Source organism: Sceloporus undulatus, chromosome 4 (assembly GCF_019175285.1).
Source record: "Sceloporus undulatus isolate JIND9_A2432 ecotype Alabama chromosome 4, SceUnd_v1.1, whole genome shotgun sequence".
Taxonomy (NCBI): Eukaryota; Metazoa; Chordata; class Lepidosauria; order Squamata; family Phrynosomatidae; genus Sceloporus; species Sceloporus undulatus.
This window is the reverse complement of record NC_056525.1, coordinates 81,971,432-82,115,146: the sequence shown is the minus strand read 5'-3', so window position 1 is coordinate 82,115,146 and position 143,715 is coordinate 81,971,432. Positions and strand designations below refer to the sequence as shown.

The 143,715-nt window shown below is 40.4% G+C and overlaps 6 protein-coding genes across 19 annotated transcripts in view; 2 read left to right on the top strand and 4 right to left on the bottom strand.

Moving 5' to 3' along the window:
- Positions 1-16,698, bottom strand: part of PODN (podocan) — a 33,212-nt gene extending 16,514 nt beyond the window's left edge. The window contains exons 1-4 of the mRNA XM_042465615.1: positions 15,204-16,698; positions 11,142-11,410; positions 10,187-10,280; positions 3,955-4,019 (exon numbers count right to left, since the gene is read on the bottom strand). Of these exons, the coding sequence (XP_042321549.1) occupies positions 3,955-4,019; positions 10,187-10,280; positions 11,142-11,405 (423 nt within the window). The 5' untranslated portion in view covers positions 11,406-11,410; positions 15,204-16,698. The remainder of the gene's footprint in view (positions 1-3,954; positions 4,020-10,186; positions 10,281-11,141; positions 11,411-15,203) is intronic.
- A 6,640-nt stretch (positions 16,699-23,338) lies between these two features.
- Positions 23,339-61,907, bottom strand: SCP2 (sterol carrier protein 2). 2 transcript variants are annotated; one of them, XM_042461892.1, is made up of 16 exons: positions 61,747-61,907; positions 59,604-59,661; positions 57,140-57,211; positions 56,194-56,325; positions 55,055-55,122; positions 53,780-53,906; positions 51,703-51,766; positions 50,635-50,721; positions 48,282-48,432; positions 46,513-46,660; positions 40,371-40,478; positions 34,797-34,950; positions 31,953-32,046; positions 29,540-29,669; positions 25,059-25,138; positions 23,339-24,343 (listed from the first exon to the last, which is right to left on the bottom strand). In XM_042461892.1, the coding sequence occupies exons 1-16, from the start codon at positions 61,798-61,800 to the stop codon at positions 24,248-24,250; spliced, it is 1,623 nt and encodes a 540-aa protein (XP_042317826.1). In that variant the 5' UTR covers positions 61,801-61,907; the 3' UTR covers positions 23,339-24,247. The 2 variants fall into 2 exon arrangements, with proteins under 2 accessions (XP_042317826.1, XP_042317827.1); XM_042461893.1 differs by having other exon boundaries at positions 55,058-55,122; positions 61,747-61,905.
- A 1,563-nt stretch (positions 61,908-63,470) lies between these two features.
- Positions 63,471-75,746, top strand: ECHDC2 (enoyl-CoA hydratase domain containing 2). The gene is made up of 10 exons (XM_042466340.1): positions 63,471-63,707; positions 67,247-67,314; positions 68,400-68,487; positions 69,844-69,930; positions 70,546-70,638; positions 70,876-70,932; positions 71,600-71,787; positions 73,694-73,744; positions 74,998-75,045; positions 75,598-75,746. Exons 1-10 carry the CDS (start codon positions 63,566-63,568, stop codon positions 75,673-75,675), a joined length of 900 nt encoding a protein of 299 aa, XP_042322274.1. The 5' UTR covers positions 63,471-63,565; the 3' UTR covers positions 75,676-75,746.
- Positions 75,747-77,547: 1,801 nt separating this feature from the next.
- On the bottom strand, positions 77,548-95,678 carry LOC121928739 (protein zyg-11 homolog B-like). 11 transcript variants are annotated; one of them, XM_042463879.1, is made up of 16 exons: positions 95,532-95,678; positions 91,619-91,784; positions 90,377-91,131; positions 89,126-89,266; positions 88,707-88,883; positions 87,708-87,772; positions 86,365-86,464; positions 86,215-86,268; positions 85,931-86,092; positions 85,807-85,854; positions 85,007-85,204; positions 84,862-84,923; positions 81,904-82,001; positions 81,647-81,711; positions 79,322-79,423; positions 78,986-79,128 (listed from the first exon to the last, which is right to left on the bottom strand). In XM_042463879.1, the coding sequence occupies exons 1-15, from the start codon at positions 95,604-95,606 to the stop codon at positions 79,364-79,366; spliced, it is 2,226 nt and encodes a 741-aa protein (XP_042319813.1). In that variant the 5' UTR covers positions 95,607-95,678; the 3' UTR covers positions 78,986-79,128; positions 79,322-79,363. The 11 variants fall into 11 exon arrangements, 7 of the variants coding, with proteins under 7 accessions (XP_042319810.1, XP_042319814.1, XP_042319813.1 ...); XM_042463880.1 differs by lacking the exon at positions 79,322-79,423 and having other exon boundaries at positions 78,955-79,128; XR_006103567.1 differs by lacking the exon at positions 81,647-81,711.
- A 3,843-nt stretch (positions 95,679-99,521) lies between these two features.
- On the bottom strand, positions 99,522-131,743 carry ZYG11B (zyg-11 family member B, cell cycle regulator). Of its 3 annotated transcripts, XM_042463790.1 has the most exons (14): positions 124,407-124,511; positions 122,580-122,745; positions 120,728-121,482; positions 117,282-117,422; positions 115,100-115,276; positions 113,169-113,233; positions 110,812-110,911; positions 110,656-110,706; positions 107,360-107,521; positions 106,429-106,476; positions 104,773-104,970; positions 104,628-104,680; positions 102,173-102,270; positions 99,522-100,821 (listed from the first exon to the last, which is right to left on the bottom strand). In XM_042463790.1, the coding sequence occupies exons 1-14, from the start codon at positions 124,494-124,496 to the stop codon at positions 100,655-100,657; spliced, it is 2,271 nt and encodes a 756-aa protein (XP_042319724.1). In that variant the 5' UTR covers positions 124,497-124,511; the 3' UTR covers positions 99,522-100,654. The 3 variants fall into 3 exon arrangements, with proteins under 3 accessions (XP_042319724.1, XP_042319727.1, XP_042319725.1); XM_042463793.1 differs by lacking the exons at positions 120,728-121,482; positions 124,407-124,511 and adding an exon at positions 131,584-131,743 and having other exon boundaries at positions 122,580-122,767; XM_042463791.1 differs by lacking the exons at positions 120,728-121,482; positions 124,407-124,511 and adding an exon at positions 131,584-131,743.
- Positions 131,744-134,235: 2,492 nt separating this feature from the next.
- LOC121928705 (cytochrome c oxidase assembly factor 7) lies at positions 134,236-138,439 on the top strand. Its single transcript, XM_042463789.1, has 3 exons — positions 134,236-134,446; positions 136,341-136,481; positions 137,312-138,439. The coding sequence occupies exons 1-3, from the start codon at positions 134,341-134,343 to the stop codon at positions 137,761-137,763; spliced, it is 699 nt and encodes a 232-aa protein (XP_042319723.1). The 5' UTR covers positions 134,236-134,340; the 3' UTR covers positions 137,764-138,439.
- Positions 138,440-143,715: the final 5,276 nt, after the last annotated feature.

Below are 143,715 nucleotides of genomic sequence, written 5' to 3'. Positions count from 1 at the left end.
AAGGTCCCCTAGAGCAGAGCTTTTTCACAATAAGAATGTTCTGTTTTCCTCATTAATATAAGAAAACAAGGCTTTGTTTATCTTTGGCTGCAAAGCTCTGGTAACAAAACAAACTACAGTCCCCAGAATTCCATAGCATTGAGCCACGGCAGTTAAAGTGGTGTCGACCTGGATTATTTCTGCAGTGTGGAAGCAGCCAAGAAGAGTTCTTCTTCAGTTTGTTTGTCTGTTTGCTTGTTTGTTTTGCTTTGTTTTTAGGTGAGTGGCTGGAGCTATTAGCAAAATGGACTGAGATAGCAAATACATTTTTATCCTCTGTTTATAATTCCTCTCAGAAATAGCTCAGTGCTTTTTCCTAGTAGAGTCCCAGGAGAAAACAAGAGTACATGACAGGGTCCTCCTGTAGTTTAATTCTGCAACCTCCAACAGAATAGGATACAAATAGATTGCACTGTTTTTGAAGGCTGCTTCTTTCCATGCCATGCGTGTCCTTTATAAGCCATACTTTTATCTACAGTTTAGTGTCAGTTGTAAGCTGAACTTTATACGGAACATAGGAACAGAATGAAATGAAAGAAATGAAATTTCCAATAGGAAATATCCTTCTAGTATGAATTTGCTTGCACAGATCCCAATTATAGATCTGTTATTTTTTTAGGATTTTAGTAAAGGCAGCAGTGCAGTATTTCATTTGACAAGATAGCAGACTTCTTATCATTGCCTTTAAAAGGGTGTGTCTTTTTAAAATATACTTCCAATTTTAATTGCAAAATTAAAATACAGTCAACCCTCCGTATCCACATATTTTTTTATCCATGGATTCAATCATCCACGGCTTGAAAATATTTTTTTAAAAGTATAAATTCCAAATAGCAAACCTTTATTTTCTATTTTATATAAGGGACACCATTTTACTATGCCATTGTATTTAATAGCGTCTGAGCATCCACAGATTTTGACCCACTGAATTGATATATTGTCATTCAAATTTTTTGCTTTGAAAATCCACTAGGATCTCTCTATATTATTTGAATTACGTATTATTTAGACTTCTATAATGCCTAGATTTCTGATACTCAGTTTAAATATTTATGTAGCCAAAGTATGCAGTACCAGCTATGCCCAAGAAAAAGGCATCAACAGGAGTATCAAGGTTTGAAGGAAGAAGAGTTGTGAGAAAAGAACCGGGATGGGACTCACAAATCATCCCAGTGGAGACTGAATATACACAAGAAGAAAAATAGCGTGGGAAGGGGAATGGATTGGAGTATTCTAGAGAGGACATTGCAGGTGGTCTGGCATCCTGAACAGACATAGTCTCCACACTGCAGGTCTGGTCTGTAATATTCATATCAGTAAATATGACATTTTTGAATGCATTTAGATTCCCCAGAATGGAGATTTTCCTCTTTGTTTTACATGGGGACAGAGCTAGATCTGTGCTCTTTCATGAAAGCTTCCTGGAAAGCCCTTTCACCACTGTACAGTTATAGTACTATGATTCCAATTTAACCCCCATGGTAACATCTTGTGGAGTCTTGGGATTTGTAGTTTTGTATGCAGACAAGCAATCTGGCTGGGAATTCTAAATGCCTCACTCCTAAACTGCATATCCTAGGATTCCCTAAGATGGAACCACAGTAATTTAAGTTGGGCCATAATGCTGTAACTGGTGCCATCTGAAAGGGTTCCAGAAATGCCTGACTGGAAAGTATTTCCAACCTACCCCTGCCCTCCTGCTGAAGGTGAGTCTTAGGTGCAGCATCTCCCACAGCCAAATATAGTTCAATATTTACCCTGGATCTAAATATGCAAAACCATCAAGTGCTTTTTTTTTCAGTCTACAACATTTCATTCTAACACCTTTTGAGTCAGTTTGTTTTTTAATATTTGGGTACTGTACAATTTTTCTCCGGCAGCGGCAACAGAAAAAACAGGAAAGGTTAATGACTTTTTTATCACACAGAGCCTGGGAGGCAGGGGGACTGGACAGAAAAGTTCTGGAATATTAGTCACAGCCTGGCTTGTGTTCCACTTTTATGGAGCTGCTCTCACTGCCAAAATCGTTACATGGAAAATTGCTGTAAATGGGAGGAAAGGACATGATGTTACTAGAGAAACAGTTTGATACTGCACTTCAGCAACAAAAGAGTGAATCTGAAATGTGAGGAAAGTTCCTGCAGTTTTCCTTCATATGATGGCCCGGCAGATCCTCAGTTTTAAACTGTACACATCCCATACACTGGGTACTATGAAAAAAAGAAGATGTACTAAATTGTACAGTTTATCTCCAAAACTAATTAAAATCCCACCAATTTATGGTTCTTCCATGGATAAAGATGCCAAATGTCTAAGGAATATGGTGGTACAAATAGGTAGTGACAGGAGAAAAGAATTTTATTTATTTTCAGTAATTCTGGTCACCACGTATTTTAAAAAGTTCTCAAATTATGCAGTTTTAAAATGGAAGGACAGAGCTATTGTGCAAATCAGTTATATGCTGAGGGTTGTGAGATAGTGTGTAGTAGTGGTTTGAGCAATGAACTAGACTCTGGAGATCAGGGTTCGATTCGATGCTTGAGCATTAAAAAACCACTTGTTGATCTTAGGCACATCACACTCTCTCAGCCTGAAAGAATGGCAAAGGCAATCCCCCTCTGAAGAAATTTGCCAAGAAAACCCTATGATAGGTTTGTCTCAGAGTCATCATAAGCCAAAAATAATTTGGGGGCACACAACAGCAACAACTACAGGCTGAGGTACAATGAAATCATTTGACCCAGGCAACAATTCACTAGTAAGTACATTCACTTGATTACATCACCAACTTTCTAAGTGGTTGTACAATATGGCACATTACTGTCCTGCTCTTCTCACCTGTGTGCTACCATTATACATCAATGAACTTTGCGTAGATAGGTTTCCCAGCCATTTCAGTTCAGTTAGCAGCTTTGTGCCTCACACTGAATTGAAAAGATAATGTTTTGTGGTTGGGAAACTACACCTCATGTCAGATGTCCCCAAAACTGTAGTGACTGCATGCTTGAGTTCACAGTTAAAATGCCAACGTTTTAGGTGCTTTTGATCTGGGCCACATAAATTAAAAGGATGGAATTGACCAGATGAGTTTATCTAAATGTCCCAGTCTTATTTCTCTTGCTTGTTGGTTTGTTTGAAGTAACACAGTAACAGCTCAGTTTCCAATGAAGATTTTCAAAGTGAGAACAAAAATTAGAAAATTAAACATAGGGATGCTCCCATTGAAAGATGATAGTAAAATATTCTATTACTACTAGCAAAGCAAAATGGGGTCCATCTCTAATTAAAACCACAAAAAAAACTGCATAAATCCTCATATCGCAACAGCAGCTAGGAAATTTGTGTGCCTATGTATAGGACAGAAATCGTGCAATGCAGCTACACAGCCAATCATGCACAAAAATGCATACCATCTTTTTCCAGCACTAAACAGATTATTATTTCTTCCATTGTGGGGCAAATGTGTAATTCTTGTGTTGTTTTTTTAAAATGTTCAAATGATGTTTCTGTTGTTGTAGGGCTTGTTTGAGATATTTTTTGGGAGGGGGCAATTCCCAGCACCTGCTGCAACATTTTATTCCCATCCTCAAGGTTTCTTTTTACTCCAAAAATAATGGAATGAGCGGACACATAGGTGAAAGCAACCAGCAAAACCCAAGAAACTATCCATGGATAAAGAATCCGTGGATACGGAGGACCGGCTATATGTCTGAAGATGGCGTATTTCACTACTCTAGCCTGGCAATGCTATAGTTTCGTTCTCAAGAATCACATGAGAGAAAAATAACATAATATAGATATTTTTTGGCATTCTAATTCACTGTGCTCCACAGTTTCTCTCTCTCTCTCTCTCTCTTGATAAATTATATTCAAATACAGTCAACAACAGCTGTCATAACAATCACATTGGCTTACCTGGTTATTTGCAAGGTACAGATAATTTAGGTTTTCCAGCTGGTCAAATACCTCCTCTGGAAGTCCTTCAAATAATAAGAATGTTTTGATCATTGGTACTTTTAGGAAAAGAGTTTACTACAAAGTATCTCCTAAAGGATTTCTACCTATGTTAATGTTTTTTCTGTAAAAATAACTAGAAATATCTCACACAGAAATGTCTAGAAAGATCTGAATGGTATTTTATTTTATCTATGTGCTTACATATAAGCTTGAGGCCATCCAGACAACTACTCCAGGGTCACCTGACAGCTCTGACCTACTCAGTAGCATTTTTTAATTTTATTTTTTTACCTTGAACAGCAGGTTTCTGTCCCAGATAATAAATTTCTTTTGAAAAGTCCCTAATTTTCACATATGATTACCCAGGTAAATTGTACTTTGAGAGACATGTCTCTCTTTTTTTAGCATAAGGGATTAATTTGTGTGGGGTTTTTGGCTCCCTTCTGTAGTATTAGCACTTGGATAAAAGCAAAACATAGTCCACAAAAGCTGTGGGTTGGCAGTTCAAAGACTTCCTTTAGCAATGGTCATTTGTTCAAGATGTGATGATGCAGGTGTTCATCTAAGGCAAATAGTTCTTTTGGTGTTGGTAATAAGGATATGGTGGCGCAGTGGTTAAATGCCTGTACTGCAGCCATTGACTCAAAACCACAAGGTTGCGAGTTCAAGACCAGCAAAAGGGCCCAAGCTCGACTCAGGCTTGCATCCTTTCGAGGTCGCTAAAATGAGTACCCAGACTGTTGGGGGCAAATTAGCTTACTTGCTAATTAGCTTACTTGCTGTTCACTGCTATGATCTTTGGAATAGCGGTATATAAATAAAACATATTATTATTATTATTATTATTATTATTGTTGTTTCCCTTCTAAATGTAGCTTTTTCGTGCATCTCTAAAGAGTGATACTGTACTCTAAGCTTGCATTGTCTAACAAGAATGATCTAAAAACAAAACCATGCAATTTCTATCCATAGCTGACCAAAGATTTCCTGCTCCCTTAAGGGCTTGGGAGACTTCAGCCTTTATTGTTCTTGTTTACTTTGGACCACAAGATCCACCATCAGACGCCAGCTGCAAAATAGGGGTTATACTCCAAACACTAACTTTCCCTAGTTCTGGTAAGTGGGGAAAACATACATATCACTATCCTGTTTATCTCAGAGGTATTGACTTGAAGATTTCCTGAAGACTACCCCGAAGAGCTGATCACCATGTATTCCCATCTTTTGGTTGCCTTCTACTTGTAGTTTTATGAGTGGTTTTCAGTTTGCTGTTGTACAAGGTGATTCAAAATGAATGGTGCTTTAATTCTTTTTAAAACTTTTATTGTAAACACTTACTGATCTTGGAAGGTAAGCAGGGGCAGCCCACAAACACTACTATGTGTTGTAGGCTATATTTCAAAGGCAAGAACTACCAAAACCACCTCTGAGTATTTCTTGCCTAAGAAACCCTATGAAATTAATGGGGTTGCCATAGGTCAATAGACAACTTGAAGGCACACACACACAGCATACCTGGCTTTCTTTCAAAAGTTCTTGTTTTGCTGATGTTAAACAACTGGGAGTCAGGCATCCATCCATTGGAAATAATCCAAACATCTACTGGTAAACCATTATATGGGTGTAATTTTCAAAGGCAAAGTCTCTCTCTCTCTCTCTTTCTCTCTCTCTCTCTCTCTCTATATATATATATATATATAGCGCCAAATCCTGCCTTTAAAAATGCTACACATTACCCTTTGGTGCCCCCAGACGTGGAGTAGCCTCCCTGACAGGATACTTTGCTACCTGAGTGGAAGAACACAATGGTACCTCCTTACATTCTATGTGCATAAGCCAGCCAGATGAGATTTCAAATCTCTCTTTGCTCTAGTGATGGGAGAGCTTTCTTTCTATCACAGCAGATAGTGGTAATGGCTTTCTTCAACATCTTTCTGCTGCCCCCTAGCATCTGGCAATTCAGGTGACCAATTCACTCTGCTTAATGTTAAGAGTTGGTCCTTGTTCGTGAACATTCAAGTACCACTCTCCGTCCCCACTTTTTTCTTTCAGTTCTTTCCTCAATATCCTTCCTTAGCAAAATTCATTACTCATCTTTTGACTTCAGACCTCAATCACCAGTTTTAAGTATGATGCAAAAACATCTACCCATCTTTTCCCCCTTCATAACTTTTTTTCTCATTCTCTCCTTTTGTTTTCTACTCACATGCTGTGTCATAGGCTGCTGCCACACTGCAGAATTGATGCAGTTTGACATCCCTTTAACAGTCAGAGCTTCATCCTATGGAATCCTGGGATTTGTAGTTTATTGTGGTGCCAGAATTCTCTGACAGTGAATACAAAATATCTCTTGAAACTACAAATCCCATAATTCCATAGCCTTGAGCCATGATAATTAAAGGGGTGTCAACTTGCATTAATACTGCTTAGACAGTAAGCCAACCAGGTGTCTTACAAACCTATGCAGCTTTGTAAGACACAATACATATGGAACAAACTGAAATAAAGTTTAGGGAATTATGACTGCCAACAGATGACTCAGTGGCCTGCAGAAAGCTAAAGAGAAGATCAAATTACATTTCATTCCTCTTATTATATGCTGAAGCAATATAATGGAGGGATAATACAAACAACAGCTGAAACCCAAAAGGAAAAAAAGAGCTTTTGGAACTCCCTGTTCCAGGACATAGTATCTTGTACTTAAAACATCATTCATTCATTCATTTATTTATTTATTTATTTAAAACGTCTAAGGAAGATGACAATATCACCTCTCTGGGAGGCCTCTTTGATGCTGAATTGCTTTCAACATCACAGTTTTTCCCAGTTCAATCACATTTGTGCAAATACAAATTATTCCATTTCAGCACAGCTTTATCCTTGAAGAAAGGAAAAATCCCATGACAATGAGCTTTCATTATGAAAAACTACTAAAAGAACTAGAGCCTACTTTATCTGACAGATAAACTATGATACTGGTCCTGTATGGGTCTCTTTTGTGGCCTGCAGAGCTGTTATATATCCTCTAATATTTCAAAGATGAAAACCGAGATGTATGTGGCCAAGCAACAGCAGAGTATGATCAAGATGGCAAAAGTTATTAATGAGGAAGAAGACATTAGCTAGGAGGGGATGCAGCAGTTTGCTTCTCCTTGAGCCAGCTAGCAAGGGCAAGATTCCACCTCATCCTTTCTTCTGTACTTCCCCACTGAGTTAACTGAACGCAAACCACTTTTGCACTTTGAACTCAGTTTGCAACAATCAAAGTAAGCTGAGGACAAAGGAGGACATGTGGAGGAGAGAGAAAAACTGGGACATTTTAAAAGCAGCTGAAAAAAATGGGTGACAGAGGACTAATTGAGATTGTCCCCACCTATCTAGGATAGTTGGAGGATGTAGTGATATTATCATATGTTTGCCAGCACAGACCTGAGCCAACCCAACACATTTTGCTGCCTGAAAGAGAGGACAAGTGGCAGCATTTTACCATTCCAGGTGAAACAACAGTGGCATACCAGCAATGGAACAGAGCATAAAATCACAACTTTATGTAGTTCAGAGGGAACCTAGTCTATCCCCTTGCTGATACAGAAAATCCACAAGTAAGACATTCCTGACCTCTGTTTAAAAGAACTACTGTACGCCTTAACACAACAACCTCCCATGGGGTATCGTGGTTTGAATCTTGGACTGTTACTCTGGAGACCAGGGTTTGAGTCCTTGCTTGGCCATGAAAACCACTGGTTGACCTTGGGCAAGTCACATGCTCTCAGGCTCAGGGGAAGGCAATGACAAACCTCCTCTGAACAAATCTTGCCAAGAAAACCCTATGATAGGTTTGCCTTAGGGTAATCATAAGTCAGAAATTACTTGAAGGCACACCACAACAACAGTGAAGACTAGCTGATCACTCTGAGAGCAGTTTGCTCTGGAATTTATGATCAGGAAGTTCTTCCTATGCTGGGATCCTCTTGGTGTACACTGCAGGTATAAGGCTCTGTTACATGAATGGTTGCACCTTCTGTGGGCTTGTGCAGGGATGAGGTGGAAGGGAGAGAGAAGTATACTGGCCCCCAAAGGCCTGTTTCTCTCCTTCATTTCTTCTGCAAGCATGGGGGTCCCTTACAACTTGGGTGATTTTAACAATTGCCTGTGATGCTCTACAGACAATTGTCCAAGCCACCCCAGAAAGAGCACTATAATTCTGAGGACATCCCCTGCCCCAAAAAATAGTCAGCTCAGAGCTGGCAGACTATTATCCTTCCTTTCCTCTTCTTTTCCTTGCTGCTGTTGAACTTGCAGACCTTTGCTTGCTTGCTCATACAACTATGCGGCCCGCGGAGGCCTTTCGGCCGGCCCCTGGCTGCCACCGCTGCCACCACCAATTGTGGCTTTTCGCCGCTCTGGGCACCGCCATTTCCCCCCAAAATGGCGGTGAAGCCTCGCGCAACCTTCCCCGCCATTTTGGGGGAGAAAATGGCGGTGGCCTAGAGGCAAAGTCTTGCGCGACCACAGAAAAGGTCCTGTGAGACTTCGCTGCCATTGGCAGCGGCCTCTAGGAGGCTCGCTGCGGCCGCTGGAGCCCTCAAACAGGGCTCTAATGGTGGCAGCGGGCCTCTGGGAGGCCCGATGCCCTCGCCGGTGCCCTGCAGGAAGGCCCCGGCAATGGCAAAAGGGCCTCCCAGAGGCCCACTGCCACCACCGGAGCCCTCTTGGATGGCCCCAGGGATGGCAAAAGGGCCGGCAAAGAGGAGGAGGCCTCCAGTGCTGGCAGCCCCCACCGGCTTTTTTGCCGGGCTGTGACGGGGCCTGGGGCCCGGTCAGGGGCCAGCAAAGAGGAGGAGGCCTGGCCCCCGGAGGGTGGAAGCTCCGCCCCCGGCATGCAGCTCTGCCCCCGGAGGGTGGAAGCTCCACCCCCCGGCTTAGGCCCCCCCAGTCGCCTGAGGGACAGCAACCCGGCCCCCGGCTCAAAAAGGTTGCCTACCCTGCACTAGAACAATAGAAAAGAAGCTCATTCAGTCTTCTACATGACTTCTTCTCCAGGCTAAACATGTCCAACTTCCTGAACTATTCCTCATAGGGTTTGGTTTCCAAACCCTTCATCATCACCCTCCATATATGGCGACCGTATGAAAGCAGCAAGCGTGTCACTGTACAAGTACAGTAGAAAGAAAACCTTGGAGACAGGGAGGGCTGGGCAGGCAGGGAGAGCTGACCAATCCAAGTAGGCTTTGTATACAACAGGTTTTCCTGCTAAATACCTGCACATCATAAGCATTTGAATTAAAATTACCATATTGAAATTAAATCTGATGTTTTTTTAATTTTTATTTGATGTGCATTGGAAGAAGGGTAGTCTTATACGGCAAGTATATCCCAAATTCTATATTTTAACTGGAAAAGTTGGGGGTCGTCTTATATGCCCAGTTGTCTTATACGCTGGAAAATACGGTACATCTTTTTTGCCATACCTTTTTACTCAGATGCATTTTCCTAAAGCAAATATTTGGGCAGTAAAGACCCCTCCCCCTTTTGTGTTATTATCTGGCAAAGGAATAGCTGGAGGGACATTAAGAAAAGTGTGATGATGATTTATGAATATCCGCATACAGTGGAACCTCGCCATACGCGGGGGATCCGTTCCGGATCCCGCCACGTATGGCGATTTCTGCCTATGCTCAAGCCCCATTGTAAACAATGGGGCTCGTGCACAGTGGCGCGGAGGTGTGCGGGAGGCAACGGGCGCGCGCGCCCATTCAACTGAATGGGATGTGCCACCCCTTCTGCCCCGCGCGCGCCCAGGGGCTTGAGCGCATACGCTCAAAGCCACTTATAAAAAGGCCACGTATGTGGAGGCCCCACTGTACTTTGTCATTTCCCTTTCTTTTCTACGAATGATCCCTGGCCTGTATAATCTATTGAACTTTGACTGCTGATGCAGGTCCAAAGATAATGTCTCATGTTTCTTAAACTGAGTTAAATACAGTGCCTTGACTGAACTCTAAATGCAGGTTTGAAGCAAGGTTCACTTAGTCTAAGAGAAGAAAATCTGAGAAGAGTCTAGGCTAAAGGAGATATTGCATAGGTAATCACCTGTCCAAGAATACAACATACAGTCAACTCTTTCTGTACATTCATGCTAGTCAGTTATAGCTTCAGCCTGTACTCATCTTAGAGTCTTCTAGTTTACCTTTGGAAGTAAGTCGGTTGTTTTGTAAGTTGAGTGTTTCTAGCCTGTAGAGACGAGCAAGCTCTTCTGGAAATATTTCTTCAATCTGGTTATTCTGGAGGAACAGAAAAGATGGATCAGGAATTCAAGGCACTAAAGAAAGTTCCCCCCTTAATAAAATAAAAAGTAACTCTGAAGATTCTCTTCACTTGGATCTGAATGCTAAGAATGTCACCTCTTAAATAGACTTGCAGAGGTGACACTGTCAAGCCCTCTGGTTTACTTGTCTGGTACAGGATGCTGCAACAGCAAATTTAGGTGTATCCAAAGGCTTGGCCATGCCATATTCTTATCACCAGCATCAGCAGAACCTCATGCTTTGGAAGCCTCTCTCAACTAAAAAAGACAGTATTGACATAGGTGGCTGTTATGTGAGAGCAAACATTCTTCAGCATCATGTAGCTAGTTGGATGCAGGCCATAGTGAGTAGACATTTGGGAAATGGTAAAATTTTAATTTTTAATTTTATTTTACAGAGTTCTGCATCATGCCTGATGACTGTACAGCTTTTGGACTAACATTATAAAAAGCTTAGAGTGCCTTAGCTCTCATAGCATTCTGGTTGCATCTACACTACAGAATTAATGCAGTTTGACACCATTTTAACTGCTGTGGTTTAATGCTGTGAAATTCTGGAAGTTGTAGGTTCGTTAGATATTTAGCCTTCTTTGTCAGAGTGTTCTGGTGCCACAACAAACTACTAATCCCAGGGTTCCCAGGGAAACTACAAGGCAAAACTCAACTGGGAACCTGACTCCAGAAATGAGCCCAAATCCTATTGTTAATTTCAGCTAGACTAGACCCATTAAATTAACTGTATCTGATTAAATTAATACTTATTAGTTTAATTAATTCAATGGGCCTCTTCTAGTTGGCATTGACTATAGGATTCATACCTTGTTTCGTTTTCCTCTACCTGTAAGGAAAGATGGCTTGTCATTTCTGGTATATCGATGGGAAATTCTTTCAATGAAAACCCTCCACAATCCACAATTCCTTCGGGGCTGCAAGCACATTTTTTGGGGCACTGTGGAGCCAAGGAATTGAGTTCCAGATCAAGTAGCTCAGATGAATTTTCTGGGAACTCATTGCTGTCTTCATTCTTCTGACCTTGAATCTTGCTGGAGCTAAGCATCAACAACCACAGCACAGGAAACAGGGATCTGAACTGTAGGTACATTTCCACTGAAACCAAGGAAACATTACAGTAAGTAGCTAATCATTATCGGGGGATTTTTAAAGAAAAGGCTGACACACAAAACTCTACAACAGCACACCACAACATGGAAACCTGAACATCACATAGATAAGCCTTGTATACAGTCAGACATTAAACAGCTAGTTCTATGAGTGATGTGTTCATAAGTATACATATGAAGATTTGCAAATCCCAGTAGTGTCATGGGGGAGGGGGTGCGGGGGATATGGACCGCACACACCGGGTGACACCCCAGAAGGGGAGGTGACACCACAGAAGGGAGGATGAGGCCTGGTTGGTCCTCCGGCCCCTGCAGGGCTCCTTGCGGCCACATGGGGCTTCTGCATCTCTCCCTGGAGCACTATGGCTGCTCCCCAGTCTTTCCCCGCTTCTGCAGCATGCTGCTCTCTTCCGGTGCGTGTGGCATCACTGGTCATGCACTTGTGCTTGCACTTCCACATGCATCAGAAGTACGCTGGAAGTTGCACACCAGACGTCCCACCCCCATAAGTCTTCCCCCCCCCCATGAGTGACCACACCAGGTGACACCAACCCTAAGGACACTACTGGCAAATCCAGCTTACTTTCTTCTTTTCATGGTAAACAAACCCAATGAACAGTTAACTTCTTTACCTTAATAGTTCAGTAGGGGTGGGAGGGGGGAATGAAAGGTACAGATTTTCCTAGTGGTGCAGTAGCAGGATATAAGAAGTTAACTTTTCCTCATTTCAGGTTCAGTATGTCAGGACTGGACTTTTAATCTTTCCTCCTGAGGCCCTGCTCTCCTTGTCAGTTTTTTTTTATCAATTTTTACTGTTAGCTGATGAACTTTTTTTTCCCCCCCCCCCCCCCCCGCTTTGCTCTCTGTATTCCACCTGTAGTTAAGTTGTTTTGCTTCTCTCATTACAACACTGAAAAATTATAACCCTTCTGCAATCTCTATTCAGAAGCAACTTTGGTTTGCATGTGTGGTCGGGTTATCTCTGATCTAGACTACAGCAACCTTCATCTCTTATATCTTCTGTTCTTTGTCCCTTCACATCTCTCCAGCATTCTCTTGCCAAAAAAAAATTGTCATCCTGCCCTTGGTGTCCTGATCATGTGATCCTTATGCTGACTTCATGTGTGCTCCTTATCCTTAACTTTCAGAACATTCTCAGTATTGCTTGTCACTTTCACTCCTCTATTTCCACTGCTTTCAGCCTTCCAAGGTCTGCTACAGCCAGCTATTATTTCAAAAAAATTCTGGCCCTTCTCTCCCACTTCATGTTTGGAACTGCTTCCCAGAACACTTATTTGATGTCATCTATCTTGGCTCCCTCTTGAAAACCAACTTTTTCCATTAAACCTTTAGCACAGACTTCTACTTCCCATGCTTTCGAGAAATTAAGTCTATAACTGAACTAAGACATGAAACAAACTGGACATTAAGGAGAATGTTTTTTCCTGCAATCAACCTGTTTTCTCTTCAAGAACAGGATTTCCTCAGAGATATGTGCTTCAGTAATTAGACTTACAAATTAAGCCTATATTGACCAATTACAAATGCTAAATAAAAGATAAATAGAAGGAAAATCCTGCTACAACTAGGCTTGACATATAGAAAAATGGAGAGGGCTTGTGTGTTTGTTATGCAAGCATGTAAGAAGCAACACCTGCTGAAATTTCCTTTGCTTTGCTGTTGTTGTGTGCCTTCAAGCAATTTCTGACTTATGGCAACCCTATCATGGGGTTTTCTTGGCAAGATTTCTGCAGAGGTGGTTTGCTGTTGCCTTCCCCTGGCCAGTTTCATAGCTGAGCTGGGAATCGACCCCTGGTCCCCAGAGTCAAACCACTAAACCATGTCTGCTCTTGTTTTTGCTCTGGCAACCCTAGCTACAACAAATAGGCATTTCACTAATGGGGAGAACCTCTGCAGAAACAACAGCCAAATGATATCTATATCTATATATCTCTCTATATAAGGCCTTAAGTCAATTGCTCCTCTGCTCACCCCTGCCTTGCCTTGCCTTGCCTTACCTCCGTCAAATGTTTTCCATGTTGGATTATCGACTGAAACCTCCTAGGAGCAGGAACCTTCACTTCCTATGGAAGTAACAACTAGTCAAAGTAGAATAGCCCTGGTGGGGGATGATGGTTGTTGCAATCCCACTGAGCTGGGGTAAGGTGATATATTGAATCTGTTCACCCTACCTACCAATATAGATTATGTGCACAAACGCATGCTGTTCCCCCCATATCTTTAAAGTATCTGAAACAGTTATTCTAGAACATGGGCAGGCAACTGTGGTCCTCCATATATTTTAGTCTATAAGATAAAGCTGAGGGGAGTTGTAATCCAAGAACATCTAGAGGACTACCATTAACAGTCTCTGTTCTGGAGCTATAGGCAATCTGCCTTTGGATGTGCCTACCTGAAGCCTTTTTTTAACATTCCTCATTGCTACAGCTCTGGGAGCTTCTCAACATTTTTAATATCTAAATTAACTATTAGTTCAGGTAGTTCAGCTATTTCACAGCATGGCACTGAAATATAAATAAAGGGTTTGGGAGCGTGAGAAAGTTCTGCTCCTACCGAGCTCTAATTTTGGCCCTGGGCCGGCACAAAGCGCCGGTCTGTACCAGGTCTCAGTTTCCCCAAAGAACAGTGTACAATTTGTTCTGGTTTCAACCTCAGAAACCACATTGGATCCAATTTCTATCAATCAGCAAGCCTTAAGTTACTTGCTTTTTCCTTGGGGCTGCTTCACCCTTCAAATTGAAAGTCTTTTATCCTGATGTCTCAAGCATCAAAGGCTTTTAAAAAAAACAACTGAATGGCTCATATAGTAACAGTATATAACAGCAAACATAATAATGTCTATTTCTGAACATATTGAATGTGGATTCAGTATAAGTGCATTCACTACAAAGCAGGGGCATCGCTTTTGACCAAAGAAGGAACTGATAGATTAAAAAGTTTATTTTAAAAGAGTCTTTAATCCAAAAATCAAGGAGGTCTCCATTTTCAACATAACTTTTCCCTGGTTCACTGCACTTCTGAAGACTCTTCACTAGTAACATCTTCCTCAGCTGTGAAGTAGTAGGTATTCTGGTACAACAGAAAGGCTGTTGGGATAATAAAGCATCTGCTGGCTTTCAGCAAGGAAGGCAATAAAACTAGGCAAGCGGTGCTGATTTCTTTTATAATCCAAAGAAAATTCTAATGCAGTTTCTTTTTTTAATAAAATCTACACTCTTGCTACAATACGTTCCTCATCCAAGGCTTATTGCCTCACTCAAGTCTGTGCAAAGATTTCTAAGTACTAAAGTTTGGCTTGGATTCTGTGAAAGCAAATACAACCAAGTAGTACAGGAGATACATACATTTCTTCCATTCAAGTAGCTGCTCTTGTTTCAGGGTTCAGAGGCAGGTTAGTCTCTGCACTCACCTCCAGCACCCTTGGCACACTAGACAGATGGAGTAACATACCTATGCAGTATTCTGAAGTTTAAGAATTGTTTCAAATCTCACCAAGAGAAAAAGTATTCCAGTTAAACATGCATAGCAATTATACAGTCAATTGTTCTAGTATCTTCAGCAGTCTGATAGGATAGTTTCTTATACCTTCTATTATTCCTCTGCAGCACAAACAGGTTATGCATTTTTGTGCATGCACTGTGAATTCTCAGCTAGTTGCAGCATATACTTGAAAAGAGCTGCCCACCATCCTCGCAAGTGTCATGATATTATAGTGTTCTTAAAAATAAAAATAAAAAAAGGTGCTGAAACAGACTTACCTCTTCTTACTTGATAAGGATAAAAGAATCTGGAGAACAGTGTTTCTCTTGTCCCGCAAAAATGCTCTGTTTACTCATGCCATGTCAATTACATTCACTCCAAGTGCCGAACACTTTCTCCCCTTCCCAAGTCAGATCCTTTCCAGATGTGATCAGCTCAACTAGAAAGGGAGAGGGAGAGAGAGAGAGAAATAGGCAACCTTCTCTCTCCCAAAGAGCATTTCCTGTCTTTTCCTATGCAGAGAGGAATTTTCCAAAGTCACCATATGGGAAAATGTAAGTGAACAGAGTGGAAGGAATTGGCTGGGGGGGAGTGGCGGAGGGGAGAGAAGGAAGAAATGCATAACTTGTGATATGAATTTGGTGACTTGCTTGCATCCAGTCACTTTTATCATCACAGCCTGTGGGAATAACACAGAAAGTGGAAGAGCAAAGCTGTTGATTCTGGGCATGCAGAGCAGAGAGGATCGTGCTTCAAAAAAGTGCATTTCCGCCACAGCCCTGTCACCTGAAGTTTTTTGTGTTTTTGTTGGTTGGTCAGTTGGTTTTGGAATAGCAATTCCTGAGTCCCTAGTCTGATTGCTCTTCACCTGTCCCTTTGCACTAGGAACTTTGGGCTGCCTGAATTTTAAAGATACAAATACCATTCCTCTCCCCTTGCCCCATTTTAATCCCTTATCCTTGACATTCTCTGCTCACCCATGGGCCTCAAGCATTCTGAGATGCCTCTCAGTAGTATCAGTCAGAAGTGTCATTATAGTGAGGGCAAAATTAAAGTATTGTCTCCCAAAATAAGACTCCCCCCAATTACATTTTCTTTCAATTCCCAAATTTTTGACATTGCAGAGTGAGACACTGAAAATTGTTGTACCTTGAACTCTTATGCTTGCTCTGTTTGTATTTCCTTGGTCACTTTACTTGTCCCCCCCCCCTTTTTTTTTTTTTAAATGCCTAACCTGTACATTTTCAGGTTCTCCTTTTTCAAGAGAGAACATACTCAAGTGACACTAGAAATAAATTGGAACCAGGATGAAATTACTTTGGTAGCAATAGCAAACATTTAAAGCAAGCACACAAATGCCCATGTGGTAACCTGTGTTGTCCCTGTGAGAAAAAGGCAGACAATCTCTCTTCTCAAGTACTTGCATTAAAAAAAATCTCCAAGGTTCCATTCCCACTGGCCTATAACGTGGATCAGGACGCGAATCATGGGTACATCGTTTCCATTTGAGCGCGCATTCAACCTGCATTGCTCCGATATCGTTCCCATTCGGATTCGAATCTGAATTGAATTATCCTGAAAATTCCGAATTTTAGGTCGATAAACCAGTTTTAAAAAATAGTGGCTTTTTAGTGAATTTTCCTGTGCCTCTGGAGTGTGATTCAGGGCAAATGAATGGGAACGAAAGGGTGTCTGATTCAGGAACCTGGAGATGGGAGGAGCAGCACTTAAGGGGCTGGCCTGGGAGTGTCACCCTCTGGGTTCTCTTTCTGCATCGCCGGCGCCATTTTCTTCGGTTTGCATAGCCTTTCCCCCAGTGGATTGGGAAGCAGGCTAAGGCGATCACGCTACATTGAGCTCCAAATGCAGTAAACACATTACGCCCCCTGCAACCTCCCCCCTGCTCCACATTCATAGACTGACGTGTGAGGAGACCCATTGAGCACCATTTTTAACTATTATTTTTTCTTTCTTCTTCTTTTCTTTTTTTGCCTCTGCCTGAGCACCTGAGCAGCAGATGAGCTTTGTGGTACATGCCTGCATGATCACCCCCCAGACAGCCCAGGGAGCAATGGGGGAGGCAAAGGGATTTGGGGTGAATAGAGGCTCCTTCTCTCTTTCCCAGAGGAACTATGGGAAGACACAGAAGAGCCTGGACGCCAAGGGATTTGAGGGGAATAGAGGCTCCTCTTCTCTCTTTCCTAGAGGGAGTCTGGGGAGACACAAAAGAGCCTTGGATGCAAGGGTTTAGGACGAATAGAAGTTCCTTTTCTCTTTCCCAGAGAGAGTCTGGGGAGACACAGAAGAGGCTGGGACCCAAAGGGATTTGGGGTGAATAAAGGCTCCCTTTTCCCTTTCCCGGAGGGGGAAAGCGCCTAAGCGACTGATTGACTGTGAAGTCAAGCACTTAATCGCTTGACAGCTGCTTTAAAAAAAAGGTTCCGGAAGGGCAATGGGAACGGGGAGCAAAATAACCCGCTTCAAATTACCACAGGGAAAATACCAATGGGAACAAAAACAGGGGTAAAAAAAACCCTGTGTCTGTTTGCACCCGTTTTTAATGGGAACGATAGGTCAGATTCGAGTCAGAATCCGAGTCAGAATCGCAGCAAAATAAGCCAATTTTTTTGCCCAGTGGGAATGGGGCCCCAGTTTCCCTTTCCAAATCCGCTTCAAAATTTACTCAATTGAAAGTTCTATTGTTTCCAGCCTCCCCTGCTGTTCAGTCCCAAATCTTGGCTTCTTGTCACAGGAATATATTCACTTCTGGACCATGAGCTATTTCCAAAAGCCAATGACGGGTGTGCAAGTTTGAATTGAGCAAATTGGCTCTTTTGTGGGAAATGACTCAGCTGAAAGATTTATTTTGCACTCCCCACCCTCTGCTTCTATAGTCTGTGTACTCCAGGACCCCAAGACCACACATGCAACAGTGGCATCAGAAAGCAGAGTATTATAGATATTTCAAGACATGGAAAAGTATTGTGATTTTGGAACATGAAAAGGCCTTCGTTAAAACAGAAGAACATTTGATACAGCCTTAACCAATAGCCAATATTTAAGAAACAGGGGCATCTAATGTTAATCCTTGTTCTACATATAGACTGCTTAGTGACAGAAATAAATAATTTGTTACTTTAATTTTGTTCCTAAGATGTTGCTTTGAAATTCAGACTATCAGAAAGAGCCGAAATCATGGTTCTTCCAGGTGGAGCTTTTGTTGTGCAAGTGCCCTGCCTCAAACATAGAGTTGAACAGTACCTAGATGTTGTCATCCTCCCTTTGTAAGTCTTCCCCTTGCTTCCACTACTTCTCCTGTCTTTTTGCTTTATACATTCACCTACCTACCCACCCTGTTAAAGAGAAACAGATGGAAGTGACATAATGCCTTTGGTTCTAAAAGCCATCTATTTGGAAGCACCTTGAGACTCAAATATTTTGTCTCTTTTTTAAAATTCCATGTTCCCAATCATTTATCAACATAACCAAACTGCACAAAAACAGCGCCAGATAAGGCTGTTATCATGCCACTCTCCTCCCTCATGTAGACACATCCTCATCCTCCCTTACTTGTAGCCCTACTTGTTTTTACCACAGAATTACCATAGAAAACCTGTTGAAGAAGATGGAACTGTAGCTTAGTGTCTTCTGATTGCTAAGGCGTGAAGCCCTCCATCTAAAAATGCCCTAAAGGTGTATTTGCATTGGTTAAATATCATCTAATCATGGTTCCATCTGAAGGAATCCTAGTTTAGTAATATACCTTATATCCTTTTTTGGAGAGTTTTAGTGCACTTCCATGAACTACAGTTCCTGAAGGACCCTGATATAATAATAGAATCCTAAAATTGGAAGAGACCAGAGGTCATCCAGTCCAACTCCATTCTGCCATGCAGAAACTCACAATCAAAGCACCCCTGACAGATGACCATCCAGCCTCTGTTTAAAGACCTCAAAAGAAGGAGATTCCACCACTCTTCAAGGGAGTGTGTTCCACTGGCTAAGAGCTCTTACTGTCAGGAAGGTCTTCATAATGTTGAGGTGAGATCTCTTTTCCTGTAGTTTGAATCTGTTGCCCTGGGTGCTATTCAAACTACAGGAAAAGAGATTCCACCTCAACATGATAATCCTCGGTCCCTCTTCTCAGAGTAATGCAGGAACTATGGTTTAAGGGAGCTTGCTAATAGATCATTGTAAATACTTCACTAAACTACAAAGCCCAGCTATAGCAGTTGTGGCACATTGATGATACTGTTTAGAGTCAACGCCTTAGTGTATACAACTGATACAGTATATACAACTGAGCACCAAAGTTGGAATCATCCAAGCCATTGTATTCCCCATCACCATGTACAGACGTGAGAGCTGGCAGATAAGAGGAAAACCAATGCATTTGAAATGTGGTGCTGGAGAAGAGTGCTGAAAATACCATAGACAGCCAAAAAGACAAACAAATAGGCAGATAAAGCCAGGAATTTCCCTGGAAGCCAAGATGATGAAACTGAACCAGTCGTACTTTGGCCACATCATGGGGAGCCATGACTCATTAGAAAAGACAATGATGCTAGGAAAGTTGGAGGGATGTAGAAAGAGAGGAAGACCACACCACATGCTGGATGAATAGACTCAACCAGGCAGGTCACAGGCATGAAATTACAGGAACTAAGAGCAATAGAGGACAAGAGGTCTTGGAGATGTCTCATTCACAGGGTCGCTATGGGTCAGGGACAATTCAAGGACAGTTAACAATAACAAAAATGTGAGTGGCTACACAGACAGAAAGAGACAGAAGGAAAATAGATGCGGTTGGGGCTGATGCCAGGGAAAATATTAGCTCTCCTTGTTTACCAGAAGAATCTGGTGGGTGAGAGGGAAGAGAGTTAAGGCAGCTGAACTAGACAGGATGGTTAGCAGCAGTGGTAGAATCTCCTTGTATATCTCCCATGGGAGTTCCTAGGTAACCAGAGCATCAAGGAGACATTGATCACAGTAGGACCTCTGCAACAGTGGACACTTGATCCTTCCCTGGCTTTCTTTTTTAATTTTATTTATAACAGAGCTTTCCCTGGCTTTTGCAGAGCATGGAAATGTTCCTGGGAAAACGAATACATTCTCATTCTCATTGGCAATCCTAGTCCAACACTCAAACTACTATTTATTTATTTATTTATTTATTTATGGTATTTATACACCGCTCTTCAGCCCTGTTACACCATGTTAGTTCCCAAACTGCAAAAATGTGTGACATACAAATATGAATGTTTCCCCATAAGGAATGAAATGGCTGTTAAATGACCAACCACACCCGCATTTGAAGAATTAAACATTACAAATGGTTGAGTCTAAGATTAAAATAACTAATAAATCCTCCTTTATCAGCATTAACTCCTTCAGCAGACATTCCTAGCAGAATGATGAGGCCATGGTTTTTAGGTGTCACTTTTCATAAAGGAACTGAAGCTTGCATTAATAAAACCCAGATCTGAGCTAAGGCACAGTACCACCTATGCATGTGCCACATCTGTTTGTTACTAACATAAATTGGTTCCACTCAATCCGGAGCTTGTTTCTAGCATTTGTGTTCCATATGTGGCAATCTTTTGTCTCTGATGAATACATATTAAAAATTCATTTTGCAACCACCAGAAAATACAGCTCTTTTCTCAAGAACTATCATCAGTAAACACTGGTGACCATGTTAGTAAATATGCTGAAAGTATAGGGCCTACCCTTTGATCTTTTAATACTTTGCATGATGAGAATAATCTATTACTAGTCTGCAAATATATGCACACTTTTCTGAGGATAAACCCCATTAAAACTGCGGTTAACTTCCTAAGAAACATGCATATGATTTGTTAGCACAATACTTTAATTATCCTCACTTCAGTGAATCATTTCCCATGTTTTCTGCACAGAAGATTTTCTTCCTTATTATTGTTCTACATTACTGTTATACAATCTGATTTGTAAGATGCAATTTTCTGAGCTGGTATAAAAGGCCATCTTGGACTTGGCATGAATTACTCCTATACAAAATTGAGGGTTGTCCCCATACAAAATAATTATAGCACTTAAATTCCATTTTTCACTGTCATGACAACATCCTACAGAATCATGGGATCTGCAGTTTAGAGAGTTATTTAGAATTCTTTGAGAATGGGGTTCTGGGTAGGGACCACCTTTGATAGTCTCCATGGAGGGAAAGCAAAGATCTTTGTGTCGAGGGAAATGCACCTGAGACAGTGGGGAGGAGGGATGAAGTTAGAGGCAATAAAGCAGCTGCTCACCAATCCAAGGATTCTATGGGATGCAGCCACAGCAAAAGAAGTGGATTCACACTGGCATAACTGCGTAGTATGAAAGTGCCCACAGTGTCAGCTTAGTTGCAATATTAACATGAAACCAATTTCTTTATGCACTAGGGACATTTCATATTTTACATTGTTCTGATAAATTATTCTGATGCAGTCTTTTGTTTCTATTCAAGGAGCTACTGCTGCAGGAGCTACAGTATTTTTGTGCACACAATGCAGGTATCTTCAAAATCTGTGCCACAATTTCATTTGTGTAAGTAAATCTTCGGTGCATACCTGAAAATAGTGAGTAAAACAGCCCCGAATCACTAATTGATCTGTACAGATTAAACTAGCTCCTATCAGTGCTGGAAACGTCACCTATGACCATTGCGGAACTAACTTTGATTGACAGCCAGGCACCTTCACCTTAAACCCAAATTCTCCAAGAGGGCATTCGTGTTAAAATGCCCCTGATTGGTAGTCAGCACTTGCTTCCGGAGAGATTCAGGAGGGAGCCCCCTGAATTTGACCAGTTCGTTTCAGAGCAATGCCGCCAGTGTGAATGAGGCCTAGGTCTGATGGAAACTGTAGTCCAGCAACATCTGAAAAGCCCCTACTTTAGAAGATATACTTTAAGAGTCCACTCACAGGCTTTTAATTTTAAAATAAAGCAAAATAGCAATAACCACACAAACACAGTATATATGGCACAAAGTTTTCTAAACAGTACTGATGAGTACTCTTTACATGTAAGCCAGCATGATGTAGTGATTTAAGCACTGGACAATGACTCTGGAGACCAGAGTTTGAATTCACACTCTGCCATGGAAATGCACTGGGTGACTTTGGGCAAGTCACACTCTCTCAGCCTCAGAGAAAGGCAAGGGCAACACCACCCTGAACAAATTATGCCAAGAAAAGCCAGTGATAAGTTTGCCTTAGGACCACCATAACTTGGAAATGATTTGGCAGAAAACAACAAATTAATGAGTAATTGATATGTGCACCCCTGGACAAATAAGCTGATAAATGTTTTACTTTAGGCAGTTTTGGATAATGATCCTGTATGAGCACCACAGAAAAATTCTGAATGCATCCATTGCTGCAAGTACACTGAATATGGGGCAGACTTTAAAAAAAAAAGAATACTCAGTCTGTAACTGTATAGATTAGCTTTAGCAGAAACATGGCTACTTCTACATACATGTGCTCTTCTTGACTGACAAGCTATGTATGCAATTTTGTACTCTGGCCATTAAGTAAACAACAAACTGCATGCCAAATTGATCCTGGGCCTGTGGCATTTAGTAACATGTCTCTGTTCAAATAAGGTACTTACGTATCCATTTAACTGAATCTCCATGGACATCTGTTCTAATTTAACATATTATATGGTCTACTACTGAATGTGGTTTATTTTTCTTCTTTGAAGCCCCTTATAATTATACAGAACAAATGGCATTAAAAGAAAGGGATACTCTTTCTGTTTGCTCTCACTCTCACCCCCTCTCCAGAGGCAGAGAGATGTTTTGGCAGGAGAAATATTTAAGACAAAGATTTAACTTCTTCCTGTTGGCTGTTGTTTAAGAGCAGAACAGAAGGAAAGCTGAGTTTGTTTTACTGGCCCAAGCTGCAGTTTCAGTTTGAGCTGAACACACAATGAATTGTAAGGCAGATGCCTGCTTAATCTACAGAACATTACATTGACCTTTATTCCAGTATACAGCTTCTGTAATGCTGTATGTTGGGGGACATATCAGTGTTATCTGATGTTAACTAGTCTACATGTTTAAAATAATGGTCATTCCAGTAAAATAGAATGTGATCTGGTCACATGCGATTCACAGGAGTTCGATGGAAGAAGACTCTGCGGTTTTTACTGGTGCATCCGCTGAAATGTGTATTATTGCACAAGCTGTCCATCTGCTTCCCATGAATTTGATGGCTGTACATTTTCAGGAGAGAGAGGATGGATAGATCCAAATAGGCAAAATTTGCACAGGAAAGTGAAGACACAGATTCACAAAGTACACTTAAATCTATTCTAGCCTGCAGCTTCTATGAACTCTAGATTATAATTCAAGTTTGACCAAGAAAACACCACAGACACAAACTGAAGAACCAGTTTAAGTTTACTATGAAACTTTAAAATCTGAATGTTACCTCCGAACAAATAGAATTTAAAAATTAGCATATTAATTTATTAAAGAATCACCAGTTTCCAGAGCTATGTATATCATAATTAAATTCATCATTTAAAAAGTGTTAGTCTCTGCATTCAATATGTTCAGAGGGTAAAGCACAGCTAATGTTACAATTAATTAATCCTATATTGTTTATTAATGGGAACAATTTGATCTCCTGTATGCTTAAAGATGGTCTAATATGTTAACTTAGGAAGAAGAAAATTCTGTTAGACAAGGGCTAGGATCCAAGGAAAGACACTAGTCCTGCTCTCCTAGGGGAGATTTGGATTTGCAGTATCCCACTCCCATCAAATGATATTTGAAACCAAGGGGAATAATCACTAGGTATGCCCAAGCCTTTTGGGCTACCTAAAATAAAGAGAGGATTCTTTTTTAAACTCACTATGAAAGATAAGCTAAAATAAAAATGAAATTACAGAAGAATGTTTGTTGAAAGAGTAATATTGGTTTTTACCATTGACTTTCTAATTTTAAAATTTCACAAGAATGATAGGAGAGCAAATTCTTCTTTTAGTATTTTTAAAGTAAATTTCAGATGGACTAAAATCAGGGTTTGTAAAATATCGTGCTGCTCTTAACCATTATAAACAGTCATAGGTTATCCCAACAACTAATATTTTATCAACTTTGCAATAGTCTAGACTGATTTATGGAAGGCAATGCTGAAATCTCCATTAAACAGAGACTTCTGGAAAGCTAGAGTTGATCACATGTATTCAGAAGACCTGTACCATGCTACTTCCAACATCTAGTCCCAGCCTAGTTTTTAAGAAACTTGATTTTCAAGTCCTGATTGCATCTTGAATTGAAAGTGGTTCAAAGTTTTGCTTTGCCTGGCTGAAGCTGTAGGTTCTGTAGCTTCATAGCCAAGCCCATGTTCCCAGCAACCTTCAATTTGCCTTGAAAGAAAGCCTAGAAGGAAGAAACAAATAAATAGAATTAAATTATACCATTCTGTTTAATGTTTCTCAATGTTTCAGACTGAATTTTCACTTTCTTAGGTTATTTCTTCTAAAATCAAAGCCATAGTAATTTGTAAAAGCCAGAAAAAGATGTTAAATATTAAAGGACAAATTTCTAAATGCCTTTTAAACCTTCTACACACCTCATCACTGTTAGAGAGATAGAAAATGCTTCATATGGGAAATCATATTATTTTGTAGACTATGAGTAACTTTTAAATTACTTTCAAAGTAAAAAAAAAAAAAAAAGAATTGCTATATTGGCCATTAATGGACAATCTAATCTTTACATATCTCTCAAAATCATGTGATTGCTGACTGCAAATGAGAATTGTTTCTTCAGCACCACCAAAATTATAATCAAGCCAAATAATAACAGTGATTCCAAAAAAGACAAATTTCTATCTGCACTTAAAAACTGCCAGCTAAATACTCTGCCAAATGCTCTGGAAGCACGTTAGTGGAAACAGCCCGCATTTGTTATCTTTACCCATTTTGAACCAAACAGGTGCTGAATGGTATCCAAAATCATGTTAGCTATCATTTAGTCCAAAGAACCTGGGAGGAAATGGGACATGATCTGTTTTCTTTGTTCTCTGCATACAATAAGAATGCAGAACAAGTATATTACAAGGATAATATAATATCCTTTCCACTTTACTTACTGTTTGTGGGTTCATCTTGCCAGTCATCAAAGCCAGCAAATCAGAGTCAGCCATGGTAATGGTACAGTCTGCTTTCTTATCTGTAAGTTGCAGAGACAGAAGGATCAAGCAATTTAGCTTCATGTAAGAATGTTGAGAACAGACAGAAGAGCAAAACTGAGAGAGTCCAAATGATAAAAAGAATGATCAACTATTATAGAAGAGCTACTTTCTTTCTACCAGCAGGCAGAGACTTTTTCATTTAGGCAGTTGTTTGACTCTTAATACATGTGACAGAAGGGTTTTTATATGTGGTGTGCTGTGATTTTCTCTTTTTTTATTATGTTTTTAAATATTTTAACTTTGTGCTTTTAACAGGATCGTTTACTTGACATTAATTTTTGTATCATTAAATTTTAGCAGCACTTTGTTTGGATTCATTGAAAGCTACCTTAGGTTATATGTTGGCAATAAGTCAGGGAATTAATTAAATAAAATAATGTTAATAAATAAGAGTCAACAATTAATCAAGAGAAACACCTAAGCATTCACTGATATATTCTGGGCTCAGTACTGCTCCATTCATACAGTGACAAGAACAGTACCAATACAGCAAATGTAACTTTTCAACTCATATTGTAAACCAAATCCAAATATTTAAAACCAATGCAATTCTAGATGGATGTGTGGAATCCATGAGAAATGTAATCCTGGTCTGTATTTAAAAAACCACCACCACCTGTCAGTTACTGTTTTTTATCTTTTCTAAAACTACTGGCAGCTGTTCTAGATGCTGCTTTCAGAAAAAGCATACACATTATGGCAATGGAAAGAGAAATAATAAATGCTTTAGCATGATGCAAATGGCAGGAAAGAGAGAAGAGCCTTTTCTTCAGCAGTTTCCAGTATGTTTACTTGGACGTAGTAGCCTATTTGCCAAGCAATTGTTCTCATTTACTCAAAGATCAGAAACCCCCCCAAAAGTAATGACCTAAAAAACAAGCTAACTATTATGTACCAATAAACTCATTTTCAAGTACCATTTAAAGAATTTCTCTCTGTGACTGTTCCAGGAGTTTTAGCATTTGTCAGAGAAGACTTTCAAAAGGAAGCAAGGGGCAAGCATGACTCATCCTGTCTCTTGCAACATTTTTTTTCAGATTGCCTTGCTGATATTGCTGGTTCACAGCTATAGATACCAAACTAATATATGGTTTACTTAAGTACTGCCAGCCCAAACACTGAATTCATTTTTGTTGTAATATAGCAATATATTTTGTAAGTCTTTCATTTGTAGATTAGCAACAGAAATTGTCTGCATGTTTACTATGAAGTACAGTGCCCCCGCGTCATACGTGGGTGTGTTATACACAGCTTCCAGCATATGCTGGAAGCCACGCTGAACAGGCTTCTCCCGCACCCCGGAAGAAACAATGGGGCGCACCAGGTGCACGCCACTGGAGCAATCCCAACTAGTTCTAATGTGGCTTACGTTTACATGCTTTTTCCCTTACACGGTGGGGCCCTAAATGGATCCCCTGCGTAAGGGAACTGTATGTCCACTGTTTTCAGTGGCCTTGTTTCCTACTAAATATGCTTAGGATGCAGCCATAGTCATAGTTAAAAGAACAGGATGACCTATTCTCTCTCTCTCTCTCTCTCTCTCTCTCTCTCTCTCACACACACACACACACACACACACACACCCCAGTGCTTGTTGTATATATTAAATAATTCAAAATAGATCTTTGAACATATGCTATCTTGCCAACAGTAATTTCTATCACCCCAACTGATCCATGTTCAAGGACAATCTACTAGTTATACTTCTCTGACAGATAGCGCTAAGTCCAAAATCCAACAGAAAAATGATAGCAAACATTTCCTTCATTACAGCACTATACAGGTTTTCTGATTGATAATTATTTGAGCTGTTGGGATGCAGCAGTTACTCACTTGTCAGAGACCTGTGCTCATTGCTCAAATTAGAATTTGTGCTGCAGAAATGAAATACAGAGGGCTCTCTCCTTACACAGGGGATCTGTTCTGGACTCCCCTGTGTAAGGGAAAATGCGTGTATGCCCACTTCCCATAGGAAACAATGGGGCATGTACACGTGGCGATGTTGCGGCATGTGCGCGCATGCTCGTGCACCATTGTTTAGATTGTCACGCGGCTTCCACATAAGCAGGAAGCTGCATATAGTATGCCCATGTATGACGCGGGCGCACAGTACTTTTCCAATATACAAATCCTGATACTTTGTTACTGGAAAAACTTTATTTTCCTACCCTGCCAAAGCATATATGGGCTGCTATGCATGGTAACATTAAACCACTTGTGTCCAAACTGAAAAGATACCAAGCAATGGGTTGGGCTCATAAAATCCCTCTCCTCTTCTTCTGCCCCATGGCCTTTGCTAGTGCTTTTCTCCCATTTCACAGAATCATGGCTTGGTATTAAGTACAAACCCTTTAGAATAAACTCTGGTCATTTTTTGAACACAGTTTGTAGGTTACAAAGAAGGATTAGTAGAAAGTGAAATTCAGTGCTAGTAAAGCTCTTCCACTGGCCATCTAGGTAAAGGAGAGGAGTTTGTCCAAATCTGAGAGCTTGTACAGTGGAGCCTTGCTTTACGTGGGGGATTCGTCTCCGCCCCCCCCCGCCCCCGCATAAGGCAAATCCCGCGTAAGCTCAAGCTCCATTCAATATAATGGGGTTTGTGCTTGCAGCAGGCACGTGCACCATTCATTTAATGGTGACGTGGCTTCCACGTAAACAGGCATATGGAGCGGGTGCACTGTACACATAATGCTAAGCTATGGTTCAAGTGCTACGCTCAATGCAAATTGTAACTGTGGGTTGTGAAAAAATAATTAGAATATACTGGATAACATATGTACATCAGTGAAGAATGAAAAGTGGCCCAAGCTGTTTGGTCAATTTTCAAACTTGGGCTAATTTTTAACATTTTCAGTGGTGGTGAACCTATGGCACGAATGCCAGAGGTGGCACTCAGAGCCCTTTCTGTGGGCACACATGCTGTCACCCCAGCACAGAGTATGCCAGAGTTTCTAGAAAGCCAGAGGGTCATGGCACTTTGAGATAAATAGTGGGTTTTGGGTTGCAGTTTGGGCACTTGGTCTCTAAAACATTTGCCATCACTGGATAGATATTCCTGTGTTTGACTAGAAGAAAGCTCTTCTACATTTTAAATAACAAAAGCAATGAATGTAGCAAGGTGAACTCCTCTCTCTAGATGTTATTAATTTATTTAAAGCATTTTTACTCTGAATTTCCATTTTAGAGGTGGTAAAGGTGTCTTGCAATTTCAATGCAAAAATAATTAAAACAATATATAAAAACAGCAGTAGAAGCAGCAGAATTAGTGAATAAGTCAACAGACAGCATTTACCAAATGAAACATTTTAAAGGAATGAAAAAAGTATTTTGTAAATAAATAGCATGTAAACTGTAATTAAAACAGATTTCAGGCTAGAGTTCATAGTGAGAGCCTGAGACTTCCTTCCTCAAAGCACCTTGTAGCACTGCAACACTGGTTCCAAAAGGACATCCAATGGAAACACTGGGAGGCTTGTTCACAAATAAAGCTATTTCACTGGTCACTAATGTGAGCTCCTAGAGGGCAGTCATAATATTGATCTAATAGTCAAATGTGTCACAAATTGTTTCACCACTTTATGGATTTTTCTCTTTTGTGCATCAGGTTCTTGAAAACCAGGTGGGTTGCCTTGCTTCAAGACTAGATCATATGCCTTTCCTAATTTGTTTTTAAACAGTATGTAAAGGCATCTTGTAGCACATTTGAGACTAACTGAAAGAAAGAAGCTGGTAGCATGAGCTTTCATAGGCTTGAGTCTACTTCCTCAGATGGATGGTGTGGCGTAGGATGTGTGTGAGAATGGCAATAGAAATGTATAACTTTGTGGGTGTGGAGATGAGGTAACAGGCTCAATTTTAATGGTGGTTATGTGAAGGACAAAGGCAGGAGAAAGGATGTTGCCTAAAACTAGGCAGATAACCAGATGAATGGGTATTGGATTGTAGTGTAGGAACCAGAAAGGAGAAGTGAGGCCAAGAGAGCCATCATGAGGCCGGGGGGGGGGGGTAGCTAGTATTATAATACAGTGTGCCAAGTAACTATTGCCTCTGTTTAACCCACTATTGATGGAATGGCGTTTGTGAAAACATTCCAATTCTGTTTTTAAACAGCTGCACAAGGCTAACCACCAAAAACACACATTTTATTCTGAGGCTTTGGGACATACAAGAGATTTTATTAGTGGAGCTGATAGGGAACATAACAACTTGTGATACTCTTTCATACTCTCCGGAATACTGCATCTAACAAGCCTAACCTTGTACTCTTTAAGCAAATTCTTGTGTTGCAATACCACCTGCAGTGCTTAAAAGTCTATAGTGTACACTTTTGATTCCAACAACATAAGAACAATTTATGGTGGGAAAGGATTAAGACTAACCTGAATTAAAATCCACGCAGCCTTTACCATTTTTCACATCAACCACCCAAGTTGCTTCTTTACCCCCAGGGCCATCCTTTACTTTGAAAGCAAAAATTCCACCAATTTTCTTGACATATTGTTCTCCTTCCTGGAACAGTTAAATAAGTTACATATCACAGTTAAAACATTAAGATCTCCATTTAGTTATGCACTCAATGTTTTCAAAGTCTGCTAAACATTTGCATGCCTGCAGAAATGACTCAGTACCCTGAATACTCTTCTAGGGCTTCCATGTTCCCAGTAGTATGTTTGACTACCGTATTTTCCGGTGTATAAGGCGATTTTTTAGGTCTGCCTTATGCGCCGGATTTTGACCCCCCGAGACAGGCGAATGGCATAGCCACTCTGTCTCTGGAGTCCTTGCTTGAGGGGGCTTCTCTGGAGGCCTGAGGCAGGATCCGCAGCTGGGCTGTTGTTGCAAAAGGTGGCGGGGAAGCGGCTCCAGAGCCGGCCAGGCCGAGGTAAAGAGCCGGCCCCTTATTCCTCCTCGCCACCGCCGCCCCCTGGGATACTTTGCTTCTCCAGCAGCTTTAGAAGTCCACTGCGGAAGCCGGTGGAGGAGCGGAGTATCCTGGGTGGCAGCGGTGGTGGCGGACTTCTGAAGCCACTGGAGAAGCACAGTATCCCAGGGGGCAGCGGCGAGGAGGAGGAATAAGGGGCCGGCTCTTTACCTCAGCCTGGCCAGCTCTGGAGCCGCTTCCCCACCACCTTTTGCAACAACAATGGCAGTGAGAGAGCCCAGCCGCGGATCCTGCCTCAGGCCTCCAGAGAGGCCCCCTCAAACCAGCGCGAGAGCCCCTCATAGGAGGTCAGGGACGCTGCCGGCGGGCGACTTGGGGTTGTCTTATAACCAGTCGCCTTATACACCAGAAAATATGGCACTACTCTGCACTGCAGCCTTCATTCCTCTTTGAGCTGCACCGGTGAAGTCTTCTGAAAAGCCTCCTTTCAGAAGACACTCTTAAAATCATTAAGACTTTTCAGAAAACCCTTGCTGGACATGAAGGCTAATGAGTATGCCTCATGGCACTTCATGTGATTTACTTTTCAATAAACATGCTTAGTTTTTTGTGGGTTTTTCGGGTTATGTGGCCATGTTCTATAAGAGTTTATTCCTGACATTTCGCCAGCATCTGAGCGAACGTCAGGAATAAACTCTTATAGAACTCTTATATGGTCGGTCACATAGCCCAAAAACCCCAAAAAAACTATGGATGCCGGCCATGAAAGCCTTCAACTTCACAAACATGCTTAGGTTTACTGAGTATACATGTTTAGGTGCGTACTGTTAAGCATTTGTCTAATTTCAGGGTAGAAATGTAAGTCTGTTCTGGTAAAACCAAGTGCTGTTTTACATGTGGGCATCACAATTCAAAAAGGATGTTGAGAAGCTGGAGCTTGACCAGAGGAGGGTGACCGAAATGGTGAAAGTCTGGAAACAATGCCCTATGAGAAGCGACTTAGGAAGCTGGGTATGTTAGCCTCATGCAATCACCTTTCTCCCAATATTTTATTTGACCTAAACCAGTTCATTGTGTTTTCTGCATCTAGCCAGCTGTGTCTGTCAAGCCACTTCTGGTTTTGAAAAAAGATCTCATGGAGTTAAAATCAGGGCTGGGAATTCAATGAAGCCCTTAGACATCTGGATACTGCCCATCCCTGCCCTAAGCAGTCTCCAAACCTGTTCTCTAATGCAGTCTGCTTCCATGGGACCTGTAGAATGATGAAAATGCTGGATCTAGACAGTTGTGAGCTTTGTAAGCATCTAGACGAGGGACAGGGAATTGTAAGGGAGCTACAATTGTAAGGGAGCTACCCTGTCCCCCCTCCATTGCATCCTCCCTGTAATCCTCCCCCCACCAAAAAAAAACCACGCAATCAAAACATAATTTGCCTCTAAATTCCTCCAACAGCTTCTAGGGAGCATGGGAGATAGTTTCACTATAGGTTTATGTTCAGCCAATGTCTTTTTTTTACAACTGGAGGTGACCTGGAAATTGCTTTCAGTTCACTTCCTACTTCATAAAAAGGACTCTGTTGGGTTTTGATCTGGCCAGGGAGCCAAAAGCAAGATGGATTGTCTCTGCACCCCCTAGAGTGTTTGAGGGCAATTTTATTTATCTTTGGTGGAGCCTTGGGGCCAAAAAATGTGCCCATAACCACACTATTGTCTTGGGAGAAAATCTACCTTCCGATCCCTTTTTATTGTGATCAGCAGGAAACAGTTCAGTGGAAGGAACATACATATATTTACAGGCTTTTCATTCTAAAAAAAGTACAGATGGATAAGCTGGTTTCACACATTTATTACTATTCTTGTGTCAAAAAATTTGCAAATTAATCCATAACCATGTTTTCTTATGCTATGTACCTCCTGAAGTTTCTTTTCAATTTCTTTGAAGACAAGATCTGCCTTAAACCCATCCAGATCTGCCTTGGTGGGAACAGCTTGAATTTGGTAGTTCCTGAAATGGGAGAAGGTCACTTAATGTCAGTCAGGTCAGCCTACCTTTGCAAGCAAGTTAATCCTTAGTATCTGTGTTCACATACTGTATATATAAACACAAGGATTAGAGCCTGATGATTATTTGAAACTGAAGTACCCCAGTTTCTGCAATAAAGTGGCAATGATAGACAAGATGGTCAGGAAGTGTTAATAAATGGGATCTGTAGTTTTGGGAGACATTTAGCGTTCTCTGTAAGCGAGGTCTGGTACCACAATAAACTACAAATCCCAGGATTTCATAGCATTGAGCCATGCCAGTTAAAGTGGTGTCAAACTGCATTATTTCTGCAGTGCAGCTGCAGCCTCTGAGACAGTTCTGTATTGCTTCTGCTTCCTTCCATGGTGTGTGTGGGTGTGTGTATGAGACATGGGACAGAAAATGAAAGAGACTGAGTTCAAGTCTTCCATGTGATCCAGCAGGAGCTTCTCTAGTGTTTCTCCTTTTACTGGAGATACAGAAATGAGAGGGGTTTTATATATTCCACTTATCCAAGGAAAATGATCTGTCTGCCTTCTGGAAAAGCAAACACCACCATTATTTGAGAGGCAGAATTTACTTTACACAGCACAGATGAATAAATCTCTGCAATTTATTCCTGCAAGGTTAATTACTAGAGAATCAGTTTCAGCATAACATCTTCAACAGCAGTCAGGGCTGACTATCAGCAACAATAACTATGGCATTTGTAAAATAAAAATGATGAAATAGCGAATACCTTTACCCCAGTTAGCCAATCTATCCACTCCCGCTTCAGTTGTGCAACTGCACTGTATGATCAAGTAAGATTTTAATGATACAGTTTTGCAACAAGCGCAGGCACTGTGGAAGGGGTGGTTCAAGCAAAATCTTAGTGATACATGTACTCTGAAAAGGGGTTTGAAATAAAGTGAATCTTTGAACGTAGGTGTAAAAAGCCTGCTCAGTCAAGAAATTTACTTTGGACAAAACATATCTTTCAATCTCAACTGTGAAAATAAATACAGAATAAAGATACTAAAAGCAACCAACCCGAAGTCCTTGGTGGGGAAAGATTTGAATAAATGTTTAAAATAGAAAAATATTGATGTTATTTTTACTTTATAAGTAATTATTCTAAGTATGTTTTTACATGCCTCCCATATTTTGTCTCCACCCTCCAGTGCCTTTTAAAAATTCTTCTGCTCCTGCTCTGTAATAACACATTTTAGGTAATCAAAGCATTGTTTTTTATTCCACAGACCCTTTCTTATTTGAGAACTACTGTATGCTTTAGCTGCTCAAGATATTACAACATGTCTTCCAATGTATCACCCATAAAAATAGGGCCATTTGGGAATCAGTTAAAAAGGTGATGTATCAGCTAGCACAAGAGGTCCAGCACTACATTTTCTCTGGCTGGAGATGGCAAATTGCCTTTACACTACAAATTACTTCTAATTAAGAAAGGTCTGCAAATATAATACTATAAGCATTGTTTAACAGAGCAGCTTAAGATCAAATGACATGTAGATTCAAATGGATATGTGCATTCAGTTTGTTGAATGCAATCTGTTGTATATATCATATGAGCATGTACAACTGATTAAAAAGTTTCAAAAAGGAATTCTTAATTGGGTCATGACACCAGGTTACAATTACATCCACACTAAAAGTTTTCCCACTCCTGTAACAGGCAAGCCTAAATAGTATCCGATATGTAATACCCTTCATTAATTTGATGACTATCAGCGTTTCTTACTTTTGCTCACATGAATTAAACATCTCTAAGCATAGATCTTATTGTGTAAAACTTCTTCCCTATGTTAAAACTACTTACTGACTAGAAAGACCTTCTCAAGATCCTTTAAAATAAAACTCCATAAAATTCTAACTAAACATCTACGAAAAAGCTTGCCACATGTCACCTGCCTCATCACAAAACACACTAAAAATTAAATATACAGAAAAACATCCTTCAAAACAAGACATCTTTTGACACTTTTAAAAAGTTGTACAACTTCAAAAGTTGCTTCAAAAGGGCATTTCTGAACAAGAAAAAAACCCCAGCAGAATATAAGAAGAAAATAACAACTACTATTGTAGTTACTGTCTAGTAACTAAAAACTACTCTTTAGGAGCATTTTCCAAGTTTCATAGTTCTGGACCATACCCTTTATGATGTTATAGTACTTTGCCAGAGGGAAAAGAAAAGAAATCTAATAGTCACTTTCCTTGCTCTGTATGCAGAATTACTGTAAAATTTCAGCCAACTTCCATTCCCTGTGTCAAGTTCTGTAGAAAATGCCAACTCTGCACATTCTTTTAACAATTGTTTACATTATTTTTTATTATTATTATTAACAGGGAACCAGACTTTGGAAAACACAATTTAGACTGAGTCTACAACCAAAACCACAATGGAAATTTCCAGTAGCTAAAAATATCAAAATAGTTATCCTTTTTGAAAAATGCTGAGCAAGAGTGTTGTATTCAGAACCAATATCTCCCTGCTTATAAAGAAAACAGGGGGCGGGAGTTATTCTCAGTTCTCTACTTAAATTTGACAGGAATTAAGGCAGGAAACATTTACATAATTAATTCGCTTATGATTGTGCTAATAAATATTTTCAAACTATTTAAGTATAGCAAGCATCTTTGTATACAAAACAATGGCTATCCAATTTAAGTACAACAGTGACATGGACAAATGTGTGTGTGTGTTGTTTGTAGAAAAAGAATTCCACACTCACCTTGCAGCTTCAGGAAAGCCCATTTTGTAGAGCGAGATTACTACAGCACCACCAACGCCCAAGTTATGCTGCAAAGCAACCTTTGCACCAGGAACCTGTCTCTTTCCAGCTTCTCCTCTTAGCTGCCAGCAGAGTTCAGCACACTGAGCGAGACCTAATGCATCAAACACAGAGAACACAGATCAAGCTATACAAAATCTCAAGCTTACTTTGCTGTGCGCTAATACCCAGTCTGTAAGAGAAAATGGAAAGGAGGCTGGACAGGCTGCTTTCAGGTTTTAGATGAATCCTTCCTGTTAACAATGGAAAACTTCTACTGACCGGAGTTAAAAGGAGTTTTCTGTGTGCACAGTGACTGGGAAAACCTGCTTTTACAAATTTCTCAAGAGGCTGGAATGATTGCAAACTTCAATGTTTCAGGAACACAAGGCCAATCCAGTTTATACAGATGTGTTCAAAAGCATGAATAGGGCTACAGACTTCAGCTGAGGAGGGAGGGAGCACTAATTGTACACAGTTTCAGTCACAAAATACCACAAAAGTAAACATAATAAAATTCCCTCTACAACCAAACATAAATTTACAGAGGTCTTACAGACTGTAAATTGAAATGTTACAGATTGTAAATTCAAAAAGGCTTTCCAAACGTTTTCCTAAAAGGGGATGAATTACTCCAGGTCTGATACTGAGACAAGTTTCTTTTTCGGAAGCATACAGCATAACACTATGGCCCCTATTCATAATAGAGCTTAATCCTTCCCAAGCTATCTGATATGGGGGACCCGCAGTTTTTTTTCCAATGTACCAGCGACTGGTACCATATTTGTGCCCACTAGCTACCATTGCTTCTTTCTTTTCTGGAAACTTACCAGAGTCCATGGACCAACACTTTGAGTACCACCGCCTTAGCTAACAAATTGTTGTAAAATAATTTTCCATAATTTGGCACCAGATGCTCAGCATCTCCAGAACACTGAACACATTCCTATGCACAGGTTTCTTTTAAAGTAAGTTATTTTCTGTAGCCATCACTAAGCCATAGATCTGGGGTATGTGTCTCTGTGTGTGTGTGTCTTCAAGTCACCTGCTGACTTAGAGCAGCCCCATGAATTTCAAAGCATTTTCTAGGACAAGGAATACTCAAGAGGTAGTTTTTCCAGTTCCTTTCTCTGGAAATACAGCCTACAGCACCTAGTATTCATTGGTGATCTCCCTTCGAAGTACTAACCAGGGTTGACCCTGCTTAGCTTCCAAGATCTGGTGCCTTTAGGGTATTTAGGCCAGAGGCAGATTTCCAATTCATTTAGTGTGATGAGTGAAATTTAAGGATAGGCAAAGCTGTCATCTATTGTGCCTCCCTTCTTAATTATGCCCCCTTTCCTCCTTTGTGCCACTACTTCCTTTGCCTTAACACTGTTATCTTTTAATTAGCTTAGGAAAAATCAGGCAATGGCTGCTCTTCCTCCTCTTCCTCCCTCGCTCCATATTGTGTTCACTTGGCTCTTTCTCGGCAATACAAAAAGATGCTAGGGTGACTGAAAAACTAGACAGTATCGAAGAGAAAGAGCAGCTGGAGTTCTTGGTCATGGGTCCCCTATAGAGATGTGGGCATTTGCAATTTCTGAACCATGTCATGCCACATAGACACACATCAACGACACTATGCTTTTGAAACACAATTTCTTCCTACAACTGCCTGAGAGTCAATACATTTTTACTAGTTTAAGAACTGTATCATCTGAATTTTAATAGAAAAAATACTGCATGGCACCATTTAAATGGCCAAAGTAAAGGTGCAATCTTTTCCCAGTTGTTGCTCCATAGTTAATGCAGAAAAACCTTGTCATTTAAAGGGGTGTTAACCCCCATTTAAATGGTTTATGTTGTGCCATTTAATAGAAAATCTTTTCAAACCCAAGGATTACAAAAAATGAAATATGGTTAATGTAAAGTAACTTGATACAGGATATAAGTAATGTGGTATGGATCATGTTGTTATTGTTTAATTGTTGGTATGTTGTTGTTTGTTTGTATTGTCTCTTTTTCTATGTATGAATACACATATGTTTAATAAATATAGTTTATAATAAAAATGAAATATTAATTTGATCTGATTCCAGGATGTGCACACTCTATTTGTAGTCCTGCATGCCATACGTAAAGTTAGAAGGGCTACTTTGTCTGTCTCATTGTGCAAACTTGAGTTTCCATTCCAACTCATTAAGGATGTTGAGATGAAGCCTGGAACCTTATGTCTCCACCTCTAAGGATGAAACACTGCTCTTAAGTTTAAATGGGTCACTGAAGGAGCTTCTTTAAAAGAACCACCCAGGAGTCCAGGCTATTATTAACATGCCTGAACCAGATCTGCCTTTACAAAATGCTTTATAAACAAGGCTGGCCCTTCTTGGTGACATTATACAATTCTGTTCCTGGATAGGATGTGAATTCTGTTACAGCAATGAGACTCACTTTCTATTGTGACAACTGCAAGCCAAGTCATATTCACAAAGCAAGGTACCTTTATGGACTGCCCCCCGCTTTATTCTCATGGGCACCCTTCTGGATCCCAGAATTTTGTCAACAGACTAGACGCCCTTTCAAGCTGCATCCCATGGTATTCTGGGCCATGCAACCTGAGGAGGCACTAGAGCTCTCAGGTGAGAATTCTAAAAGCCCTTCTCTAAACTGTAGATCCCAGAATTCTGTAAGATGGAACCATGGCAGCTAAAAGTAGAATGTTGCTACAGTTTTGCAGTGTGAAAAGGTCCCAAGTCAAAAGTTGAAATCACAACCCTGTTGCATTACAGCAGCAATGGCCACTGCTGGGGCAAACACTCCATTGGTGAAAACTGGCTGGAGGCCACATAGGTAATACTAAAAAATCCTCAAGCAGACTGGCCCCAATCCAAACATGGGCAGGAAATTACAGGCACATACACGCTCTGCAACAAATACATCTATTCTCACAAATGTAAAACAACAGAACATGCATCCTGCTACCCCCTCTCCCCCTACAAATCTTTCCTTCAGGAGAAATAAATTCTTAGACTTCATGTCATTCCCTATACCTGCAGGCTTATGCCACAGCAGACAGGTATGCAGATGAACATAGATGTTGCTCCTACTCTGTAACTGAGTTGCATATACTGCCTGTGATCTAACCCCAGAAAACACTGCATAAAAAACAACAAAGGCTATGTTTTAGGTAGTATGCTCTGTGATTAGGGTGCATTTATGTCAGACTGTTGGCCACTAATTCTCTTTCTCCTGCAGCTCTTCTTTCCTTCTTGAAGTGGTGGTACAAATGTATTGGAAGGTGTGAAGTGTCCCCGCCCCACGCCCCCCACACAGAGTAGGGTTGCATTTAGGCATTGACCTCTGCTCTATCACTACCTGTGCAGAGAATAAATACTAAAAACCTATTGCTAAGAATGAATGAGTAACAGGACTCTGTAATATAGATAATTTAATCACTCTGAACAAATACTACTCACATTGCCTTCTGGGATTAAGGCCAAAGTCAGCCAAAACATTCACATAACACATATCAAACCTTTGTTTGCACAGAAGTGCAGGACTGAAGTCCAATTTGAGGCAGAGTCCTTGATACCCCAATGCTTTAGATTTCAACATCATGATTATAAGATAGCCCAGCAAGAATTCACATAGGAAACTGTTCCATGCCAGAGACCAATTACAAAGAGGATTTCATTAGGCAGCTAATGAATTAGTTCAGATGGGGTTTTCCTCCCCAATATTTGTAAGAACTGGCTTCAGTAGAATTTTAACTCATGAATTCCTGCAACTTCTCTTAAAATCTGAGAACTAGTAGGGTACATTATCCATGTATTATAATAAAAACATATTATTATTATTATTATTATTATTATTATTATTATTATTATTATTATTATTATTATGAAGTAGTTACAACTCTGATAATGGGCCCAATAGGAGGGCCCATTATTCACAAACTCAATGAAAGGAGAAGCACAATCCTAGTGCAAAAGCCTGAATTCTCTAGTTTGGAGTGTGCAACTAGAAATTTGATCAAGAATTAACTGTGTAAGCAGTTGCATTTTCTCAGAGGTTGTATAATAGCAGGCACTATAAAAATGAGGCATTTCACCATTTTGTACAGTATATGATCTCAAACTGGTGGTGTCCACTGTGCATTTGGTTGCATGCCAGTGGGATCGTGTAAATACACTGGCATGTATGGATGCCATACAAAAAAGGTATAAGATCCTGGTGATAATCCTGAGGTGCTTTTTTAGTATGTACTAAAAGTTTATATTAAATTGTTAAGAACATTGGCCTTTATTTATTTTAAAATCATCTATAGTGCTCATGATTGCAACAGTGATTGAAGTCATTTTAAAAATCAAATAAGACTCTCAAAACCTTTGTCAGGATTGAATTCAGTATACTTTTCAGTCATTTTCAAAAATAGGGTTAACTACAAAATAAGTCCTTTCCAATTTACAACAACCCTAAGGCAAACCTATCACAGAGTTTTCTTGGCAGGTTTTTTCAGAAGGGGTTTGCCATTAGCATTAGTTATCCAATGGGTTTACATGGCTCAAGCCACTACACCAGGCTGTTCTAGCCTGCATTAACAGAAGCATAGTTTCCAAGTTGAGGGAAGCAATAGTCCCACAATATTCTCCGCTGGTCAGGCCTCATCTAGAATACTGTGTTTATTTCTAGGTACCTAATTTTAAGAAGAATAGAGTCAAGCTGAAGCAGGCTCAGAAAAAGGCAGCAGGAATTATAACATGTATGGAAAACAAAACATATGAGGATAGTGACATGATTGTTTCCTTTAAATACCCCAAGGCCTATCAAAGAAAGGAGTATGCAGGCCTGTTCTCTAACCAGAACGTAGAACCAGGTCTAATGGTTTGAGGTTACAGGACAGTAGACTTCGAGTGAACTTTAGAAGGAATTTTTTGACAATAAGAGAGGTTTGGCAATGGAACCAATCAGCTAGAGGTGGTGGGGGGTCTCCTACTCTAGACGTCTCCAAAAGGGGACTAGACAGCAACCGGCTGGAGATGCTTTAGCTGGAGATCCTGCACTGAGGAGGGGGCTGGATTTGATTACTCATGCAGCCCCTTCTATGCCTAGGCCCAGCAACTGACTAAAGGCCCTTTCTCCATCCCAACTGCCACTGCAGTTGACTTAGCGGTAGAAAAGAAGAGGCAGGCACAGCTCCATTGTGCCTAGGCAAAGCAACTGAGGAAAGGTCTTCTCTCCAGCCCAACTACCATAGCTGTGGTCTCGGAGGAAGGAAAAAGCAACCAGCAGCTGCTGGACAATCCCCCCCCCACTCTACCATCCCCTTGCCTTTGTGTGTCATGTTTTAGACTGTAAGGCTGAGGAAAAGGAACTGACAAATTAGCAATTGTAAAACACTCTAGATAGATAGATAGATAGATAGGTAGATAGTGCACTGAGGGCACTATGTAAATAAATGATAATAATAAACATAACAACACACAAACTCCAGCAAACATTTGCCACATGTAGATGCTGAACACTTTAGAAAAAAAGACCATATGAGCTTACCTGTGGCACCTAGTGGGTGTCCTTTTGAAATCAAGCCACCACTTGGATTTATGACCCATTTCCCACCATACGTATTGTCTCCTCTGTCAACCAGCTCACCAGCTCTTCCTTAAAAAAGGGGGAAAATTATTACTAATGCATACAACACTCTCTAAACTTTTCTTAAATCATTATGAACAAATCCCATAGGTGCAGACACTATCTTGTTGAAAGGAATTCTTTACTGTCTCTGAACTCACTGAATGCATACAAACATATTTGAACTTACACTTTCTGCCCCCCCCTTTTCTGACACCAAGAAAAAGCCTGAGAAGCGCAGAAATGTTTATTAATAACAGTAACTGACAATTCTGCCAATAACTTATTTTTAATACTGTGTTTTTTTTATCTTAATGGTGGTGGTGGTGGTGGTGGTGGTGGTAGCAGCGACCCATTAGCAACTAAGAAGCAATGGCTTTAGCATGTACTATGTCAATTCTGTCATCCACAAATTTTTATTGGAAATATATCTCTTCCAGTTGACAGGAGTTACCTGCTTGAATACTGTTTTGCTAAGGAAAATTATTATTATTTCTAATTATTATTTATTTTATTTATATGCTGCTTTTCTCCCAGAGCCAAGGCAGTTCATGGATAAAACTGGTTAAAAACTTTAAAAAAATTAAAAACAATTAAAATAATCTTATTAAAACAGTATAAAATTACATTAAAAATACAAAAGTCAAAGAACATAAATAGAACTCATATGCCATATAAAGGCATCCCTGATAATGATTACATATTAAAAGCCTGAGTGAACAAAGATGTCTTTGAATGCCTGCAAAAGGAAAGCAAGGAGGGGGCCAGCCAAGCCTCCTGTGGAAGAGAGCTCCAGAGGGTGGGAACAGCCACCAAGAAGTCTCTCTCTCATGCCTTCACCAAGTGAGCCTATGATGGTGGGGTGGGGGGAGAAAGCATTTTCCTTATGATTTTAGGATTCTTGCAGGGTGTACAGGGGGGATATGGTCAGCTCTGGGGGAAGTGGAGGTGTTTAACTGCTTTCCCCTGCCTATGGCAAATTTTATAAGGTATGGAGAAGCAGCAGGATGGCAGGCAGATGGGCTAAGTAAGTTTAAATTTGTTTAAACAGGCTTTTAAAACAGAAAGTTTTTAAGGCAGGTGATGGGGTGTTGCTATATTATTTTAATGTATTTTAAGCATTTTAATCTTTTTAAACTTGATTTTAGCATTGCATTTGTTTTAATTATTATAGTAATTTAATTCAATTTTAATAAACAATTTGTGTACGTTTGTAACTGTATGGTGTTTTTAATGTTGTAACCTGCCCTAAATCCCAGCCTTGGGAGAAAGGCAAGATATAAATTATTATTATTATTATTATTATTATGCAAATTAACTTGTTCCCCGATGGCCCATTCCCAAAGCAGCTTCTGTGAAGGAAAAGCAAACAACAGTTGTTAGATTGATAAATATATGTAAAACAACCTGATCTAGAAAACTCAGGGGCCTTTTGTAGGGATTTCTCATTTCCTACAATGATCAAACTGAGTTTGAACAGATGGCCCTTTAAAGATGCCATCTGGGAGCCTTGGGAGTGTGGCATTTATACGTCGCACACTCCCACGCCGCCCTGAAGCTGCCTGGAAGTCAGGTGGCCACCCAGACATGGGCAGTTTCAAGGTGTTCTGGCAGCATAGCATTTACATGCTGCACGACCATGGCAGGGTGGGGAAAGCCTCCTTTTCCGTGGCTGAAAAAGGAGTGGATCTTTGCAGCTCCTCTTTCGGCCAGCTTCAAGGTGGATTGGGGCTACAGCATATGTTCGCCACGGTCCCAATCCGATTTTGCAAGAGGCAACTTCAAGCCACCTCTTCCACCGGTCTGTTTCTTCCCTAAATTCCCAAACATATAGTAGTACAAAAGGATTAGGGATTTGGTCAACGGGAGATTACAAAACCAAAGGTTTTGAAGTATGCATGTGTTTATACATAGAAATTATTAAAACCATTTTGCCTAGCACCGAAAGCTACAAAATGATGCAACACAAGAGAGCAATTAAAAATATACTTTGAACTTTGCAAATAAAAATAGGTGCAAGTTATGTTTATGCTGATATTTCCCTTTGGCTGCCAAGTCTCAAAGTTCTTAATTCAAATCATACACCTCCTAGTGATGTAAACAGGAATAACATTCATAAAACAATTTCCCCTAAAAATGAGCACACTACAAGATGAGGATCAACCTTAAAATGACAGAAATCAATAAATCTATGAGTAGTATATGTGTTTGCATTTCCAAGTGAAAATCTTTCTGGTTCAAATCCAATGACACTAAACTGGCATATAAAACTAGCAAAAACTACCCTCTGACAGCCAAAGCTCTACGCTAAGGATTCTGTTCTCTGCATCCTAACTGCACCCTAATCCAATCTCAGTTTTAATTATTACTTCAAACAATGCTATTTAAATCCCACTTGCCGCTTTCCTTTATATTGCAAAACTCTGAATAAATGTCACCTGCATACCTGCTTATTTGAAAAAATGTCTGAACTGGCCTTAGTAGGCATTCACTTGCCTATGCAGCCTGCAAATGAAGATTACTATTTTTCTATAGTTCATCATAATGTGTTTGCTTGATATGTGACCACAGAAGTGCAGGATTGAGTAGGATAATATCAACCACACCGAACAAGACCAAAGGCCTTCCCAGAGGTCAGCCACATGCCAAGAGGAAAGCTGGGCCAAAGATAGCAAAATGAAATTCAACACAGAGAAATGTAAGGTACTGCACTTAGGGTGGAAAAATGAAATGCACAGATATAGGATGGGGGACACCTGGCTGAACAAGACTACATGTGAAAGGGATCTAGGAGTCCAAGTAGACCATAAGTTGAACATGAGTCAACAGTGCAATGCAGCAGCTAAAAAGGCCAATGCAATTTTAGGCTGCATCAACAGAAGTACAGTGTCTATAGATCAAGGGAAGTAATAGTGCCACTCTATTCTGCTTTGGTCAGGCCTCACCTGGAATACTGTGTCCAGTTCTGGGCACCACTATTAAAAAAGGATGTGGAGAAACTGGAGTGTGTCCAAAGGAGGGCAACTAAGATGGTGAACGGCTTGAAAGCCATGGAGCTGGGTATGTTTAGCCTGGAGAAGAGAAGGTTAACAGGTGATATGATAGCCCTGTTTAAATATTTGAAGGGATATCATATTGAGAAGGGAGCAAGCTTGTTTTCTGCTGCTCCAGAGACTAGAACGTGGAACAATGGATACAAACTGCAGGAAAAGAGATTCCACCTCAACATTAGGAGGAACTTCCTGACAGTAAGGGCTGTTCGACAGTGGAACACACTCCCTCAATGGAGTGTGGTTGAGTCTCCTTCCTTAGAAGGATTCTAGGACATCAGCTGAAAAGAACAGAATGGCTGGATGGCTGATAGAAAATATATATTTAATCCATCATGCCAAGACTAGCCAACTCAAATCTTCTGGCAACTTTCACAGGGAACAGGCTGACTTCAATTTTTTTACTGGTTATGAAGTTCCAGTTACTTTGAAAGTTCTGTTTAGAGCACAGACTTGATGATCTCTTTTAAAGCCATTTATGCTAGCACCATACATCTCCTGTGGCAACAAATTATGCGTTGAGTGTAATACTTTATTTTGATTTTTCTGAACCTACTGCCATTTTATTTTATTGGGGAACTGACCCCTCCCAAGTCTCTTGGACTTTAAGCAAACCTTGTTGCTCACTACTCCTCATTGCTAAATGTATGTATTTATTCCTTCCCTCTGTCCCATTTTTTTTAAATCAGTACTGGGCTGAGCAGATGGAAAGGAAAAACTGGGATGATACTGGTTTTTACAAAAGTGGATGGAAGATGGGCTGAACACCCACAATTGGATGGCACTCAGTTTTTTCACCTCCCCACCAAGCCTGGACACCATCACACAGCCTGTGACCACCAATTACTCCCTCCTGCTGCCCAGCTCCCATCCCACTGGATGCCCATGTGATCGGTCACACAATAGATTGTGTGATACACCATCCATACAGTACCTTGAGTGCATCAGAGTGCCCAATGGCACATTCATAGAATAATAGAGTTGGAAGAGACCGCAAGGGCCATCTACAATGGTCTCCTGTTGGACTGTCCCATTAGTGTATGTTGTAATTATACATTATTGGCAACCTGCCCTCTTTATTGTACTTTTGCGTTTCCACAGTCCTGTACTGGTACCGTGATGTTTATAGGCACATGCAACAATGTGCTTTGTCCATGTTAAGTCAGAGTATCAGTGTGTCTTTTTGCTCTGGGCTTAAGCCCCGGAGCATGTGTTGCTCTCCACCCACTGTCATGTCATATGTTGTCTGTGCAGCTTGGCTTCAGGTCAGTTTGAAACTGCTTTATTTTGCCAGTGCGGACAACCTCTGAGATGACCTGTCTTAACTCATTACTGCCACTTTTAATAGGAAGACTTATGCAAGAGGCATTTTCAGAAACTTTGAAATTCTGTGTTTTAGCATATGAGTTCTGCCAGTCTGTCCTTATTTGCATGTTTGTTCAGAGTGACCAGATGTCCTCCTTTTCCAGGACATATCCTACATTTCAGCCTTCTGTCCAGGAGGAATTTCAAAATGTCCTCTATTTTGAGCATGACTAAGAAGCATGAATTTACACTAGTGTTTCTAGCTTTTACTTTACAATGTGCTACATTTTTTCTTAAATGTCCTACATTTTGTGGTGCCTTGTCCTCCTTTGCATTTAGGACATCTAATCACCCTGTGCTTATTGATCCTAACAAAGGGATCCTATAGGCCTGAGGAAAGACTTACAGAAGTCATGAGTGTGTGTGTGTCTTGCTTTAAAGCCTCTCTCTCTCTCTCTCTCTCTCTCTCTCTCTCTCAGGTCTTGCTTTAATAAAGCCTTGTATAAAAGTTTGACTTGGGGTTGAAGCAGATAGCACGGAAGCACTGCCGGAAATGCAGCAACTGCACGGCCTGCTCTCAAAGAGGGCCACCACCGTGATCCAACAGAAGTGGATTTACCTGCTCCTTTTTGGGCTGACTCTTGCAGTCTAGTTGCAGCCTCCACACAGCCTCCACACCTTCGAAGTGGCCAGAAGTCACTTTATTTGGCCCACTGTATTGGGCCTCAGAAATTTCTTGGTTTCTTATGGTTTCTTTTCTAACAAGTTACATGGATGAACTCCAACACTTTCATAATAAGGTTAGTTTAATGAAGGACTTACATATTTTGCTGCAAATTCAGCAGTTTCACTTTTAAGTTCTTCAAGAATGTTTAGGCAAATGCCATTTTGCACCAATACGAGGTTCTAAACTGTAATTTGTCAGCAAATTCTAGTTTGTTCATCCTCTGTCATGTCTTACAGAGTTCCTCAAATTTTGTCCCTTAAGATAATTGATTCAAATGTAGGTCTTACCAACACATCTTCACATTAAAAGCCAATGGAAACAATTCATTTAACCTAGCCAGTTTCCTGTTTTGATGCAATTAAAGAAAAGTACAGTTGTCCCTTCTAATCTGCAGACTTGGGAGTCTGCGGTCTCGCTTTTTGTGACAGCAAGGCGGGGAGGGATTAAAGTGGCATGGGAGCCATTTTATAATTATAATCAATGGGCTTTGAATATATGCTAATCTCCATTTTCACGTGAGGGGGGATCCGGAACAGATCCTCCATAAAAATGGAGGGACAGCTGTATACTTTTTATGCCTTTAATAGTTGCTTCTCAAATTCCCTTTTGCTTTCTTAATTCTAATCTTACACTCTTTTAAAATTTTTGTCCACATTTTGGGCAATTCTTCTGGAACCAGACCAAAAATCTTTACAGTGCCTTAATTGTCTCAATTAAATTTAGATGTTCTTACCATGTTCCAGAACAGTAACTCAGTGGGATGGGACCTATGTAATTCAAATATACTGCTTTTATCTTGTGTGGGGAGCAGGGGTAGAATGAATCAGACATCAAAAGGCAATGAGTAGGACACCCTACATTCTTCTGGCAACTCACCTTTCCACAGAAGTCATCTTTGTGGAGATTACTGGGGCTAAAGAATATTTAATTTTGTGTTGCGTTGTGGCCAAGATGTTTAATGTTTTGGATGTTAAAAGAATACCTTCAGGGCAAAGTCCCAAAGCTTCATAAGTAAGTAATTCATTAGCAGAGAAACAGTCATGCAGTTCAATCACGTCCACATCTTCAGGTTTCAGCCCAGCTTTGGAAAAACATCTTTTTGCAGCCTCCTTAGACATATCATAGCCAACCTATTAATAAGATATAAGCAAAAGCAATTTGAACAGATAATTCTTTCCTGCTGTCTTAACTCCAAACAACTTGCTGAACATAATAAATAATATCTTATTTTACAATGTAAATTGCAAAAAACGCATACATACAACAGTTGTTAGGGACTAGGCAAATTAGAAGATCTATACATTAGCAACAAGTGAATTTTCTGCAGAAAACAAGAACTTCAAATATCCTAGCCTCATAAGCACTCCAAAATAATGCAATTTAATAACACTTTAACTGCCATGTCCCCATCCTATGGTAGGCTGGGATTTGCAGTTTGTTGTGGTAGAGAAGTCTAATATCTCACAAAACTACAAATCCCAGAACACCACAGAATTCAGCCATGCTAGTTAAAATGGTGTCAAACAGCATTATATCTGCAGTACTTAATCTTCACATGATGCTGCAAAACAGGAATCTGGCAAGCAATTTTATGTTAAGACAAAGGCACACACAGTAATAGCTGCACATAATAATGAGCTCTACACATCAGTTTGAACACATTCCCCGTGCCTTCATGTGCATATGAACATTCTATATTCATCTTAATTGAAAATAAAACTTATACTTAAATAAATTCACTTCAAAACAAAAATGGATAAGCTAAAAATAAGCATCCCGTTATCTGCTATATTAATTCAGTGCTCAAGGTAGGAGGAAAAAAAATGAAGTGGGATTATTTTGTTTTGGATTAAGTTACATTTCACTATACCTATGAAAATAAACTGAACAGTTGTTAATAATGGGGTGAAATAGACTGTCCTGAAGGGGTGGCTTTAAGCCGCCCCTTCCAAAAACAGATTGGGGCTGCAGCAACCACATACCACAGTCCCAATCTGTTTTGCGCTGGCAAAAAGCTGGGTTTTTCTCCCCTCCACGGCCAGAAGCCGGCTTAAGGCATTCCAGCTGCATGGCCATCCAGGTGGCTGGAAGCCGGTGTCTTGGTGGTGTGCGTCATCTGTAAGCCATGCCTGCAAGCCAGCTGGAAGCCTTTCTGCTCTGGCCCTATGTCTGAAAAGAATTGGGATGGCTTCTGTGGAGTCCCACTCCACTTCAAGTTCTGCATTTAGAGGGCATCCACTCCATGACTACTGTATTCTAAAGGCAAAGCAAGAGACTCTAGGTTAAATTTACAAAGAAGATAGGATTTCCATTTCCCTCAACAGATGTTCTCTTATCAATCATTGCACTCTGTAGTAAGGTTTTACAATCAGGAATTATTTCACATATCATAAAAATCACTTTTTATTCCACAGTGAATACTCACAAGTGTTCTATAAACAATTACCAATGCCATAAGGTGTCAGGTGTCAGTTACACATACACTTTTTCTTAGACGCCTCCTTTATTTCATATCTGAGGGTGGGTGGGTGGAAGAGACTCAATGTGGCCTCGTCTGACAACTAGAGACGAAGCTACTGCTTCTGTTCTTGATTTCCTCCTTTCCCCCCATTCCTTTTCCTATTTGTATACTACCTATTATCATCTGATCCACTGGACAAGGACTGTCTTATCTTTTTGTACTAACAAACATTTTTGGAAAAATGTAAAAGTTAATATAATAATCGTATAATTTTAAGAGATGAAACCTACCATTTTTATGACACTGTTCTCTTCAAACGTGCTTGGAAGATCAGTCATCATTTCTTGGGCAACAATTTCAACAGCTCTCGGCTCCAAGCTGTTCTTCCTCACAAACTCTTCACTAGCCAGTACTGCAGCTGCTGCACCATCAGACGTTGGACTAAGTGAAATACAGAAATCCACATTTTTAATCACATTTGTCTTTTATTCAAAGAACAAAAGGTAATGGGACAAAAAAGAAAAGAAAGAATACAAATCAGTTACTAATTAAAAGCAAACTAGAAGTCAACAACTGACCCAAAGGAGACTAATGGCACCTCCCACTGTACACCAAACTAACAGTAAAACTTAACACCATGAGACCATCAGGAAAAAGATTTTGCCATTATATACACAATATGAAGTCCTTAAAAGTATGTTTTTTTCCTGGGAGAGGCAAACATTTGGAGCAAGGACATTTACATGAAGTGAGGACTCCTAAATCAAAAGCAACTGGCCTTAAAGAGTGTTCATAAAACAAGATTTAGGAAGGCAGCTCAAACAGTATCAATTATATACATACATGCATCTTTCTTGTTATCTTGTTATTTTCAGTGGGAGAACCCAGAGCTAGGAAGCAACACCTTACAAAGAATGACATTATCTACAGTACTATGTAATGTTTCAGGATAATGATGACATAGTGTCAACTCTTTTACTTAAAGAAAAGAAAAATGAATGTTATTTTTTTCTCTATACAATTTGGTTGCTCATAGTCTTTTCTTGCTAATTCTTGGAGATTAAGATGTATTTTCTTGGGCACTGTAAGGGCATTTTCCATATTTTGGTCATTTTTACAACCCTTTTAGATGGAAGTAAAAACTAAGAGAAAGTAACAATGTAAAGAGCTACTAAAATAGGTTTTCAGTAATAACAGTAATAACATACCACAGGGGGAGCTTGGTAATAAGATACGGATTTGCTTTTAAGACATAACTTTCCAAGCTCTGGGTCTACACTATTGAAATAATGTGATTTAGATGTGTCTAGTTATGTCTATATCATGTCATATTTAAATATAAAAGCAGTGACCCTGACTAGTTACAGGTTTTTCTTGCAATTAGGTTCACTACCATCAAATCCCTGCAAAAGGACAGAGTGGTTTTTCAGAATAAGGGAAACATTGCTGGTATCTACAGTATACAACAGCCACATAACCATTAGTTTCATCAATATGAAAAGCTGCCATAAATTAAGGCACACTGGCAAGAGTTTCTAGATCAGATATAAAACAGAGGTTTTGCATACAAAAGATCCCAGGTTCAGTTCTTGACACCATGAGAGAAAACTCCACAGGAACAAAAGCTTTGTATTAGGACTCCACAGCTACCTTATTCAACAGCTATGCTTCCTTATGAAGATTCAACTGATACATTTGTTGGAAGAAAATAGCAGTGTGCCCACAAAACCCACAAAAAACTATGGATGCCGATTATGAAAGCCTTCGACTTCACAGTGTGCTGCCCTTGTCCATTGGGGATGAGATGGCTTAGACAGAGAGGGATTAGGAATTTTTTGTCCTCCTGTCCTGCTTTTCTTTCCTCTGTCAACCACCTATCACCAATAGCTTTAGGCAGGAAGCATTTTCTACTTCAATTAGAAATTAGGGTGTATTAAGTGACTGTCCTTAGTTTTAACAGAAAAAGAACCAGTCCAGATTGAACCCCTCTATTCTCTTCCAGGCTGATCTTTGATAATGGAGGACATGCCACAACATGTCTCCCTCATCACCCTTTTCTTTTTTAGACTGGTTTAGAAAGGACCAGGCTATTGCTATCCAAGAATGTATTTCCTTAATAAATGTTTCTTTGGTTGATGATTCTAAACTTTTTTCTGCCTGAAATTTGGTTCTAACTCACCATCCTAAGATGAGTACCTCTGCTATGATCAAAGGCTCTAACTGGCCTTTCATTGTAATACAGTCAGCCCACTGTATCCATGGATTTTCTATCCACGGATTCAAACTTCCATGGCTTTAAAATATTCAAAAATAATATAAATTCCATAAGCAAACCCTTGCTTTTGCCATTATATATAAGGGATATCATTTCACTGTGCCATTGTGTTTAATGGGATTTGAGCATCCATGGATTTTGGTATTCTGGGGGGGGGGGCATCCTGGAACCAAACTTCAGCAGATACCAAGGGCCCACCGTAATGATCTTGCATGATCCATCTAACCATTTCCAGCCAGATACAATAACTAGATAGAATTAGATTTTTTTTAAAAAAATCACAAACTGAAAGTTCAAGCTAATAGACTCAAAAGGAAATTGTATGTGTATAAGAAAAGTGTAGATCACAACTAACACATCAGTCTTACCAGCACTGTAAGATTGTCAAGAAATCATAAACCTTGCGTGACTGTAGGACTTCATCTAAATTGTACTCTTTTTGAAACTGAGAATTTCTGTCAAGGGCAAAAGGGAAAGCATCTTAATTAATACAATATCTATGACAATAAACAGAACCAGTGTATCATTGTCTTAATTTTTTACAAACCATTCTCATTTGTATATGTGCTAGATCAAATTAATGCCTACATGCCCCAGTATTCTGTTTCCATAAGCATGAGGTTAAAAATCTGTGGATATTTCTTTCTTGTTACCATCCTATTTCGTTTGTATTCAGAGGGGAATGGGCAAAGAGTATTTCTGTTACCAACAGTCCTTTTTGGAACAACTCTGGTAACCCGTCAAAGAAAAATTGCTTGAAAAGATTGTTCCCACAAATAACAGCTCTTTAAACCGCACTCCAACATTTAGAAAAAACAGAATTAAACATGCAAGCACTTCCATTTTATTCTTACATTTTAGTCTGTGAAAGCTGAGTGTGTGAAATTTTTGAAGGCTAAAATCTGGTCTCTGGGTTTTCCAAAATTGCCTTGATTTTGAACAATACAGGTCAAATATTCCTTATCTGGAATTCCAAAATCTGAAATACTCCAAAATTCAAAACTTTTTGAGCTACAACACAAGCAGGATAGTAAGTACCTCTACTTGTGTATTTGAGACACTGAAGAGAGTTGTGATTGGACAGACAGAATGATCTGTGAAATGGTAGGAATACACGTCTCCTTCCATTTCACAGATTAGTAGTCTCTCTCTAGCCTGTATATGCAAATACGGGTGTTCCAAAATCAAAAATCAAAATCTGAAATGTGGAATATTTCTGGTCCCAAACAATTTGGATAATGGATACTCAACCTGTACTGACTCTGAAGATGAGATCATGCCTAATTTTTCTTTTTTGGAGGAATAGATGTAATAAATAATAAGTACAGCAGTTTAAAAAAACATTGTTTAATAGAATCTTAAAGCATTTTTCTATAATGCAAAACTTTATTTAATTTTGCTTCCAATTAGGATATAATGAAAAATAGCTTACTTACGGGTTATTAACTGAATGCTTATGATTCTTCCATGCAATTTTTGCAAAGTGTTCTGGTTTTGTGCCTAAAAAAAAAAAAACCAAACAAATCTTAACTGAAGAAGGATAAAAATTTAATCTTCGACAGAATTAATTAGAAGCCTTGTATTTCTAAGATCCCTACAAAATTAATATAAAGCATGCCTATGAAAGGCTGATTTCTTCATAACCCAGCTTTGTCCCATTCCAAGCAAATAAAGCACATAATTTACAGGTCAGTTACATATGCTCAAGAACCTACAGAAACTATTCTGCGCTAGATGCAAGTTGCTAACTGCCATCAGAATCCCATGAATGAGAGACCTCCAAATCAGCTATCCTCAAAAGCCCTGCTCAGATCTTACAGACTCAGGGCTGTGGCTTCCTTCATTGAGTCTATTCATCTGGGATGCCACCTTCCTCTTTTTCTTGCCAAGCATCATTGTATTTTCTAGTGAGACATGTCTACTCATATGGCCAAAATATGACAGTCTCAGTTTAGTCACCTTGATTTCTAGGGAGAGTTCAGACTTGATTTGCTGCTCTAGGGCCCCATTCCCACTTACAAATAATTCGCTTTGTGATCCAAATGGATGGTTCGGTTAAACAGTGGAGCATCGTTCACACTACATTTGAGCCAATAGATTTTTCCTGTTCCAAATTAACCCACTTCTTGTTCACATTTACCAATGAATCGATTCAAAAAGGACCCTCTTCCACAGCTTCCACCCCGTCAATCATGGCAATCGCATCAACGATTCCACCCAAATTTGGTGACATGCTCTGTCGCATTGTCGTCATAAAAAAAGAAAGCAACCAAAAATGCTGTCTGGCAAAGACAGGTATACTCAAAATATCACGAGATGGGGGAATGTTCCCCCAAAGTTCTAAAAGTTAAAAAAAATAACAACACAGGAGTGGCTGTAAAGAGGGGGAGCAGAGTGACAGCCCAAAAATGGTGCTTTGCCCAGGGAGGGGGAGGTTCAAGAGGTGGCCGGACAATTGCACCTCACAGAACTGCATCCCATTCACACTTGCGCTAATTCGGTTTATCGCAACAGACGTGAGGGATTTAGCAGACCTGAAAGAAGCAGTTTAAATGGGTCTGGTGCTGGGATGCACACGTCAAACCACTCCCATGATTTGGCGCAAGTGTGAAAAAGGGCCATTTAAACCACTTCGAAACAGTTTGCAAACCAGTTTATTCTGGGAATGAGGTCTATGACTCATTTATTTGCCTTTTTAGCAGTCCATAACATCTGTAGAACTCTTCTCCAGCGCCACATTTCCAGCATCACACGTCATGGACAATCCTAACTTTTGTATTCAATTATGCATCTTGACACTTCAGGATCTTGTGTAACTGCTTCATAAGCTGCCCTTTCACACCTTAGTCTTCAGATTTCTTGACTGCCATCCCCATTCTGATTAAGACTGAGACAAGGTAGAAGAAATCTTTTGAAATCTGAATGTCTTTATTGTATAAAATTATGTAAATGAGCCACTGTCATTATTTTTATTTTCTTCAACTATAAACTGCTTTTGCACTTTCTTCCCTGACTTTCTTCAGTAGTCATTTTCTGCTAATAGTAGTCATCTGCAAGAGCAGTCATTTTCATGTTTTTTCACAGTTGTGACAATGAAACAAATATAGAACTTCAAAAATCCATGCATTGCAACTGAAACTATGCCTCTTCAAGAGTTAATATTGCTGGATATGGATGTTTGGACAGACATCTGCCACATCATTAATAACACTACTCGGTAAACTCTTTATTTTTATTTATAAAATAGCAGTCAAGATCCAACGATGTACCCTTATTCCCAGCATTGGAAAAATTGAAACTTTATCATTCCCCCATGCACCACATGACACAAATCTGCTTCAGAGAGTTTACTAGCCTTCTAGAGTATATTTTTAAGCATAAGTAGATGTGAGCAGTGATGAAATTATTATTGAGTTTAGTGAAAGCAATATGATCCACCAGAATGTTTTTAGGTTCTGACCAGAATTGTGTTCTTTGCAGTTATAATAGGTTTGACCAACATTAGCACTGTACCATATTTCTCCATATGTTCTTTGCCAGCATTTCCAAACATCTGTGGAGTAATGGGTGCTGTCGCTAAGCCGAACTTGTTTACCATCAATTCCAGATGCTTGTCAATTGGACTCACCCTGTCAGTGAACTTCAACAAAAAGAGTTCTGCATGTTAGCAACCACAAGTGAATACAAAGCAGAAAGAATATTTCAACTATGCTCTCACAGGCTAGCATACAGATATTTTCAAAGCATAATTTCAATAACCTCGTACTTGAAATAATAATAATAATAACAACAACAATAATAACAACAACAATTTATCTGTAAACAGTGGGACAAGGAAGCAGTAGGAAAACATAAAATTCTGTGTTTCAAGCAGGAAAATTACATAGATTTTAAATGCAATGTACTGTATACAGTATATGCAGAATTAGAAGACTTCACTACTGTACTGTAAAATGAAAGTAAATAGCCAAAACAAATGGGCAAAATTGAAGATTAGAAGGGCACAGATAATTCAATAACAAGAAGAGAGAGATTACTGAACATACTGGAGCAATGAGAAGCTTCCAAGATGGGGCAGCACTAAAGGCTAGAATATTAAAATAGTTGGCACAATTACTATTCTCATCTTGCAGTTAGGAGCTTCTGGAGTTTCAGCAAGTAAGAAAACTTGTTGTTTTATTTATAAAGCTGTTTTGCAGCCCAATACTATTGTACTAATAAAATGAACTCCATTGAGCTTAACAGTACTAACTCCCAGATAAACAGGAACAAGACTGCAGCTAAATATATATTAAATATAACTTTATGTTATAGCATTAATCAATAAGCATTGGGTTGATCTGATGAAGTACACTTAAATCTATGAAAGCTTATGCCACCAACTTAATTCTTTCTCTCAATTAATCTGAAAAGTGATACAAGATCACTTTGCAGGGTAGACAATGACACTGTCAATCAATAGGAAGTGTATACACTGGAAAGACATTTTTTAAAGGAAAGAGGAGGAGAGTTCCAAGTTTGGAAGAGCAGAAAAAGACATCAAGATTAGAGAATATAGTTTTGATTTCATTACAAAAGGCAAGTCATGAGGGAAGATGAAAAGATGTCCGGAACATCTTTGACATTTTTTTAAAAATGTCTCAAGCACATTACAAATGTTATACATCATTAGAAACATGACTGCCATAATTTCTCCCAACTAAAGTAATGAAATGCTATCATGCACTTTCCCAACATGGAAGGATAAACTCAATTTTTTCCCTTACAAAAATATGTTCAGACACTTACTACTACTCCTGAAAGGGGTCCTTTCGCCATCTTCTCAAAACCAAGAGCCAGGACACAGTCAGCCAAGCCTTAAATATAAATTTTTGAACTCTTAAAATGTGCACTTTAATCAATATTTTAAACCTGATATACATATAGACTTTAATGCAGACATGAACACAGCTGAAACTTGTTATTAAAACTTCCTATGGCTTTAACAATATGTTGTGAGACTGCACATTTTTATAAAGTTGCATAATCCCTACAGAAGTGTAAAATTGGCCCAGCAGCTTGTTTCCATAAAAAGTGACTAAATTTAAACTCGCATCAGAATTATTGTGTCCTAGTTTTAGAGAAAGAGTGAGATATTAATATTAATAAAATAATAATAATAATAATAGTTGTTGTTGTGTTTGGGGAAAGGAGAAAAGAGAGAAAAGACTGATATTTTCATTTACCATTAGCACTGCATTTGTTTCTAATATATACACAGAAATATAAATATAGATATGTGCATATCCACACACACACACACACACACACAGAGCTTAATTTTAAAACATAGAATTATGCTGCAGCTGATAAAAATTTCTCCATGTTAGTGCTATGCAATGTGAACAACACTAATATCAGAACTGTGAGAATCCGTAAGGGATTATTTTTATGTTTTTATGATAAAATCAATGCTGATTTTTTTCCTTGATTTTGCTAAGCACACTTTTAGTAGTAGAAAATAAAAGGAAAAAAATACCAATCTTCAGAAAATGATAGCTGGAAAATCCAACTAACTTTTGTTAAAATGTTTACATGCCAGTAGTAGGTGAGGAAGAGTCTTCCTGCTGAGATCTGAATTTGAGCAATGAGTGAACCAAAGTTCGGAGGAGGACCTGGCCCTCACCCCCTCTTTTTTTAGATAAAAAATGGGAGTATTGTGCATTCAGGCACAAACTTCAGCAGTTTATGCAGTTTGTAGCTAGAGGAGAGTGTGTTACAAAGTAAATCAATAATCTAGAATAGTATTATTGAGGAGGAAGGCAAAGAAATTTGGCCTGGTGAGAATATGGAGGTCCAGTCTTTCATTCTTCCTCAAAGCAGTCACACAGCCAGCAGGGATAACATCAAATCTAGAAATATTTGCTAAAAGAAAGAACACAACTCACCTCCCTGGATTATTTGTCTAGCCATGAATAATGCAGTAGATCCAGTTGAGCAGTTGTTATTAACATTTATGATAGGAATACCTGTTAGCCCCAAACTATGATAAATAGCTCTCTGACCACAGGTTGAATCACCTGTATGTGAAGAAGGCAAGGTGCAGAGTCACATAACAGACAAAGAAATATCATATTCTTTATTCTCCTACCAGAATGGAGAAATTATTCAAAAATTTGTTAACACAGTGATGGGTAAAACCAATGCCTGGCATTTCTAGAAATAGTTTAACTTTATTTATATCCCTCCTATTTACTACAATTCAAGACTCACTTAATGACAAAGCACCATATATACTTGCATCTTTTCCAAATTTTATTAGGTAAATTTTTATTCACCCATGACACACATCTGCGTGAATCAATTGTGTCAAGTTAAATCAACTGACCAGTATTATTTTACGTAAAGTAGTGACCAACTTAAGTAAAGTATACTTAAGTAAAGTATATGACCAATGTGGCTACCCATGCATATTGAGAGTAGAAGTACTCATAACAAAACACAATGTCTCAAACATTGCCTGTTTCATATCAAGAACCATGGCTGAGTTGTTTACAGGATGCTAACAATCCTAGTTACACAGAGCTTGCTCTATAACCTGTAGATAGAAAGGCAATCTGGCAAACATGTAAGTCACAAAACACTCAGGTATGTTGAAAGGTTTATGAGAACTTGTCACTTTCCTCCATACACCCAGTTTCAGAGAATGGTTTACTTGGCAAGGTGAGCAGTTAGCACTACAACTGAGCAGTGAACACCTCCATTTTGGAGAACTGTGTAAGACTGCCTTTAGAGAGTTCACTTTGTCCCAGTGATATGTTAGAAGATCAACATGAAGGCATAAAGAATTAAGCCCAGGGTAAAGCTCAAAGCTTTAACAGGAACATTACTTACCATTAACATAGCCCACACATGCTTGTTCCACAGCAGAATAGGGAATGCCTGCATCAGCAAGAGCCTTTTGACCTGAGTGTGTTTAAAACATTGAGAAGCCCTTATTTTTTTTAAAAAAGTCAATATTTTTTTAAAAAAACAGAATGAGGAATTCTTTGTGGGGAGGAGGGATTACATTTTAAAAGCAAATGAAATACAAGTACATGCATGTACTCTTAAGAAGATTAAATTATTATTTCTTAAAACCTTGGGCCAGTTCAGACAAGGTGTCTGCTGCTATTATAATAATTAGGGATAAACAGATGCAGCACATATAACACCATCACCAATAGCAAGTATGAAGAATTTTCAAATAAGCAATACAGCTGTAGCAGTACTTTTCAAACTACTGTAATCATGAAAATGTGTGCTAATGATATATCTGTATGATCACATATTATAAAGTTGGCATGTCTCATTGCTTGCACATGATTTTCCCAATGTAGCAAGGCGTAACTGAAAAGCTATCTTTCACAGAATGATGTTTACTGGTTCTCTTTCCCTCAAAAGACATGAATGTAACAGTTAAATAAGCATTAAATTAGTTCTGTTTTTTTTTTAAATGAAGGCATGACAAAATGCAATGTACATGTTGCATGTGGCCTCCCAGTGATTTTGTGGCATCCAAGGCCTCACATGCAAAAACCCTTCTACCAAAAAATTTGGGATGACTCCAGGAATTGCTGTTTTTACAAGAGAATATAGGCCTCCCAATCTGCTCCTGAAATCCCCCTCAGTCAAACCTGGAAGTACAAGTCCAGTCACTTTCCCAATTTGATTTTTTTTTTTTGCATTTATTTATTTATTTGACTATTTTCTAACCACATCCAGCCTATGGTGGGTTTGAAGGCAAATAACTGGCACTAAAGTTTCCCTCCCATGTTCTAACAGATTACTGTATACTCATTCTTCAAGAGATCAGAAAGCATTAAAAGTGAATTCTTATGAGTGCTCTATATCACCTCAGAGGCCCTAACAGGCTGAGAGGCAACTAAGAAATATTGTAATAAATTAAAAAAAACATATCTGTTATTCTGACATGGGTAACCTACATTTTAAAAACTCTACCAATTGCTTATTGCAAAGATGGAGAAAATCTGGTCCTCCAGATTAAGGACTAAGGCTCCCATAATCTCTTATCATTGGCCATGATGGTTAGGGCCTCTGGGTGTTGTTATGATATTTATTTTTATCCTGCCTTTTCCCCAGATTGGGACTCAAAGTGTCTTACAATGATTTAAAAAGAATGGCTAAAAATCCACAAGATGCAAAAGTTAAAACACAATTAAACCGTCAGAACAAAATAAAACCCAGTTAAATATATATCATTAATGTTGAAGTTCAAAATGCCCCAAATTAGGGGACTGACATTGTAACATGCCTAAAATTGATAATGATGGAGCAAATTTAGCTAAACATGACATATGCAGCAACTGTTCCAGCCACCACCTCATTCTTCTGTAGGCAATTAAACAGGCATTATTCAAAGATATAGCCATGTTACTCTGTAGAATCAGTATGTACAGATCTTGTAGCACCTTTGAGACTAACTGAAAGAAAGAAGTTGGCAGTGTGAGCTTTCATAGACTTCAGTCGGATTTAGGCATTATCCCAAACAAAGGTCACAGGCAAACTATCCCTAAAGCCCACACATACCTGAGTTTGGGAAATGCAGTTCTGGTGCAACTGTTTGCAGAAACTAGCCAGGGTTATATTACTCCACAGTTCTGAGCTGCTGCAATTGCTCTCAGTCACAGCAACACTGCTACTCTTGTAAAGAAGCTGAACTTCTTTACAAGTCTTCCACTTTCCTTTAGTTTTGGGGGATGAGAGGTTGCTAGATGTAAATACACTCACATACCAGTTCATCACAGAATGTAATGTGGGTGAAACAGCTAAGCTGTTGCCTTTTATTTGCGATATCTGTTGGACAATCAGGATCCAATTGATGTACTTAAGGTAGCAAAATTCTGTTATACAGTCAGCCCTCCTCACAGGTGGATTTGCCTTCCGCGGCTCTGAGCTTAAACGGAAGGCAAGCCCCATTAGAAGTAATGACGCGCATACCCGCACCATGCGTGTTGCCGTGTGCACGCGCCTAATTCTTTCCTACAGGGCTTGAGCATACGCTATTTTTCCCATATGCAGGGGGAGTCCAGAACGGATCCCCCGTGTATAGAGAGGGCAGACTGTATTATGTGCAAAATGTGCCCCCAATTGGCTGGTGACAACTGATGATAATTGGTGGAGTTTGACTCTGATATTTGTTTTTTGAATCCTGTTCTAATAATTATACTGTACAACTATTATTGTATTATCATTTTATTTATATATTTTATACTGGTCAACGACCAAATAAACTTATACTGATACTGCTAAGCTGCTGGTGAGGTCCTAATATTTTTAAAAGAAATAACCAAATTACCTGCTTCTTTAGCCATATCAGGATAATCAAAATTGTCACGGGTTCCGGGCTTTTCAAACTGTTAGAAGAAAATGCAAAAATAAGTCTCTGCGAGTGCTTCCCCTGCACCTTCTTCTATCCTAGCTATATTCTGTTGTGAATACAAAATGTAGAAATCAAAGACATAACCGTGTTAGTCTGAAAAATCAGTATGCAAAGGGATCTTGTAGCACCTTTGAGACTAAAAGAAAGAAGCTGGTAAAATAAGCTTTCGTAGACTTGAGTCTGGCTACTTCCTCAGATGCATGGAGAGTAGAAGTGTTTCTTGATCTATATTAACGAGTAATACAGTGGTACCTCGGGATACGAAATACCCAGGTTACGAAATTTTCAGGATACGAAAAAATCCCATAGGGAATTATTGTTTCGGGTTACGAATGTTTTTTCGGGTTACGAAAAAACTTTTGGTGCTTTTTTCGGCTTTTTCGCACGGAATCGCGGCTTTTCCCCATTAGCGCCTATGGCAATTCGGCTTACGAAGGCTTTTCGGGTTACGAAAGCGGCCGCGTTACGAATTAATTTCGTAACCCGAGGCACCACTGTACAAAGGTGAAAGCCAATGTGATGTAGTGGTTAGAGCACTGGACTATAACTCTGAACACAGGGTTCAGAATTATGTGAGCTTGGGCAAGTTACACTCTCTCAACTTCAGAGGAAGGCAAAGACAAACACCCTCTGCACAAATCTTGCCAAGAAAACTCTGTGATAGGATCACCATAAGTTGGAAATGACTTGAAGGCACATGACAACCAAGTACAAAGGTTTTATGTTGCATAATTCCTGCTGGAGCTTCCTTGAAAACAAGTTTTCCCTTATACCATATTATACTAACAAAGCTGAGAAACTTTGTTGTAACAAAGACCTGGCAAGCTATTGTCAAGGACGTAGCCAGGATTTTGGGAAGGGGGGGTCAAGACTAAGTGCCACCATTTTGAGAGGCTAAGAGCCCCCCCCCCAAGACACAAAAAGAGGGTCGAGCGTTTACCCTCGACACCTTGATGGCACCACTTTAACTTCCGTTATGGCTTGGTGCAATGGAATCTTGGGAACTGTAGTTGAGTCATCTGTCAGGTGCCACAACAAACTACAAATCCCAGCATTTCACAACATGGAGCCAAGGGCAGTTAAAGTGGCATCAAACTGGATTATTTTTTCAGTGCAGATGCAAACTGAGTCCTTCCTCTGAAGGTGTTTACATCAGATAAATTCAGCTCGATAAAGCAAAGTGCAGCTGCTCGAGCAATGAGCGGCAGCCACTCTGTTCATGCTCAGAGACACTCTGCTCATGCTTTGAGACACTGTATTCCAACATCTGAGCTGAGCTACGAAACCAGGCTGCATCCACACATTTCATTCCCACTTCCAAGAGGGATTTTTAATTTTGAGACACACACACACACACACACACACACACCTTTTAATTCCAAGACCTATCTATCTATCTATCTATCTATCTATCTATCTATCTTAATTTTTAATTCCAAGCCATTATACGTTCCTTTCTTTTTATATTAAACAAACCCCTTTAAGAGAATCCTATTTTGGGAGAAAGGCAGGGTACAATCCCCAGGATTTCCTACCCTGGCAGTTAAAAGTGTGGTTATTTCTGCAGCGCAGATGCTGAGCCCGAGTGGCGCAGTGGTTGAAGCGTTGGACTATGACTCTTGAGTCCAGGGTTCGAGTTCCAGCTCTATGACGGAAACCCACTGGGTGACCTTGGGCAAGTCACACTCTCTCAGCCTCAGAGGGGATGGGAATGGTATACTCCCCTCTGAAGAAATTTGGAAAGAAAATCCCATTAGAGGTTCGCCTTAGGGTTGCCCTAGGACACTGGGAGACGAGGGTTCAAATCCCATCTCAGTCATATAAACCCATTGGGCAAGTCACACTCTCTCAGCCTCAGAGAGGATGAGAATGGCAAACCCTCTCTGAAGAAACTCGCCAAGGAAAGCCATCGGTCAGAGAGGACTTGAATGCACTCAACAAGATGCACTCCAAATGCGATTGCGAGGAGGGTCGCCACAAAGAGGGGGGGCACACCCAAGCAACCTTTCTCCCCCCCCCCTTTTCAGCCTGTGCCACCCAGGGACCCCCGTCCCCTTACCTTGGTCATGCCGACTCCCACCACGAAGACCCTCCTTAACTGGGACGGAGCCATGCTGGCCACTACCCTGAAGCCTGGTGCTGGTGCTGGTGCTGGTGCTGTGGGTGCAACCGGGGCTGGGTGGTGGTTGCTCAACTGCTGGCGCCACAACGGCTCCTCCTCCTCCTTCTCTCAGGCAAAGGTCGAAAGGAGGCCAGGCTTCCTGACAGGCGCCGCCTTCCTACAGCAGCAGCAGCAGCCTCCTAGGCATTGAGGCCGCAGCCACACTGGGGGAGTAACCCGGTTTGGCAGCGCTGTAACTCTTTGTCTGGCTCAAGGCTATGGAATTCTGGGAGTTGGAGTTTGTTGTGGGGCCCAGAGCCGAGCAGAGCTCATGCTGCCAACTTCTTGCCTTCTCAAAGTCTCAAAGGTGCTCCAATATCTCTCAACATACAGACTAACAAGGCTATACCTTTTAATTCAAGCTGTATTTGTAATAATGGCATCATGCACCCAAAATGCAGCCTGAGTAAACATGAACCAGACAGGTGACCAGCTGTCCTCCTTTTCCAGGACATGTCTGACATTTCCATCTCTCTGTCCAGGAGGAATTCCAAAATGTCCTCCATTTTGAGCATGACTAAGAAGCATGAATGTAGGGGTGTTTCTAGCTTTTCTTTTGTAATGCCCCTACACTTTCCTCGAATGCCCCTCATTCTGTAGTGCCTTGACCTCCTTTGTAGTTATGACATTCTGGTCACACTGGCGCGGATCTACACTGTAGAGTACTGTAAAAATGAGCCATTTCTCATGGAGTAATGGTTTGAGTGCTGAGACTCCGATTCATGGTCTACCATTAAACCCAGTGGGTGACCTTGAGGAAGTCACACTCTCTCAGCCTCAGAGGATAGCAATAGCAAACGCCCTCGGAAGGAATTTGCTGAGAAAACTGCACAATGGGTTTGCTTTGGGGTTGCCATACGTTGGAAACGACATGAAAGCTCATAAACAATAATCTTTTATATATATATATATATATATATATATATATATAACACAAACATATATATAACTATATATACACACACAACTGTTGTGTGCTTCATGTCAAGCACATAAACAATAATCTAATATAATATTTTATATATAATGTATACATATATATATATATATAGTGTGTGTTTATATATAAATTATATATATACATATACACACACACACACACACACACATATATATATATATATACACACACACAAACTTTTGTGTGCGATCATGTCATTTCCAACATACACATACACACACACATTTACACAAACAAATGTGCTTTCAAGCCATTCTCTCGCAATACTAATGTGCTTTTTTAAAAGCGCTGTTATGCTTTGTGTGTGATAAACAATTGTGCGTCTGTGTGCTTTTCCGGGATGCCGAGACGTTAACCATTTTTAGGATGCAAGCACATAGGTCCCTGTGTGATAAAGTCCTATAGTGAGCATGGGTGCAGTGGTTTGACAGTGTTGCTGGACTTGGGTCTCTGGAGACCAGGATTCGACTCCTGGCAATGTGGGTGACCCTGGCCAAGGCACATACTCTCAGCCTCAAACTCTGAACAAATCTTGCCAAGAGAACCTCCTGATAGGGTCGCTATAAGTGAGAAATGACTTGAAGGCACACCATCCACACACAAGGGCTTGAAGGCCCCGAGGGACCGGGGTGCGCTGAGGAGCCATGCCCAGCTGGCACTAAGGCAGGAGGCGGTGCTCGACGCCGCTCCTTCTGAGGGGAGAAGGGAGAGGCCGCCACCTCGGGCTTGTTGTCCCAAGAAGAAGCAGGCAGCGCAATGCTCCGGCTGGGAAGATTGGCCGCCTCGCTCTCCTCTGAGGGCCTCCTGGGTCCTCTGGGCAACCTCCTCAGGAGACCCCGCTCCGGAGGGAGGAAGCCTGAGGAGGTCTTATTACGGGTTCATGGAGAGGAGAACCGTGGTGAGTTGCACCCTGAGTGCACTGGGGGAACAATAACCCGATTTGGTACCGCTTTAAACAGCCATGGCTGCAGGCGAGGGGATTCTGAGTATGGTCGTTGGTCTGGTGCCACAACCAACTACCATTCCCAGAATCCCCTCGCCTGCAGCCATGGCCGTTTAAAGCAGTAGCAAACTGGGTTATTACTTCAGTGTGGATACATCTGTAAGGGAGTTGGGACGTGAGGGCGAAGTGAATTCGCCAACTGCCCTCTCCTCAGGCACACACAACCGACTGAGGGAAGGTTCACTGGGCAAATGGGGCAATAATGTACTGTTGTTGCCACTCTTTGGACAGCCTTTGGGCTTTGTCGCGCGCCCGCCAGCCAATCACAGCGTGGCTCACCGACAACGCCCATTGGCCAGCCTTCCATGACGCCCCTCCCACCCAACAGTTTGTCAGTAGTTGAGGCACTGTGCCAGATGGTGGTGGCCACCACTGCGGTCCAAGGTGACCAAGTAGCATCACCTCAGAGGAGGACAATGCCCGCACAATGTAGGGCCCTGAAGAAAAAATGTGGGACTTTTAACACACACCAAAGCTACAAACACAAATACTATAGAAAATGTGTGTGTGTGTGTATAATAAACCACATGAAAGGAATACACACACACACACACAATATATATATATACACACACACACATACACACACATTTATGTGTGTATGTATTCCTTTCATGTGGTTTATTGACAGCTATATTACCAATGAGCCAGTGTGGTATCCTGGTTTGAGCCTTGGAATGTCTTCATCATAGAAAGCCATGCCTTGAGAGCATCTAGTCTGATCCCAGCTAAAAGAAACTTGGGAATCTTGGTTTGAACTCTTAGATAAATTATTGAATTGCTCATATGGTTTCAGGATTTACAATTTACAGGACTATGGGGATTATCACACGAGGCACTTACCGCGTTGGAATCGTTGCCCAAACGCTTCAGAAGCGTGGAATTGGGATTGGCAGTCGAGCTTCTGAAGCATCACTGAAGTGTGTCCCGCTCTTCTCCTGTCGACGAAGCATTCGCGGGGCACCCATTTCTTTAATAAAGCAAGTTCCAGTTATTAAAGAAATGGCCGCTCCGTGAACGCTTCGTTGACGGGAGAGAAGCCTCAGTGATGCTTCAGAAGCGCAACCGGCTACTACACCTCCACACTTCTGAAGCATTTTGCCAACGATTTCAGTGTGGTAAACCTCCGTGTGATAATTCCCTTAATAAATCACTGGATTACTCATATGGTTTCAGGATTTATCTTACAGGACTGACCAGGGTTTGAATGCTGGCTCTGCCATGGAAACCCACTGGGTGAGCCTGTCCAAGTCACGCTTTCTCAGCCTGAGAGAGTGGCAATGGCAATCCCCCTCTGAATAAAATTTGCCATGAAAACCACATTATATTGCACTACACTCTTATAATGCTGATACTCCACTTTTATTGCTGAGGTTTGAATTCTGCAGTTTGTAGTTCACTGAGACCTAAGGGCTTCCTGTCTGAATATTCTAAATGCCCCTCTCCAAAATGCAACAGGAAGCAGCCAGAGCAGTTAAATAGGAATAGCAGTGCTATAAGAGTGTAGTGCGATAGTTGTTGTTTGTCTTCAAGTCCTTCCCAACTTATGGTCATGGAAAGGACATATAGTCAAGATAACGCCTTTCAAGGAGTTTGCTTGGGAGGTTTGTTCAGAAGAGGTCTGGCACTGCCTTCCCCTGAGGGTGAGAGAGTGTGACTTGCCCATAGTCACCCAGTGGGTTTCATGGCCAAGCTGGGAATCAAACCCTGGTCTCCGGAGTCATAGTCTGAAACTCAAACCACTAGGCCGCATGGCCCGCACTAGCCCTCTAGGTTTGCCATAGGGCCATTATTAGTTTGGAACGATTTGAAGACATAACAACAACAAATGTTACATATACTGTATTTTAAAAATGTTTTCAACCTTATTTTCCTGATAAATTTATCTTTATTAAAATGCCTTGTTTGCTTACAATATATTTATAGAACTCTGAGCAAGACAAATGCTTAAAATTGTACTTTACTAGCAACAAACCTTTGGCTGAGTTGACATTTAAATGATTCCTTTCATTTGTCCATTATGTTGAAATTAAGGAAAAAATGCCCTTTCAACATTTGCATTGTGTCCTCAGGCAGCCCACAGGTTTGCTGCCCTTCTCCACACAGAGGAACAATTGCGCCCTGAGCTCTGGGTGCAAGTCTTGTTTGCTGCTGCTGCTGCTCCTAGGAAAAAAATAACTTTAAAAGGATCCATCCTATCCTGCTATTTGCAGTGAGAACAGGCTGCCAAGTAGACAGATTTCTTGAAGAGGAACAGCAAATGTAGTGCTACTCAATTGATTTCTTAGTCATGCTCAAAATGGAGGATATTTTGGAATTGCTCCTGGACAAAAGGTTGAAATTTAGGACTTGTACCAGAAAAGGAGGATGTCTGGTCATCCTGTTTTTGGGCTCATTTGGGTTACTTTGGCACATGCAGCAGAAAATCCCACAAGCACTTCTTTCCCACCTCTCTGTAGTAAAAATTTAATATAAGTAAAACTACTGAGTATTTCTTGCCTAAGAAAATCCTATGAAATTCATGGGGTCACCATTAGCTGACAGGTGGCTTCAAGGCATGCATACACACACACACACAGAGTATGGCGGGTCTAGAGCAAAGGTTGATGGTACAGGCATCTAAAACACCTGAGCCCTTGTTTTACAGGAGGCCTGGGGGAAATTGCCTCAAACTGCTTTCCCAGCAGTCGTGTAGTTTAGCAGTGTTGTACAGAATTGCAAAATAGAGCAATACAACAAGTTTCTATACCCCGCTAGGTTTCCCCCCAGCAATGGTTATGAGAAGGACCCAGAAAAAGCTATCAGCTATTTCCTGCTCAGCTTTCCATGCACCATTTCTAGGATCCCAGTGAAATTTCCATCATGTGGTATGAAGAGCTCTCGAAATACAATTTTTTAAATTGGGATTGACAGGGTGCAAACCGGAGATAGCTCCTATACATTTAATAGAGAAGACTGACAAAGAAGACTAAATATCTCATAAAACTACAGATCCCAGAATTCCATATCATTGAGAAATGACAGTTAAGGCAGTGTCAAACTGCATTAATTCTGCAGTGTAGATGCAACCCTAGAATGTAGAGGTATTTGTTCTTCTGCCAAACCCCAGCAAAACTAAAGGGAAAATGCTCTAAGAACCAACAATGTTAGATGTACATTCTTGAGCTTGTCTATCATATAAACATATTGCACTATTTAGACCTCATAATAACTTTTCTGCTTCCATTGCTGCTTTTACCCTTTTTGTTTTTCAACAATTGTTGGTGATTTTTAACTGAACCTTGGTCCAGGTATTTGAAGCCCCCCCCCCCCCCCAGGTATGGCTTTGTGAGCTGCCTTGTTCACTGGCCTAGCGATCTTTTAAAATAAAGCACAAATGACATGTGGGGCCACATACTGAAAATGTTTGTTTGTTTGTTTGTTTTGGAATGTAGGCATTGCAGAAATTCTGATGAACAGGCTACATGCCAAAAATTCCCTGGGGAAAGTGCTTGTGGATGAAGTAAGTGAAAAACTTTCAATTATGTGGGCTGCTATTTGAAAATTTAGCTGTGTCATTATTTTATGATTTTATCATAGTTTCAGCTGTCATAATTTTATCTCGAGTACCCTATGGTTTGGCTGTACAACATGGTATGCCAAGCATAGATGCTCTGGCTTGTGCAGTAGTGTATCTTAGTCCCCCTTGCTTCAGGGGTGGCTAAACAAATCACAGAGCTTTACTTCATCATCTGAAACCAGGCACTACTGTATTTTATTTCTTTCTCAACAAATCAGAGGAGGAATCCACAAACCAACCTACAATAGGTTCTGGCTGGGCAATTGTGTTGGAGGCCATTTTTTAAAACCATCAACCCCCACTCCGACAATGTTTTTGTTGTTGTTGGGTGCCTTCAAGTCGTTTTCAACAAATGGCGAACCTAAGGCAAACCTATAATAGGCCTTTCTTGGAAAGTTTTTTCAGAGGGGGTTTGCCTTTGCCTTCCTCTGAGGCTGAGAGAGTGTGACTTGCCCAATGTCATCCAGTAGTTTATGACTGACATGGAATTCGAACTCTAGTATCCAGAGCTCTAGTCCAACACGTGGACCATTATACCACGCTGTACAGCTGCTCCAAAACAAATCAGGAAGTTATATGACATCACCTATGGTTTTGTTTTTTGACAATTTGGGGGCATTGCTTTGGCTTTTGGGGATCTTTGGAGCAATTAGGGGGTGGGAACAAAGTCACTGTGTTTTTCACCACTTTTTCGCCATTTGTAGGTGAAAAATTACCCAGGTAAATTTCTTTTAAATTTAGGAGTGGGAAGAGATGTTCTAGGGAGGTTTGGGGCTTAGTGAGGCTTGTAGACTTTGGAGTGGAATATACATAGCAGAAAGCTGAATACTGATTAAGCATTAAATAAAGTTAGAGAATGCCTTAGTGTAAATACTACGTTGGAAAAATCTACCAGCACAGTAAAAAATTGATCCACTTACTTGCCTTTATATAAAATCACTAAATAAAACTGTGGGCTCTGGTTTTCTTTTAGTTTCCTTTACATAAACTGAGCTTGTGTGTATTCTGTCTCTTCCTGCTCTCTCCAGTTGTATGAAACCCTTGATGTTCTCCATTTTGATGACAGTATCCGTGTGGTAATAATTAGGAGCAATGTAAAAGATGTTTTTTGTGCAGGTGGGTAAAGGTTTCTTCTGACTGAAGGAAATCAGAAGCCAGATTCATTCACTCTCTCACACTCACACACGAGAGAGAGAGAGAGCGTGCATGTTGAAAATAAATGTGAAGTAGTATATATCCCACATATTTTGCACTACTATTTTGCTTTATACTATCAGTTTCCTGCAGTTCTTCATGTCATGTCTCATGTTGCTTTGTCATTGCATGAACTTCCTTCAAATGAAGACTAAAAGTAAAGTTATGTTTGGTGTTGTTAGATATTGAGACGATATGCTTCAGGGATAGGCAACTGCCCTAGAATGAGGGGCCACTTTTCATCCATGCACTTGGATATAGGCTGCATCAGTGCTCAAAAACAAGTGTAAGTGATGCAACATCACTTCTGGTATACACACACACACACACACACAGTATATAAGGGGTGTGTGTGTATATATATATATATGTTTCTGCAAGGAAAACCATTTTTGAGAGCAAAGCAGTCATGTTTGGACTAGTTTTGGACCATATAGAGGCAAAAACATCTAGCAATTGCTCATTTTAAATCAGGTCTGGGAGTTGGGAATTGTTCTGGAAGAATTTAGGCAGAATGGATGGTGGTCTCCTGTGTCCCATTTTTCCCACTCTTACTAAAATGTAAAGAAATTTTGTGATGGTTTCATTACTCTTTGGCCATCATATACTACATTTAACTATACAAATAATATGCAAGCATACCTTAGTTATCCATGCCTCTGACAAAGAAGCTCCATTTTCCATCTTCCCAGCCCCCCTTTACTTCCTTGTCCTCTGTCTAGCTGGACGTTTTTAGTAGCATTAGCATGGGGGATGGTGAAGGAAGGCTGGAGGAACACAGGCTTTTTGTGTCATGCTGAAACAGTGTGTCTCCAATAAACAATGCCTGCTGGGCCATGGAAACGCACCTGGTGACCTTAGGCAAGCCACACACTCTCAATTCAGAGGAACAAATCTTGCCAAGAAAACCCTGTGATAGATTCACCTTAGGGTTGCTATAAGTAGGAAATGACTTGATGGCACATAAGAATAAATATCTTTTATAGAGGGGGAGGAAAATATTTAAATTCTTCCATTAAAATTGACTAAAAGAGTACCAACCCTGATGGAGCATCTTAAAATGAGATGTTTGCGATTCTTTTCCTATTGACCAGATTCACAAGCAGTCAATTAAACAGTGTTATGCATGCTTCATAATTAATAATTCAACTCATGATTGGATTGTAAGATTCTTTTGTTGTTCTCTGGACAATTGGGTGGGTGTATTAAAATATTGCTGTTGAATTCACTGTATTGCCTTTCTGTACTCTCAAACTGTCTTTTCTGTTCCAAATGTAGGTGCTGACTTAAAAGAGCGTGCTGCGATGAGCAATACTGAAACTGACCTTTTTGTTCAGAAGCTCAGGAGCCTAATGGATGGCATTGGTAAGTAGCTTGCAGCATGTTATGCCAGTTTGGACATCAGAACAATCAATGATGTTTTTAATTCAATATTTAATCTTAGTCGTACCTGGAAGGACATATTGTTGTTGTTGCTGGAGGTATGCTTATTATTTCATTTATTTATATCCTACCTTTTCTCCTTTTTCAGGAACTTAAGGCAGATTACAAATTTAAAACATGCTTATTTTTTGTTGTATTTATATCTCACTCTTCAGCCAAAAAGGTTCCCAGAGTAGCTTACAAATAGACTTTGATATTTCTGTGTCCTCAGGCTAACAATCTAAATAAGACATCATACACAAGGAGAAGGGGATGGTGATGGTGATGGAGATTAATAAATTCAGCCATTTTACTATGCCATTGTACATAGTGAGACTTGAGCATCCATGAATTTTGGTGTCCACGGATTTTGGTATAGGCAGTGCTAGTCTTGGAACCAAACCCCAGCAGATACCAAGGGCCCACTGTACAAAGAGTAGTTAAAATGTGATGGCTGATCCATACTAATCATGTATATAAACTGCCATGCTTTCTCTGATTAAAATTATTAATTACTGTAATAAGGCTGCAGCCAATGACTCCTTTTCATTTTTACAGCTGCACTACCAATGCCTACCATTGCTGCAATTGAAGGTTATGCATTGGGTGGGGGTTTGGAGCTGGCGCTAGCTTGCGACCTCCGAATAGCAGGTAAGTTCAGCAGCCCAACTTCTGCTCATATTGCAGGAATAATTAGGAATAATTTAGAGTTCAAATGAAGACTGTAGGGTTTATGAAACTGTTATCAGAAAAAACATGACCATTAGAGTGATTCCCTCTATTATCCACTTATGAGCTTGATCCAGCAAAAGCATTATTAAACATTATTAAGTGTGCACTGTATTTGTGTTAATGTAGACTCCCCCCTTTGTTTTGTTTTTAAATCAGCATCATCAGCTAAAATGGGCTTGATTGAAACTACTAGAGGACTCTTTCCTGGTGCAGGTAATATAACTTTGTCTTTGCTATACATAAAAATAGCAGCACACTTGTTTGCTACTCCTTCTGCTCTCCACTAATGAGAGAAATTCTGGGTTTGCAGGGCTACAGCTAAGTAAAGGTGAGTGGGTGGGGTATTTTCATAGTTGCATGGTTGGTAAAGAATCTTTACCTCCACAGCAATCAAAACAGTGAGTTTTAATGGCATAAATTTGAGTTACACTGTTGCATTTCGCTAACATGATGCCAGCCATTGTTTGTATAATTTCAAAATGTGTAACTTTTGTTCTGTAATTTTTGTTTTAAAGAGCATTTTATGCTCAATCCCAAATAAATCACAGCAGGGATTCCTCAGTAATCATAATGTAGGTCTGTTAACAGTGCTTGTATTTTGAGATGGCCCATGGGCTAATCAGTAAACGTTGTTGTTGTTAACTGTGCAGTTCTAAGATGTGCCTGCTCAGAAGTAAGTCCCAGTGGGTACACAAGTCGATGATGAGTTCAGTTTAAGTAAATCTTTACAGCCACCACAGAAGGCTTTGAAAAATGTATTGAGCTTCAGCTAGAAACCATAGGAGTATTAGTACTTTTGTATTCAAACATGGAAACGATAGCATGCATTTGGCTTCTTGTCAGTGTTACAATACTTTTCTGGGTTTCTTTTTCTGTCTAGGTGGAACCCAGCGTCTGCCACGCTGTATTGGAATAAGCCTAGCTAAAGAACTTATTTTCACTGGCAGGCAGATTGATGGGCAGGAGGCATTGTCAATAGGCCTAGTCAATCATATGGTACCACAGAATGAGGAAGGCGATGCAGCTTACCAAAGAGCCCTGACTTTAGCCAAAGAGATTGTTCCTCGGGTCAGTGTATATTCTTCACTTTTATTTGAAAAAACAAAACAAAATCCAAAACACGCTTTCTGCTGTTCTTTGAAATTTTCTTCAGAGTTATGTTACTTGCACCTAATTTGTTTTTCTAAGGAATATGCAAAGGAATCAAATTTTGCACTCAAGGACTATATGCAGTTTGCCTAAAATTGTTTCATTTATTGATTTTTTTACAAAATCTTTTCTTAATGTGGTAACAAGCAAATAAAAAACATAGAGCACTAACCACAAGTGAGCAGCAGATCTGACAAGGCCATCTCACTGTTGTCCCCCTTATCTTTAGGTTATAACCCCCTTTGTCCAGTGATCTGTTTACTTTGGCTTATTCTCTAAGTACAAATAATGTTGTTTCTGATTCCCACAATTCCTGGATGTATGGCAAATGTTTAGTTGCCTTGTTGGGTGAAAATATAGCCTAATATATATATATATATTAATTTAAATAAATTAAAATACACTCCATTGCCCATGGTTTACAGCTATCTGAACCTGGAAAGCACATGAGAAGTATAAGGGAAAGTCCTATAGTTATGTTTACTAAAGATATTTCTCACTTCCTCCTCCAGTTCCTGCTTATATTGTCATAATACTGTTAGTTTTGTAATGAACATGTATTTCCTGTTGCTTCCATAGCTGTCAGTTCCATTAGATGACTACACATTCTAGTATTTCTAAGAACTACTACTCTATTCACTCCATACCAGAGCCTGGAGCCCCTTTACACTACACAATAATATTTCTGTTATTCCACTTTATTAATTAATGTTTAATTACCATGGTTCCATTTTATTTATTTATTTAAATTAATTTTTATCCCACCTTTCTCCCAACATGGGACCCACCCAGCATCTGCAATTTGGTGAAGCCCTATAATTCTAAATATCTCTCCATAAATTGCAAATCCCAGGATTCCAAAGGATGGAACCATAGTAGTTAAAGTGGAACAATAGTGTTATAATTTTGTAGTGTGAATGGGCCCCTGGAAAATGGCTGAGTGAAAGTTCCTGGGAGCTGTTGTCTAAAAGAAAACCAACTTTTTCAAGCTCTGTTCTAAACACAAATTTTTTCATAACGTTGGGAAATTCTCTCATTCCAGATGAATTTTTCTGTTCTTAAAAAAAAAAAAAACCTCCCTCAGTTCCCTCCCATCACCCCCCATCATGACCAGTAAGTTACTTATCCTCATTTGTACAATACCTTTTTGGAATAGTATTTGTACGTTTGGTTGTCATATTCTTGATACGTGTGCATACCATGTGTGTGTTTTTTAAAGCACCACAATACTTGGTGTTATGTTGTCCCTTTCCTAATAATTTAATTCATCTTATGTTTCTACCGTTGATGAACACGTAGCACTAAAAAAAATTCTACTCAGCTCTCCTCCACCATCACCACATATGTAGTGTATAGGTGAAACTAAAGTTTTATCCAGAGTGATTTACTGAAAGTAATTAGGTCAAAGTTTTTCTACTCAATGTTTTTTGAGATTTTTGTAGCTGGAATCCATTACAAAATATTAAGCTAACCATTGGTTTGTTTAAGAATTGTATTTTATATAAAACTTTTAATTCATAATTGGGGCACTTGTGGTTTTCTAATTTTTGTTGGATCCAGCTCCCATTATCCCCAACCAGCCGGGTCACTTGTGAGCATAGTTCAGTAACATCCCTTGCTAGGAATATATCCTCATAAGAGTTAACCTTTACTTCTTCCATTGTTGAAGTGTTTATTTTCATCTTAAGTATTTATGAACTGCAACCCACACATCTTTTTTCTATTACCACACGATATATTTCTGCAAAGTGTGCCTGCAAATGCTAGACTCCTGAATAGGTGTGTACTTGTAATTACTTACATTTCTCCTCCTTTTTTTTTAAAGGCCCCGATAGCTGTGAGAATGGGTAAAGTGGCTATAAACAAAGGGATTGAGGTAATGATTTATTATGGATATTTATTTTAAAACATTGTACCAAAGCAGGGAATACCCTACTGATCTTAGAGTTAAAATAAGTTACATACAAAACCCCAAGAGCATCTGCTGTGCAAGAACTGTAGTGGACAGCTTGAAGCATAGATGGAAAGTTATGTTGATGCTTTTGTTCTCTTGTCCTGCAATTCTGTCCCTTCGGACAAGTTGTCTTTTCTCCCCTCCTGTTCTCTCCCCTCACTCATTAAACTGTCCTATAAAAACAGGAAATTGAACCTGAGATTTAAAAACAGATTCAAGCAAAGGCTGAACTATATTGGGTGTGTCTTAGGTTCCCGAGAGAAGGCCCTACTAAACTGCAGTGGCCAATAAAAGTCTTGGGGCACAAGACTGACAGATGCCTTGGAATGGCTTTAATGGGCTTCTCCAAAATCTTTCCCTTCACACCAATTAGACCAAGACTCCACTGGTGCTAACAGATGCTTTTTAAAAGCCCAATTGCTACACAAGACACATGTGATAACAGGGGGATGCAGCTAAGAATGGAAAAATTGTCCCTCCCTGAATAATTAGCTGTGACTCCCTGTGCAGCAGTTAAGATTTTAAAAAGTATCTGCTGGTGACAATTAACTTTTTACTGTTACTAGACTTTTTAGGAGCCTATATTCTATACTGGGAGGAGGTGGCCAGGGAGATTAAAATGAGGCAAAGAGAGAAAAGGTATGAGTTGGATGGCTGGATCCATCCAGGCTTCTGATTTCCTCATGATGGAATTAAGCCTCATAGGAAAATGTTGTCTAACCCTTGGGTAAATCTACCTCCGTCAGACCCATAAATGTGGTGGGAAGGAGTCTACTTCATAAAAAACTTCTTTTAATGACCACAGTAGTCTTATAGTGTCACAAGACCTTGTGCACAACACTGAAAACGTTTGGTGGAATTGCATCAAGTTTGCTATGAAACTTTTTATCACCAGTTGTTTCAGTACTATCATACACAAAATTGCTAGTATTTTAGAACTTCTCCAGCATACAATGGGATCCCAAGTGAACCCTGGTGGCGCAGTGGTTCAATGCCTGTACTACAGCCACTCACTCAAAATCATAAAGTTGCAAATTCAATACTAGCCTAGCCAGGGTTCAAGCTTGACTCAGCCTTTCATACTTCCAAGGTCACTAAAATGAGTACCCAGTTTGTTGGGGGCAATTGGCTTACAGTTGTAAACTGCTACTACTATCCTTTTTCCTCTTTTACAGGTTGATATTGCCTCTGGAATGGCTATTGAACGAATGTGTTATGCGCAGGTAAGATAGCATTTTTTTTTTAAAAAAGAACTTACATTTAGGCACAGTGTGTATATTCAAAGAATTGTAGCTGTGTAGTCATGTATGAAGAGCACGCTTTTACAGTATGGCTCTACCATGTATTTTCACACACCTCAGAAATTTAGTGAATTACTTCATTTTCTTCACTTTCTTGAATCCTGATTAATACAAAGAGGTGTGTATCTTACTGTCAGTGAAACTGTGTAGCCATCAAGTGTCCTTTACAAAATAAAAAGATAAGGACCATTTTACTAGACAATCCAGATCACCACACTACACTCTTGTAGTGCTACTATTGTCCCCTGTAGCATTCTGGGGTTTGTAGTTCAGTGAGGTCTAAGAACTCTCTGGCTGAGAATTCTGAATGCATTTCCCTAAACTACAAATCCCAGAATGCCACAGGAGGCAGCCAGAGCAGTAAAAGTAGAATAGTAGCACTATAAGAGTATAGTGTGGCAATTTCCTGTGTCAAGCATAGTGAAGAATAAAAACAGAAATATTAACTGTCGATTGTTGTATTTTTTAATGCAGAATATTCCTACCAAAGACCGTCAGGAAGGGATGACTGCTTTCATAGAGAAACGGCAACCCAAATTCATTGGGAAGTGATGCGATCTTGTCCTTGTGGCTGAAGACAACTCACAAAAGGCTGTGCCTTAAAAACACTTTTCTATGTAAAATTTTGTATTCAGGAAATTATTATTTCACTTGTATACTCCCTCTGAAGCATAAAAGCTAAACAATAATACAGAAAAATACAGAGAAGACCTTACCCAAGTACTAGATACTTACCTGCTATTGACCAAAAGTCCTAGATAAACAAGGTTAGGCCAGTACTCTGTCCTTTCTTGCATGGAAAAGTTCCATTTTGTATATATTGGAGTAGAAAAGAAACAACCAGGAACATATCTTTACTTACTTTCATGTGCTTCCCCCTTCCTTCTTTCATCACCCTAGGTCCATCATCTTTAGTCACAGGGGGTTTTTGTAATGTTTGTCCAGATTGTCAGAGAGCATTTTCTGAAGTGTTGTGTAAGTGTGCTCCTTTTTGAAGAACTCATGCCTGTTAGCACACCCAGCTCAGATTTTGGAGTAAGGCATGCCGTACAGTGTACCAAAAGCAGTTGAGAATCTGTCTTTCAACACATTTTAATGTCCCAACTCAAAAGCCCCTCAGTTTCACATATAAAGCTTATCTTTTAAGACAGGAATGGCTTTCAACCCTCAGCAACTCCAAAGAAGAATGTATAGATAGATGATTAGGATCCTCTTTTCAGTGACTGAATCCATAAACATCTCTAACACACTGATTTTATAAGTATCAGCATGCTAAATAAGCTTGTTATTAAGACTTTCTGCATAATACAGAGCTGTCTTAAATTTCCTAACACTTTCAATAGGCATGTCATCTCTCTCTGGCTTTGCTTCGCGAACGAAGATTCAGGAAGGACTCATCCCGTGCTTTGTACAAGCGCGTTGGTGAGTAAAATGGCCAATTCGGGATAAACAGGTCTGGTTGCAGAAAGCACAGCAGAAAGTCTCCTTGGGTGATGTTTCCAGGTCGTGGTTCTTTCTGCGTTGTTGTTTCTCTTCGAGGCTCATTTGGCGTGAGCTTTCGAAGATGGCTGCAGCGTCATGGATAGTGCATCCCCACGCCTCCCGATGCAAGGCCAGGGAGGACCATTGTTGGTGATCTATCTGGCCAAGCCTGACATGTTGTTTCAGGGAGTCCTTGTATCTCTTCTTTGGGGCGCCCCTCTTACGCTGACCCGTGGCGAGTTCACCGTAGAATACTGTTTTGGGGAGGCAATGGTCCTTCATCCTAGAAACATGTCCTGCCCAGCGCAGCTGCGTCCTCAATAGCATGGCCTCAATGCTGGTGATCCCTGCTTGCTCAAGGACAGCAACATTTGTCACATAGTCAGTCCAGTGTATATTTAGAATTGTGTGTAAACAGCGCTGATGAAAGTGTTCAAGGAGTCATAGGTGTTGGCGATAGGTGACCCATGTTTCAGACCCATAGAGGAGAATAGACAGTACAATGGCTCTATACACACTGATTTTTGTGCTTCGCCTCAAGTGTTTGTTACTCCAGACTCTGGAGGCATGTCAGCTGTTGTATATAATGATATCAAATGATGTGAATTCAAGATTACCATTTCCTTTTTGCAATTCAATATAGCTCTTATTTTCACCCTCACAACAAATAATGTCAGACAAAGAATTGGTAGGTCCAATTCTAAAACTATCAGTATTGTATTTTTTTATAATTTAGCTTGTGATTAATTGCTACATATAGAATTAAAGACACATTGTGAATCAAATTAGAAGAACTTTGGGATCTAAAGCCAGAAAGGCTCCTACAAAAAACAAGGGAACACGGACATTCAGTTTTTTGTACACGTCTTTGTGAATCTTGTACATGAACAGCCTCAACAAAAACTACAAAAATTATGGCAAAAAACGCATTACACAAATTTATTATTTGCATTATTTATTTCAAACAAAAAGATGGCATGTTTGCTGACACTGGTCAATTTATAAGAAGGCAAATATGCAGGCTATAGTACTAACAGTCTATAGCAAAGAAAGAAGGAAAATACCTGCGTGACCTAAGCATTTCCCTTTTAATGAGTAAAGACCAAACTAGATGTTATGACAGCACAACCTATCTGCTTCAGGGCAAACCATTCTGATGTTTTATGAAGTGACACTGGGCACAATTTTAAAGTGTCTCACGTGGATGCAGAACTTCTTCCTCGGTTGCCTATGCTTTCTTCTCCAAAACAATTTCAATACAGTGAGCAAAAACAAAGTAACATATGGAGAGGTTATTTCTGATCTCAGAACCTCCTCTGAATAGCAGTTTCCCTGGGGTAGGTCCAGAGCCATCCCAGTATCCCATCACTGCTTTTAAACTTCACCTACGTTATCTGTGAAAACACAGCTATATTGAAGCAAACTCATTTTCTTATAACCTTAGGATTCTATTGATATTACTACTGTGACCCTTGTGAAACTTCGTTCCATCCTTAGTACTAGCCAGTTTGATGAAGATAAACACATGCAGCTATTTTTAACTGTTGTCAATGGACATGCCTTTTATTTTTGATAAACTTCAAAGCACCTTGAATGATCCCTCTCCCACCTTATACAAAAATAGCTTATATATACACTTCCAAAACAATGCAATTACCATGCCTTATGTTAGACTTGGCAATACAGTGTAAAACAGCAGACAAAATTTTCCCTTTTAGGACATGCACACTTAGAAGAAGTGTTGCATAAGCAGTTTATGAAAACTTGTGTCTGGCCTAACAACCTGCCATAGATTCATCCAACATATTAACTGAACTAGTTGCCCTGTGCCCAGTATTTTCAGAGTTCTTCTCAAACCACTTGGAATTTTACTGAAAAGGAATTATATCTTGAACCAGTAATAATAATAATAAGTAAGGCTAAGCCAATCTTATTTCTGCTCAGCAGTCATAAACAGTACTGATTCTACTATAGGTATAATAGGTAATGACCATTTTAGGGACTATTTGCATGAGAAGAAACAGTTTTAAAGTTTCATTTGCAATGTCCTTAACTTTTTGACTGCCACCATAAACACTGGTTGTTCGCAAATTTCAGACTCTGTTCAAGTCCTACAAAACTAGCGAGCAGTTTTGTCTAGGAATAGGGCTCCATCTCCCTTGTAAAAATGGAAGTTACAAATTCAAGCAACTTTTTAGACTTCCAGGTGTGCACACCATACAAATATCTTCAGCTCTTACAAGAATGGCCATCTGGACCAGAAATGACTGAAAGGATAGAAATCACCAGCACACCTTGAGAAAACAGGATGAATGTTCAGTAGTGTCCTCCGTTATCCATTTGATTTGGCTTGTAGCTCCTTTAGGTATTTAGGCTTCCCATAATATTTCACGTGAGTGTCCACGTAAGTTAGTATCTCATTTGTTAGATACTGAACATCTGGATCACTTTGATCATTTTCTTTGATGTTATACAAATGTTGTATCCCATTCTCTTCCATTAGCATGGCACAGTATCTCGCAGCTGAAGAGAAAGAAAGAGTTGGTTTACTAGAAGACCCTATATGAATTACAATGCTTAAAAAACTGATATCTTCCTCTAACCACACTGACTCAAATCTTCTCAAGAGATGCTGGCTGATTTCTGCTCCTATTAATCTATTACATAAAACCACAGCAAGACAGAATGTACAATTCTTTATTGAAGAAATACTCACTTTGAAATGTGTAATCACTGGTTTTCATCATAGTACTGGAGATTAGCAGCATTCCAAATGAATAGTTGCTGCAACAATATAGGTGTCTCTAGGCATCCAACTCTAACAGAAAAGCATTATGCAGTAGTTTGTCATTGCTGTCTGACTTCCAAGTCACTTCTGGCTTATGGCAACCCTAACATGACACTATCCCGTTTTCTTTTTCTTGGCAAGAATTCTTTAGAAGGGATTAGCCCTTGCCTTCCTCTTAAAGCTGAGAGTGTGATGTGCCCAAGGCTACCCAATGGATTTCCATGGCTCAGTGGGAATTCAAGCCCTGGTCTCCTGGGGTCCTAACCCAACCCTCAAGCCACTACATCACACTAGCTCTCATTATAGTGAGTAGTGTGGCCAAAAGGGAAGTGTAATGTGCTGTGATAACTAGTTAAAAGATGACTGTGGGGTATGGTTTTCAAAAACAAAAACATGCAAAGCCAGCTAAGTATGCTCTACTACATATTTGCATCCAAAGATACAGTTGGCATTTGTCATAAGAAATATAAACAATATACTGTATATACTCAACTATAAGTCGAAAAATTCATGCCTCAAAATGAACTCCAAAATCCTGGGTAGATTTATGGAAGGGTCAATGAGTTAATGCTAATAAATTTTGGGAAAGAAAAAGTGCCCACCTTCCTCTGTAGCTTTGTAACGGCTCCCTGTTTGAGCCCCAGCGCCAGCCTCCGTTTTGGAGAGGCTGCAGCCAAGCTCCCAGCTCCTCCATTCCCCATTAGCCAGGCAGGGAGGAGGAGGAGGAGCTTTCCATTCAGCCATGCTGGGAGGACTACAGAGAGCTGTGGAGGAGGAAGGCAGAGAGGCAGAGCCTGGTAGGACTCTCTCTGGAGGGAGAAGGAAGGAAGGAAGGAAGTGTTTCCCCAGGGTTTGGCAAGGTTTCTTCAGGGAGGGGTTGCCATTGCATCCTCTGAGGGTGAGAGAGAAGGACTTTCCCTAGGGCTTTGCAAAGAGAGGGGTTGCCATTGCCACTTCTGAGGCTGAGAGAGTGTGATTTAGCCCAGTGAGGTATTTTAATGTCCAAGCAACAGATCAAACCCTGGTCCTTCTCTACCACTGCCTCCTAATGTCCCTTAATTCTATTATTATTATTATTATTATTATTATTATTATTATTATTAACAACTGAGAGAGTCTGCTTCCTCAGATGCATTTGGTCTCAGAGGTGCAACAAGATCTCTATGATATAAAGATTTATATTAATGTTTTTTAATATATATTAATCTTTTTGGTTTTAGTTGGTTGTGTCCTCCATTTTTTTAATGTCCTACATTTGGGCTAATTTTTGTCCTACAATTTGCCCTACATTTTATCCTACCCTACGCGCAGCCAGACCTAACAAGCTGCTGCTGACTTGCTGAGGAAAGGAACACACAGAAAGTATGCCCTGGCTTGTACCCCGTTTTGCCTGGAAGTCCTGGGGGTGAGAAGGAGAGAGAGAGAAAGGTTTGTCCTCCATTTTTGCTAGCTATGAGCCTTGGAGTCCTGGGGGTGAAAAGCAGAGAGACAGTGGGGTCTGTCCTCCTTTTCACAAGCCACGTGCCTTGGAGATGTTTTTGGTAAGGGGAAGAGTGTGTGTGTGCGCGCACGTGCACGCTGAGGTTTGTTTCCCCCTTTCCATGCCGAGACTGATGCTTGGGAGAGGTCCAGAGAGTGAGATACTGTATAGGGAGGAAAGTGGTGCTTTGTTCCCCCTCCCCCCTTTAGATCTTTTGTAACATCCTCCAGGGTTTGCCCTTCGACTTATCCACGGGTCATATCAAAATCCATGATTTTGGATCCAAAAACTGCCCTCGACTTATAAATGAGGTTGACTTATACATGAGTATATACGGTACTTCACTGTAGTGTCTCAGCATTAATACAGTAATAATACTGAAATAATGGAACGACACAGAGCCATTGTCCAGCCAAAGGACTCTGCCATCACCTAAAAACGAGCTTCTATGCTTGCTGTGGACTCAGGAAAAGCAAGGGAGGAGTAAAACCTATTAAGTCAGAGACCTGAGTACTTGCACAGTTGTTCTCCTGTCTTTTTGCAGGGGAAGGGACCCACCTGGAATTTCTTGGGCTGAGAGGTTTCTTGCCATTCTCTTTAAAATGCTACATATCTCTTGCATACAAGTTCCATCCTTCTAATTTCCAGTAGCCATAATTTCCCATGTTATCTGATCTGGCAAAACTGTGGCTAACATTAACCTCAAATCATGATTTGCAAAACCTGTTTTGAACTGGAGTTTCAGAAACTGTAGAGGCAAAAAAGGCACTAACCATAGTTTGCAAGTTTGGATCTTCCAGCAAGCCACAATTAGTGAAGCCAGGAGTGGAGGTGGAATCTTAGACATGACAAGAAGGTAAGTATATTTCCACACTAATTAATGTTCAGTCTGAATTGAGATAGCATGCATTTTCATCTTTAACTAAGGTAAGTTGAGAAATGTGTGTCAATAAAAAAAAAATAAAGCATATTAATAAGCTTTAAATAATAAACATGCAAATATAATATTTATCACAAACCAAGTACATACGGGTTTTGCAACAGATGTGCAGAATAGCCCACGCTGCCCATATCTGAACGCCAGGTAATGCAAAGCAGTCTAGCAATGGGTAGAAAGGCCGAAGGGATCTTTGGGTTGAAGGAGAGTTACAACATGTTTATTATTTCAGAGTAAATATATTATCAGATCATGTAAAACTCATTTCTGCAAACACATGTAGGTTTTATATTATTAAAAATGACAAAAATGCCATATAATGTTCAGTTAAAACTTTCAAAGCTGCTATTGATAATTGTAGGATGTTTTTGGGAGATGTTACTGTAAACAGAATTACTGGGGCGGGGGGGGGGATAAAATAAAATTTACTTAAGGATCATAAGGCTCTACTCATAAGGCTCTATTCCCATCTTCTTAAGAAGAAGGTCCAACATAAACATTTAGTTAAAACAGAAAGAATTGTTGAGATCACAACTGACATTACATAGTGGATCAGAATCTTATAAATTGCTTTAAAGCAGGGGTCGCCCGTCGCGGCTTTTCACCGCTCTGGGCGCCGCCCTTTTGGGCGAAAAAATGGCGGCGCCCATAGCGGCCTCTGGGCTATGGGCGCTGCCATTTTTTCACCCAAAATGGCGGCGCCCAGAGCGGCCGCCGCAGCAGCGGCAGCAACGACGGCGGGCCTCTAGAGGACCGCTACCATCTCTGGGACCCTCCAGGAGGGCTCCCAGGGCGGCAGGGGCCTCTGGGAGGCCCGCTGCTGTCTCTGGGACCTCCAGGCAGGCTCCCGGGCGGAAGGGGGCCTCTGCAGGGCCCGCTGCCGTCCCTGGGGCCCTGCAGGAGGGCTCCCAGGGCGGCAGGGATCCTCTGCGGGGCCCGCTGCCGTCCCTGGGGCCCTGCAGGAGGGCTCCCCAGGCGGCGGGGCCTCTGGGAGGCCCGCTGCCGTCTCTGGGACCCTCCAGGCGGGCTCCCAGGGCGGCAGGGAGCCTCTGCAGAGCCCGCTGCCGTCCCTGGGGCCCTGCAGGAGGGCTCCCGGGCGGCAGGGGGCCTCTGCGGGGCCCTCTGCCATCCCTGGGGCCCTGCAGGAGGGCTGCCAGGGCGGCAGGGGGCCTCTGCGGGGCCCTCTGCCATCCCTGGGGCCCTGCAGGAGGGCTGCCAGGGCGGCAGGGGGCCTCTGCAGGGCCCTCTGCCATCCCTGGAGCCCTGCAGGGGGCTGCCAGGGCGGCAGGGGGCCTCTGCAGGCCCGCTGCGTCCCTGGGGCCCTGCAGGAGGGCTGCCGGCGGGAGGGGGCCTCTGCAGGGCTCGCTGCCGTCTCTGGGGCCCTGCAGGAGGGCTCCCAGGGCGGCAGGGGTCCTCTGGGAGGCCCGCTGCTGTCTCTGGGACCCTCCAGGCGGGTTCCCAGGGCAGCAGGGGCCTCTGCGGGGCCCGCTGCCGTCTCTGGGGCCCTCCAGGCAGGCTCCCATGGCGGCTGGGGGCCTCTGGAAGGCCGGGTGCCGTCACTGGGGCCCTCCAGGGGGTCCTCCAGCACTGGCAGGCCCCCCCAGCTTTTTTGCTGGTCTCTGACGGGGCCTAGGGCCCCGTCAGGGGCCAGCAAAAATGGGGAGGCCTGGCCCCCGGAGGTGGAAGCTCCGCCCCCGGCATGTCCCGCCCCTGGAGGGTGGAAGCTCCACCCCCCAGCACACCGCCCGCCCCCAGAGGGTGGAAGCTCCACCCCCGGCTGTGGCCCCGCCCCAGAGGGTGGACGCTCCACCCTGCGCACTGGCCCCGCCCCGGAGGGTCGAAGCTCCACCCCCCAGCTTCGGCCCCCCGTCGCCTGAGAGACAGCAACCCGGCCCCCGGCTCAAAAAGGTTGCCTACCCCTGCTTTAAAGCACTGAAGAATGTGGAACAAAGATATCAACAGGGAGAAAACAGCAAAAGGTTCAACAGTATCCTTTCATTTGTGTATAGCCAAACAGCATATGAAGTTAAGAGTACCCTTTTCAGTTACTAAAGACTGACTGGTACATAAAAACATAGGTGCTTATTTTATCATATGACAAAACCAAACCACCAGTGGCTGAGTTTACCACAGCTCAGAAAAGCAGGAACAGATCCATCCTGCACCTCCCCCACATCTCAGGCACAAATCCCACCTACACCCCTTTCCTTCATTGTAGTTACTGCTTTCCAAGTTAGCAAGCATTAGAGCCAATTTGGTGTTTGCAAGTCAGCTCCAAAATCCTAGAGGGGAACCCTTATTTGTGTTCAGGCTGCGTGGGTAGATGGTGGGAAGAACATACATTGAATATATTAGCATAAATGAACACACAAACTGATCTTGGTAACTTAACCATGTCAAGAGATTGCCAATACCATCTCTGCACTTATCTTTACAACCAAGACTAAGTAAAAAAAAAAACAAACACCATTGATTTTGAGGCAACAGAATTACTACTGTTTGAGAAAAGTCTTGCTAATTGTTTAAAAAGTCTGAAGTATTGTTTTGATAAGCACCTAACTTTATTAGAGTTGAACATGATGCTTCTGGCCCCATTCAGTATAAACTGTTTTGCACATTTATGGCTTTTTCTTTCTCAGCAAGCTCAGTGGTTTAGACCCCAACTCTGACAGATGCAAGATTGGCAGGTCAGCAGTTCAAGGCCCAAGTGCTGTGTGACAGAGCAAGCTCTCGTCATTAGCATCTGCCAACCTAGTGATCAAAAGTATGTAAAAGTGCAAGTAGATAAATATGTACTACTTCAGTGGGAAGGTAACAGTGTTCCATACAGTCATGCTGGTCACATGACCACATGAGTCATATTTGACAATGCTGGGTCTTTGGCTTAGTAACAGAAATGAGCACTACACCCTACAGTCAAGACATGACTAGATAATCATGTCAAACAAGAAACCTTTACCTTTTACCTTTTTAACATTTTCTAAAGGGTCTCTCATTTACAGAATAAAGTATTCAGCTATTGTTCAATATACATTTTAAACAATGTTATACCTATAAGCTGGAAGTGCTACCATCTTGCATTCTGGTGTTGGCCACTTCAGGAGGGCTGAGTGCTGCAAAAATGAAAGCCATGTGTCAATTTTTCAATCAGCTCTCAAAAATAATCAAAAGAATTAAGCAATCAAGTTTAGCATACCAGTTTTTCAATTAGGGATCTTCTTTGTGTCTGACTCAACGTCCAGGCTTGTTCACCTCTAGATAGCAAATTGGCAATAATCCCAGCTGAGAAGTAACCAACTTCCATTTCAGCACTGCTCAGCAATTCACTGACGTGATCTATGAAATCCTTCTGCATTAACTTGGAATGTAGCTCTCTCACTTCTGCTACATTGTTCTGATTATGACAGGAAAGGAAATGCAATTATTAAGATGGTAGACAGTGGATGCTTCACTAACTATTGTTAAAGTGAATAATTCCTTCTAGAGCAGTGCCACTTGCGCTACCTGATGTGGAGGGCTGGCGCTCCCTCGCCAGTGTCAGGAGCCAGTACCATATTTGTGTCCATTCCCAACAACTGCTCCTTTCTTTCCTGGAAACTTACCAGGGACTGGCAGCCAATGGCTTATGGATCAGCACCAGTCCCTGAACTACCTCTTGAATAGCACAGTTCATGATGGGCCAACACATTAGTGTTACTATTTTGACAAATGCCATATATTTCAAACCAGTGAGGAATTCATGGTGTGTACTGTATTTCAGTGATTCGTCAATCAATACATTGAACAATTCTCCTTAAAACAAAACTCATTTAGGCTGGCTTGCTTGTGGTTTTTATTTTATTAGTACTACTACCATTTGTTTTCCCCATTTTTCAAGGAACATTGGAGACAATAAGGGCAAGAAGGATTACTTTAATTACAAAAATGTCATACATTTACAGTATATACCTTTTACAAACCAAAATTCCAATATACTGCACTCAATTATGAACTTACCAGAAGGCCGAGGACTTTGTGCTGTATAGAAGAATCAGAAGAAAATGTCTGTAAAGAGAGATAAATAGAAGGTTAAATACAATTCCATTTATCAACAAGTTAGAAAGACAGCTCGCATGTTTACCTCTAAAACTCTCAGGAAAAGTTCTAATCCTTTGTTATCAATGAAATGTCGGCAGGTAGTTGGAGCTTCATCTGTGAGATTCCAAAGTGCACTCAGTGTAAAATGGAAAGTTGTATCCAATTCATTCTGATTTGTTTTCTGTTCAATTATTTCCAGAAGTTTCTGTGGGGAAAGAGGAAAACACAATTAATGTGACAGTGTAAAAAGATGGGATATGCCATTTACAGAATGACTTCCTGTAACAAGTTTGTCATACTATTACATGTGGAAGATGCATAACTCACCCCAACAACAATGTAGAACTCTGAAGTAAGCTGTGCTGCTTGTTCATCTGAAAGCTGAAAACAAAGTAGATATTTAAAAAGTAATCCTTAGAAGAGCTAAAAAAAACCCCCCAACAACACCAGTTTAAATGGGGAAAAAATCCCACATACCTTAAGTGCCAGGATAGAGATTATGTTAACTGCAATTCTTTGTATATGTTGATTTTCCTGGTTACATAACCATTGAACAACAAATTTAGCAGCTGCAAACCTACAATATGAAAGCAATGACACAGCAATTACTTTGTGACTCAGTTTAATCAAGTCACAGTGGAGGACAAAAACAACCTCCTTTTTCACTGCCACCATTTTTGAAGTAATTTAGTACCATCCTTATGGAAACAGCAACTGAAAAAGCCTGAGTTCCTACATACAACCTAAAACTAGTTAGTCTTTCTAAAGATATACAAGAGGATAACAAGGCTGACTATTCCAAGAACAGTTTAAAAATTAAAGTGTTCTGAAGTTAGAGGTATATGCAGTAAGATGCTAGTGTTGTAGAGCTTAGGTAAGCCACCTCTTAAAAAGGAGAAAGAAAGAGGATGCATAGTTTGAACTGAGAGCAGCTCAGTAACAAGGTCTGACTTGATTCCCAATAGTTTGAACTGAGCAGCTCAGTAACAAGTTCTGACTTGATTCCCAATGTATTTTTGAACATCTCCAAGATGCATAATCAGAATGAGCAGTAGAATGAGCAGTAGCAGCCTTGCCAGTGCCAAGTCAGGCATCTCAAGACTGCCTTACAGTAAATTAGATGTGAAAGCCAAGTCATCTCTTTAGGTCAGCACTGTTTACTAGTAGATGCTCTCCATGGCCTCAGTTTTTGCAAGCTCTACTGCATAAGCTTTGTTTAATCAAAGATGGTAGTAACCTAATCTGTTTATAGAAGACTATCACCTGTTTAGAGCCCCCTCTCAGACTATGTTTGACTTTTGCTAACTTTGAACAGCAACAGAAATTTTCTCAGTGATGCACCTTGGCTGCCTTCTCTCCTTTACCTATGTCTTTGCTAATGAACTGCCCCAATTTTAAATGCAATGCTGGGTGAGTGACTACCACACAGCCATGCATCATTTCAAATAGCCAACTTTCTGTTTACACTATGCTTCCATCATTGGTATGCCAGCCACTTGGTCTCATGGACTTTCAAATACCTAGTTTTAATTGGATGAGCCAATCATGTGGAATGCTACTTGGATAAGCAGCTTTTATCTAGCTGGCATTGCAATGGAAGTAGATTTGGAGTGATTGTCTGAGGGAAGAAGTCTACCAAAGCTTCAGCTAAACCTCTCATGGAAAAGAAGAGAAGTTTAAGAAATGTTTGACCAGTATCTCAATTTTTTACATTTTAAGGGTTAGAGGTGGACATAGACTATGCTGGGTGATAAAAAGAATAAGTCAATGGGTCAGACTGAGCAACTGGCCTTATATGTTACTGCATAAGTGTCACTTGCCTGTTAAATGGAACATCTTGCAGAATCCTAACACTGGATAATGAAAGAAGACAATTCTTCTGGAGCTGGAAGGAGATAGAGACAGAGCATTTAACACCACAAAAATCAATAATTATTTCAAGAATAATTATTTTAAGGAAAAGGGGAATTCAAGAATACATGCTTTGTATTTTGCATGGTAGCTTGGCTTTGGAAGCAAGAGTGATAGTATACAGACTGACTTGTCCAATGTCTGTTCCTTAAGTAGTATCTTTCAACATTTGACAAGGGAAAGCTATTTTACAAGAAACTAACTCTATACTAGGGAAAGCAAGCTCCACAAGGCATACACCGATTTCTACTTCTGAACCAGTAAATGACCAGAAGGCTGCAAAAATGACACTGGGGGAAGATTTATATGACAGCTTCTTATGTCTTTCTGTTAATGTGCAGAAATATTACTTTCATTGTTCGGATTATAATTACGAGCGCCACTTCTTTTCTTTTAAAGATCAAGCAGTGAAACTGGAACCACTACATTTATTGTATCAGCTCAGTTTTCCATTTAATTTGTGGTCACTGAATTATATGTTATTCATGTTGAAACCCTAAATATTTCAGATATCTGAATAATGATCTACAGTGTACAGGAACAAACAGAAGCCTGGATTTTGTTTAAGCCTCTCTCTTTAAAATGATTTCTTAAAGAAAGTCATCATCTTGCAGGCCAAAAGCATAAACAGAACAACACATATTGAACAGTTCATTATCTATGCCATCTACAGAAAAAAATATTCAGCATTATGGAAACAGACATAAAGCATTGTCTGACATGCACTTTGGACAAACAGAATCTTACTAGAGCTCTGCAATCAGAAACTGAGTACTAAGTGGAAGAAGAGCATGAATGGACACTGAAAGGGGAAATACTGCTACCAATGTCACACCAATGTCAAGTAGATTTTATAAGATACTCTTATTAGAATAGTTGAGCAATCTTTGAGTGACTCACATCCTTACCTGCTGCTGTTCAGGAAAAGTTTCCATAGCTTTTAGAAGCAACTGGATCACACTGGAGAGCAGACGAACAGGCATGCCTGCTGCTAAACCTTGCCTAGTTAAATTGAGGGCACAGGCACTAGCAGTCAACTGTACTGCCAAATCCAAAGGGTGATTTCTCATTCCAATAATCACAAGCTGCAATACGAAAGGAAATAAAGAAAGACTCAGATACAGCTCATACTAGAAGACAACTACTATAAAAATAAGATTGAACATATGGAAATAAGCAATTGTGAGCTATTGATAGATACAAATAGAAACCAATGCCTTTAAATGGCAAGAAAAAAAAATCGCACTGCAAAATCCCAAGTAAGTGATATCAATACTGGTTACAATTTAATAACCAACTATTTCTTTCATGCTATAATTTGTCTTACCTTTAGAATTTCAGGTTTTGTAATTCTCATAAAACATGTCTGAGTAAAAAGATGAAAAAAGGCTTCCTTCACAAAACATGCTCTCTCGCTGTAGCGTTTCAAAGCCTCTGAAATTTGCATTTCATTTTCTCCTCCTGATACCTTTTCACATATAAAGAAATAAAAAAAAAAGGTTTTTTTTTAACATTTCTAAGGATCAGAATATTAATTCCATGTCTGATAAATGCAATTGTTAAATGTGGTCCTGATTTTAAATGATATTCCTGAAGCAGCATCACCTAGGTCTGAGAATACAGAAAGTACACCCAATGTTTACCAGTATTTGGCTGACATCCTGGTAGTTACTGCCAACTAGATCAGACCCATTCAATCCATTGTTGAATGGTGAGTCAACACATAAATAAATCCCAAAGATTCAGTGGGTCTACTCTGGCAAAAATTAACAGGATTTAGGCCTTTGTGTGTCACAAATACCATTCCTGAAATCTGGTAAGAATAGACAACTGGAAGATGTCCATCCCCTTTGAAGCAACCAGATGGATACTATATTGCATAAGCTAAAGGGCAGTCATTTCATCACCCTCTCATACATCTGATAGCTTAATGCCTTTCAAACTGTGTTCAATCATAAATAATGGGACTACCCTGGACCTAGCCAGAGGCCTCAGACAGAAACCGAACTGAATGTTTTGTAACATGCATTGTTCCTCCTCAGAGATTCTTGCAATTCTTCTCCACTTTTTCTCCTTCCTCAGTTACCGCACCTATGCAGTACAGACAAGAAGATCCCTTTCCCCCTTGTGCAGACTTTCCTGCCAAACAAGCTCTCGCTGCTCTATGACAGGAGTTGGTGGCGTTTAGTTGCTAAACACATTGCTTTTACAACAAAATGAACCTGGATCAGCATGTTCTTAAAGCCAGGAAGTTCAGGCATTGTGCACCCCCCCCCCCCTCAAAGCAAAGGGAAGGAGGAGTCTTGAGTTACTTCTGAAGAAAGATTAGTTTTCCCTGGAGAAGGGGAAGAGAATAAATTTTCCTGCTCATCAGGGGTTTGGCATATTGCATGGCATGTGGACAGCTGTGTATGAAAACCTTACATCTACGTTCAAGTGAGTCCTTGCTTTTTTATTCAAATGAATGACTGGGTGTTATGTCTATGTTTCAGAAGATAATTATTCAGGTTTGCGTTATGGGTCTAGGACTATAATGTCTACCACCACTGTAACTGTAGAATATTTTTAAAATGCAAACCTTCAGGGTTCCTTCTCCTGAAAGGAAGTCTGTGTATCCAGCTTCAGTTCCAAGCAACCCCACAAAACTCATTCTTGGATGCTGCTTTACAAATGCTTCTACAGCCTCATCTGTAATGGATTTACTTCCAGAAATATCCAGAGATACAAGATTAGGCAGAATGTCTTTTTGCTCCAGCAAACGACAAGGAATGTCTGATGTGGAATGCTGCTCATCTGAGATATCAAGGTGGATCAGATGCTTCAGTTCCCTTATTACTTCTAAGAACTTTGGTGTAGACATTTTCAAACATTTCAGACTGTGCATAGTTAAAGACTTTAGTTGATTTTTGCAGGCATGAAGGGCAGTTATGTCGGAGACAGAAGTATTGGATATGTCCAAGCTTTCTAATTTTGGCAGGGAAGTAACTTCAGCTAGATCTTCATTGTGGAAAAGCACATTGGTAATGCTCAAAGAGCGAAGACCAGATAACTGACTAAAACATCTTTCATAAGGATTTGATGGGGAAATAGTTAATGAGTCTAAAACAAGGCACTGAAGGTTGTTCTGAATCCAGGTACTGCTACCCAGCCCATGCACCACGTCTGTAACAGTAACCGCATCATTCATTCCTGCAGCATCAAGTTCAACTAGTTTATGATGACAAAAGGCTTTTTTAAATGACTGGGCTGAGATTTTAGCCTTCCGGATACAAGCTTGCTTCAAACGCATTTGGTTCCCCCGGAAGATGCCCACTGTGCCATCATTAAGCAGCTCTATTAAAAAAGGAAAATCAATTGGTAAAACAGTATTACATGCCTAACCTGCCGCCACCACCCTGAATCATGAAACATATGGCATACAATTTAATCAAATGTACTTTTGTTTGCATCACTGATTCCTCTTCTGCTTGTCATAATGGTGTAAGGGAGAGGGGTAATTCTATGCAGCATAATTAAGAGCACAATCTGACAACTGAAAACAAGCAAATTTTAATCTAAACATGGTGGTAAAGCTAATATGATGCCTAAGTTTTTATAGCTATGACATGTTTTAATTTAATCTAGTTCCTTCTCTCTTTAAATCCTTCACGACAAATCATTGTTCAACAGTCTAGAAGTATACAGATATGAAGGAAATCATTCCCCAAGTCTTCAAAACACAGAAATATGGTATACACAGAACAAGATTTTTTTTATTGACTCCATGTCAGAAAACTGGTGCCAAACATTCTCTCACTGCTGGCACAGAAATAATGCTTACCTCGATATGCCATTGTCTGCAGCAATCGGTCAGCCACTTCTTGAGGAAGCCTTTCAGATTCTTTGAGACACAATGACCCATCTGGCCTTTCTACACAGAATTTTTCTAAATCAGCTACTAAGACGTTCAAGCAGATGTCAACTAGAGAATATGGTGATGCTTCAGCCTAAACAAAACAGCAGCCGATTATTAAAAAACTAACACCATAGAGTCCATAGGGACAATGTTTAGAACACTTTACAAGTTATTGAGACACATTACTAAAAACAAACAAACCTATTCACAATAATCCTAAGTGCCTATACTTAATACCTACAATTAAATTAATATTATGCATACAGAAAAAGATATATTATTCTGGATGCGTCTAATCAATAATTTTACATTGTAAAATCTTCCCATTGGATATGCTGCCAGAGCATGTTCTCATTTGCCTAACAAGGCAAAATCTCCCAAGATGGACATGAAATGATTTGCTTAACTGTGCAAGATTTGCCTGAAAGTAAAATTATCCCGCTGACCTCCATGAGATGTGACCTAAACCTATGTCAGCATTATGAATCTAATAATTTATCTTAAGCTTAATTTGCAAATGCTTTCATAGAGCAGAATTCAACAGGGTGTGTCTGCCAACAGAAGATTCATCAGCAGATCCAGGAGGAGGCAACTTTCCTTCCTACACAGCCACAACTCATAGTGAGCTGGATTCCTTCCTCACCACCTCTAAACTATTCAATACTCTTGTCTATGTGAGTTTCCTAACCCTCCAAAGTACATACTGAGAGTATAGTATGGTTGCATTGGAAGAGGGATTTCAAAGCTTTGAATTCTCAAAAGCAATTCATTCCATTTATTTGTAGTATTTAAAAAGTAATTTGTTGTTATGCAATTCAGTGATAAAATTGATTCCCTGTATTACTTGTTACTTTTCCACTTGTTTTGTTCTTACTCCTTTTTTTAAAAAAATTGTTCATAAGAAACTGGCATAAAATGTGAGCAATCCCTATCAAAATGCCCTTTGAAAGGCTTCTAAAAAGAAACCAGCGTAGTGCAGTAGTTTGAGCATTCGACTATGACTGTGGAGACCAGGGTTTGAATCCCCACTGAGCCATGAAACCCACTATCCTGTGATAGTTTGGAATAGGGTTGCCAATAAGCTGGAAAAAACTTGAAGGCACACAACAACAACAAAGAAGCCAGAAAACCTTATTCAGCGCAACAATATGGGTATTTCATTCTGAGTCGTGACACTACTTTTAAAATGTAATTTCAGGAAAGAGGATATTTATAATTCATTACCTGCAACCTTTGGGAATCATCTGTTCTGGGAGCTAATGCTTTTGCTTCTTCTTTCAGCAGATGTACACTGTGGGTGCTAGCCACTTCTTCTATAGTAAAGTTTTGCGCATGCTCAAGTTTCATTCCTTCACCTCTCTCAGGAAAAAGCCTTGGCACTAAGAGGTATCAGGTCTGAGTTTCTATGTCAAGTTAAATCCTATATGCATTGTTCCCTCCAGACCTATGTTCTATCATATAGGCCAGACTAGAACTGTATCAACATGTAGGGCAAACCTGTAGGCAAACTGCACTAATTCAATGAGCCTACACTGTTTGAGATTAACAACGTGATTCAGGCTATAGTTTCAGTTTTTTTGAACTACCCAAAGCCAAAGCTATTCAAAACTCTCTCTTCATGCCTCAAATAATTGGTTTTCCATCTCCTTTAGGAAAGAAAGGTGCATTGTTGTTGTTGTGTGCCATCAAGCCATTTCTGACTTATGGCAACCCTAAGGCAAAGCTATCATGGAGTTTTCTTGGCAAGATTTCTTCAGAGGAGGTTTGCCTTTGCCATCTTCTGAGGGTGAGATGTGACTTGCCCAGGGTCACCCGATGGATTTTCATGGCCAGGCCAGGATTCGAATCCTGGTCTCCAGAGTAATGCATACTCCAATGCTCAAACCACTACACCATGCTGGGTGCATCTACCAGGTAGAAATAATTGTGACACAACTTTAAGTGCTGTATCTCCATCCTAAGGAATCCTGGGACATGTAGTTTTACAAGGTCTTGAACCTTTTCTGCCAAGGAGTGCTGGTGCCTCACAAAACCACAAATCCCAGGATTCTGTAGGATGGAGCCATGTCAGTTAAAGTGGGGTCAAACTGCATTATTACTCTTGTGAAGATGCCTCCCCCTGAGTTGATCAGCCCCAATAGTCCACAAAAGGCAGAAGCTAACCAGAGGTCTTTCAGGCTGGGAGGAAACCAGACAGAAAAACAACGTCCTCCCCGGGTTTTGTTGTTGTTGTTCAACAGGTAGTTAATACTGAGAGACATGTTGACTCTGAAACCTGAAGGCTGCATATACCTGTTGTAACAAGATTCAGGCTGAATCTCCCTTATCTGAAATTTAAAAATCAGAAATACTCCAAAACCCAAAATGTGTTTCATGAGTGGCTGAGACAGTGACACCTTTGTTTCCTGATGGTTCAATGCACACAAACTTTTGTTTCATGCACAAAATGATTAAAAATACTGTATTAATTTATCTTCAGGTTATCTATACAAGGTGTATATGAAACCTAAATGACTTGTGTTTAGATTTAGGTCCTATTTCCCAGATAACTCGTTAACGATCTAGAAATCATGCCCTATGACAGGTGACTCTGGGAGCTGGGGATATTTAGCCTGGAGAAGGTTAAAGGGTGATGTGATAGCTCTGTTTAAATACTTGAAGGGATGTCATTATTAAGGAGGGAGCAAGCTTGTTTTCTGCTGCTCCAGAGAACAGGGCCTGGAGCAATGGATTCAAACTAAAGGGAAAGTGATTCCACCTCAACATTAGGAGGAACTTCCTGAGAGTAAGGGCTGTTCAACAGTGGAACACACTTCTCCCTCGGAGTGTAGTGGAGTCTCCTTCCCTAGAGGTCTTTAAGCAGAGGCTGGATGGCCATCTGTCGGGGATGCTTTGATTGTGATTTCCTGCATGGCAGAAAAGGGTTGTCCCTTGAGGTCTCTTCCAACTCTAGGATTCTACGTTTGTTGTTGTTAACTGCCCTTGAGTCCATCTCAGCCCATGGCGACCCTATGGATGAGACATCTGGAAGGTTGTCTGCCTGTCCTGCCCTGCTCTGCTCTGCTTAGGTCCTGTAAATTCATCCCTGTGAATTCTAGCATGAAGCCTTCCTCTTCTTCTACTTCCCTCAGCCTTTCCTGGCATTATTGTCTTTTCCAATTATCCAAAGTACTTGCTCATCTTGGCTTCCAGGGAGGTTTCAGGCTTGACTTGTTCAAGCATCCATCTATCAGTCTTTTGGGCTTTCCATGTTATCCTCCTCTCCCCTTTTCTCCAGCGCCAACCCCACATGAGCTTTCTCTTCAGCCGCTTTCCTGACTGGCCAGGTCTTGCACCCGCACATGCTCCTGCGAATGCATAGGCACATCCACCTACTCCAACATCTGAAACCCCAGCAGCAAGTGGCAGTTCCTCCTCTTTTCCTGCAGTGTGCATCCTTCAATGGCTAGCAGCTTCACCCGTTGCTTTCGAAAACGCTTGCCTGCACTCCCTTGGCTTTTGCTTCCTTCGCCTAGATGAACAAATAAAGGCCCAGCAGAGACCTCCTTAAAGGGGGGTGTTTGGTTGCTTTCTCTGCCGCCTTGCTCCCAGAAAGGGACCCAAGGCGCCTCACAAACAAAACCAAAGGCTAAATAACGTTTTTAGTTCATTTCGACATCACTCTTTTCCTGGGGCTCTGGGCCCTCAACAAACTCCAGCTCCCAGAATCCCATCGCCTTCAGCCAGAGAGAGACGAAGTGGTACCAAACCGGGCTATCTCTCCAGTGTGGACGCAGCCCGTGTTGCTCTCCCGGCTCAGCCTTCCCTCCTTCCCTCCCTGCCGCCCGGTCCCACTCGCCTGCACAGCCGGACACTCCCCGCAGAGGGTCAGCGGCGCTCGCTGCCGGTTCTGGATGTGCAGGAACCGCACCATGGCCCAGGACCGGCAGCATCAAACTCGCCCAGGAACCGGAAGTGGGGCGGCACGGACCGAATAAAAAGGAGGGCACCCTTTGCCAGCCGTGGCGGCGGAAGTCGCTTGGGCGCATGCGCCGAGTGGGCGGGGACGGAGAAAGAAAGCCGTTGGGTGGGGGAGGCTAGTGAGCAAAATCGATTGCCGAGTAATGGATGAAGAAGAAGAAGAAGAAGCGAGGATGATAATAATAATAATAAAGATAATAATAAATAATGATGATAATAATAAATAATGAGGAGGAGGAGGATGATAATAAATGATAACAATAAATAATGATGATTATAATGATTATAATAAATAATGAGATAAGAATCATAATAATAATGATAATAAAATAATAAATAATGATGAGGATGAGGATGATAATAAATGATGATGATGATGATGATGATAAATAATAATAATCATGATGATGATGGTTATAAATAATAATAATAATGATTATGACAATGATAAATAATGATGGTGATGATGATTTTAATGCCGCCTTTCTCCCAGGAGGGACCCCAGGCAGCTGACAGATAGAAAACACTTAAAATTTCAATAAAACTCAAAACAATTAAAATAATCTATGAACTATAAGTCTATGAACAATAAATAAATGAATAAACAAACAAACAAATAACTCCATATAACAACATTGCTGCTGGGGAAATGTGAAGCTGGCTTTATTTTTTCACAAACCCTGGTGCAGGGAACTTTATATTTAACGCAGTCTAAAATAGTTTATTGATTATACAGTATTTTGTATTTGTATTGTATTATTTTACTGATGTAATCCCACCTTGATCCATGGGAGAGGCGGGAAATATAAATATAAACTATTATTATTATTATTATTATTATTATTATTATTGTATTTGTTCCAAGCGCCAGACGTTACTAGAACTGCCACTTGACTGTAATAGTACCTAATGACACCATTGGAACTATATCCTCAGACACTTAATCAGAAAAATCATTTATTCTTGAAAGGTGTCATCCCACGTAATACTTAAGTGAATCCCACTGTATTGAGTTATACTGTATCTCAACTTCACCGTATGGCAGCCTTATGAAAGAGAGACCTCTAAGTCACGCTATCCTCAACAGCTGTACCCATATCTTGCAGATACAGGACCATGACTGTGTCTCTCCATCTGGGATGTAGCCTTCCTCTTTTCCTACTGCCTTCTGTCATTATCATCTTTTCTTTTAGCAAATCATGTCTTCTCGTGATATGTCCAAAGTACAACAGTTTGGTCATTTTGGCTTCTAGGGAGAGTTCAGACTTGATTTGCTCCAGGACCCATTTGTTTGTCTTTTTAGCAGTCCACGCTTTCTGTAGAACTCTTCACTAGCACTGCATTTCAAATAAGTTGATTTTCTTCCTAGTAGCATTCTTCACTGTCAAGCTTTTGCAATCATAGGGACTGGAAATATGATGACATGGATTGGGCAATACTACCTTTAGTATTAAATATCTTTACACTTTTAGTATTAAATATCTTTACAGATTGTCTAGAAGTTCTTTTTTTGGCTGCCCTTCCAAGTCCTAGGAGTTTATCACACGGAGGCAAATCCTGTGCAGAAACAGGATTTTTAAATCCCCTAAACACCCACAAATGCATGTTGTTTTTCAGACACAGCGGAAAGAGAAATAACGCAAAAATAACCCAAACAAAAAGCCGGCAAAAACTACTCCTTTCTACTTTCAGAATTTCACCTGAAGTAAAAAGCAGGTTTTGTTGGCCTTCCATTCATGTTATTTTACACTGGCCCAATTTAGCTGGGCCTCTGCACCGCCCCCATCATGTGCTAGGGGTTGGCCGAGGATGCACCATCCATACCTGCCTCACCCTTAGCACGTGACGGGAGCATCAAAATGGTGGCATCCTGTACACACAGGCACCACCATTTTGACGTGACAGACGCATAGCGTCCGCACATCCCGTCATGCTTGCGACATCACGAGTGCGCCATTTGCACACTCAGGTGTCACAAGCGCGACACAAAAAGAACCTGCTTTTTGCAGATTCTTTTTCCGCCGCCAGGAAGCCTTGCATTTGGCAGCTGAGGCTTCCCTCCAGCGGAAATGGAGGCGGTGGCAGACCACCCTTTTTGGGCAGTCTGTATCCCGCCATTTCTTTTTGACGCAAACGTAATCTGAAAAACAACCCACATTTGCAGTTTTTTTCTACTTTCTGTTTAACTCTGACATCGTGAAAAACCCGCAAAAGCACTTTGGTTTCACTTTAAATCTAGTTTCTACACAGGATTTGTCCCATGTGATAAACCCCTTAGTCTTCTGATTTCTTGACTGCAGTCTCTTCTGATGTACTCTAGTAGCTTGTTCAGTACCTTCCGATGTAGGGGCATCATCTTCTGGAACTATCTCTTGTTTCAATTTGGATTGTCTCAGCACAGGCTTTTCATAGTCAAAGACATTCAAAAGGAGTTTACCATGTCTCCTTCTTTGCAGTCCTAACCATAGCTATGGCACTACCGCTGTTGTTTCTGAAAAATCTTCCACCAGTGTCACCCCCCCCCCCAACTACTGCTGCTGTCCAGCAGTTTGGCACATTTAGGCTGCATCCGCACTGGAGAAATAACCCGGTTTGGCACCGCTTTAACTGCCCTGGCTCAAGGCTATGGTATTCTGGGAGTTGGAGTTTGTTGTGGGCCCAGAGTGGAGCCAGACAGCTTACATCCCACAGCATACTACAAACTCTGAGATTCCATAGGATGCAGCCATGGTAGTTAAAGTGGAATCATAGTGCTATAAAGATGGAAAATGCCCAATATACGAAACTAAATTATTCTGACACTGAAAAGGTAAGCCTAGGAATATTGGAGGTGGCCTTGTACCATGTCAGACAGCCACTGATCCCTCAAACTCAGCACTATTGCTGCTGACTGGCCAGAGCTCTCTAGATTTCAGACGGGATTCTTTCCAGCCTAGAGAGGCCAAGGACACCTTCTGCATTTGCGTAACTGCCGAGTTAAAATTCCTCCTGACAGAAAAACTTCCTTTCTTATTTTTTCCACTCTATGTACAGACACCACTTCAACTGACCTCTGTTTGAAATTCTCACTGGAGCCAGTTTAACAATTAGACCTCCATAGAGAGGAGGACTTGTCTTACCACTAGACAGTGAGATAGCTGCCTCTGGCAGTGTTTTGCATATTATGAAAGGGCAGCAAATTCTGTAAATAAATCAATAAATAACAAAGCAAATAACTTAATTCTATGGAATGCAGAGAGGTATTTATTTACTCCCTTTTCTAAAATAATATGCCTATGCCTCTTGACTTGCAGTGGGGTTTGTGGGGAACTGATTTGTTACTCTGCCAGAGTGGCTATAGTTATTGGTATATATGATGATAACCTATGGCTGAAATAACTAATATTGACTGCCTGCTCAATTTCTATCTCAACTGCTAATGCTCATTTAAGTAACAAAACAGCAAGGGCATCTTTTCCAATATGTGCTACTGCACTATTTCAGGACACTTTAATGTTCTTGGTCAATTAGTATTTTCTAGCTGCAGAAATCCAATACAGACACTGTGAACCAGTCCTATTTAAACAACCACACGCTACATTATGAAGCAAACTACAGAACAGGTATGGGAATTGTGCAGCCTTCCCTATGTTGTTGGAGTGCAACATTGCTCATTGACTATGGTAGCCAGGGGCTGCTAGGAGTTGTAGTCCAGCAATGTCTGGAGAGCTACATGATCCCTACCCCTGCTATAAAGCAACTCTTTGAAAATAAGAAGCTTAGCTGATGGCATTGTGTGCTTTACATCAGCTCTACTTTAGATGAGTCTTTGTGTACTATTGTGATCTCCAGCGTGTCCCACGAAACATTAACAGATACACATCAGAGGCATTTTTAATCATTTTTAATTATGGGAAGTTTTATGTAAAACTGTAATACTCCACACAATGATGTAATTTACACCAGACTTTACACAAAATGTTGGATGAGATTTTGGATGGTGCTGCCTTGCACATAAAGTTCACTGCACAAATACTGACAAAGTATTTACGGGAAAGAGCAAAGCAATTAATAGTCTGTCATAAATAAGGTGATCAGATATTTTTGTTCCTGTACATTCCCATAAGCTTAACAACCTCTTTCCACTTTAGCAATCCTTGTGGTGAACATCACCACGGTATTCTCCTTGTTTGTTTAACATACACTTAGTTATAACAAGTGTAATAGCACAGTTTGTTCTTTTTCTTCTCCTTTTTAAAAAATGCAATTAATGTATACCTTTCCTATGGTTTTGGCTCCCTGGAAGAGAACTCAGGTTTATTCCTATCAACAGTTTCTCACCATAGGACACTAGGGAAGTTAAACTGTTGATCCAGAAATCAAATGCCTTTGCTTGAGGCAGTATGTGCAACACAAGATGAATCTGGTGTCTCCATACAGGTTTTTAAAAGTCCCTGGAGAAACAACACACCCCTGGTCACCTTACCCATAATATGTTGTTTGTTTGTTTTTTAATATGTGGATGTGTGATGTTTTTGGCTGGATAGTGCTGACATTACAAGCACAAACAGTACTATTCAAATACTGAGTTGGTGAACAGATCTATTTAAACACAACTTATTCTGAAGGGATGAAGCATGCAGAAAATATTTTCTGCACTTGGACCCACAAATTTCTAGAAGTTTCATTTTGGATGTGCATTTGAATTGTACAATCGCCATTTGCCTCCGCTCCCCCCACCCCCCCAGCCAGAGGTGATCCAATAGACATGACTAGTTTAGGAATTTATCCTAGATCCTCATGAAAACCCTTAATGACAAGAGACCATTAAACACAACATTTACCAGCCATGTGCTGAAACTACTTCCACAGCAGCTGGCAAAAAGGTTTTAATGGTGATCACTGTAACTGAAGTAATTCCAGTTAGAGACACTTTGTAAGGGATTACTAGAGAATAACTGAGATACCTATTCCCTGTTATATTTTCCTTTCAATTTCAACTGGCCTAGTTCTGTATGGTTTTTAACAAGGAGGAGGAGGCCGTCCATGCCGCAAAATATGTTTTTCTAAACTATCTAGGATTGAGATAGCAATTCGTTGAACATCTGGATCAGTCTGGCTGTTTTGTTTGATGTTGAATAAGTGATGTAAACCACCCTCTTCGATTAACATGCTGCAGTACCTGGCAGCTGAAACGAGAGAGAGAGAAAGAGCAAAATTGAATGAGTTTAGTCACTTATTTCTGTTACCTTTCACACAGTATTTACAATTCAAATTCTGCTCTTAAACCACAGAAAGACCTTGCAAATTTATTTTCCACCTTAGTTGTACCAAGTCACCTCTCATTTTCTTCCATGCTGTTTTCTAATTGAAGAGAATGCAGATTCAAAACCACTATTAGTTCTCACTTGCCATCTGCAGACACTAAATGTTTGTTTCAAGAAAAGAGTGGAACTATTCTCTTCCACATAGCGTCAGAAGACTGGTTAAGAAGAGACAGAAGTAGGACTGAGCATCCATTGTATAAAGACATGAAATACAAGCATGTTTAGATAATGGCTACAACCACCTCCCAGATATTGTCTGGGACTAGGAATACTTCCAGAGAAGCAGCTCCTGGTATTACAAAAAGGCACAGTGTAGCTATTAGGTCTTTCCCTTTTTAATGGATTTTCTGTAGTAAGGGAAACACAGAAGCAGCAGTGGCAAAATGTGGGAGGATTGGAAATAAGAAAGAACATTGTCTGTAAAATTCCAAATTTAAGGAAAGGTGGTGACACAATAAAAAGCTTGTTTGGAAACATACTGAGAGAGGGAGGGGAGGTGCTTAGCAAATGTTAATTCTGCCCCCCCTCCCAAATCAATTCCTTCCTATCTACCATATGAACTCTTTTCACTTCTAGTCTTCAGTGTGTACCTCAACGTGTTTTAAATCCACTACCTACCTACCTACCTACCTACCTACCACCAGAGCCATAATAGCTCCTAGTTCTGCCTCAACTACCCAAGGACCAATCTTTCTATTGTTCTCATATTTCTTTTGCATGGATCTCTGTAGTACTTCTCTAGAGAAACTAGTTGGCATGCATTTTTATTTTACCTTCTGTCCTGAGAGTGACCCAAGCACACAACAGGCTTGCTTTCAGGTAGAACTCACTCCCAAAGATATTGTTTATCCATTTTGTTCTCATCCTGTACTTTGTTTTTTTCTCCAGTGAACTCAAGACAGCAGTTCTGAGGTGAAATCCAATGCACCAAAATGGATGCCAGAATCCAAAATATGTGAAACAACCCCCTGTCCAACCTAACTGCTTATTTTGCACTTTAACCATGATATAAAGTATCAGAACTTATCTGAGGTGAAATTGTTAAGACATAATACTATTTACTGCAATGCTGTTGTGATTTCTTCTTTTCTTTACAGAAAATGATTTTTATCAGAAAAAAGGATTAAACATGTCAAGATTTCTCAGGAGTCTGTCAGTTAATCCACCTACATAGTGAAAAAGTTCCTTAAAATGTAGAGTTCTCAGTACATACGGTTTTTGCTGCAAACGTGTTGCATGGCCCACACTGCCCAAAGCTGTACCCCAGGAGTCATGAAGCAGCCAAGCAAAGGGAAAAATGGGTTGAAAGACCTGGCAATGAGGGGGGGAAAACAGAGGCACTGTCACACGGTCAGAAATCTACTGTGTACATATAGTCAAAAGATATCTAGAGAACATTTTTAAGCAAAAGGGGATCTCAGCAGCTTCTGTTTGTTACTAATCTGACATCTGACATGCAATTATTTATTTTCAGCCAACGTACATGAGGAAATCACATCTTAAGTTGTGGACAGAGCATGTCAACACATTCTCTCTCTCTTACACACACATGTGCAGACGAACACCTTCTTTATATAGCTTCACCACTGGTTTTGAATGAATGCTTCAGGAATGCAAATGACAATGCACAGTGAGGAAAACAACACTATGTTCTGGTGCATAAGAGGATGCATGGCTTTTCCATGCAATTAAGGAAAGCATGTCTCAAATGTATTTTATTCAACAAGCATGCTCTGCACTAGGAGAACATTTTTTGCTGCATGGTAATAACTCTGGTACAGTTGGTTTCCCTCATTTTTTGGTTATGTGAAGAAATATGAGGGAGAGAAAAATTAAACTGCAGAAGTAATGTAAACCAGATGTGACATTTAGTTGGTTCAATCTCTCCTCTGATTTTTTTAAATCCAAATGCAACCACATGAGGCTGTGAATTTGAGCAGTAAAGTAGCGTGAAGGAAAGCTTGCCTCTCTCTGTGTGTATATTTTCCTGTTTGGGCGTGAAAATACCTTTGACATATTTTGTGCAGTAAGAAAATCAAATGTGCACAAGGACATAGATTCTTGTGTAGTTAGCAATGTGGGCTTTAATTTATAGTATATTACTGAGACAATAACCTAATGCTCCATCTGTGACCAAGGATGATACAGGCATTAATTTATGTCTAGCTGCTTTGGATTCTGGCTACAGGGTTCATTGGCACCTAGAAAATATTGGTTCTTATCACCAGATTTTGTAATGACTTCCACCATTATATAAATATTGAATATTCTGATTTAATCCATAGTACCATCACTTCACAGGGATAGGGACAATGTTCAGGGAATGTCCATGTCTCAATGAGGCTGTCTGTCATTTTCGATGATGCATAGCAGAATAACATACTGGTCCCAGCAGATTGGGAAGTGTCTCCTTGATACCAGCTTTCTGGCTTCTGCAGTAGGAAAAAAGCCTAGAGCTATGAAGGGTAATTCTAAACTGCCAGTGGAAAAGTGTTAAGGAGAGATAATTCTTACTGAAATCCCTCTGCACAGCATTTTTTTAAAAAAAGGGAAAGTACTTTTCTTTTTTGGTCTGTATGCATGGCAGTTTATCTCAGTTAATACTTTGTCAATTTACTTTTTCACACAAGGGGAATGACAAGAAAACTGACTAAACATTAACTCCATGATTCCTTGAATCCCAAACTCTGCTAACTCCTGATAAAATATTGCTGTGGAGACATTGTTGCTAGTAATAACCAGCCAAACTCACTCTTCCATCTTAGACATGAAGAATTTTTAAAAACTTGTCTTCCATGAGCTATGCCAGTGTCTCTCAAATAGTGAGGCGGGATCTCGGGGGCGGCAGGGTAAGAGTTGTCCAAGTGGGGCACGAGACTTGGAGGAGCTCACATCTGCATGTAGATGTAAGGCACGGTCTCAAAGATAAATACTGTGAGTACCACTGAGATACACAACATCCAAAAGGAGACCTCGATACTTGCACAGTCAAAAGAGCCATGGATCTTTTCTCTGGAGGGTGAGGAAACTTAATTTTCCAGTCATTCTGTGTGTTGGGAGAATGCTTTATTTCTACAGCAGAAGCATGGCCCCATGGGATTACATATTGGCTAGATGCTGTATGTAAGAAAAAACTGCACCTTTACTGATGAAAAAATGTGGCCACGTGATCACATAAAATACTGAATCTGCTCTAACTTCCAAAATAATAGTCACTTAATCCTAAGCATATATGAAAATGAGAAGTTTTAAGTAGGATTTCATGTACCAATGCAAAATATTAGGGTGCAATGAAATTAATAACATTATTTCTCAGTCTTATCTCACCACAGAAGTACTGAATTTGGTAGATCTGCATTTACCTGAGAGCAAGTGCCATTAAACTTCGGATTAAGCATGCATGGGATTGCACTGTAAGATTATCATCAATGATATGTCTCCTTAGAAGTAAGGCTCACTCATTTAAATGGATTTAACTCCCTAATCATATTACACAGAATTGCACATAAATGTTTCAAGAGATCTTTAAAACCAGGAGATGTGGCTTTGTCATAAACCACGTAAATCAGAATATTTGCACTGACAGACTGTCAACAGCAGAAATAATATCATTTATAGCAAATTACCCAGAACATAATATTTTTCTTAAGTTTTCAAGCTGTAGTTACCTGTATGCCACCATTTCACATTCTGGTGTAGGCCAGTTCAAAATGGCAGAGTGCTGTAAGACAAGGGAGGAAATGGCATTACTCTGAAAGTTAACAATGGTGCTTTGGAATAAACATAATCAGCTATTTTCAGTGCCAACTGTACCAGCTCTTCTAAGAGTGAGCTTCTCTGGCTTCGGCTTAATGTCCAAGCTTGTTCTCCTCTTGATATTAAGTGTGCAATAATCCCAGCTGCAAAGTAACTGACCTCCACCTCAACACTGTGCAACAGTTTGCTGATATGGTCTATGAAGTCTTTCCACATGAGTTCTGAATGGAGCTCTTTCACCTCTGCTATGTTGTTCTGTATAAAGACAAAAGGGAAGGATTTCATTATGAGCAACCAGTGGCATAAAAATAAGATGCTGAGTGTCAAATTTGTCTTGTGTCAGAAAAGGTCCTCATTCCAAACTGACTTAGGATTTGTCTGCTTTCATCTGTAAACATTCTAACATTACTCCAGACACTGCTAAAGAAAAAGAAAAAAAAGGCTATGAAATGCACAAAGATCTTGCCATGTTCCCCATTCTACAAATGTTCCCTTGATGGCATTGCACTGAAGCAATTTGAGTATTAAGAATATGCTGGGCAGGCCTCTAAAAATTCAGTTGTACTTTTATTGATGGCACTACTTTCATACTCAAAAGAATAATTGTAAAAATAGTATAAAGAGACTGTCCCTCTCCACTCCTCTCTCACAATGTCAGCAAATTTTGGTGCACATCCACCCTGGGAAATGGATAAATGTATCCCACTTTGACACCCCTGAACAGAGCTGCAAAATTAGGTTGAGCTAATTGTACAGTCCTAAATTAAACCAACTGGAGGGCAAAATAAAATATTTCTGCACACAGAACAAAACTGACTTTTAGAATTCACTGGAATATGATGCATATCATATAGCCACTGGATTACATGACTTTAAAATGGAATTAGGCAAATTCAGGGAAGATGCTGTCCCAAATGTGAGTCCCACTTTGGGGAGGGGGAGAGCAGGGTACTGTTATTACTGCTGCTGCTGCTGCTGCTGCTACTACTAGTATCATCGGCTGTCAATACTGGAGAATCAACAGCGGGAGAGTCTATTGCCTTCATCCCGTTTGTGAATGCTTAAGTCAGGGGTGACAAACATTTAGCCCTCCACGTATTTTGGACTACAACTCACAAACTCGCTTATCACTGGTCATACTGGCTGGAACTTCTAGACATTGAAATCTAAATTATCTGAGGACCTTTCACAGCACAGTTATAGTACTTTGATTTCACATTAACCATCAAGATTCTATAGAGTGCATCCTATGGAATGTTTGGAACTGTACTTTCAGGAGGCACTAGACCTCTGTGGCAGAAAATTCTTAATATTTTACAAAACTACAAATTCCAAGATTCCATTGGATCGAACCAAAGCAGTTGAAGGAGAATCATAGTGCTATATTTGCACAGTGTGAAAGAAGACATGAAGGCCCAAGAAAGTCTTCTTTAGGCTGGCCTTAGAGGCATCTGGTTGACTATGGCTGGAAACACGTTTAGCTAGATGGAGCCTTCATCTGATTCAGCAAGTCTCTTATGCTCTAATCCTTCTTCCACAAAATAATGCTGAAACAAATGGGCACTGCACAGGATAGGACTGGGCTAAATGCAGCCACTGTTAATAAAATGCCATGAAAAGTAATTATCTCCTGCAGTTTGGTGGAAAGGGAGAGAGAAGAGAATGCAAAACTTTCATGTATCATCAACACAAAAAATACATAATTCATCTTACCAGAAGGCCAAGAACTTTCTGTTGGATAGAAGACTCAGATGGAAAAGACTGTGAATAGAAATAACATTTTTAAAATTTGTATATGCCATCATTTAATGGGATATATTTTGTATATTTTGGTTTCACTGAGTAGTACCCAGGAGAATTTGCAGGCAATTCAAGGAATCTATGTATTCAGATATTGTTGCAAAAATGCCCCCCCAAGTGAAAGTTGCAAATCCTTCACTGCCTGTAAAACAGGAAGGAGTGGGATCAGAGGAAGTGTGGGAAGCAAGCCTAAGGGTACCTGCAAGCCTTTCTGGCATGAGATTAGAACAGGTTGCGCAAGAAACCAAAGGGTAGGATTTGGATTTAACCCTGAAGGGAGCTGCATGTAATGGGGCACTCCACCTGCTCTGTCAACATGGCAGCTTTTGGGGAAGAACAAGCATGGTCTTGCAGGCTCTTTCTTCCCTTGCTTGAGTGATCCCTTCAGTGATGGAAAAAAACAGACTTCTAGAAAATATTTCATCTTAAACTGTAGGCATAGGAACTTTGAAACGGCTCCACACACAAAGATGAGAAGACTCTTTGACTTTGAAACAACTGTTTTGGCAGATTTGGAATCAGGGCAAATCAGGTTGAAAGGACAGTTCCTCTGAACCCAATCAGCCCTGCAATTGCTCCCCAACTTCCACACCACAAGGGATGCTCCTGTGTATTTCCTGTGCAACTTGTTTTTACAGTAGTGGAAGGACCTACAGTGGGAGAGATTGGAATAGCCTGCCTCCTCAGGCACCACTGCAAGTAGTTTCAGCAAGGAATAGAAACTTTCTTCTGGGCTGTTTAAGATCACCAGTCTGCAACTTTCAGGCTCCACATGCAAACTTGGAGGTTTGTTGGCTGAGAAACAGAAATGCCAGTGCTGTCACAAACATGTTTCAATTCTCACCTCCAAGACTTTCATGAAAAGTTCCAATCCCTGGTTTTCAATAAAGTGCCGACATGTGGTTGGGGACTCATCTGTGAGATTCCAAAGTGCACTCAGTGTAAACTTAAGTGTAGTATCCACTACATTCTGATTCGTTTTTTGCTTGACAATTTGTAGTAGTTGCTAGACAAAACAAAAAGGAAGAATGTTTGCTTTTGCAAACTACATCTTAATTTGAACTCTCAACTCTCTGAGACTCAAACTACACAATGGCAACATACACGTTTGCAATCAGTTCTGCTCCAATGATACACAAATGAGTAAGGGGACCATCCATTTTTAAACTAAAGAGGTCATAGAATAGTGTTAACCCTCCTGCTCTGTTCACAGCTTATTGCTGCAGTAATGTTACCCTATCATTAGGAAGAATAAGGTAACAAATCTTCTTCAATAGTAATTGGAAAAGCATGTTATTAATTAAGCTTTCAATGGCATTCAGATCTATACAATTATAAGGCCTTAGAGCCAAGTTGCTGAGATTATCTGCTCTTCACTTGGTGCCTTCAACTGCAGAGATGAAAGAAGTGGCAATGAAACACTCATCCTTATCAGTAAGCTTTAGGATGGAAATTATTTTATTTGCCCATCACTTCTAAGAATAAGTAGTGCCATATAAAGCAGTGATGAAAAGCGCTGTGGTGATGGCAAGGGCGCCCCTTTTTCCAGGCGAAAAAAAAGCACCTTTTGCCACTTCTTTTTGGCCCACAAAAACCCCTGATCAGGACTGTGGCGTGCAGTTGCTGCGGCCCCAATCTGGCGCTCAAAGCAGAGGCAGCAAGCTACTCCTTCAGAGTGGTCTGTTTCAGCCCTCAGTTAGTCTCAAAGGAGCTACAAGATCCCTTTGCACGTTGGCCTAGGCTGTGTCTTTGTATTCGTCATCTAGTAAGCCATGCAGATACTGTGTGTGTGTGTGTGTGTGTGTGTGTGTGTATTTCCCGCCTTTTTCCCAACTTAGACCAAAGGCAGTTCAAAAAGCTGTAAAATAACAATAAAACAATACAATTTTAAAACACAATTAAAACACCCTATTAATAAAACAAATAAAAAAATTAAATCGTTTTTCACTCTGGGTAGTTTTATGTGGGTAAAGCTCTGAGTTGTTTGTGTTTATTCTCCTTGAAGTGAGATACAAAAACGTCCAAACTGATGTGTGTCCTTTAGCCATTTACTGAAAACTTGAATACTTTAAATGAGTAATGCTCCCACCCAGCAGCATTCCCACACCTGGTGCAGGGTGGGTGGGGTGGGACTAGTAGGGGTGGGACTTCTGGTGGGCAGAATTCACACATGCTTCTTCTTCCCATGCTGCCACTCCATCTCTCCCCTATGTGTGCTGGTCTTTGTCCCCGGGAGACATGGAGTAGCACGTGGTAGAGAGAGCCTGTGCAGGGAAGGAGCATGGGGGATGGTAGAGGACTGACTGGGTATCACCCCCTCCTGAGGTGCCACTCAGTGCCCCCCCCCCATCCAGAGACACTCCTGTTCCCACCAAACTACAGTGGGCCCTTGGTATACGCGGGGGATCCGTTCCGGCCCCCCCCCCACATATACCAAAATATGCGTATGCTCAAGTCCCTATTGTTCCCAATGGCGGCGCGCATGCATGCACGCCGCCATTGGGAACAAAAGTCCCTGGCCTCTTTTCCTCTCCTCCCTTCCCTCCTCCCTGCCTCCCTCCCTCTTACCTACTTTTTGGGCCTGGGAGGCCTCCGGGCACAGCGGCTTGGCCTCCTCACCGCCGCCACGGAACAAGCTGATTGGTGGCAGTGGCAGCGAAGGCCAACCCTTGGCCTCCTCACCGCCACCATGGAAGGGCCCGATGGCGGTGCTGGAGGCCTCTTGCCCCCCAACAGCACCGCCACTGGGCCTTTCCCGCGGCAGCTGCAAGGAGGCAGAGCTGCTGCGCCGGAGGCCACACAGGCCTCCAGCGCTGACATCCAGCCCTTGCACAGCAGCGAGGCCGGATGCCGGCGCTAGAGGCCTTGAAGGCCTCTGGCGCTGTTGAGCTCCGCGCCTCCTCTTCGCCGGGTGACGGTGCAGAGGAGGCGCGAAGCTCAACAGCGCCAGAAGCCTTCAAGGCCTCTAGTGCCGGCATCCGGCCTCCTCGCCACTGTGGAAGGGCCGGATGCCAGCGCCGGAGGCCTTGCGCTGCTGTGTTCCGCACCTCCTCTGCACCGTCACCCAGCAAAGAGGGGGTGCAGAGCAGAGCAGTGCCAGAGGCCTTCAAGGCCTCCAGTGCCGGCACCCAGCCTCCTCGCTGCCTCTGCAGAGCACATAGAGCAACCCATTCACAAACCCACTGTGTAAGCTATGGCATAATTTGAATATACACTTGGGAGAAGAGATCTAGAAAGGCTTTTGGCTAATATCTGCCAAGGGTCTTTCTGGCTTTTTGCCTTCTCATTAATAATATGAGAAATGAAATCTTTTACCAATGGCAAGGATGAATGTCATTGACAATATCGATCCAAGGCCTGATAGGCAGGGGAGGATAGTGAGCAAGTGGCTTGAGTGTATATAAGTGTTTTGCCCCCTTTGTATTTATCTACTCTAGACAGAGGACTACAGATATCAAGTACAGCAAATGCATCTCCATGTAATTGCTTTGCACAATACTGTTTTATCCTTCTTATTAGTGATTCACACTACTAGGACAACACTGAGAGGCACTTTTCCCTCTTCTGAATATTACTATAATTACAATAAATGTTACAAACAACATGCTGACGGGAGTTTTTAATCAAAGGCAACACACAAAGGAGTAAAACCAAATAGATTCCTCCTCCCAAACCTGAAACAACATCAGCACTTACATCTGCCTCTATAGCAGCATCTGCACTGCAGAAATAATCCAGTCTGACAACTACCATGACTCAATGTTATGGAATTCTGAGAATTGTAATTTTGTGAGTCATTTAGCTTTCTCTGTCAGAGAACTCTGGTGCCACAAAAAATACAATTTTTATTTTTTTGCCACAACAAAATACAATTCTCAGAATTCGACAGCATTGAGCCATGACAGTTAAAGTTGTGTCAAAGCGCATTATTTCTGCAATGCGGGTGCAGCCTATGTGTCTGGGGAGATGAGAGTTGGGGCCAGTTATGTCAAATTCATCTGAATACTTTTAAAAAATCAGCCACATTATCATATTCTCAAGGCACACTATAATAGAATTGGTGTCACCTGCAGGCAAAGGAAGTGTAACACTTGACGATCTCTCACACAGAGTAAGGAACAGTTTTGAAAGACAGCTTACCCTGACAATGAAGAGCTCTGCACCAAGTTGAGCTGTTTGTTCTGTTGAAAGCTATAAGCAAAAAATAAAACATATAAATGTCGGATGAGTATTAGAAGGACCTTTGTTGATTTAAGCAAGTTACAGACATTGAAGTGGTGAAGCCTAGTCTCACACCTTTGCAGCAAGAATTGAGATTATTGCCACTGCCATTCTCTGCATGTTCTGATCTTCATGGTTACATAACCACTGCATGACCAGTTTGGCTGCTTCAAATCTGAAAGGCAACAGACAGAAAGCAAACAAAATAGCGGTGTGTGGGAATAAAGAAAAAGCACACCACATTTCAAAACAGCAAAAAGTAAAAGTACATAAGAGAATTTTTTTAATTAGGCAGCTGGCCTAAGGTATTTTTAATGAGAAAAATGGCTTCCCCCAGTCTTCCCTGCCAGTGTATTGGCTATGTTGCCCATCTTTCTCCCAAAGATGGAACTCATGGTAGCTCACAGTAATAGTAAATAAAAGAGGAATATAATTAAGATACAAAACAAGATCAGCTATTAACACAGAATTTAAGGTTTGGTTTAAAACAATCAAAACTACAATTTAATTTACTATTTAAAAGAGTTTGGGCTAGCAACGTCATAAAATCTGCCATCACACCCTGTTCAGTAGTGAATGTTATGGATTCCTCTTGACTGATGAGACCAGGGCTGCACCTGCACTGCATTGTTTGACACCACTTTAAATGCCATGATTGAATGCTATGGAATCCTGGGATCTGTAATTTGTTGTGGCACCAGAGTTTTCTGATAGAGATGTCTAAATGTCTCGCAAAACTACAATCCCAGAATTCTATAGCACTGAATCATGGTACATAAAGTGGTGTCAAACTGGATTATTTCTGCAGTGTGGATGCAGCCTAGGAAGGAACTTTTATCATGACAGCAAATTGACATGGGCAGTTGTGAGTATTTATAGCAGACTTGATGTGACCCTATGTCTTAGAATAACACTGGATTGCTATAAAAACCATGGGGCTTTAGCTATGCTGTGTTAGTTTTTCTGCTGTGCTGTATGATTTGTCACAACCTATCTGTATGGCACTCGTGTCAGTAAGCAGGGATCAGGAGTTGTGAGAGGTAAAAGGTGTTCATATTCCTTAATAGTGTTTGGGTGGAGGCTCTTCCTAATAAATCCTAGCAGTACAGGCTGCCTCTTGTACATCTAGGGAGAAAGCACTCTATGCTTGTGGCTAGAAGTAGTTCTTCAAGGGTTACGTCCTAAACTCTGGTCTATTTTTCATGTGTGTGCATATGAGAATTTTTCCAAGCATGGGTATGTTTAATGCTTCTAATAAGACTGGGACTAGTATTTGATGTATCAAGAGTGCATGCTGTTTCTTTCCTTCTCAACCATGCATTACACAACCTGTAATTCTTTCACTCCCATTAACTACAGGATACCTTTTACTGCAAAACACTTGGCATTTGTTTTCCTATCTCTTTAATGATTACAATGGCACATACAGTGGGTGGTATGTGCTGGATATATTTAAACACTGCATCAAAAGAGAACTTTATAAAAGCTAACTCAGTTTTCATATATTATTTAGCATTAGTCCTTTTTTTTTTTTTTTTTGCCCTTTTCACCAGAAACTGGGATGAAGCACAGACTGTGGGAAGTAAGATAAGACAGCAAGGACAGAAAAGCAGAAAACTGTGGTCATGAGAGAACGCCAAGGAGCTACTCAAGGCTCTAACAGCCAAAACCATAAACAGCTTGCTATTGGTTTTCAAGGCACTCCCATCAGTCCTTGCAACAAAAAGGTCATGAAGTATCTGCATGTAAAATGAAATATGCATGGTAACTGCCAATTTTAAATACCAAAATTACATAGATATGTGTTAATGATTAAGCCAAGTGGCACACAACTCTAGGTAGCACATAATTATTTCTTGCTAGAACAGAAAGTAGTGGGTGGATATTTTTATCCACCTTGGCACTATTTATGAATATGGACAATTGCTCAGACTTAGTCAGATGCTAGAGATCTCTTAGGGTTAACTTCTTCACTAGCATTTATTCTTACCAAGTGTTGCCATACCAATTAGCTAGGTTATTGCTGATTACAAAGTTCACATTAATTAATCTTCAAAATCTTCAGCCTCCAGGTCTAAACGTGGTTCAATCTATACCTCTGAATGCAAACATACATAAACAACCAATACCAGTAATTTACAACTGGAAGGCATACACCTAACCAAAAACAAACAAACAACAACCTTATAAAACTTTAGCCTAGATGTGGATCAAGCAAATGATACCTGTTTCTCATGACAACAAAGGAAGTGCAGTCAGAATTAACCTTTTACAGTGATTAATACGTCATGATTTGCTTCTAAATTCTGTACAAAATTTGTTGTTTTCCCAGGAGAAATAAGGAGTTTGCAAACTGCTAAGCAGCAACACAAAGGTATTCAATAGCCTGAAACTCATCTCTTCCTTTTATGGAACTCAGGAAGTAAACTAACCTGTTAAATGGAACGTCCTGAAGTATTCTATCACTGCACAATGACAAAAGACAGTTCTTTTGCAGCTGTAAAAGAACAAAGCAGTGCTCATCAAAATATTTCACAGGCAGCATTTCTGAGCCTTCCTTTCCATTGTCATGAATCTAACAAATGTTTATTTGATGCTCTCATTTGCAAATATATTTGTTTAGAACAAAATGCAGGAAAATGAAGTGAAGTGCAAGAATTCATCGGCCTTCATAAGGTATCAGTCTTATTTTATTTTATGGATTTATATCACATATTTAGAAAGCCTGTCACAAGATGGGTTTTTAGATAGATACATACACATGCACATACTGTATATAGCACAAGAAAAAACAAGAAAGTTAAAACGATTTGTTAAAGGACATCAGTAAGCGCAAATTTTAAAAGCTAATCATAAAGTGCAACCTTGAATACATGTTTTCAAGTGTGCTTAAAAATGCAGGCTTGTTAGATTTCCCAAAACAAGGAAATTTTATTTATTTTAGCAAATTCATTTCAGCAAAACAGCAGCTATTTAAGCTCTTTATGTAAGTGAAGACTCAACAGGGAAAACCTTATTGGTCCATTTACATGACAAGCCAAGGTTGCATGGGACCCCTAACTTGTCATGAAAGAACAGCATGGCTACTGCTTCTGTTCACTTGTTCTGGCTTGCAGTGGCAGTCGTTAATTAAGCCACGGAGCTTCCCTTTGCATTTGGCTTCTCATGTTGTCTCACAGCAGGCAGACTCCTTTTTCTGATCTGTTTCTTCCTCACAAGCTAGAAAAAGAATTTAGAGTTTATTCTTGGCTTCTTTTTCTGGTTTGTTGGGAAGGAACAAACTAGAAAATGGAAGCTTCCTGCTCCCAAAAGACAGAAGGAAACAACTTCAGAGCAAATCTCTATGATTTGTTTGGCTACTCCAGTCATAAATAGGAACAATGGAATATTGTGCATAAGCACAACGATCATTCATGACAACCCAGTGTTTTTATGGCACTCTGGATTGTCCTGATAAGTGAATGCACTCTATGGTTATGAGGGTGGGCTGAGCCCAGGCTCACACAATCCCTCTTTCTCTTCTGTGAGGAGTTTTGAACCATTTCCTTCTGTTTTTCAGCTGCTGTGTTATCTTCACTCAGACATACTGTGGTTAATGTTAACTATAATTAATTGAAGGAAGCCACCTTCCAACCATATCTAGGAAGCTGATTCATTTTCATTAAACACAATTAAAGTTAGCCAGAGAGGTTTAGGTTTTGAAAACATAACAAACTGTACCAAACATACCACTCCACCAAATGCATCTGAGGAAGTAGACTGAATTCTATGAAAGATCATGCTGCCAATTTCTTTCTTTCAGTTAGTCTCAAACGTGCTACAAGATCTCTCTACATACCGAACTGTAGTTATTTAAATGGAACTGGAAAGAGAGGCTAAATACATATGAGCTAAAAGGGGGGCTAGGCTTGTTCTCATAAAGTTCAAGTCATCCCTCATTACTAAATGCAATGCAACCAATAAGATGATGTAGTGTCTGTGTAATATGAATATTGTTAAAATTACAGCAGTCTCAGAAAAAATATTGTTGAAACATCACCAACAATTATGGGCCACGTTAATAACTATAGGCATATTGTCCACGTTCGTAGCAACAAGCAACATCTGAATATATTGTTTAGTAAAAACAAAATTTGGCTCAGAGGAAATTTTTAAGACGCTGCATGATCCTATCTGATACAGAGAATTAAAAAAAACATTCCTCTAGTAGTCTAGTATAATAGTATTTACCCCACCTCTTTTAGGTAGCCCAGGTTCACAAGAGATTTTTTTTTACATTTTGAAATCGTTACTGCCCACTAGTTTTGTGTTCAGAAAAGTTTATGTCTCTTACCTTGAAAAAAAAAAATAAAAATTGGCTTACCTGTTGGTGATTGGGGAAATGCTCCATAGCCTTAAGGAGTAAGTGAGTAACATCTGCCAGAAGCCTTACAGGCATGCCTGCAGCTAAATCTTGTTTGGTCAAGTTAAACACACAGGCACTCGCTGCTAATTGCACTGGCAAGTTCAGAGGGTGGTTTCTCATCCCAATAACTACAAGCTGGGAACAAATAAACAGGCAAAACAGATGAGAATTTCCTAATACACTAAAATTGAACAGAATTTGACACGAGAACCTAAGCAAAATCAACCTAGCCATTCCAAGGTTTTTAAACGTAGTTGTTACATATCACTCTTTCAAGCCTACTGCATTTCCTTTAAAGCAAGTGAACATCTCAACATCTCCCTCCTATTGAAGACTACTTTAGTCTGATGGCCCACTCATCTTACTCTCTTTAATTTTCAGAGACACTTTCACTAAGCATTATGAAGAAACTGAGGAGAATAAGGCCAAAGTCTCTAGGATATGTACCAAGCAAGGGGAATAAAACCATAAGCAGTTTACTTCTCTCCACTCACTCACTCTCTCACCCACACACAAACACTATGACCTGTACTTTTATTTTTACTAATAACTTACACAAGATAATATCCAACTATCCCCTCAGCACAGTTAACCTCTCTAGAGGAAAAAGCTATGGGGTGGATCAAGGCCTGTCACTTTGGCTGGCACATTTTATTCCTGCCCCTGCACTTCTTTAACTTGTCACTTGCGGGTGAGGGGGGAATTGACTCCCCATAGAAGACTGGCAATAGACCCACATTCAAAGACACTTAGGCGGGATACAGACGGGCAGGAGAAGACGTCTTGGAGGTGTATTCTGCTGAATACGGAGCCTCCAGACCGCCCGCCCCGGGGGCATGCTTCAGGTGTTGGGGCTTCCACATGGGGGGCAGTGAAGACGCCTCACCTGGGTCCGTTTCAGACCCGGAGTTTCCAAACCGCCGCCTCGGAGGACGCTGCAAAGAGAGAGGCAGCTTCCTCACGGGCGGCCCAAACCGCGGCTTTTTTTTCCTTTGCCGGCTGGTGGATGCGCAGCTGCGCAGCTGCAGCGCAAAGCAGTGGCGGCAGAAAGCCTATGGGCACATTTAAAGTGCCCAAGCCCCTTTAAAACTTTTCCCCCCCGCTCTGCCCAAGAACAATGGTGGTCTCCTGCCAGCTGGTGATCAGCTGGTGTTGGCATCCTTGTCCTCTTGCACTTTGCCAGTGTCACCAGCATCATAGATGCCTCCTCTCCTTTGGTCCCCGCGCTCCTGCTGAATCTGCAATGCGCAACCACAGCTGTCTCCGCTACCACCGCTGTCCCCCTGCCATCCCCATCACCTCCCTTGTACATATGTAAATATTTACAGTTTTAGCGTTTTTTATTGTTAGGTGAAAATGGCACAGGAATGTGTGTAGGGGTTCACTTTAAAGTCCAAACTTTCCAAGCAGCGCATGCGTACATGTTGCTCTAGGGTTAGGGTTAGGGTTAGGGTTAGGAGTCTTAAAATGCGCTGCAGCTGTGCTGCAGCTTCCACACCTGCATGGCAGCTGACGCTGCAATTAAAGCCTGACTGCAAACTGCGCATGTTCCAGGACCCCGACTTATTATGCGACGCAGCAGACACGGAGCTTTTAAATTGGCAACTTAAATTAGCGGTGTAGCAATTCTGGCGTACCGGTGCAGCAGCTTACAGACAGAGCTGCGCAGCTGCGCATCAAACGGAAAAGAAGCGGAGAAAAGCAGCACCTTTTTAATGCCGCTTCTTCCTGCTTGGGGCGTGCAAGGGGCGTGTTCATGGCGGCATTCAGGTAAGGCCCGTCTGAAGGCTCTACCTTCGTGACGTCATGAATACACCCCTTTTTGCCCGTCTGTATCCCGCCTTAGTTCTGTCTGTAATTAGATCCACATCACAAACGGATCCTATGGAATGAACTTCTGCTTCAAACCTCCAGCCATGTGCTTCTAAACAGATTTATTTACTGTGGAAGTCTTTCAAGACACATAAACTATAGGTCCTTTCCCCCCTGTGGATTTCTGATTATCCACATTATTTGAATTTATCACTGCACTCACATTTTATTCAGTTTGATCTAAACTTCACTGAAGACAACACTGCCTTAGATTCCATGCTCAAAAGTAATACCTGCCAAGATATTTATCAATGCTAAGTAGTTTTACCTTTAAGATTTCTGGTTTTGTTTTTTCCATAATAGGTGTGAGATTGAAAAGATGAAAGAGTGCTTCCCGTACAAAGAATGCCCGCTCACTGTAACGCTTCAGTGCTTCAGAAATCTGAGTTTCATTCGCCTCTCCAGATACCTGTAATGTAGAAACATAACACAGTAGAATTTGCAATTGTGGCAGAAGGAGAGATAGGTAATATAAAGATCTCCAATTTATTTTTGTTTGTTCAAACACAAGAGATAATGCTGGAAACTGTACACACTAAACTGTTTTCCGTGTTTAACTTGTTCATTATTAATTACTCTAATTTAATCAGGCCTGTGATTGAGAACTGCTTAAGCTAAGCAATCCATTCAGAATAAGATCCTGTGCATAAATACTGTGGATTAAGTGCTACTGAGTTCAAGTGACAGCAACTTCCAGCTAAATGGAAATAAGATACTGTAGCTAGCTTTTTCTGCATGAAATATTGCAATCTAGCTTGTGCTAATACCTGAAAATACCTGTTACTGATCCACATTCATAATGGTTTCATGAAATCTCTACCCACTAAGAAATTAAATATTTCCTTGATGATCATGAATTCTCATACCTGTATTGTTCTGATATTTTATTTCTGTCAGGCCATCTTCTGTAATTTCATCCACATCATCTATACTATGAATACCAAGACAGAAGATAAACCTGACCAACAGAAGCTTGATCAAATATGCACATCCAACAAAAATTCAGCATTTCTGAATTCTTAGATGCTATAAATATTGAACCACTGGAGAACTCTGATACACAAAAACACTGCAAAGTGCAGATGCAAAATAAGTGGTCCACACAGCCCAATGCAGAACATCCTACAATATATTATTTTATTTGTTACATTTATATACCTTGATCTTTCCCCCAGTGAGTTCAAAGTAGCATTCACAGTTCTCTACATGCTCACTTTATCCTCAAAGAAATTCTGTAACATAGGTCTGTCTAAGGGAAGATGACTGGTCCAAGATCACCCATTGAGTTTCATTAGAAGGGGAAACTTGAATCTGGATCTCTCAGGTTCTTCCTAGTACAACAGTCTAGGACAGGGTTTCTCAGCTAGGGTCCCCAGAACCCTGAGACTCTGTGTAAGAGATTACTAGGGGTTCCATCAGAAATTGTGACTGGAAAAAACCAACACAATTCAAGCTGTAGCTATAATTACTTTTATACAGGGGTTCCCTGAGACTTGCAAAGTATTTCAAGGGTTACTGTACATTAAAAAGGCTGAGAAATGCTGCTCTAGCCCTTACACCATAAATCACTACTTTTGTTTCAGATGATCCCATGTTAGAGCAGAGTTTCTGCAGAGTTCCAAAGCACTTCTATCTAGTTCAACAGTTAAAGTTTCATTCATATACACACTCATCTGGAAGTAAGGCTCAGTACAATCACTGGAACATTCTTTTTAGGAGACATGAAGAATATGATTTATCAACTACATTTCTATTTGTTCCACTACTGCCACAGGTACATGGATCCCAGAGTGGGGTGCTGGGGTGCTCAAGCCCCCAACTAGACAATATGCCTGAAATGATCAGGCAGATTGGATCACCAATATTCCTATGTAGATGAGCCCCCTGAAAAATTATCATTCAGAAGTGTACTAAATGATCAATCACACACACACAAATATTAAGATAGCTATTATAGTCAAACTCTCTCATTAATAACAATACATCCATGCAACTCATTCTGTATATAGTAATTTGAGAATAAATATTAATACTGTATTACAGTTTTGTATTAATTTGAGGATATCAGTTTTGTGTGCATATGTGTGTATACATATATAAACACACATACACTTTTATGTAAAAATGATGATTGTTAACCATCTGAAAAAATCAATAAAATAAGTATTTTTTAAAAATTAAAAACTTACTAATAAATTACAACACATGAAGAGGGCTTTGTGCTTGTAAGAGTCTTCTTATTTATGGATGACTGAGTGAGAGAAGGGTCTGTTAATGAGGCTGTACTTTTATTTTCATCACTATATTTTAAATGCTCTTAACATCTTAGATTAGTGTTGTTTTTAACAGGATAGTTTATTAATCTATAAGTGTTTTTATATTATTTTATTTTAGCTGTATTTCATTATAATCTAGTTTGTGAACCACCTTGCGTCTCATATTGAGAGATAGGTGGGATTCAAAATAAATACATAAGATCTGGGAATGCACTGTAAGCACTCTGTGAGAATTATTTATATATAGTAATATTTTAAAAAGCAGGCTACAGCTACTTTGGAACTGGAGTGATAAGCGGTTTGTATTATTCCTGTTTTCCACCTAGCTTGAAACTTTAATAGGACAATGAAATACAAGTGTAACAATCTGCTCTTTATGAGCTATTTCTTTAGAGCGCCTTTTGTTCTATAGAGACACTTTTACTAAATAAACTTTGCTAATAAAGTCTTCCCTCAAGTTTTTGCATAAACTTAGCAACCCAACTAAGGAGTATTTTTCAAACAATTTAGGGGCTATTCAGATACAGTGCAAGTAAAAACAAGCTGAACCTAATGTCATTGCAACAGTGCTGAGTCTCTGAAGAGTAAGAAACTTATGCCCTGGAAAAGAAAATGAGAGCCGGGGCCTCAAAAGAAGATATAATAAGCACTGTGTTTTGGACTGACCAGATATACACAGGGGCAAACACAGCACATAATTTCTGAACACCTGTTTTTCAGACAATTTTCCCTTTTAAAAGGTACCTCCGAAGTACTCAGAAAACTCTCAAGCTTAAAAAAAACTTTAAAGCATAACACATCACACTAAAGCTTTGCTACAAGAATTGTTCAAAACAAAAAGAAGCAGAGAAAAATAGCACACGTCCACTAGTGCCTAAGACTTTACCCTATAGCTGTTCTTTCCTACGCCTGCCGCACAGAGCACAGAGCAAAGTTTAAAGAGCAGTCTGAGAGATATTTTTGGTAGTAACTTTGAAAACTGGAGAAGACACCTGTACCTTTCATGGTTGTGTAAAAAGAAATTCTGACAGGTGTTGCTTGTTACATGGTTGCTTGGTAAGCAACTTGCTGAAATCCCCTATTCTACAGACACACGACATTTACACACATTTAAAGTTTCAACAGCTATAACCCCTTTGCCATCTGGCAACCTATTACAATCCTATTACAAGATTCAGGGTTGGGGTGGTGGGTGGGACACAAGACAAGGCAGCTCAAGTTCTTTCATGCTCTCTATTCCCTTCCTGGGCACACTATGCAAAGTGACATGGATACACATGGCAAGGACAGGGTGACACCTTTGGTGGAAAGTTCTTCTGGAACAAATATGTATCTCCATCCAAGTAATCAGAACTTACTGACTAATCAGAAAACTGTGAAGCTTTACCCAAACACAAAATCAAACTGATTTCATCACGACATTAGAATCAATACCAACCTTCAAGTTTCCTTCTCCAGTAAGAAATAATGAGTAGCCAGCATCAGTGGCTAAAAGACCCACAAACTGCATTGAGGGTCGTTGTTTAACAAATGCTTCTACAGCCTCATCAGTAACGTGTTTCCTCCCCGAGATGTCCAAAGATATAAGATTGGGCAATATGTCTTTCTGTTCTAATAAACGAAGTGCAATATCAGATGTGAACTGCTTGTCATCTGAAATGTCAAGATGATTCAGGAACTTTAACTCTCTGATAACATCCAAAATCTGAGTAGTGGTCATTTTCAAGCATTTCAGGTGGTGCATGGTAAGAGACTTGAGGCGATCCTTGCATGCAAGAAGTGCAGTTATGTCAGTGACTGAGGTGTTGGATATATCCAAGCTCTCTAATCTTGGAAGTGAAGCCACGTCAGCTAGATCTTCATTGTAAAAGAGAACATTGGTAATGCTCAAAGCACGAAGACCAGTCAGCTGACTAAAGCACCGTTCATAAGGATCTTCCAATGAAAGAGTTAATGAGTTCAGCACAAGGCATTGAAGGTTTTGCTGGATCCATTTATTGCTGCCAAGTCCACTGATGATATCTGTGATTGTAATGTCTGCGTTCACCCCAGTGGCGTCAAGCTCCACCAGTTTATGGTGACAGAAGGCTTTCCGAAAAGCCACTGCAGAGATTTTGGCTTTCCGGATGCAAGCCCTTTTCAAGCGCATTTGGTTGCCTCGAAAAATGCCCACAGTTGCTTCATTCAGCAGTCCTGTACCAGGGTAGGGGGGGAGGGGGTCATGATGATAAAAGGGGAAAACAACAGTAACATACTAATCACAGATTTTATTTCAAAAATGGAGAAGATGCCAAGTTTGGGAAATAGCCTTGCTATCTGAGGGTTTCTTGTCTAAGTTCTGGAGTGATGCCACAGCTAGGGAAGTCCCACCAGGTTTAGGACTGGGGCTACAGTAGAAGGAAGGGGTAGGTCTGCCACAAGAAAAAGGAGTAAACTAGACTCCTAATTTATCTTTTAAAATGTTTTAAATTGACCCTTTAATTTAATTCTGCTTTAATCTCTGATCTTGTTTTGCATTTTTATTGTACTTTTTGTTCAGTATTACTGTAAGCTGCCTTGACACCCCAATTGTGGGATAAAGATATGGTATAAATTCAATAGATACATTCATTAATAACTCTGAGGTTTTGCCCCTTTTGTTCTCCTGTGAGTGGTGTCAAGGAGCATTCATCAAAGCTTGGAAAATTCACATTCCTGGAATACAATTCCAAAATATCCCAGTGGTGGTGCTGGCTGGAGGTTTCTAGAAGTTATAGTCCAATGAATTAAATTTTCCAAACTCTGGTATGTGGCACTGGAAAAGTTCCAGAATGAACCATCCTGTGCTGTGTCTAAGCTGTGGATCTAGTAGGGTACCAGGACTAGAGTAAAAAACAACTGAGGCTTGCCACTTTGCCTAGCCACTTTGTCCTAGTGCTAGCATAGTTTCCACCAAACCCACATTCTGGATGGAAGGATGCTTGTGGGTAGGCAACAGGGCAAGGTAAGATCCTGAAGTAGGAATCTACAGAGATCTGCCTCCAGACTTCAAACATCACAAAATAATTTACATTCTTTAGCAAAGAAACCCTCTATGGTTTTATCCCACATTCCTACGACCAATTAGCTTTTAAAGACATAAATTTTGCTTGCACCACAACAGTTGTTGGCACCACAGGACTAGATGACAAATCAGAATAATAAAATGTCTTATGCAGGTTAATCAATAAATAGTTCAAACAGCTTCTTTTCCTAACATTTCATTTTACTGATTATGGAATCCCCAATTACCAAACCCAGAATTGTTTTACCGTGAAATGCCATTGTCCGCAGAAGTCGGTCAGCCACTTCTTGTGGAAATATCCCAGGTTCCTGCAAACACAATGTCCCATCCTGTCTCTCTGTACAGAACTTCTCAAGGTCAGACGTTAGGTAATTCAAACAGATGTCAAGCAAGGAATACGGTGAAGCCTCTTCCTGTCAGAGGGCAGATAATTGCCTGTTATTAAATAATTGTTTGGTTTTTAAAAAACGGAAACTGCATGCTACAAATACAATCATTCCTGAAACTTCTTTGCAGTAGGTGGCAAACGCCCATTGTTGTCATAAGGATATGAGGGGGAAAAACTACATTTGTCCCATACGTGGTAGAATTCAAAGATATAGCCATGTTAAGTCTGTAAAATCAGTTTGTGAAGAGATCTTGTAGCACCTTTCAGACTAACTGAAAGAAATGCATCTGAGGAAGTAGGCTTAAGTCTATGAAAGCTCATGCTGCCAACTTCTTTCTTTCAGTTTGTCTCAAAGATGCGACAAGATGTCTTTACACAATGATTTGTCCTATACAGTAGGACCTTGTTATCCGCTGGGGTTTGGTTCCTGGATGCCCTGTGGATAACAAAATCTGTGCATGCTCAAATCCCATTAAATATAATGGTATAGGAGAATGGTGTCCCTTGTATCAATGGCAAAATCAAGGTTTGCTTTTTAGAATTTATACTTTTTTGGAATATTTTTAAGCCATGGATGCTTGAATCTGTGGATAAAAATTCCGTAGATAAGGAGGGCTGACTGTACATTACTTTTAGAAAATAAAGACTTGCAGCTACAGATACACAGCATTTACACACATTATATTTCCTTGCTACTATAGTTACAATTGTGTGAACTAATTCTCTCAATTCTTATCTTCCTGTTCTAACTAAAATAGGTAGCTTTTGGTTAATTTTTTAAAAAAATCAGAATACTACAAGCTGCTGGCCTTTGATGCAAAATAAACCTAAGATACACTGCAAAAAAGAATTAAGTTAATTCTGAATAAAGACATTTCAATATTTTCATGTCAATATTTTCAACTGTAGGGCTAGCAAAATTACTGGGGGAAAGGGCTTGGAACTATAACTAATTTTTTTTACAAGCAAATTTACTATCCTCTGGTCAGAACTATGAAGAGCCCAAAAGCTGTACAAGTACCCTGTCCTCACAGTGCCAGGGAAACTTTCTGCTGCTTGCTTTCCTTTGGTTTTGTGCTGAGAACATTCACATCTTCTGATGCCAGTTTTCCTCCTCCAACAAAAGATCCCTCCCACAATACATAATGACTTCCAGGCCCTTATACTATATATATAAAAGAACAATATCAAATCTATTTGAATACAAATGCTCAAGGGGAGAGTTAGGTCTAATCTGCACTACAAAAACAATCCAGTTTGACACTATGTACTTTAACTGCTATAATTCAATGCTATGAAATTCTGTAGTTTTGTGAAATATTTAGCCTTCTGTGTCAGAATTTCCCAGCATCCCAGAATTTCATACCATTGAGCTATGAGTCTATGACAGTTGAAGTGGTGTCAAACTGCATTATTTCTGCAGTGCAGATTAGACCATAGCAAATACCAAATTAAACTTCCAACAGTGAGGGTTAAGATACAGTACATACTATACCAAATAAGGTCATGCTATCTATTTATTCTTTCCATTTCTAGACTATTTCCCAGCAAGCTTCTGAAGCAGTTTAGTAAGAATTAATAAAATAGGACAATAAAATTTTTAAATCCACAATATACAGCAGCAATGCACTGACAGAAATAAATAATTATAAAATAATTAATAAAATGGGGGGGGGTCAAAATTACCAAAATTAATATCTGATATCCCTGCTTCTGTCTAACATCTGGATAGTGACACTCCATATGGCAGTGTTGAGAAATAACACAAGCATTCATGGCTAAGCAAGTTTAAAAAAACAAGGACAGTTTTACAAGGCTGCTGAAGAACACTGCATAAAATGGAGTTTAAGGAGAGACAGTGTAAAGAAATCGTACAATTTTGAGCAGTAAATCACAATCCTGACTTTGTTAAGCGGGAATAATCTGTTTTACAAATTTTCTCAGAACATTTTAGAGTATGACAACAGAGGACGTTCAGCACTGATTATGCCTTTCAATATAGGTTTCATTTGCATTGCAGAAAGCATGCGGTCTGACACTGATTTAACTGCCAGCTTATGCAACCCTGGGATTTGTAGCTTGTTGCAGCACCAGAGCTCTCTGACAAAGAAGGCTAAATATCTCATAACACCACAAAACCCAAAATTCTATAGCATGGTTCCATGGCAGTTAAAGCGGTGTCAAACTGCATTATTTCTGCAGTGCAGATGAGGCCATAAATGCAGATTACTATTTTGCAAACCATTTCTCCTAGTAAGCCCTGGGAAATTTGACCTTTCATGTCAATCTGACAAATAGCATCTAAATGAGTTTCTGAAAGTCTCATAAAGTTGCTTAAGTAATACGCTAGAAAATATTGAGAAGTAGGAAAATTATTCAACTTCCTTGTTTAAATATAGTTCCATTATTCCTTTAGTCTTTTCAAAAATGTACTTATTCAGTATTTAAATAAATAGTATAAACCCTTCCAATAAGTACATTAACACAATAAAAGAACAATAAGATTAACTTAACCAATCTAACCATTAAAAGCAACTAGTACCTCTCATACAAAGCCAAGGGGAATAAACCAGCTCAAGCACAGGCCAAGAGCAAATGGTTGTTTAAGTCTACTTGAAGATTTGTAATGACAGGACTTGGTGGGTGTCAAGAGAAACCACTGCTCCATGCTATTATGGCAATGTGCTGCAGCCTGCAAAGAATATGCATCACATCACATGTAACAATCAAGATAATAGTGGGCTAAAACCAGACTATCTTCTTTTTAATATGAAAGATTATCCAGGTTATTTTTACTTTTTTCTTCTCATATCTGACATTTGCAATTATTTAGCTTTCACTAGTTTAAGGGAATAATGCAAACATAGTGACTCACCCTCAGAAAAAGAAGGTTCAATGGGCTAGTACATACTCCCCCAGCCAATTTTAAAAATAGTTGTGCCAACCACTTTGCAAACTAAGAGAAATAATTTCAAGCCAACACACTGATTCAGTTTAGCAGCCATTCCCTTTATTTCACCTTTAAGTATTTTGTGTCCTTTTGTTATCTTCAGGTGCCTCATGAAGGTTTCTTATTAAATTTAGAAGAGCTCAAAAATAAAATACATTCAAACTTGACCAAAAATAAATGTCTAAGGCATGGCATATAGTGCTCCCATTAACTGCAAAATGAAAGCTCTCTCAGTTGCAAACACAAGTGAGTGTAACTTGATACACTTGCTATTTAGAGCTTCCTTGTCTACATCCGTACTGCAGAAATAACCCAGTTTGGCACCACTTTAACTGCCATGGTTCAATATTATGGAATTCTGAGAATTGTAGTTTTATGAGAAGTTTCACCTTCTCTATCAGAGTGTTCTAATGCCATTACCACAAATGCCAGAATTCCATAGTACTGAGCCATGGCAGTTAAAATGGCTTGAAACTTGATTATTTCTGCTGTACAGATGCAGCCTTTGTTTCTCCAGAAAAGGATTTTTCTAAAAAAAATTTTTTTTAAAGAAAATAGACTGAATTTATGAAATGGAGAAAGTAGGATCTCTTATAGCTACCATAAGCACTGAACAGTAAAGGCTTACTTAATATTATCAATCTTCTTGCTGTAATCAATGAACAACTCACAGACTGCTCTAAAGCAGCGTGTGGTCTGGAGATTGTCCTCGCAGGTCACAGAGTTGATAGCAATAAAACTCTTGGTGGTTGACTACTAGTACCAGATATTTCACCCTAATTAATTAAACAGCAACAATGAGTTAGCAAGGTGCGTCAAAGGTTATAGTGAAGGTGGATTGATAAAAAAACTTCAGTCTGTTGGAAGAAGTATGCCTTGCTCATGTAGCAGCAACAATTATGGCAGATTGCTGCTTCAACAATCTGACAACCTTGGTTACCTGTCCTGCTCCTCAAACATTCCCAGCCCATTTCTTAATAATAATTAATTTCTTACTAATAATCTGGAAGCAGACCAAACATTTTGTTCAGAAGACACACTTTCCAGTTAGCATTATGTTTGAATAAATGCACACATAGGCTGGGGAACCAGCCTGGGATTGCGGTTTGAGTGTTGGTCTACAACTCTAGAGACTAGGGTTCAATTCCCAGCTTGGACATGAAACCCACTGGGTGACCTTGGGCAAGTCACATACCCTCAGCCTCAAGGGAAAGCCAACGGCAGACCTCCTCATAACAAATCTTGCCAAGAAAGCTCGAACAGGTTTGTAACATTAGCTTACTCCCTCTCTCTGCTGAATGTATTCTTGCTGACTGCAAGGATCTCGTCCTTTCCCCATATACATGCATTTCATTTTACTTCCATGTTGACTACTTTTTCTGCAGCCTATGGCCATACCAGCCTGAACATGCCTGATCTCGAAAGCTACTTCTTCTGCCTTAACGTCCACTTGTTTTTCTTATCAATTCAATACATATCACTGCTTGGAAAGTTATTAAAAAGTTAATACTCATCAGAGTCTCCTAAGTAATTTCTCATGTATTTAGTTATCTCATATCACATTACATTATTGACTGCATTCGTTGTTATTTTTATTTTCCTTTGGGGAGATAACCTTAGGAACCAGAAGAGAAAGATGTAAGACTTTGAAAATTAGTGTTAAAAGGTGTTTTAAAATGCTTAACAAAACAATAGTTTATTTATTTTTTAAGGGGACCCCTGCCCACAACATCATTCTTACTTGTTACTCTACTAAAGATGTATCCACACTGCAAAATTAAAGCAATTTGACACCACTATAACTGAAATGGCTCCATCCGTTGGAAAGTCCATCTTTTATGTAAGAAGGTAAACTTTTTAAAACAGATGCAGTAAATTACTGTATAATAAATGCCCTCAGCTTTTTTAGCTACTACAGCCATACATTTTTTATTTTAAATAATTTTGTCTATAGAAATTGATTGACCATGTAGATCCATATGAATAAATTATTCACCAAATCTAGAAGGGCAACTATCATATAATCTCATCGCACTTATTTTGATAGTAGATAATCAATTATTTTTGTATTCCTAAACCCTTCCAGAAACACAGTTCAAAGTTCTATCCTTAACATTTGTATGTACTCATGCATTTATATGATAAGCTTGAATATAATGTTTATATGATATGCTGGAACATAAATGTTTCTAATTGGATGCAAGGTAATTTTTCTAAACATTTTATTATTTTATGCTGGCTGTATGCTGTAATAAATTCAAATTCAAAGCAGAAGGTACGGTAATTGAAATGAGTCAAAGAATAACCAATGTAGTTTAAGTGTTTGTAATGTCAAAACTACAGTTTGGCTACTATAGTTAATTATTCTTTCTCATAAGATAGCTTGTAGCCGTTTTACCTGTCAAAGTCAATATATTCTTAAAGCAATCTGTTTTAAGGAAGGTTTCCATGTGACTTTAGTAAACTGATTAGTATATCCCTATTCAGATTGTAACAAGTAGAGCCAACCCAAGATCACCAAACACACATGGCTTAATATTGCTCTCTTTTTTCCTTTTTTTGTGTCTGCCTTGAATTGCAAAAATGGGAAGATGGCAAACAGCTATCAGGACACAACACATGTTTAGCAAACTGGAGCGGAGTATCACAACATGCTTGACACACAAAGGCAAACAAATGTAAAGGAGAACAAGGCTCATGTACTGTTAGGATTTATGCTTATGTAGACATAGGCATTTCTTTCTCTCCCTTCTGGAAAAACTGGGCCTACCAAAATTCTCTGGTCTATAGTTATTAAAAACAGAACAGCCCTGTCCTCCTTTGCATCTATTTGCCCATTTAAGAAGAGCTAATACAGCATAGTGGTTTGGGTTCTGGACTGAAAGAGATGACTGTTCATGTCCTTGTTCAGCCATGGAAATCTACTGGATGACCTTGAGCAAGTGACACTTTCTCAGCCTAACTTTGTAACACTGTTTTTATATTGTAACCCGCCTTGATCTTTGGAAAGGCGGGCTATAAATAAATAAATAAATAAATAAATATTATTATTATTATTATTAAAAGGAAGGCAAAGGCAAACTTTCTCTGAATAAGTAAATCCTATGATGAGGTTGCTGTAAATCAGAGTTGACTTGAAGGCACCAAACAATCCTATTAAGCCACTGTAATCCATAAAGTTCTCCTTCAGTGATATGATATCGAAAAATGTGTTTCTGAAAGTAGCTAAAAGGAAACACCTTTAATATGAGTCTATAATAATAATAATAATAATAATAATAATAATAATAATAAATTTTATTTATGTTTCCCCGCCTCTCCCAGTGGATCGAAGTGGGGTTATATTATTATTATTATAACACCATCACAGAATAGTGGCATGGTAGTGCAGCCATGCTGAGGCCACTGTGAAAGGTGACTTGAAGCAGAAACTGTAATGTGTAGGTGCGTGAAAAATGAGACAATTCTATCACACACTTTGTCAGCACACTGCTATTACAGTCATTTTTCATGCCATGTGTTCATATTAAGCAGCGAGCCATTTTCAGATATGATGTGTATTTGCAGCATGGCTGTCACCCTGGAGCCATTTTTGTAGTTGCTCCAATGCACGAAACTACCCTTACCTTTTTGTCTCCCTCTCTCACACACATTGGCAATTTTTTCACCACACAGAGATGCCTGGCAACCAACAACTATTCTTAGCACTCTTTCCAATGCCTAGCCAACTCACATAGCCAAAAAATCACTTTTGATAAACTGCCCCCCTAGTGTCATTTAACCAGCCAGTTGTACTCACAACCAGGGTGAGAAAACGTTCAATGCATGCTTAGAAGAGAAGAAATTTATCAGCACACTACTGGTATCAGCAATTTTGAACAATAAAATGAGAGTGGAGGTTAGACATCTCCTGGTACAAATACAGGTTGAGTCTCCCTTATGTGGAATTCCAAAATCCAAAATATTCGAAAGTCCAAAATATTCCAAAAACCAAACTTGTCCACATAGGTGGCTGAGATAGTGAGACTAGGAGATAGTGAGACCTTTGCTTTCTGATGCTTCAATGTACATAAATTTTGTTTCATGCACAAAATGGCTAACAATATTGTGTATAAAGTTACCTTCAGGCTATGTGTATAAGGTTTATACAAAACATAAATGAATTTCATGTTTGGGCTTGGGTCTCATCTCCAAGATCTCTCATTATGTATATGCACATATTCCAAAATCCAAAATTGTCCACATGGGTGGCTGAGATAGGGAATCCTTTGCTTTCTGATGGTCCAGTGTATACCAACTTTGTTTCATACACAATATCATTAAAAATTAATGTATATAAAATTACACAAAACATATTTGAGTTTCATGTTCAGACTTGGTTCTCATCTCCAAGATTATGTATATGCAATGATTCCAAAATCCTAACAATTATGAAATCCCAAATATTTCTGGTCCCAACCATTTCAGATAAGGGAGACTCAACTTGTACCTCAAGACAGCCATATCAGGGTCATGATCTCCACTTGAACATGGTGTGAGGTATTTCTTCATTAGGAAGTCCCTTTTTTCTCCTCTCCTCCACGTTTGCCTATTCCAATGCCTTCCTTCCAGCTATAACTCCCAGACAGGATGACCAGATGTCCTCACCACAAAGGAGGATAAAACATTTCCAAAAATGTAGGACATTCGAGAAAGAAAAAATATAGGACATGACCAAATAAAAGCTAAAATCACCCATGCTTAAGTCCTGCTCAAAATGGAGGACAATGTGACATTCCTCCTGGACAGAAAGTGGGAATGGAGGACATGCTCTGGAAAAGGAGGACAGCTGGCTACTATGCTTCTGGATTACCACACCTTTTCCTCACATCAGCCCCCTGGATTGTAGGATATGGCCACATAAAAGCTCAAAACACACGTTTATATTAAGCCCTGCTAAAAATGGAGGACGGTTTGACCATGCCTCCTGAAATGGAGGACATGCCTTGGAAAAGGAGGGTGGCTGGTCACCCTGCTCCCAGGTTACCACACCTTTTACTCCCATTAGCCTCTTGATTGTAGGACATGGCCACATAAAATAGCTCAAAACACTAAAAAGCGCTGCTCAAAATGGAGGACATTTTGAACATTGCACCTGCACAGAAGGTAATGAAATGGAGAGCAGGTCCTGGAAAAAGAGAACAGCTGGTCACCAAGCTCCCAGGCTATCACACCTTTTCCTTACAACAGCTTCTAGATTGTAGGACATGGCCACATAAAAGCTCAAAATACTCATGTCTATAATAAGTCCTGCTCAAAATGCAGGATGGTATGACCATTCCTCCTGGACACAAGGTGGTTAAATGCAGGTTCTGAAAAAGGAGGACAGCTGGTCACCCTGCTCCTAGGTTACCACACCATCAGCCCCCCCCAGATTGTAGGACATGGCCACATAAAAGCTCAAAACACTCATGTCAATATTAAGCCCTGCTCAAAATGGAGGATGGTTTGACCATGCCTCCTGGACAGAATGTGAAGAGATGGAGGGCATGCCCTGGAAAAGGAGGACAGGTGGTCACCCTGCTCCTGGGTTACCACACCTTTTAACTCACAGATTGTAGGGCATGGCTACTAGATAGGGACCATTTACTCAAACACTCCTTATCCACTATCACCACCATTTTTGATGCAGAATCAACCCGAGGCAAAAAAAATCCCTAAAGGCGTGAAGGGTTTCTCTATAATTTCCAAAGCAAGATACCCTGAAGGGAGTGGGATGGGGCAGGATGTTCCCAGGGAGGATATTCCCAATTAGTCTAGGAAAGAAAGTGCTCCTTCTTTCCTTCCCTCCTGCCTCCCTCCCCTGAGCTCCCTTGATGGTGTCTCCCTCATTCAGGGATGCTGCTTTGGCCCCAGCCTCCCTGGGCCACTCACCATGGCTGCTGCTGCTGCCCTGGGACCCCCTCAGCCTGGTCCTTCTCTCCTGTGGCTGTGGTGGTTGTGGGGCCCACCCCAGAGCCCAGCTGTCACCCTCGACCTGGAAGTGAATGGCCTCTGCTTCAGCAGCAAAGCCGGCCTCGAGGAAACAGAGGGGGAAGGAAAAAACCCACACACACAACACACACCACACTCACACACACAACAAACACTCTCTCCCCTTAAAGGAGACGAGCTCCAAGTCTCCAGCAAATAAAACAACAATAAAATTGCAATAAACTGCAGCCTAATCCCAAAATATGAAGGCTACCTTATTCAGAACTGAAGGGGCATCTATCTGCATTGGGAAAATAAAATGCAGACTGATACTGTTTTATAAAGGCTGCCTTGGGATATGTGTGTGTGTGTGTGTGTGTGTGTGTGTGTTGCAAGCTGCCTTGGGTGTCAGTCTGGAAGAAAGATGGGATAAAAATTAATTAATTAATTAATTAAAATAAATCCTGGGGGGTTTGGAGTTTCACCACACACCAGGCCTTGTCGTTTTTTGTATATACACTCGCCCCTCCAAATTTGCATTATTCACAGATTTGATTAATATGTTCTCTTTAGGAATATCTAGGTCCTCCAGTGCAACTCTATGGTCAACCTTTAACTAAAAGTTGCACTGAAGGGCCTAGAGATTCCTAGAGAGAACACTCTGCTAGGCATTTCTAGCTCCTCCAGTGCAATTCTATGGTCAGTGTCTGCTGGATTCCTAGAGATTCCTAGAGGGGTGTCCACTCAGGTAAAAACATGGCGTTTTTGCTGTTTGTGGTGTTTCCACATTCACGGGGGTCTTGTGCTGCTAACCGTAGCGAACATGGAGGGACAAGTGTATATATATGCTGCCTTTCTCCCCAAAAGGGCTCACACGCGTATTAGAGTAAAAACTATGCCCAAGAGTGCTGGTGCCTCTGTTTATTGTTGGGAAGGTTGAAGTGGTTTGGGATTTATGGCGAAACTATCATGGGTTGGTGTTGTTTTGTTTGCAAGGTTTGTTCTGAAGGGGTTTTGCCTCTGCCTTCCTCCAAGACAGAGAGAGTGTATCTTGACCGAAGTTCATCCAGTGTGGTTTTATGGCTGAACTGGGAAGTGAACCCTGGTCTACAGAGTCGTAGTCACACAGGCTCCACTGACCAAACTATAAATCCCAGGAGAAAGGTCCAAAACACCCTGCAGAAACAATCCAGTTTGAGACAGCTGTAACTGCCCCTGGCTCTCTGGTAGGGAAATCTGGGAACTGTGGTTTTGTGAGACATTTAGCCTCCTTTGACAGAGGAGAGCTCTGGTGCCACAACAAACTACAATCCCCAGGATTCCCTAGCATTGAGCCAGGGCAGTTAAAACGGACTCTAACTTGATTATTTCTGCAATATGTTTTGGCCCAAAGTGGGGTCAAACTGCATTAGTTCTCCAGCCTATGGTTGCCTCAGAAACCCCTCTGGGATTATTGGGGTTGCCATAAATCAACAGGGGATTTGAAGGTACAAAGGGCCCGAACAGACAGGTCAAAATAAAGCTGCTTAGGGTTCAAGTTGGAGGTATGCTGTTTAAATGCTACACGCATTATTCCTAAGACACCAGAAACTGCGCCAAAGCAGTCCTAAAGACTGGAGCGCAACTTTGGTGCAGCTTCTGGCCTCTTAAGATGCGTGTGTCATTTAAACAGCATACACGCAAAGTGACCTGAAGCAGCTTTATTTTGGCCTGTCTGTTCCAGCCCAAAGTAACACAAATGTTTTTTCTTTCAGTCTTCTTTTTAGCTGAACAAAATTGGAAATTAGATTTCCATGTCACAGAAATAAAATTCCAGAAGCCAGAGTACCATACACACACACTAGCTCTTACATTTCCAACTTTTATTTTGTTTCCAATATATATATATATACACACACACATATACATACAGACACATATACATACAAACACATACACATACACTGATCCCTCCATATTTGTGGGTTTGATTATTCACGGATTTAATATGCTCTCTCTAGGAATATCTAAGTCCTCCAGTGAAACTCTATGGTCAACTTTAACAAAAAGTTGCACTGAAGGACCTAGAGATTCCTAGAGAGAATACTCCACTAGGCATTTGTAGCTCCTCCAGTGCGGTTCTATGGCCAGTATCTATGGAGGAACAAACATACATACATACATACATATATATATATATATATATCACATTTCCAACTTTTATTGTGCCATATATATATATGGCCCCCTTTAAGGGTTGTGCCCAAGAGGTGTGAAGGGAGCAAAGTCACACAGGAGAGAGGGTTTGCTCCTGGAGGGTGCATCTACACTGTAGAAATACTGCAGTTTGGTATCGCTTTAACTACCAAAGCTCCATCCTACAGAACCCTGGGATATACAGTTTGGTGAGACACCAGCAGCCCTCTTTGGCAGAGAAGCCTAGAGGCCTTGGAAAACTCCAAATCCCAGAATCCCACAGGGCTGCCTTATTTCCCTAAGACAGATGCAGCACAGGAGGAGGAGGCGGGCGGCTCTTTACGCGAACGCTGACGCAAAGTGCTGCATTTCCTTTCCCTTCCCTCACTTCCGGTTCCTGAAGAGCCCGCCGGAAGTGGCTCATTTAGGCGACGGACCGGGTCCGCTCTTGATTCCATTCCGACTTCCGCCAAGAGGGAAATGCTTTCTTGGGACGCTTTCACCTTTTGAAGGAGGAAGGAGACAGGAGCGGGAGAGGAGGAAATGGCTGGGCTGATCAACTTCGAGGATGAGGAGGAGGTGAAGGGCTATTTGGAGAACCTGGGGGTCGAGTACAGCTTCCAGTGCTACAAGGAGAAGGAGCCCGACGGTGAGGAGGAGGAGGAGGAGGAGGAGGAGGAGGAGGGAAGACGCAGGGCACTGGCTTCTCACGTCATGTGTATATATGTCATACACACACACACACACACACACACACATATATATATATATATATATACTGGATATCTCCTACATATATATATATCCTAGATATCTATATATCTCCCATCTATAGATATAGATAATCTCACATATATATATATGTGTGTGTGTGTGTGTGTGTGTGTAACATATTTATACACTCATCTCTCCATATTTGCAGTTTTGATATTTGCAGATTTGATTATTCATGGATTTGCTTAATATGTTCTCTCTAGGAATATCTAGGTCCTCCAGTGCAACTCTGTGGTCATCTTTAACTAAAAGTTGCCCTGAAAGACCTAGAGATTGCTAGAGAGAATACTCCACTAGGCATTTCTAGGGCAGTTCTATGGCCAGTGTCTGTCAGACGTTGACCAGAATTGCAGCGGAGGACCTAGAGATTCCCAGAGAGGTGTTCTCTCAGGTAAAAACATGGTGTTTTATATTACTTGCGGTTTCCCATATTTACGGGGGTCTTGTACCCCTAACCCTAGTGAATATGGAGGGACAAGTATATATAAATCTCCTATAAGCATTGCCCCTTATGGTCCCATCCACACTGCAGGAATAACCCACTTTAATGGCCCTGTCTCAACACTAAGGAATCCTGGGAACTATAGTGTTTGTGAGACATTGACCCTTCTCTGGCAGAGAGCTCTGGTGTCACAATAAACTACAAATTCCCAGGATTACCTAGCACTGAGCCAGGGCAGTTAAAGCGGTCTCAAGCTGGATGCTATTTGCAGTGTGTTTTGGATCTCTCATTAAAAACATTAGAGCCCTGGTGGCGCAGTGGTTAAGTGCCAGTACTGCAGCCACTTACTCACTGGCAGGCCTCAGGCTAGGAGGCTAAGACACTAATCCTCTTTTGCATTAGCCTCCCAGCCTGAGGCCAGCCATCAGCACAGAACAATACACATGTAACTCACTCCTGCATTCCCAGGCTCACACAATATACAGACCCACTTTTTCCAGGCAAGCATTCTCTGAAGATGCCAGCCACCGATGTTGGCAAAATGTCAGGAAGAAACTCTTCTAGAACATGGCCACATAGCCCGAAAAACCCACAAAAAACTATGCATTTTCACAGCAAAATTAGTGGCCTAGCTGTGCCCATTGCTTGAAATGTCAGTTCTGGCTAAAGCAACACATGCCTTGATTACATCCTTTTTCGACTACTGTAATACACTGTACATGGGGCTGCCTTTGGAAACTGCAAAAACTTCAGCTGGTTTAAAACCTCTCAGCTAGAATGCTAACTGGGGCCAGTTATAGGGAGCATATAACTCCCTTATTAAAACAGCTTCATTGGCTACTGATTGGTTTCTGGGTACAATTCAAAGTACTGGTCATGACCTATAAAGCTTAGATCCAGACAGTTTGAGAGACCATATCTACCCATACAAACCCACCAGAGACCTAAGATCATCAAGAGAAGGGTCTCTCTTGGTCCCACCACCATTGCAGTCTTGCCTGGTGAAGACATGAGAGAGAACCTTCTTGGTGGCTGCTCCCACCCTCTGGAATGCCCTTCCATTGGAGGCTAGGCTGGCCCCCTCCCCACTTGTGTTTCATTGGCAAGCAAAAACACTTTTATCCAGACAAGTTTTTAATACATAATACATGTTTGCAATTTTATATTGTTTTTATTTGATGTTTTTAATTGTTTATTGTAAAGTTTTTAAAATGTTTTTATTTGTGAGCCACCTTGGATCCCTTTCAGGGAGACAGGTGGCATAAAAATTAAATAAATAAAGTATGACCATGGTTCTTGTCATGTATGTTTCATTATAAAACCACAGGCTGTCACCGTCTGGCTGAATACCTTGAAGGAGTAAAGAAAAACTTCGAGGCAGCTGCTAAAGTGCTAAAGCAGAATTGTGAAACTAATTTACATAGTGAAAGCTGCTACAAACTTGGAGCTTATTATGTGACTGGAAAAGGTAATAAAGAGCTTCTTTCTGTACAACCCAGGTTATCTCTAAAAGTAAGACAGCTTGAATAGTGTACCTGGATATGTGTAGATAAATGAGAGATTCATGTAAAACAGTTGAAATAATAAGCTTTAAGCTGTGAAATCCTCAGTTCATATATTACACAAGATAGGAAATCATTAGAGGTCACTTGACTGTAATATGGAAAAATAAAACTGAGGTAGTTTTTTGTGGGTTTTTCGGGCTATGTGGCCATGTTCCAGAAAAGTTTCTTCTGACGTTTCGCCAGCATCTGTGGCTGGCATCTTAAGAGAATCCTTTGCCTTCTCAATTTTTCCAGGCAAAGCATTCTCTGAAGATGCCAGCCACAGATGCTGGTGAAACGTCAGGAAGAAACTTTTCTGGAACATGGCTACATAGCCCGAAAAACTCACAAAAAACTATGTATGCCAGCCTTGAAAGCCTTCGACTTTATAAAACTGAGGTAATTTACAGATACATTATAAGAATTACTTAGATTAGGGAGAGGTCTGTGTAAATCAAAGTTGGGCAGATTTCACACTATCAGGATGTGTCTGGGTTTTTAAATCAGAACTCCTCAAGACCCACCAGTTGAGGGTTGGTGCATAAATAATTAAAATGAAACAGTTTTGAAACCAGGAATTTATTGAGAATGAACTTCATAGTTTTTCCATAGACAAATCTAGTCTTATTTTCTTCAAACAGTGCTTATTTCATCATTATTTAGGAAGTCAGAGATCTTTGCTAGCCTACTGAAAATTGCCCAAAGTGGTAATAGCCCCAAATGTATTTTTTTCCTTTCCCAATTTTCCTTGCAGGTGGCCTCCCTCTAGACCTGAAAACGGCCTACAATTGCTTTTTGAAATCTTGTGAGAAAGGTGGGAAGAAATCCACAGATGCTTGTCACAATGCTGGATTGCTGGTACATGATGGACGAGGAAATGAGGACGAGAAGCCCAATGCACTCCTTGCTAGGGACTATTACAGTAAAGCTTGTGATGCGGGTTATGCACCAAGCTGTTTTAACCTTAGTACAATATATCTTCAAGGAGCCCCTGGCATAGCAAAGGATATGAACCAGGCATTGCAGTATTCTCTGAAAGCATGTGATTTAGGCCATATATGGGCATGTGCCAATGCTAGCCGAATGTATAAACTGGGGGATGGCGTTGAGAGGAATGATGTCAAAGCAGAAACCCTAAAGAACAGAGCAAAAGACTTACACAAAGAACAGCAGATACCTTCAAGGTCTTTAACATTTGGAGAATAAATCCAGTCAAGTGATCTACTCAGAAGATCCATTTATGTGAACAAATTTTTCTGTAATCTGTACAAACTGTTCTTGTATATCACAAAAAAAAAACCCTACATTTTGGGATGTTGACTCTGGGGTTGATGTAACTCACCTAAAAGATGAACTGTGATAAATGTCATATTTAAAGCTAGAATATGAAAATAACAGTTGCTTGTTAGAACTTGATTCTTCAATGTGTTGAAAAAGCAAATTTTGTGTAAGATCTAGCAATGTATATAAAGCAGTGGAATCTATTTTCTTGGCAAAGCAATTCTCTTTTGAAGTGAACACCTCTATTTAGTTCCAGCAAGCAGAGAAAGTATTCTTGGGTGGTGGAGGGGAAGGGGGAGGCTCCAATCTTGTATACCTCTAACAGCAGAGATGGGACTCATGGTGCCTTCTTGATGTTGAACTATATACCTCCCAATGTTTTTCACCATTGCCTGCTAGGCAGAACTATTGGGAGCTAGAGTCCAACAACATCTAGAAGGCTACATGTTTTCCACCCATACTTAACAGGGACAAAGTTCTATTGAAATCCATGGAACCTACTTCTGAATAGGCTTGCATAGAATCATGTTTAAATGATCCTACTCAGCTGCAGTACTATGCAATGACATGCAAGAAATTAAAGTGGTTTGCTGAAATTAAAGTGATTTACTAGAGTGTAATTTTTGTGCGTTTTTGTGCCTTTTTAGACAAATGTCTTCTAATATAGTTCATATATTTAAAAATGACAGACAGTTTGTGCCTTGAGGCTGACAGGCAAAAGACAAGGTGCACAGCTGGGAGAAAATGGTGATCAGTTGGTTCTGTTACCATCAATGTAGTGAGTTGGGGTCAGGCTGATCTTTTCTTGCCATGAATGAGATAATACAACTGGCACTGCAGCCATTGTTTCCTAGATTAGTGGCAGAGTCCAAAGTGTGTTTCCCTTCAACTCTAATCGGAGTACAGCAAGAAAAAAAAATTAAAAATAACTTTTTAAAGCAGTTTGTCAGAGCATTGCAGTACTAGGCTGTCACTTAGGTCCGAAGCACACTGCACAAATAATCCAGTTTGAGATCTCTTTAACTGCCCTGGCTCAATGCTAGGGAGTTCTGGGAACTGTAGTTTTGTGAGACATTTAGCCTTTGCCAGAAAGCTCTTGTGCCACAATGAACTACAGTTCCCAGAATTCCCTAGCATTGAGCCAGGGCAGTTAAAGTAGTCTCAAACTGGATTATTTCTGCAGTGTGTTTTGGACCTAAGGTGTTGCTAAATAAATCCAGTAATGATGTTTGTATCCAAATAAATGGTTCATTACTCCTACCAATGATCTGAACAAGAGAAAATATGGTTGCTTCTAGTCAAATAAGGCAACACAGATTATTTTAATTTCTTTTTTAGTTTCAAGGCTGTTTTACAGAGTACCAAGCAATCATGATGTGAGCCATGCAAAGACAGCTGACACCTGAGGGTGCTCATTTCTGTGCTTCCAAAAAATGTGTGTGTGTGTGTAAAATTAGAATGTACTGATTTGATCTTGATGAGAAATTTAGAAATTAATAGTTTCCAAAAGGAATAAATTGCACCTCACTATAGTGGAGAAGACTGAGTGAGTGATCTGTGTACCTGCTCAGTCTGCTATATATTGAAGGACAGCCCCAAGAACCCTCTTTTCCCTCCAGCTAGTCTTTATTCTTAAACGACCAGACAAATAGAGCAGGGGAGGGAACCTTTTAGTGTGTGATGTTCTCCATCTGACCCATAGAAGTTTCCCACATATTGCTGACTTGAGGAGGCTTCCTCAGGAGCTTTTCCCTGGAGTCACTCCTTTCCCATCTTGTTGGGAGAAGAGCTCTCTTTATGGCTAATCAGAGATAGCAGGGACGCCCTTGCATGTTCAGATAGTGCTTTCCTCTACTATCAGTGTTTCATTCCTCTTTTTTCATATGGGGAACGAACAAAGCTATGTTCTTAGTCCAAGTCATGCCTTCATTGTCATATGGCCTAAAGAAAGGAATTTCCAGTATATTTTCATAACCTTGAAATGGAGCATGTTTTCATACAGAAGCCTGCCTTCTTACTGCCCTCCAGACAAAGGGCTGCCTTCTGTAAAACAGGAAACAAGACCACCTTGTTTGTGACCATTAACATTATTTCCAACCCTAGCAGTGACTTCAGTAAATACCTTTTTCTGTATGAAATGTCTCTGAGAGGGGAGATGGGAATGCTCATCCAGAAAAAAATGGTCTTTTCTCAGCTTTGTCCAAAGAATTTCAATTTATATTCTTCACAGATTGTTCTGGATAATATTCTGCTTGCTTGCTTGCTTTGTAGGTTGTTACAAATAGTAATTAGCTCGGATGCTTCTGTACTGTAAAACAACTTCAGCAGCTGAGCCAGTGATCTCTAGTATAAGAAAACTATTCAGATATAAGTTCAGTGGGTTTTGCTCTTGTGTAAGAATGTCAAGGTTTGTTGCCTCAATCATTTACTTTGAGAAGTATTATCGAGATGTGACTGGTAATTAATTTTATTAGTTCCTTCAGTATAGTCTAGTAATAGGCTATTCCTTTTTCTTTTTTCCTGTCACTAGGAGGCACTCAGGTTTTAAAACTGACATATTCAGTAGTTTATTCTTGCTATAAGAGACCCTTGGGAAATAGTTCATTTCCCTTCAAGATGCTTACTTGAAATCTGAGAACGGGCCCATTTGCAGCATAATGTAACTGGTACGGCAGTGTACAATATGTAACTTTGGAGTCAAATAACATTTTTGACAGTTTTATACCCAGGTTTATTACAATACATATTTATTACCTGCATTACTTAATAACAGTGTTTATAATGCCCTTTCCACTAAATGGTAAAAACAACAAACATATATGGCTTTGAAACACCAGTATAGGGAACAGGAGCCTGCTGACCAGATCTGATTTGCTGCTCTCTCTAATTGAGCCTTCAAAGGTTCCCTGGTCACCATTTCCCAAAATGACACCACCTCAAAGGAGAACCTGGCTTTGGGCTTTCCTGGCTTTCCCCCTCCTGCAATGGGAAGTAGACATGAGACTAAACCCAATGGCTAGTCCCAGCTAGAATAATTCCATAGTAATTTGTTGAATGGTGAGTCAACACTTACATTAAACCTATTCATTTGGTGGGTCTGCTTCAGTTGGGACTAATCACTGGATTTAGAGGAAGCAAAATATGGTACTCTTTAGCATGCCAGAGATTCTAATATGGGGCTGCATTACTTACCCATCCCTTACAGTGTATATAGTGGATGCTATCATGCTACCAGGCTGGAACTAAATTTGCTGAACTTTTTTTTAATTCCCCTTTAAAAATGGTCTTTATACTGCCAGCTGTAGCCTTTTGTGACTCAAAATTATAAAGATTTTTTAACAATTTATTTTAAATCTGATTTTGTTTTCTTTTAGCACTAACAATAAACTTTGTATTTTATGGGGGATGTATTTCAGAGGTTGCTTACAGTCAAATGTGGGAGTGTTGTTTTTGCCATAGCCTTAGGACAGATACACAGATACAGCTTATGGATCCATTCTCCATTGCCTCTTTCTGTTTAAATTTCCCTTTAGAGTTCAGGCTGGTTGCTTTGTTTTGGGGGCTTTAAAGTACAAGGTGTTGTCTTCTGATTACAAGTCAGTTTTTATTTCTACTTCCTTAATTGTTGTTGTGTGACCTCAAGTCATTGCCAAATTATGGCGACCCTAAGGCTTTCATAGCAAGATTTGTACAAAAACAAAAAACAAAAAAAAAAGGGGGGGGGGAGGTATCTGCATTCATCTGAGGCTAGGAGAGAGAGACTTGTCCAAGGTCACCCAGTGTGTTTTCATGAACAAGTGGGAATTTGAACCCTGGTCTCCAGAGTTGTAGTCCAATGCTCAAACCATTATACCATGATGGCTCTGACATGAGGCTTCTCTCTATACACAACCATACAAATAATTAAACACCATCCACTTGTTCTTCAAATTCCAGTTAAGGAAATATCTCTCCATACTCCATTGTAAGGCAAAAATCATTTTAGTGCTCACCAGTTTCAAAATTGTAAATTAAGTTTGGCATACCAGGACTGATATCCCATACCCTTGAATATTTTACAGGTGAAAACCATGGCACATGTGGCCAAGCAACATTACAGTATGACCAAGACTGCAAAAGGTATTAATGAAGGACACTCGTTAGTAGAGGCTATAGCAATTTACTTTCACCTGAGCCATAATTCTGCCTCCAACTCTTCTCTTCCCATTAATGACTTAACTGAGTGCAAAATACTTTTGCAGCTTGAAGTCAGTTTGCAGCAATTGAAGTAAGCTGAAAAAAAGGGGGGAAAGCGGGAAGAGTATGAGAGAAATGAACATTTTTAGAGCAGCTGAAAAAGTGAACTATCCCTGCCAAATCGGGACAGTTGGAGAGTATGATATACATTATTGGAAACATGATCAATAACTAATTTCACCACCACCCAATTTTGTACAAATATATGCAAATTCTCCTATGAATCAATAATGAGAATTGTCTGCTGATATTGTGTGTTGATTATTCCTACTGTAGCTTTTCAGAAGAACAACCTGAGTGCTGGTATATAACACTGAAGAACAAGATAAAAACTGGTAGGCTGCAGCAACAGATGGCAGCAAAGATCCTCATATGTTAGCTCTTCAGTGGTAAAGAAGAAAAATTATCAGGCACAGCAGTAACAGAGATAAAGAAGAGCATGGTGAAGGTAGTGAATATTATGGTGTCACTCTTCATTGTTCTTATTTGAAACACGGCTGAAACAAGAAGAAAGTGCCAGTGCATCTTACAGAGATAAACAAAAGGGAAGAGGTCAAAGATAGAATGCTACATTTTGCAATGATGAATGTAAATGGCATATACAAACCAAGAGGGAAATTGGACAATTTCAGGAGCAAGAATTACTAAATGATTCAGAGGAGTCACAGGCTTTTATATGATTCAGAAATTGAGTAAGGAATTGGGGTGACTTGAGCTGTTGGTTTTTCTGTTCCCACTATAAAGTATTTATTCACTGGTGTGCGCTGGGGGGGAAAATCAGAAGAGGGCAATGTGAAAGAGGCCCAGCTAAAGAGGTGGGTGTGATTGATGAGATAAAATTATTCTAGACTGAAAAAACGACAGCTGAGGGCTCAGAGAAGTCCTCACATGTGAAGGGGTGAAGAAGTTCCAAAACTAGGAGGCACTGGATTTAAATAAGAGTTTATAAAGGTAAGAGGGCACTGAGGAGATAGAAGAGAAATACAAAGATAAAAAACAGTTTAGTGAGAAAGGAGTGTAGCTATGTTAAGGAAGAACACAATTGGATGGAAGAGTACAGATTGAGTCTCCCTTATCTGAAATTCCAAAATATTCCAAAATCAGACATTCTCCACATGGGTGGCTGAGATAGTAACACCTTTGCTTTCCGGAATTCAATGTTAAAATATTGTATAAAATTATCTTCAAGCTATGGATATAATGTGTATATGAAACATAAATGTATTTTGTGTTTAGACTTGGTCACCATCTCCAAGATATCTATTTATGTACATATATGCAAATACAGGTATTCCAAAATCCAAAAAATCTGAAATCCAAAAAACTGCAGCTCCAAGAATTTTGGATAAGGGAGGCTCAACCTGTATATGAAATCCCAAGACTGTTGTATGATGATAGGAGTTGTAGTCCAACACAACTGGATGGTATTGGGTGAGGAAGGCTGGAGAGAAGCACTGGTTAATGTGAGCTAGTTCAAAATTAAAGCATCCTGTATGTTGGATTACATCTCCCAAAACTCAACCAAGCATGGGGCTTGGGATGATGGAATCTGCAATATACCTGTAAGGTACCAGATTGGGGACGTCTGCATTAGACAATAAAATGTACAAAATAAAATTGTGAGGAAAAACTAGTAGTTGT

Excerpts from the sequence above, each read along its gene's own strand:
- ZYG11B (XM_042463790.1), bottom strand. The coding sequence starts at position 124,496 with ATGAATGCTTGTGTTATTTCTCAACACTGCCATATGGAGTGTCACTAT. Across the intron at positions 110,912-113,168 it reads CAGGACGTTCCATTTAACAG|ATTTGAAGCAGCCAAACTGG; the intron begins GTTAGTTTACTT and ends GTTGCCTTTCAG. Across the intron at positions 102,271-104,627 it reads TGTGAAATGGTGGCATACAG|GTCTTTCAACCCATTTTTCC; the intron begins GTAACTACAGCT and ends CCTCATTGCCAG.
- LOC121928739 (XM_042463876.1), bottom strand. The coding sequence starts at position 95,606 with ATGGTGCGGTTCCTGCACATCCAGAACCGGCAGCGAGCGCCGCTGACC. Across the intron at positions 85,855-85,930 it reads TTTTCCTGAGAGTTTTAGAG|ACATTTTCTTCTGATTCTTC; the intron begins GTAAACATGCGA and ends CTCTCTTTACAG. Across the intron at positions 85,205-85,806 it reads ACAAAGTCCTCGGCCTTCTG|AACAATGTAGCAGAAGTGAG; the intron begins GTAAGTTCATAA and ends TGTCATAATCAG.
- SCP2 (XM_042461892.1), bottom strand. The coding sequence starts at position 61,800 with ATGGCTCCGTCCCAGTTAAGGAGGGTCTTCGTGGTGGGAGTCGGCATG. Across the intron at positions 57,212-59,603 it reads TGATATGGCTAAAGAAGCAG|GTCAAAAGGCTCTTGCTGAT; the intron begins GTAATTTGGTTA and ends AAACACACTCAG. Across the intron at positions 50,722-51,702 it reads AAGCATTCAGTTAATAACCC|AAATTCTCAGTTTCAAAAAG; the intron begins GTAAGTAAGCTA and ends TGCCCTTGACAG.
- ECHDC2 (XM_042466340.1), top strand. The coding sequence starts at position 63,566 with ATGCTCCGGCTGGGAAGATTGGCCGCCTCGCTCTCCTCTGAGGGCCTC. Across the intron at positions 71,788-73,693 it reads CCAAAGAGATTGTTCCTCGG|GCCCCGATAGCTGTGAGAAT; the intron begins GTCAGTGTATAT and ends TTTTTTTTAAAG. Across the intron at positions 73,745-74,997 it reads CTATAAACAAAGGGATTGAG|GTTGATATTGCCTCTGGAAT; the intron begins GTAATGATTTAT and ends CCTCTTTTACAG.
- LOC121928705 (XM_042463789.1), top strand. The coding sequence starts at position 134,341 with ATGGCTGGGCTGATCAACTTCGAGGATGAGGAGGAGGTGAAGGGCTAT. Across the intron at positions 134,447-136,340 it reads CAAGGAGAAGGAGCCCGACG|GCTGTCACCGTCTGGCTGAA; the intron begins GTGAGGAGGAGG and ends ATAAAACCACAG. Across the intron at positions 136,482-137,311 it reads TTATTATGTGACTGGAAAAG|GTGGCCTCCCTCTAGACCTG; the intron begins GTAATAAAGAGC and ends TTTTCCTTGCAG.